This window comes from Mauremys mutica, chromosome 1 (assembly GCF_020497125.1).
Source record: "Mauremys mutica isolate MM-2020 ecotype Southern chromosome 1, ASM2049712v1, whole genome shotgun sequence".
In the NCBI taxonomy this organism is placed as follows: Eukaryota; Metazoa; Chordata; order Testudines; family Geoemydidae; genus Mauremys; species Mauremys mutica.
In genome coordinates, this window is record NC_059072.1 from 361070073 (window position 1) to 361212399 (window position 142327).

At 46.4% G+C, this 142327-nt stretch overlaps 13 protein-coding genes across 14 annotated transcripts; 4 read left to right on the plus strand and 9 right to left on the minus strand.

Annotated features, from left to right (window-relative positions):
* The first annotated feature begins 5233 nt into the window (after positions 1 to 5233).
* On the plus strand, positions 5234 to 6169 carry LOC123366187 (olfactory receptor 51G2-like). The gene has a single exon (XM_045009799.1). The coding sequence runs from the start codon at positions 5234 to 5236 to the stop codon at positions 6167 to 6169; it is 936 nt and encodes a 311-aa protein (XP_044865734.1).
* A 7318-nt stretch (positions 6170 to 13487) lies between these two features.
* LOC123374397 (olfactory receptor 51G2-like) lies at positions 13488 to 23320 on the plus strand. 2 transcript variants are annotated; one of them, XM_045024325.1, is made up of 3 exons: positions 13488 to 13538; positions 17605 to 17773; positions 22346 to 23320. In XM_045024325.1, the coding sequence occupies exon 3, from the start codon at positions 22385 to 22387 to the stop codon at positions 23318 to 23320; it is 936 nt and encodes a 311-aa protein (XP_044880260.1). In that variant the 5' UTR covers positions 13488 to 13538; positions 17605 to 17773; positions 22346 to 22384. The 2 variants fall into 2 exon arrangements, with proteins under 2 accessions (XP_044880260.1, XP_044880270.1); XM_045024335.1 differs by lacking the exons at positions 13488 to 13538; positions 17605 to 17773 and adding an exon at positions 17928 to 18020.
* Positions 23321 to 28828: 5508 nt separating this feature from the next.
* On the minus strand, positions 28829 to 63522 carry LOC123362156 (olfactory receptor 51G2-like). The gene is made up of 2 exons (XM_045002508.1): positions 63465 to 63522; positions 28829 to 29816 (listed from the first exon to the last, which is right to left on the minus strand). Exon 2 carries the CDS (start codon positions 29783 to 29785, stop codon positions 28829 to 28831), a length of 957 nt encoding a protein of 318 aa, XP_044858443.1. The 5' UTR covers positions 29786 to 29816; positions 63465 to 63522.
* On the minus strand, positions 48388 to 49371 carry LOC123362165 (olfactory receptor 51G2-like). The gene has a single exon (XM_045002518.1). The coding sequence runs from the start codon at positions 49369 to 49371 to the stop codon at positions 48388 to 48390; it is 984 nt and encodes a 327-aa protein (XP_044858453.1).
* LOC123374388 (putative olfactory receptor 52P1) lies at positions 61220 to 62158 on the minus strand. Its single transcript, XM_045024315.1, has one exon. It carries the CDS (start codon positions 62156 to 62158, stop codon positions 61220 to 61222), a length of 939 nt encoding a protein of 312 aa, XP_044880250.1.
* A 7733-nt stretch (positions 63523 to 71255) lies between the features above and the next one.
* Positions 71256 to 72194, minus strand: LOC123375672 (putative olfactory receptor 52P1). Its single transcript, XM_045026793.1, has one exon. The coding sequence runs from the start codon at positions 72192 to 72194 to the stop codon at positions 71256 to 71258; it is 939 nt and encodes a 312-aa protein (XP_044882728.1).
* Positions 72195 to 84365: 12171 nt separating this feature from the next.
* LOC123374694 (putative olfactory receptor 52P1) lies at positions 84366 to 85304 on the minus strand. The gene has a single exon (XM_045024897.1). It carries the CDS (start codon positions 85302 to 85304, stop codon positions 84366 to 84368), a length of 939 nt encoding a protein of 312 aa, XP_044880832.1.
* Positions 85305 to 93511: 8207 nt separating this feature from the next.
* LOC123363458 (putative olfactory receptor 52P1) lies at positions 93512 to 94468 on the minus strand. The gene has a single exon (XM_045004428.1). It carries the CDS (start codon positions 94466 to 94468, stop codon positions 93512 to 93514), a length of 957 nt encoding a protein of 318 aa, XP_044860363.1.
* Positions 94469 to 101783: 7315 nt separating this feature from the next.
* Positions 101784 to 102722, minus strand: LOC123362289 (putative olfactory receptor 52P1). Its single transcript, XM_045002722.1, has one exon. The coding sequence runs from the start codon at positions 102720 to 102722 to the stop codon at positions 101784 to 101786; it is 939 nt and encodes a 312-aa protein (XP_044858657.1).
* Positions 102723 to 111714: 8992 nt separating this feature from the next.
* LOC123373665 (olfactory receptor 52E2-like) lies at positions 111715 to 112653 on the minus strand. Its single transcript, XM_045022706.1, has one exon. It carries the CDS (start codon positions 112651 to 112653, stop codon positions 111715 to 111717), a length of 939 nt encoding a protein of 312 aa, XP_044878641.1.
* A 6235-nt stretch (positions 112654 to 118888) lies between these two features.
* On the minus strand, positions 118889 to 119860 carry LOC123362170 (olfactory receptor 52E4-like). The gene has a single exon (XM_045002532.1). It carries the CDS (start codon positions 119858 to 119860, stop codon positions 118889 to 118891), a length of 972 nt encoding a protein of 323 aa, XP_044858467.1.
* An 11759-nt stretch (positions 119861 to 131619) lies between these two features.
* LOC123367950 (olfactory receptor 52N4-like) lies at positions 131620 to 132576 on the plus strand. The gene has a single exon (XM_045012338.1). It carries the CDS (start codon positions 131620 to 131622, stop codon positions 132574 to 132576), a length of 957 nt encoding a protein of 318 aa, XP_044868273.1.
* Positions 132577 to 141147: 8571 nt separating this feature from the next.
* On the plus strand, positions 141148 to 142086 carry LOC123375378 (putative olfactory receptor 52P1). The gene has a single exon (XM_045026204.1). It carries the CDS (start codon positions 141148 to 141150, stop codon positions 142084 to 142086), a length of 939 nt encoding a protein of 312 aa, XP_044882139.1.
* Positions 142087 to 142327: the final 241 nt, after the last annotated feature.

Below are 142327 nucleotides of genomic sequence, written 5' to 3' on the forward strand. Positions count from 1 at the left end.
GTTTAAATTATCAGTTTGTTCTAAAACTTTTTTGATGGCTTGTCACCCCTGGAGAGCAGGCTGGGATCCCATGGAACTGCAGAGACCCCTAACCATTCAGCTGGGCTGGCCTCTCTCACACTGATCTGCTGCTGACACAGCCAGCCTCTCCAGGCCCTGTTATCACCCAGCACGACAGCAGGTGGCACCACACACCCAACTGAGCTACCTGAGTGCTTTACCGAAGCCACTCAAGAACAAACAGGAGACAACAGCCAGTTTCCCAGGTAGGCAGCCTTGGACTCTTGCAGGAGTATAAATCCAGAATTATCCCATCTTGCACTGCACAGGGATCTGTACAATGCAAACTCGTTAATATAGGTCACTTTCCCCTCGATGTGGGGTAGATACGCAACAGCCTTTGTTTACAGAGCTGACATTTTGGATCCCCAAAAGAAATGGGAGGCTTTTCATCTACCTCTCCCTCATAACAGAAACAATGTTTGTAGTGACTGAGTCTACGGCTGCACTTCGGGAATGGAAAGGTTGAAACCTCCCAACCAGTCTATGGCTGGGCCAATGTCTCCATCAGCTACGCTAATCAGCCTTCCCATATCTGTGTGGCCTCCTCTGTTCAGGGAGATTTTGGCAAACCAGTAAAGTGCCTAAACCACTATTGCTTGTTGCTAATAGTAGCCAAGTGAGCAGGCCGTTCTGAACCACTAGGTGTTTCTAACAGCGGTCGAGTTAGCAGGTCATACTGAGCCATTCTTGCTTATTGCTAAAAGTAGCCAAGTCAGCAGGTCATAAATTGGTCATGCAGTGGCCTCAGTGTAACCAGGGCAAGAGGGGAAGGGATTTGGGGTGCCACAGACAGGGCAGCTTGACCCCACGTCCTTCCTGCTAGGAATGTTGAAATTGCTGACCGATGTATTTTAGAAAAAAACCAGGAAGTTTGTCTATATGTGGGTCCAGGAATGTTTGTCAGGGACTCAAGGCATGGACATCCTGGAAAACAACAACAACAACAAAAAACATATCTGGTAAATTGATGAACATAAGAAAATCTCTTGCTTGATCTTTAAAAACTGCTTGCTTAGCAACTTCTCTTTAAGGGATATGGCATTGTATTACTAATGTATAAATAAGGGGGGCAAGTTTGAGGTAATTGGACTTCTCAGAAGGGGCTCTTCAGGGACGCTCCCTCTGGACTCATCTTGGTCCCCATCCGCAGACGGAAGCCTGGCCAGCAGAAGCCTGTTATGGTGCCACTCGAAAGCCACTCTCTGCTTCAGTAATTATTGAGGATTGGGGCTGTTTTACTAACCTGTTGCAGACGTGTGTAAGTGCTTGAGACTAGTAAAGTGTAGCTTTCAGTGAAAGCATTCTTGTGTTGTCCTGTTTGTGCCAGCCATCTATCGGTCGGACGGCCGTGTCTCCCCTTATTTCCTGACACCACCTTGCACAGAGTAAACGTTACCAAGAGCTTTGGGTTAAAAGAACCACGGGTAACATCCTCCACCCTGTACAATGCCCCCTTCAGCAGATCCTGCAGGCAGTGGCTACTGTGACAGGCCCAGGTAGAACATTTCTGATAAACCTGTGCTAGCAAGGACCTAGAACAGTTGTGGAGGCACAGAGATTGTGGGTGAGATGAGCTACAAGTGGATCATTGAGATCTGTGCCTAACTTTGGGGATCCTGGGTCTCCTTTTCATTCCTCTGGGAGAAGGGAAGGAATCTCTGCTACTGGAATGATCCGAGGCAAATTTCCCTGTATGGAGCCTTGTGAAATCTCCCTTCCCTGGCTTGCACCCTCGGTTTACAATGCAGGGAAAGGGGCTCCAGGGGAGAAATCTGGTCCTATTTTATTTTATTTTATTTCAGCAAGATCACAGCTGTGACAGCATGATCGTTACCACTCAGCCACCCCTGAGGTAGCCATGTGACTAATCGGAATCATATGAACAGTGATGACAAGGCCAGATTCCAGGAATAGAGCCTGCAGCAGGATTGGCACTGCAGTAAGGTTGGCTGGCATCACCATGCATCCCCTGTGATTTGGCCTCCTGCAGTTTGCCATTGGCCATGATGGGAGTTAAAGCTGGTGCACAGTAAGTCAAGCAGTTGCGGTTCCCTGATGGCCAAGTGGCCCCCAAGGGAATGTGCAGACATGCTTCATAAAGGCAGCTGCCTCCCTATCTGAACAGACACTGCCTGCTGCCTGTGCAACCTCTCCGATGACTCCTTGTCCTTTAGGGTGAAAACCTCTGGTGTCAGCGGCTCCTCTTCTAGCAGGAATTGGGTACGTTGGAAGGTTTCAGTATCTTTAAAATGTGCAGTGAAGGGGAAAGGCTGCAAGCTGTTTCCATTTGCAGAGGTTCTGTGCAGTGGCAGAGGACTCAGCTGGGTTGTCGGGGTGACTCAGTGATGGGGCTGGAGGGCAGACAGCAACAGGTAGCTCGGGAACCCCTCCCCTACATCTGCCCATGCTCCACAGTGGGTAATTCAAGCTACACAAAAAACTCACATTGAAAGCAACTTCATACAGTTAAAACTCTGATGCCTCAAGTCAGGATTTCTCAAGGGGTCCCATTTCTAGAGGTTCCGTGTGCTCTGGGCCCGATCCTTTCAGGGGCTGAGCAAGGGGAGACCCCACAGAATCTCCGGGACTAGTTCCCAATTGCCTCAGATTTATTTGCTCCTGGAAATGTAATCAGCAAATGTATTTTCAGTGATTTTTATTCTCCAGCTTAATTGTGGACGCAGGAATTCAGAGCTGTGTTACTCTGTGGTAAAAGGTCCAAAGAGGCATATTTCTGTTTCCTGACTGGCTGAGAGCTCCAGCACTTCTAGCTTGTAGATACTCCTCGCAGTTATGGGGCTACTGGCATCTCTGCCCCCTCTCTGGTCTCTGAGTGCCATGTCAGGCCTCGTGGCCTCTCCTTCTCATGGGATGGAATCCTGTGATGCTCCCACCCTCAGACTAGGCCCCGGACTACAGCACACTGCAGGCCGATTCTGCTTTCCCAGTAGGTCCGAGTGGGTTCGGCACCTGTGGTTCTTCCCTCTGGGTGCCTGTGAATAGAGGTGAGACGAGTGACCAGCCAGCCTGCTTGAACCAAAACACTTTTAATCTGAACAGCAGGAATAAAGTGTAACATGGGAAAATTAAAGGGTTTTCAAACAGGAGTCTTTACAGATCTCTGACGCAAACCCTCCCACTCTGAAGGGGACCCTGGCAGGCCGAGGGCCTTCAGACATCCCCAGAGTGTCTGTGCCTGTCCGTCTGATGCGATTCTTAGCAACAGCTGCCCCACCTCCGCACAGACTCCCAGCGCTGGCAAAACAAGCTGTGTAACATGGCTGGAGCCCAGGAATAGGCTCTTCCCAGTTTGTAGCTCCGGTGTTGTTTCTCAACCTCCCTGAAGTGTTTACTGAGTGGTGGCTTTTCTTGAGCTATTGTTTCCCTTCCTGCTTGTTTTCCAGCAGCCTGCTATTAAACTAAGATAAGCCGTGCAGGTTTCACCCAGTACAGCCATAACATAAACATCCCACTAGTTATGCCAATGTAGCTCTACAGCAAACATCCCAAGAACTGGGTTTAACAGACACATTCATTGTGTTGTTCCCAGATGCTTCATGCATTTGAATTTGAAATCCACTTCCTGCAAACCCTCATCCTGCCTGAATAGCAGCTGCTGGGGTTACTATGTACTAGAAAGTGAGAGCTCAGGGAACGAATATTTTTTATACTGACCCCAAAGCCTGTTACCACTCCGGATACAGGCTACAGACTGACAGAACAGAACCTGAGGAGAACCAGTCAGCTATTAACCCAGGGACAGAGGAGCTATTAGACTTTTGTTTGCTGTCAAGCAACTGAATGAGGGCTGAGACAGATATAAAAATATTACAAAGCAAAAACTTTCATGAGGTATATCAAAAGCCAGCAGCAGAGTTGCTGGATTCTCTGCAGGGAAGAGCAGTGGTAGTTTAGAAAGTGTGTCAAAAGTAATCCACATGCTGTTTGCAATGGGTTTCTGCTATTAACTCTTTGTACAGTGAACAGTTGTATGATACTGTCTCCTGATAACTGACCAGAAACTGTTTCTAACACTTATATTCAGGGTCATGAACACAAGCCCTCGGCAATACATTATAAGTCTTTCCAAAAAGTAACGAGAGACCAGAACCGCTGGTCTGTGTTTCAGCAAAGAGTAGAGCTGAGGTGCAGGAAATGGGAGTGCAATAGTGGTTTATGTAATTTAAGCCAATCACCTCTTATATGAGCATGGCTGAAGTAACTTGCGCGCACACACCTGGACATTAGTGCAACACCAGTGTTAGCAGTATTCACCCATTTGTGATGAAAACACCTCCTCCACCCAGCTGAAGTAACTGCCTGTGTTAGCTTGTAACTTGCCTGATATCTACAGACTCTTGCATGGGAAAAAGATGCAGGTCCTGGGAGAATGAAGCGAAGCCAGTAGGATGATCGATCTCTCTGGATTCCATCAACACTGTCCAGTTAAAGCACTTCAGCTTCTCTTGGAGGAATTCTTGAGGGTCAGCGTGTATCACTGGGGGCATTTGGTAAGGGAAAGTTAATTATGCCTTTTTTTTCTGATTGAATTTATACACGTAAATCTGGAGTATAAAGAAGCAATGAAACACATTTATAAGTAGCTTGAATGCAGGACACACAAATACCATGCACTTGCCATGCATTTACCCACGTCATGATACAAAGGGCCACACTCGGAAAGTGGAACGCCAGAAAATGAGTCTGTGAAGGTCACAATTGTAAAATTACATAGTGCTCAAATAAGCTGTGGAACTCACGGTCAAATCTAATTACAGCAGTGAGTATTTTTTTAAAAATAAGTCTTGGAAGGGCTCTAAACCTTCCTGACTTACACCACAAATAATGTCTAAATATTGGGTCTCGGGGGGGAAACTTTCCGTAAGAGCAGGTTATCTCATAGCTCCCAACTGCAGGGCTTCTTCCACCTTCATCTGAAGCATCTGGAACTAGTCAATGGATACTGGGCTAGATGAACTACAAGTCTGATCCCCTCTAGCAATGCCTATTTTCCTATCGATGCTGTTCTTGCTGATATTACTTGAGCTCCTGCAAGTCTCTAGACCTGCACAGAGAGCAGAAAGATGTCTCATTAAACATCATCTAGTCTCCTTTCCTTTTTCTTTTCAGGAAGGAAACTTGAAAACTCCTCAGACCTGCCCAGTATATTATGTCAGCTGTCAATTACACCAAATTCAACTCTGCAGTGTTCCTTCTCACTGGGATACCTGGGCAGGAAGACGTCCATCTCTGGGTCTCTGTCCCCTTTTGCTTCATGTATGTTATTTCGATAGTAGGAAATTCGGTCATTCTGTTCATTGTAAAAACAGATTCAAGCCTCCATGAGCCCATGTACATTTTCCTTTCCATGTTGGCTGTCACAGACCTTGGTGTATTGATAGCCACCATGCCGACGATACTGGGCATATTCTTGTTTAACTTTAGGGAAATCAGCCTCGATGTCTGTTTAGCCCAGCTGTTCTTCATCCCCTTGCTTCAATGCACTAAATCCTGCATACTCTTATTGATGGCCTTTGACCGCTTCATTGCGATCTGTAACCCACTGAGATATGCCTCCATCTTAACCCTGCCAAGAATACCCAAGATAGGACTAGTGGCTGTGCTTAGATCGGTGGTCATAATATTCCCACTTCCCTTTCTCCTGAAACGGTTCCGATACTGTCGAGCCAATGTCCTCTCCCATTCCTACTGCCTGCACCAGGAGGTCATGAAGATGGCTTGTTCAGACATCACAGTCAACAATATCTATGGCTTGTTTGCTCAACTCTTAACGATGGGGTTGGACTCGCTGCTCATCTTTCTCTCTTATGTGATGATCCTCAAAACAGTGCTGAGCGTCGTGTCCCATGCAGAGTGCCTGAGGGCCCTGAACACCTGCGTCTCCCACCTCTGTGCTGTCCTGCTCTTTTACACACCAGACGTTGGCCTGGCTGTGATACACAGATTTGGGAATAGCTCTTCCCCCTTGCTTCGTATTATCCTGAGCTACATCTCCCTGCTTTTCCCACACCTGGTGAACCCAATCGTATACAGCGTGAAAAGCAAACACCTTCGTGTGAGGATAATCAGGGTGTTCATCAAGTAAAAGTTCAATTCATCACCCAGCTCCAGCGCTGGTGACATGGGAGATGAAAAATATGGGCTTCCTATTCCATCCTGCACCCTTACATCTGAGACAACATGAGCTACTGATCCCCTCACTGTAGAGAGAGGTTTTCACATGGTCCAAGGCCTGGAGCAATGGGAGAGGGAATGGTGAGGGAGGACAGTGAACTGGGGGAAAGAGATCAAGGCAAGCAGCAGCATTTAAAAGGTGACTATCTTCATGGAGAGCCAGGGGACCAGTAGGATGTTGGCCCACAAAGAGCCATATTGGTGTATGCTCTGACCTCAGAATTGCTGTCGATACTGACAATAAAGAGAAGGGATGTGAATGTTGTTTCCCGTTACACCTGGCCTGTCCCTGTCCCATCTCTGGCTAAACATCGCCAGGCCATAAAAAAAGCTGCTGAGCTGTTCTGCTGTCCAGGCCCTTCCTGAGTGCTCTGGGTGCTGCTTGATCTGTGGGGGCTGCATCAGCTGTGGACAGGGGCGATTCAAGGGGCATGGACACCCACCCTTCCCCTACGCCCTCCAGGTAATTTTGCCTGTGTCATGTCAGAAACATGATTAATGCCAGAGCCCCAGGAGAAGCCATTTAGGCAGCCCCCTCCCCTGCACACAGCACACCTGCTCAACCCTCTCCCCAGCGAGGCAGGGCAGAGCTGCCTGTGTGAGTGAGAGTCTGACACAGCAGTCTGAGCAGACTCAGGCCCAGGTTCCCGCCCGGGCCCCTCCATCTGTGCTTCCTGAGCTGCTTGCAGAGGGGTGGAAACGATCCTCAGCTCCCCCACAGAGGCCCAGCTTCCTACTAGCCCAGCCCAGCCTGTTCAGTGTAGGGTCACCATCTTTTCAAAAGGCAAAAGAGGGACACAGGCAGGGGCCCCATCCCCTGCATGACCCCGTCCCGCCCGTCTTCTTCCTATTTGTTGCCCCACCCACTACTCCTCCTCTTCCCTCAAGGCTCCACCCCCCTTCTCCATGGTAAGAGCTGCCCAGGGAGCCAGAACCACCGTGAGGCGCCCCAGATTCTCCACCTAACCTGGCCAGGAACTGGGGTCCTAAGAGAAGCCCCCAACCTATCTCCTCGCCCCGCCCCCTGAATGCAGAACCCAAGAAATGTGGTGAGTCTGGGATTCCCACAGCAACCTCGGCTCCCAGGACAGCTCTTACTATGGCCTCGCTCAACGCTGCCTAGGGGATGGAGCCTCAGGAGAAGTGCAGGAGCAGGGGGCAGGACTCAGGGGAAGGGGAGGAGCAGGGGGCAGGACTCAGGGGAAGAGGAGGCGCAGGGGGCAGGGACTCAGGGGAATGGGAGGAGCAGGGGGCAGGACTCAGGGGAAGAGGAGGAGCAGGGGGCAGGACTCAGGGGAAGAGGAGGAGCAGGGCGCAGGGACTCAGGGGAAGGGGAGGAGCAGGGGGCAGGACTCAGGGGAACGGGAGGAGCAGGGGGCAGGACTCAGGGGAAGGGGAGGAGCAGGGGGCAGGGACTCAGGGGAAGGGGAGGAACAGGGGGCAGGGACTCAGGAGAAGGGGAGGTGCAGGGGCAGGACTCAGGGGAAGGGGAGGAGCAGGGGGCAGGACTCAGGGGAATGGGAGGAGCAGTGAGCAGGGACTCAGGGGAAGTGCAGGAGCAGGGGGCAGGACTCAGGGGAAGAGGAGGAGCAGGGGGCAGGGACTCAGGGGAAGGGGAGGAGTAGGGGGCAGGACTCAGGGGAAGGGGAGGAGCAGGGGGCAGGACTCAGGGGAAGGGGAGGGGCAGGGGGCAGGGACTCAGGGGAATGGGAGGAGTAGGGGGCAGGACTCAGGGGAAGGGGAGGAGCAGGGGGCAGGACGCAGGGGAGGAGCAGAGGGCAGGACACAGGGGAAGGGGAGAAGCAGGGGGCAGGACGCAGGGGAAGGGGAGGAGCAGGGGGCAGGACTCAGGGGAAGGGGAGGAGCAGGGGGCAGGACTCAGGGGAAGGGGAGGAGCAGGAGGCAGGGACTCAGGGGAAGGGGAGGAGCAGGGGGCAGGACTCAGGGGAAGAGGAGGAGCAGGGGGAAGGACTCAGGGGAAGTGCAGGAGCAGGGGGCAGGACTCAGGGGAAGGGGAGGAGCAGGGGCTGGACTCAGGGGAGGGGAGGAGCAGGGGGAAGGGACTCAGGGGAAGTGCAGGAGCAGGGGGCAGGACTCAGGGGAAGGGGAGGAGCAGGGAGCAGGACTCAGGGGATGGGGAGGAGCAGGGGGCAGGACTCAGGGGAAGGGGAGGAGCAGGGGGCAGGACTCAGGGGACGGGGAGGAGCAGGGGGCAGGGACTCAGGTGAAGGGGAGGAGCAGGGGGCAGGACTCAGCAGAAGGGGAGGAGCAGGGGGCAGGACTCAGGGGAAGGGGAGGAGCAGGGGGCAGGGACTCAGGGGAAGGGGAGGAGCAGGGGGCAGGACTCAGGGGAAGGGGAGGAGCAGGGGGCAGGACTCAGGGGAAGGGGAGGAGCAGGGAGCAGGGACTCAGGGGAAGGGGAGGGGCAGGGGGCAGGACTCAGGGGAAGGGGAGGAGCAGGGGGCAGGACTCAGGGGAAGGGGAGGAGCAGGGAGCAGGACTCAGGGGAAGGGGAGGTGCAGGGGGCAGGACTCAGGGGAAGGGGAGGAGCAGGGGGCAGGACTCAGGGGAAGGGGAGGTGCAGGGGGCAGGACTCAGGGGAAGGGGAGGAGCAGGGGGCAGGACTCAGGGGAAGGGGAGGTGCAGGGGGCAGGACTCAGGGGAAGGGGAGGAGCAGGGGGCAGGACTCAGGGGAAGGGGAGGAGCAGGGGGACCGGACACTGGGGACGGGGAGGAGCAGGGGGCAGGACGCAGGGGAAGGGGAGGAACAGGGGGCAGGACGCAGGGGAAGGGGAGGAGCAGGGGGAAGGGACTCTGGGGAAGGGGAGGAGCAGGGAGCAGGGACTCAGGGGAAGGGGAGGAGCAGGGGGCAGGACTCAGGGGAATGGGAGGAGTAGGGGGCACGACACAGGGGAAGGGGCGGGGCAGGGGGCAGGACTCAGGGGAAGGGGAGGAGCAGGGGGCAGGACTCAGGGGAAGGGGAGGGGCAGGGGGCAGCACTCAGGGGAAGGGGAGGAGCAGGGGGCAGGACTCAGGGGAAGGGGAGGAGTAGGGGGCAGGACTCAGGGGAAGGGGAGGAGCAGGGGGCAGGACTCAGGGGAAGGGGAGGTGCAGTGGGCAGGGACTCAGGAGTAGGGGAGGAGCAGGGGGCAGGACTCAGGGGAAGGGGAGGTGCAGGGGGCAGGACTCAGGGGAAGGGGAGGAGCAGGGGGCAGGACTCAGGGGAAGGGGAGGAGCAGGGGGAAGGGACTCTGGGGAAGGGGAGGAGCAGGGGGCAGGACTCAGGGGAAGGGGAGGAGCAGGGGACAAGACTCAGGGGAAGGGGAGGTGCAGGGGGCAGGACTCAGGGAAAGGGGAGGAGCAGGGGGCAGGGACTCAGGGGAAGGGGAGGAGCAGGGGGCAGGACTCAGGGGAAGGGGAGGTGCAGGGGGCAGGACTCAGGGGAAGGGGAGGAGCAGGGGGCAGGACGCAGGGGAAGGGGAGGAGCAGGGGGCAGGGACTCAGGGGAAGGGGAGGAGCAGGGGCCAGGACTAAGGGGAAGGGGAGGAGCAGGGGGCAGGGACTCAGGGGAAGGGGAAGAGCAGGGGGCAGGGACACAGGGGAAGGGGAGGTGCAGGGGGTAGGACTCAGGGGAAGTGGAGGAGCAGGGGGCAGGGACGCCGGGGAAGGGGAGGAGCAGGGGCAGGGACTCAGGAGAAGGGGAGGAGAAGGGGGCAGGACTCAGGGGAAGGGGAGGAGAAGGGGCCAGGACTAAGGGGAAGGGGAGGAGGAGGGGGCAGGGACTCAGGGGAAGGGGAGGAGCAGGGGCAGGGACTCAGGAGTAGGGGAGGAGCAGGGGGCAGGACTCAGGGGAAGGGGAGGTGCAGGGGGTAGGACTCAGGGGAAGGGGAGGTGCAGGGGGCAGAGACTCAGGGGAAGGGGAGGAGCAGGGGCAGGGACTCAGGAGTAGGGGAGGTGCAGGGGGCAGGACTCAGGGGAAGGGGAGGAGCAGGGGCAGGGACTCAGGAGGAGGGGAGGTGCAGGGGGCAGGACTCAGCGGAAGGGGAGGAGCAGGGGGCAGGGACTCAGGGGAAGGGGAGGAGCAGGGGGCAGGGACTCTGGGGAAGGGGAGGAACAGGGGGCAGGACGCAGGGGAAGGGGAGGAGCAGGGGGCAGGACGCAGGGGAAGGGGAGGAGCAGGGGGCAGGGACTCAGGGGAAGAGGAGGAGCAGGGGGCAGGACGCAGGGGAAGGGGAGGAGCAGGGGGCAGGACTCAGGGGAAGAGGAGGCGCAGGGGGCAGGGACTCAGGGGAATGGGAGGAGCAGTGAGCAGGGACTCAGGGGAAGGGGAGGAGCAGGGTGCAGGACACAGGGGAAGAGGAGGAGCAGGGGGTAGGACTCAGGGGAACGGGAGGAGCAGGGGGCAGGACGCAGGGGAAGGGGAGGTGCAGGGGGTAGGACTCAGGGGAAGGGGAGGAACAGGGGGCAGGACGCAGGGGAAGGGGAGGCGCAGGGGGCAGGGACTCAGGGGAAGGGGAGGAGCAGGGGGCAGGACGCAGGGGAAGTGGCGGTGCAGGGGGAAGGACTCAGGGGAAGAGGAGGAGCAGGGGGAAGGGACTCAGGAGAAGTGCAGGAGCAGGGGGCAGGACGCAGGGGAAGGGGAGGAGCAGGGGGCAGGACTCAGGGGAAGGGGAGGAGCAGGGGGCAGGGACTCAGGGGAAGGGGAGGAGCAGGGGGCAGGGACTCAGGGGAAGGGGAGGAGCAGGGGGCAGGGACTCAGGGGAGGGGAGGAGCAGGGGGCAGGACTCAGGGGAAGGGGAGGAGCAGGGGGCAGGACTCAGGGGAAGGGGAGGGGCAGGGGGCAGGGACTCAGGGGCGGGGAGGAGCAGGGGGCAGGACTCTGGGGAAGGGGAGGAGCAGGGGGCAGGACTCAGGGGAAGGGGAGGAGCAGGGGGCAGGTACTCAGGGGAAGGGGAGGAGCAGGGGGCAGGACGCAGGGGAAGGGGAGGAGCAGGGGACAGGACGCAGGGGAAGGGGAGGTGCAGGGGGCAGGACTCAGGGGAAGAGGAGGAGCAGGGGGCAGGACTCAGGGGAAGAGGAGGAGCAGGGGGCAGGACTCAGGGGAAGGGGAGGAGCAGGGGGCAGGACTCAGGGGAAGGGGAGGAGCAGGGGGCAGGACTCGGGGGACGGGGAGGTGCAGGGGGCAGTGACACCGGGGAAGGGGAGGAGCAGGGACTCAGGGGAAGGGGAGGAGCAGGGGGCAGGACTCAGGGGAAGGGGAGGAGCAGGGGGCAGGACTCAGGGGAAGGGGAGGAGCAGGGGGCAGGACTCAGGGGAAGGGGAGGAGAAGGGGGCAGGACTCAGGAGAAGGGGAGGAGAAGGGGGCAGGACTCAGGAGAAGGGGAGGAGCAGGGGGCAGGACTCAGGGGAAAGGGGGGAGCAGGGGGCAGGGACACAGGGGACGGGGGGGAGCCGGGTGCAGGTCTCAGGGGAAATGGGAGGAACAGGGGGCAGGGACTCAGGTGAAGGGGAGGAGCAGGGGGCAGGACTCAGGGGAAGGGGAGGAGCAGGGGGCAGGACTCAGGGGAAGGGGAGGAGCAGGGGGCAGGACTCAGGGGAAGGGGAGGAGCAGGGGGCAGGACTCAGGGGAAGGGGAGGAGCAGGGGGCAGGACTCAGGGGAAGGGGAGGTGCAGGGGGCAGGGACTCAGGGGAAGGGGAGGTGCAGGGGGCAGGGACTCAGGGGAAGGGGAGGTGCAGGGGGCAGGACTCAGGGGAAGGGGAGGTGCAGGGGGCAGGGACTCAGGAGAAGGGGAGTCGCAGGGGGCAGCACTCAGGGGAAGGGGAGGAGCAGGGGGCAGGACTCAGGGGAAGGGGAGGTGCAGTGGGCAGGGACTCAGGAGTAGGGGAGGAGCAGGGGGCAGGACTCAGGGGAAGGGGAGGAGCAGGGGGCAGGACTCAGGGGAAGGGGAGGAGCAGGGGGCAGGACTCAGGGGAAGGGGAGGAGCAGGGGGCAGGACGCAGGGGAAGGGAAGGAGCAGGGGGCAGGACTCAGGGGAAGGGGAGGAGCAGGGGGCAGGGACTCAGGGGAAGGGGAGGTGCAGGGGGGAGGACTCAGGGGAAGTGGAGGAGCAGGGGGCAGGGACGCCGGGGAAGGGGAGGAGCAGGGGGCAGGGACTCAGGGGAAGGGGAAGAGCAGGGGGCAGGGACTCAGGAGAAGGGGAGGAGAAGGGGGCAGGACTCAGGGGAAGGGGAGGAGAAGGGGCCAGGACTAAGGGGAAGGGGAGGAACAGGGGGCAGGACTCAGGGGAAGGGGAGGAGCAGGGGGCAGGACTCAGGGGAAGGGGAGGTGCAGGGGGCAGGACTCAGGGGAAGGGGAGGTGCAGGGGGCAGGACTCAGGGGAAGGGGAGGTGCAGGGGGCAGGGACTCAGGGGAAGGGGAGGTGATGGGGGCAGGAATCAGGGGAAGAGGAGGAGCAGGGGGCAGGACTCAGGGGAAGGGGAGGAGCAGGGGGCAGGACGCAGGGGAAGGGGAGGTGCAGGGGGCAGGGACTCAGGGGAAGGGGAGGAGCAGGGGGCAGGACGCAGGGGAAGGGGAGGTGCAGGGGGCAGGGACTCAGGGGAAGGGGAGGAGCAGGGGGCAGGACGCAGGGGAAGGGGAGGAGCAGGGGGCAGGACTCAGGAGAAGGGGAGGAGCAGCGGGCAGGACTCAGGGGAAGGGGAGGAGCAGGGGGCAGGACTCAGGAGAAGGGGAGGAGCAGGGGGCAGGACGCAGGGGAAGGGGAGGTGCAGGGGGCAGGGACTCAGGGGAAGAGGAGGAGCAGGCGGCAGGACTCAGGGGAAGGGGAGGAGCAGGGGGCAGGACGCAGGGGAAGGGGAGGAGCAGGGGGCAGGACGCAGGGGAAGGGGAGGAGCAGGGGGCAGGACTCAGCGGAAGGGGAGGAGCAGGGGGCAGGGACTCAGGGTAAGGGGAGGAGCAGGGGGCAGGACTCAGGGGAAGGGGAGGTGCAGGGGGCAGGGACTCAGGGGAAGGGGAGGGGCAGGGGGCAGCACTCAGGGGAAGGGGAGGAGCAGGGGGCAGGGACTCAGGGGAAGGGGAGGAGCAGGGGGCAGGACGCAGGGGAAGGGGAGGAGCAGGGGGCAGGGACTCAGGGGAAGGGGAGGCGCAGGGGGCAGGACGCAGGAGAAGTGGAGGAGCAGGGGGCAGTGACTCCGGGGAAGGGGAGGAACAGGGGTTGCATCAAGCCTGAACCATTGCTGATCCCAGCAAGCATGGCGATGGGGGGGTTCCTGAGTAAAGGAGGTGGGTAGGAGAGACTTTGTTTTGGAGAAGACTGGATTAATGAGACACCACAAAAGGGGCACTTGTTTTAACTATTCCTGGCTGAGCGTAAATCATTGTAAGGTTCCTAGAGGGCAGGGCATGGTACCTGCATGGATGCCTCGGGTCACAAGGGGGCACTCTGGGGTGGCACCCATGTGCAGGGATTTGGCCAGAGTGGGCTGTGCTCTTGAAAGCTTTTACCTCCCAGGCAGAGTGCAGGTCAGCCCCCAGGCTTCTCTAAACTCTGCTGCAGCAGGGAGCGAACAGGCCAGCAAATCAAACCGCTGTAACTGGGTCCTTGCCATCCCCATGCTCCACAGCAAAGGGCTGGCTTAGCAGAGAACCCAGCTGGACCTGTCACCGCCCAGATGGCTGGAAGGCTGGTCCTGTGGTCTGGGCATGGGTCTATGACTTTAGAAAGCTGGGTTTGATTCCCTGCCATGTGTGACCATGGGGAAGTCATTGGCTGTCTCTGAGCCTCTTCACAAGTCTATAATAGGCGTCGGGAAGATAAATTCATTCTAGATGCTCAGATAAGAACGGCCATACTGGGTCAGACCAAAGGTCCATCTAGCCCAGTATCCTGTCTACCAACAGTGGCCAATGCCAGGTGCCCCAGAGGGAGTGAACCTAACAGGCAATGATCAAGTGATCTCTCTCCTGCCATCCATCTCCATCCTCTGATGAACAGAGGCTAGGGACACCATTCTTACCCATCCTAGCTAATAGCCGTTTATGGACTTAGCCACCATGAATTTATCCAGTCCCCTTTTAAACAGTGTTATAGTCCTAGCCTTCACAACCTCCTCAGGTAAGGAGTTCCACAAGTTGACTGTGTGCTGCATGAAGAAGAACTTCCTTTTATTTGTTTTAAACCTGCTGCCTATTCATTTCATTTGGTGACCCCTAGTTTTTGTATTATGGGAATAAGTAAATAACTTCTCCTTATCCACTTTCTCAACATCACTCATGATTTTATATACCTCTATCATATCTCCCCTTAGTCTCCTCTTTTCCCAGATGAAGAGTCCTAGCCTCTTTAATCTTTCCTCATATGGGACCCTCTCCAAACCCCTAATCATTTTAGTTGCCCTTTTCTGAACCTTTTCTAGTGCTAGAATATCTTTTTTGAGGTGAGGAGACCACATCTGTACACAGTATTCGAGATGTGGGCGTACCATGGATTTATATAAGGGCAATAATATATTCTCAGTCTTATTCTCTATCCCCTTTTTAATGATTCCTAACATCCTGTTTGCTTTTTTGACCGCCTCTGCACACTGCACGGACATCTTCAGAGAACTATACACAATGACTCCAAGATCTTTTTCCTGTTTCATTGTAGCTAAATTAGCCCCCATCATGTTGTATGTATAGTTGGGGTTATTTTTTCCAATGTGCATTACTTTACATTTCATTTGCCATTTTGTTGCCCAATCACTTAGTTTTGTGAGATCTTTTTGAAGTTCTTCACAGTCTGCTTTGGTCTTAACTATCTTGAGCAATTTAGAATCATCTGCAAACTTTGCCACCTCACTCTTTACCCCTTTCTCCAGATCATTTATGAATAAATGGAATAGGATTGGTCCTAGTACTGACCCTTGGGGAACACCACTAGTTACCCCTCTCCATTCTGAGAATTTACCATTTATTCCTACCCCTTGTTCCCTGTCTTTTAACCAGTTCTCAATCCATGAAAGGACCTGCCCTTTTATCCCATGACAGCTTAATTTACGTAAGAGCCTTTGGTGAGGGACCTTGTCAAAGACTTTCTGGAAATCTAAGTACACTATATCCACCGGATCCCCCTTGTCCACATGTTTGTTGACCCATTCAATGAACTCTAATAGATTAGTTAAGACATGATTTCCCTTTACAGAAACCATGTTGACTATTGCTCAACAGTTTTTGTTTTTCTATGTGTCTGACAATTTTATTCTTAACTATTGTTTTGACTAATTTGCCTGGTACCAATGTTAGACTTACCGGTCTGTAATTGCTGGGATTACCTCTAGAGCCCTTTTTATATATTGGTGTTACATTAGCTAACTTCCAGTCATTGGTTACCGAAGCCCATTTAAAGGACAGGTTACAAACCTTAGTTAATAGTTTTGCAACTTCACATTTGAGTTCTTTCAGAACTCTTGGGTGAATGCCATCGGGTCCTGGTGACTTGTTAATGTTGAGTTTATCAATTTATTCCAAAACCTCCTCTAGTGACACTTTAATCTGTGACAGTTCCTCAGATTTGTCACCTACAAAGGCCACCTCAGGTTTGGGAATCTCCCTAACATCCTCAGCCGTGAAGACTGAAGCAAAGAATCCATTTAGTTTCTCCGCAATGACTCTATCGTTTTTAAGCACTACTTTTGTATCTCGATCGTCAAGGGGCCCCACTGGTTGTTTAGCAGGCTTCCTGCTTCTGATGTACTTCAAAAACATTTTGTTATTACTTTTGGAGTTTTTGGCTAGCCGTTCTTCAAACTCCTCTTTGGCTTTTCTTATTACACTCTTGCACTTAAGTTGGCAGTGTTTATGCTCCTTTCTATTTGCCTCACTAGGATTTGATGTCAGAAATTTGCCAAGGGAGGTTGTGAAGGCCAAAAGTCTAACTGGATCCAAAAAGGAATCAGATAGGTGCATGGAGGCTAGGTCCATAAATAGCTATTAGCTGGGATGTTCAGGGACGCAGCCCCATGCTCTGGGTGTCTCTAAACCTTTGACTGTCAGAAGCTGGGTGCAGATGACAGGGGAAGGATCACTCAATGTATGCCCTGTTTTCTTCTTTTCCTCTGAAGCATCTGTACTGTCCACTGTCAAAAGACCAGAAACTGGGCTAAATGGACCATTAGTCTGAAACAATATGGCCATTCTTATGTTCTTAAACTGTTCCACTGATGGAGGGGTTGCTGCAGACTGGCCTTCTCCAGGGGATCTCTCTGTTATAGAGCTGGCATAGACACCACGGCAGACGTCCAAGGCCTGCTGAGTGTGGGAGGCTGATGTGGGTGAGTGCTGCCCCCTAGGAGTGAGGTCCTGTAGCAGGAGTCACAGAGGTTCATGGTTTCAGCTAAAGACGGGCTGAAAAACAGAATTCCCCCAACAATTTTTTTGACCCAAACAAAATGTTTCCTTTTCACTCATACTGCTGCCCAGCTGCAGCTGCTTGGATCCCCAAGAGAAATTGGAGTCTATGGCTGCCTTCTGGAAACGCAAATGTCTAAACCTCCCAACCAGTCTGTGACTAGGGTATTGTGCCCATCTGATACTCTAACCAGCCTTCCCATCTCTGTGCAGCCCCCTCCACCCTGTACAAGTCCCCTTCAGCAGGTCCTGCGGGCAGTAGCTAGTGTGACAGGCCCTGGTAGCACATCTCTGATGAACCTGTGCTAGCAGGGAGCTGGAGAATGTCCTAGAGCAGTTATGGAGACAAAGAGACTGTGGGTGGGTGGTTCTAGCTACCAGTGGATCTCTGAGATCTGTGCCTATCTTGGGGGATCCCGGGGTCCTGGGTTCCCCTTTTCATTCCTCAGGGAGAATTGTAGGACTGGAAGGGACTGCAAGAGGTTGTCTAGTCCAGACCTCTGAGCTCGTGGCATAACTAAGTACTAGCTAGACCATTCCTGACAGGTGTTTGTCTAACATGCTCTTAAAAATCTCCAATCATAGAGATTCCACTACCTCCCTGGGCCATAAAGATCCAAGGGAAATCTCCATGTAGGGAGTCTTGTGGAATCTCCCTTTCCTGGCCTGCACCCTGGGTTCGTAATGCAGGAAAAGGGGCTGCCGGGGAGAAAGCTGGTCCTGTATTCTTAGTTATTTATTATTACACCCCGACCTTGATATAACGCTGTCCTTGGGAGCCAAAAAATCATACCGTGTTATAGGTGAAACCGCATTATATCAAACTTGCTTTGATCTGCTGGAGTGCACAGCCCCGCCCCCCTGGAGCGCTGCTTTACCGCGTTTTATCCAAATTCATGTTATATCGGGTTGCGTTATATCAGGGTAGAGATGTAATTATTATTATTATATTTTATTTCAGCCAGATCACAGCTCTGAGAGCATCATCGTTACCACTCAGCCACCCCCGAGGTAGCCATGTGACTAATCAGAACCAAACAAACAGTGATGACAAGTCTGGATTCCAGGAATAGAGCCTGCGGCAAATTTTGTGCTGCAATCCAGTTGGGCAGCATCACCACACATCCCCTGTGAGTTGGCCTCCTGCAGTTTGCCATTGGCCATGACAGGGTTAAAGCTGGTGCACACTAAGAGAAGCAGCTGAGGTTCCCTGATCGCCAAATGGCCCCAAGGGAATGTGCAGACATACTTCATAAAGGCAGTTTCCTCCCTAGCTGAACAGATACTGCCTGCTGCCTGTGCAACCTCTCCAATAACTCCTTGTCCTTTATGGTGAAGATCTCTGGTGTCAGCTGCTCCATGGCTAGCAGGAATTAGGTACGTTGGCAGGTTTCACGATCTTTAAAATGCAAAGTGAAGGGGAAAGGCTGCGAGCTGTTTCCATTTGCAGAAGGTTCTGTGCAGTGATAGAAAACTCAGCTGGGCTGTTGGGGTGACTCAGTGATGAGGCTGGAGAGCAGGCAGTACTAAGTAGCTAGGTAGCTCCCCTGCATCTGCCCATGCTCCACTATGGGTCATTCAAGCTACACAGAAACCTGATATTCAAAGCGAGCTCAGAGTGTTAAAACCCTGATGCCCCGAGTCAGGATTTCTCAAGGGGGCCCATTTCTAGAGGTGCCGTGTGCTCTGGGCCCGATCCTGCCAAGGGCTGAGTGAGAGAAGACCCCACGGAATATCAGTGAGTAGTTCCCAAATCGCCTCAGGTTTATTTGCTTCTGGAAATTTAATCAGCAAATGCATTTTCAAAGGTCTTGTTCTCTGGCTCGATTATGAAGGCAGGAATTCAGAGCTGCGTTGCTCTGTGGCAACAGGTCCTGTAGGGCACATTTCTGGTTCCTGACTGTCTGCCCTCAGACTGGGCCCTGAGTTACCACATACTGCAGGTCACCTGTGCTTGCTGAGCTTGTCCAAGTGGATCCAGCACTTGTGTTTCTTCCCTCTGGGAGTCTGTGACTAGTGGTGAGACGAGTGACCAGCCAGCCTTCTTGAACCAGAACATTGTTTAATCTGAACAGCAGGAATAAAGTATAACATGGGAGAATAAGAGGGTTTTCAAACAACAATCTGTACATGTCTCTGTTCCGAAGCCTTCCCGCTCTGACGGGGACCCAGGCAGGCCGAAGGCCTTATGACTTCCCCAGCGGTGTCTGTGCCTGTCAGTCTGAAGAGATTCTCACAACAGCTGCCCCAACTCTGGACAGACTCCCAGTGCTGGCAAAACAAGCTGTGTGATGTGGCTAGAGGCCAGAAATAGGCTCTTCCCAGCTTGTAGCTCTGGTGTTGTCTCTCAATCTCCCTGGGGTGGTTACTGAGCGATGGCTTTTCTTGAGCTGTTGTTTCCCTTCCTGCTTGTTTTCCAGCAGGCTGCTGTTAAACTAAGAAGAGCCAAACTGGTTTCACTCACTACAGCCATAACATGAACATTCTAATAGTTAACCCAATAGAGCTTTACAGGAAGCATTCCAAGAACTGAGTTTAACACACACATTTATTATGGCAGCTCAGCTCCATGTCTGTCCCAATATCATTCCCGTTTGCTATGGATTTTATGAATACAGGTCATAGGCAGTCAGAGAGCAATAGACTACTTTCGTATGGGAAATGATGTTCCACTTGCATTTGACTTTTAAATGCACTTCATGAAAATCTGCATCATGCCTGAAAAAACAGGTACTGGGGTTACTCTGTACTAGAGAGTGAGATCTCAGGGAATGGATATTTTCTGTACTGACCCCGATGCCTGTTACCACTCCGGATTCAGGCTGCAGACTGACAGAATAGAACCTGAGGATAATCAGTTAGTTATTAACCCAGGGACAGAGGAGCTACTAGACTTTTGTTGCTGACAAGCGACTGAATGAGGGCTGAGACGCTGGGATCTTGTCAGTTTCGGGAGAAATCCAGATGACATACATGTAACCCTTCCGCCCGATGTAGCCGGCAGCAACCAGAGCCAGTTTCAATATCTAGGGGTTCCTTTTCATAATACAACAAAGAAGAGGACCAAGCCCTCACCCAATAACCAGGGAAAGTTACACACCACTCCTGGGCACCTCTGAGAGGCAATACTTCCCTCTCGCAAGCACAGAGTCCAAGTGTAGAAAAGAAACTTGTAATAAGAGGAGAGAAGTCTCCCAACATTAATTAGGGAAAATGCCACAAACAGGATTCACAATCCTAAAATTGTGAGCCGGACACGTCTTCTGTCTCATGCTCTTGAGTTCTACAACCCAAAGTTCCTTTACTGTGCCCACATCCCACTCACAGTCCTTGGTCAGTGAGGCCCTGGAGTTCAGAGGTGCATGTGTGTGAATTCACTTCCCACCTGCCATCTGATCACTTGCTGTGGTTGGCCACCCCCGCCAGCCATGAGTCCTCTCTGCTGACTGCCCCACTAGTCACTTGTTCCAGTCTGGTCGATTGTCTGTCAGTTACATTCTGCTGCCACCTGCCCTGTGACCGAAAACTCTTCATGACTGTCAGCTTGTAGAAGGCTGGGCAGAAATGCTTTTCCACCACCAGTGATTTCAGCTCTCAGTTAAGCACTTACAGTAAAAAAAGGCTCCCAATCGAGCTCTATCTTTGAATGGTGGGGAGGAACAGATTAAACCATACCCGGGACCCTGAAAGAGAGCCCACATCTCCTGCCTGGGATACCTGTCCCCTCCCCTCTTACCTTCACAGGGCTCCGGCTTTTGAGCCCCTGGCTTAACAAGATACTTTCAGCTGAAGGTAACCACCTCTTTTCAGACTGGTTGAGCACACTTTTGCTCCCCTTTATTCATACAATAAAGACAAAAACATTAATAACAGTATTTCACTATCCCCGCATTCACTACAAAGGGATTTGTACACCCGCCAAAGTTGAACACTTTGAGGAACACCTCTTTATCTACTGATATCTAGGGAGTGTAGGTGTGTTCATGTAAATACAGTTTGCTCCTCAAGTCTCTCCCCCTTCCAGGTAGCTGTCAGAGGAGAGTTCATTCAGACCCTGTTTACATATGCTACTTTTTAAGTCCCATCTGAGAAATCTTCTCTGAAAGAAGATTTCTTAGGCCAAAACTTTTCATTGTAATACAAATATTACAAACCAAACTTTCATGAGATGCCTGTATATTGAAAGTCAGCAGCAGAGTTATTTGAATCTCTACAGGAAGGAGCAGTGGTAACTTTACTACTTAATGGCTTATGCTTTAGAAAGTATATCAGAAGTACTCCACAAACTGTTTGTTATGGGTTTGTGCTATTAACTCTTTCTTCTGTGAACAGCTGTATAATACTATCCCCAGAAGCTGTTTCTAACACTTACATTTAGAGTCATGAACACAATCCCACTGCAATACCTGTGCAAGACTATCCAAAAAGTCATGAGAGACCAGAACCGCTGGTCTGTGTCTCAGCCCCAAATAGAACTGAGGTGCAGGAAAGTGTAATATTGGTTGTATGTAATTTACTCTCATCATCTCTTACACAAGAATGGCTGAAGTAACTTGCACATTCAGCTGGATATGAGTGCAAATCTAGCATTTACACTATTCACTCATTTGTGATACCAACCCCTCCCCTACCCAGCTGAAGTAACTGTCTGTGTTAGAGTGTAACTTGCCAGATATCTGCAGACCATTGCATGGAGAGAGGATTTAGGTCCTGTGAGGATGAAAAGAAGCCCATGGATTATAAAACTCTCTGGATTCATTCAAAGCTGGGCAGGCAAAACACTTCAGTTTCTCTTGAAGGGATTCTTGGGGGTCAGAGTGTATCACCTGGGGCATGTGGTAAAGGAAAGTTAACAGAGCCTTGTTCTGATTGAATGTACACATGTAAATCTAAAGTGATGCTGTTGAAGTCACTGTTATTGAATTAAGCACTCGGCCCTAATAATTTATCCCCAAAAAACTGCAAAGGGGCAGTGGCATCATTTAAACTCTCAGGAGAGGAGAAAATTATGTGTGTGTGTGTGTGTGCACATGCGCGCATGTGTGTGTGTAATGAGGCAATGAAACACATTTATAAATAGCTTGAATGTAGGACACATAAATACCATTTTCACCATGCACTTGCCATGCATTTACCCACATGCCATGATACAAAGGGCCAGACTCAGAAGTGGAGGGCCAGAAAGGGTGTGTGTATGAGGGTCACAATTCTAAAATCACACAGTGCTCAAATAGGCAGTGGAACTCACAGTCAAAAGATATCACAGGGGCCAAAAGCTTAGCAGAATTGAAAGAGTGACGGGCTCTTTGTATGGGTAACCAGAAATTCCAGTTACAGTAGTGAGACTTTTAAAAAAAAAAGTCTTGTAAGGGCTCTAAACCTTACTGATTTACGTCACAAAATATGTCTACTAGTGGGTGCCAGTGAAAAATTTTCCTTGGGAGCAGTTTATCTCAGAGCTGCCTATTGCAGGGTTTCTTCCACCTTCCACTGAAACATCTGGAGCTGGCCACTGGATGCTGGACTAGGTGCACTGCAGGTCTGATCCAAACTGGCCATGCCTATCTCCCTGTTGTTGCTGCAAATCCAAGACTATGTATTTGCTGATATTCCTTGAACTCCTAGGAGTCTCTAGATTTCCACTGAGAGCGGAAAAATGTCTTGTTAAATATCAACTAGTCTCCTGTTCTTTTTCTTTTTAGGAAGGAAAGTAAAAACTCCTGGGACCTGCCCAGTACATCATGTCAGCTGTCAATGACACCATATTGAACTCTGCAGTGTTCCTTCTCACCGGGGTACCTGGGCAGGAAGACGTCCATCTCTGGATCTCTGTCCCCTTCTGCTTAGTGTATGTTATTTCAATAGTAGGAAATTCAGTCATTCTGTTCATTATAAAAACAGATCCAAGCCTCCATGAGCCCATGTACATTTTCCTTTCCATGTTGGCCATCACAGACCTTGGCATGTCAATAACCACCATGCCGACGATACTGGGCATATACTTGTTTAACTCTAGGGAGATCAGCCTTGATGCCTGTTTTGCCCAGCTGTTCTTCATCCACTCACTGTCATTCATTGAATCCTCCATTCTCTTGTTGATGGCCTTTGACCGCTTCGTCGCAATCTCTAACCCACTGAGATATGCCTCCATCCTAACTCTTCCGAGAATAGCCAAGATGGGACTGGTGTTTGTGTTAAGAGGGTTTGTCCTAACGTTCCCACTCCCCTTTCTCTTGAAGCGGTTCCAATACTGTCACGCCAATGTCCTCTCCCACTCTTACTGCCTGCACCAGGAGGTCATGAAGCTGGCTTGCTCAGATATCACAGTCAACAGCATCTATGGTTTGTTTATTACACTCTTAATGGTGGGGTTGGATTCGCTGCTCATCTTCCTCTCTTATGTGATGATTCTCAAAACAGTGCTGAATGTTGCATCCCCCACGGAGTGCCTGAGGGCCCTGAACACCTGCGTCTCCCACCTCTGTGCTGTTGTCCTCTTTTACACACCAGAGATTGGCTTGTCTGTGTTACACAGATTCGGGAAGGGCTCTCCTCCATTGCTTCAGATTCTCCTGGGCTATGTCTACCTGCTGGTCCCGCCTCTGATGAATCCAATTGTGTACAGCGTGAAAAGCAAACACCTTCGTGTGAGGATAATCAGGGTGTTTGTCAAGTGATGGGTCAGTTCATTACCCGGGTCCAGCGCTGGTTACATGGCAGATGAAAACCAGGGGACACCTATTCCATCCTGGACCCTTACATCCGAGACGACATAAGCTATTGATCTCCACTTTGGAGACAGAGGTTCAGGCAGGACCTAAGGCCTGGAAAAATGGGATAGGGGCCTCTCCTGCTTCCTGGTGAGGGAGGACAGTGCATTTGGGGAAGGTGACCAGCATTTACAAAATTACTATGCTCCTGGAGAGACTGGGGGAATGGTGAGGTGTTGGCTCATAAAGAGCTGTATCGGCAGTTGGAGCAGTCTTGATACAGTCAATTAGGAGACGGGATGTGGATGTTGTATTGCATTATAACTGGCCCATCCCTCGCCCGTCTCTGGTTAAACATGCAGGGGCCATGAAAAAAGCGGCAATGCTGTTGTGCTGTCACAGTCCTTCCCCTTCCTGAGCGCTCTGGGTGCTGCGTGATCCATGGGTGTTGAACCAACTCTGGCCAGGGGCTATTCAAGGGGCACAGACACCCACCCTTCGCCTATCCCTTTAGCCAAGTTCTAATGACCGAATCATTTAAGAGACCTGATTAACACCAGTACCTCAGGAGAAGCCATTCACACAGCCCCGAGAGCAGCCCCCAGCCTGTGACTGCCCCCCAGGGTGCATCCCTTTAGGGAAGTTGTAGAATGTGAGACTCCCCACAGAGGCCTGGGCTCCCAGGGCAGCTCTTACCACAGCCCAGGTCTGGCCTGGCCGGGGGCAGAACCTCAGGGGTAGTGGAGGAGCAGGGGGAAGGGCCTAGTAGGAAGTGATGGGGACAGGGGTCAGGGTGTCAGGGGAAGAGATGGGGCAGTGGGTGCGGCAAGCCTGAGCCAATGCTGACCCCAGCCAGCAGGGTGGTGGATGGCTCTTGAGTAAAGGAGGAGGGTGGGGCTAGGGGTTAGGAGACCTTGTGTTTGGGAGAAGACTGAATTAATGTGACCCCTTCAAAGGGGGGTCTTGTTTTAAGTATCCCAGGCTGAGAGTCAGTTATTGCAAGGATCTTAGAGAGAAGCACAGGGCACCTGCAGGGCTACCTCAGATCACAAAGAGTCACTCTGGGGTGGCCCCTTTGTGCATGGACTTGGCCAGAGTGTGCCGCGCTCTTGGAAGCCGTTACCACTGGGTGAAATTCCACCCAACCCCCAGGCTGCTCTAAACTCTGCTGAAACAAGGGGAGAACAGGCCAGTGAATCAACCCTCTGTAACTGGCTCCTTGACATCCCCGCTCGCTGAGTCCAGCCGGGCCCGTCACCGCTCACATGGCTGGAATGCTGCCTGTGGTCTGTGCATTGCTCTGTGACTCAACAGAGCTGGGTTTGACGCCTTTCCCCTGTGTGGCCATGCGCCATTGGCTGTCTCTGAGCCTCTGCACAGGCAGGGAATAACCTTGCCCTGTCTCACAGCAGTGATGGGAAGATATATACATTCAATGTGCTCAGATTCTCTCACTAGGGAGCCACATGGGACTCTAAGATCAGGGTGTGACTACTTCCCATATGCTTAATAGAAATATTGTTATAAGATGATTATAGCATATCTAGGATTATTTTATGCAAGATGAATCATGTAAGGTGCCATTGGAAAGATACTGACTATGATTATCCTATTTGTATGCACGTACCATTTCTGTCTCTGAAGTTAGGAATATTGACTAGGTAACAATTACAACTGTGTTTATGCCTGGAGAACACCCACCAGGTATTATGCAATCAGCCTGGATGGGCCATTAGGGACAGGGGCGGCTACAGACCCCAGCACGCCAAGCGCGTGCTTGGGGCAGCATGCCGCAGGGGGCGCTCTGCAGGTCTCCGGGAGGGCGGCAGGCAGCTCCGGTGGCCCTCCCGCATGTGTCCCTGCGGAGGGTCCGCTGGTCCCGCGCGGCTTCGGTGGAGCCGTGGGACCAGCGGACCCTCCGCAGGCACGCCTGCAGGAGGTCCACCGGAGCTGCGGGACCGGCGACCGGCAGAGCACCTCCCGTGGCGTGCCGCCCTGCTTGGGAGAACAATAGGAGTTTGTTATCAGAGGGGTAAGACCAAGGTTTGCCTGCTCGCATGTATTCCAGTCCAGTTAAAAGACTGAGCAGTAGCTTTGTTCTAGTCAAGTTACCTTCCTAGCTTTCAGATAGCATCATTTTTTCACTATTTCTCACCATATTTGAAAAGCGGTTAAAAGCAAGAAACATCACCTATCACTGTGCTTTTATCCGAACAGGCTTAAACTAAAACATTCTCAACCTTGACCTGATTACTCAGTCCAGCGATGAGAGTGATTAACTAACTGTACATTTATAAATGGCTAGCATAATATCTAATACTTAAGGTAACATGACAAAGTGGGTATTCACCCACGAAAGCTCATGCTCCAATATGTCTGTTAGTCTATAAAGTGCCATAGGACTCTGTCGCTTTTTAATAGGAGTTTGAACATGCGAATCTCCCATCTTCCTGAGAAGCTTCCTGGGATGCTGTTTTGACACTGCAGCTTCATGTGATCATATCACGTGGTATTGGACCCCATCTTGGCCTGCTAATATTTTTCCAAAAATAGGGGGTGGGGCTCAACTTGGGAAACAAAGCATTCTTGCCCTGTGTAAATCCTATTTAAGGCATAGAATTGAGTTAATCAGGGTCGGTTCTTCACAGAATCCCCGCCCATGATGACTGCTGAGAACACCTAAGACTGATCTGGGGAAGAAAGAACTGGACCCAGGCTAGAAGGGAATATCTGGAGTTCTGCGCTGCAAACAAGAGCAGTTTATCTTCAAGAAACTCTGCAACCTGCTTAAAACAACATTTAGGGATAGAAATTATTACTTGTAGCCAGTTTCTTTAGTGTATTAAGCTTGGTTTGGGTGTTCGTTTTGTTTGCTCAGTAATCCGATTTGATCTGTTTGCTGTCACTTATAATCACCGAAATCTATCTTTTTGTAGTTAACAAACTCATTTTTGTTTATTCTAAAACCCAGTTTGTGGAATTCATAATGGACCAGGGGAGCTGTGCGTATATTCCTCCACATTCAGGGAGGGAGTGCTGGACAGCTCTCTGTGCAGTGCAGGACAATACAATTTTGGGTTTACACTCCTGATGGGGTGTGTATTTCAGCGCCAGGCAATTCCTGAGCTGAGTCTTCCCGTGCAGAGCTGATTTCAGTGTCTGTGGCTTTCTGCAGCTGGATGTGTCCCTACGCATGTGTGTGTGTGTGCTGGAGGAGGCTTGGGGGCCTGGCTCAGCTGGACAGTGTAAGAGAGCCCAGGCTGGTGGAACAGGTGGGCTCAGTGATACCCCAGTACATCAGGTGGCACCCCAGAGGAGGGAGAGGCCTATCACACAGGGCTGTGTCAGGGTTCCAAAGAGCAACACCTCTGATATTTGTCTATAAGAGGCTTCTTACCTGTAACACGGACACAGCTGAGCACAATGGTGCCTGGGCCCAGGCTCACACAGGTTTCAGCACAGGCTGCTTCCACAAGAAAGGGGCAAAAAATGGGAAGATGCTCTCAGAGACACAGGGAAACTGGGCTGGGGCCCAAGAGCTCCTTGGCTTCCCCAAAGAACGTAAGATGGGGCAGTTCTGTTCCTGTATCTCCAGAGCAAAGCCTGTCTAACTCAGCTTGCAGTGATACGCGAGATGGATGAATGTAGATGTGTGACAGCTGCTTGTTATTTTAAAACTATTGTATGTAATGCTTTGTGCTGTTTACTAATAAACCTATTTGTTTTAAGGAAGCTGATAGCTCTGGTCACAAGCACATAAAGGGAAGCGACTGAGATGTCCCATCAGACCTGCTTGGTGATAAGCATTAGCATAGAGGGGGTGTTGTTCCCAGCTCCAAGAGTGGGACAATTGTGAGATTTCCCCCCAAGACAAGATAGGACCTGGTTTAGAAGATAAAGAAACCATATATCCCAGTGTCAAGGCTGATTCCCCACCCTGGCACTCTGAGTGCAGAAGTAGGGGCCCACAAGGATTTTAAAAAATGAATACAGATCCCCCTGGGCTTGGTTAGTAGTGCTGCCACCACCCAAGTGCAGAACCCCTTGGAGAGCCCAGGAAGGCACATTTGGGAATTCCTTCCTGTAAGGCACCCTCAAGCCCTTTCACCCCTCCTCTGGGGAAGAGCTGAGAAAAGGGAAAAGAAAAAAAATCAGCTCTTGCTACCAGCTAACTGAAAAACAGGTGCACAGACCTCTTAAAATACAGAAATCCTGACAGAAATCCTTCCTCTTCCCAGTCACAGGACAGTAGCAGAAAATTATGACGTGGAATTTAAAGAGATAAGAACTCTTCTACATGTTGTGCTGTCATATGTAAAAACATCCCATCCTTTTGTGGCATCCTCCTAAACTATAGCAGCAGGTGGTTGGGATTTCCATGGGGTAATTTTGCCTAGTTGAAAAGAAATAATAAAAGATCAAGCTCACTCGACTGTTCTGGGTTCAGGTCAGAATTTATTATTATTTTTCAGTCTTTGCCAGCGTACCCGGGATGTGAAGGACACAAAGCAGGACATGCTGCGCTTACAGGCTAAAATAGGCCTTTGGAGGTATCTGGTGCATTTGGCCGCACTGAAGCCGCGCCCCAGCTGTATGGGCCTGGAGTGGGATGGGACACAGCAGTTGCTATACAGGGATCACTCACTGAGTGCTTAATAATAATACCTAGCACTTGTCATCAGCACATCTCAAAGTGCTTTAAAAGGCAGTCAGTGTCAGCACCTCCATTTTACATATGGGGAAACTGAGGCACAGGGTGATGAAGCTATTTGGCCAAGGTCACCCAACATACCTAGGGGCAGAGCCAGGATTAGAACCCAAGTCTTACCCAATGCTCTATCTGCTAGGTCACACTGCCTCTCTACATACAGGCACCTCTGGGTGGGATGCCTGTAGCAGCTGTTTAACCACTCTTAGAAAATCTGCATGTGATTTTGAGGCAGGAAGTGAAGCAACTGTCAGGCCAGCATAGAATCACAGAATATCAGGGTTAGAAGGGACCTCAGGAGGTCATCTAGTCTAACCCTCTATTCAAAGCAGGACTAATCCCCAGACAGGACTAATCCCCAGTTCCCTAAATGGCCCCCTCAAGGATTGAACTCACAGCCCTGGGTTTAGCAGGCTAAGGCTCAAACCACTGAGCTATCCCTCTCCCACCATAGCAAGTATCTCAGGAATAACTTTACTGAAGTCAGGGTAGTTGGATGCCGTGAGGACCATAGCAGCTGTTCTCTCCCTAGGGCTACCAGTAGCCATTCAGCGGCTAACCTCTGGGAAATCCTTACATTGTTTTCCCCATTTGCCTTTGATGGAGAATCCCACCGGAAGATGGGACTGATTCTGCCACAGCCTCGCACCTCATGACGCCTTATAAACCTGTGAAAAGTGGGTGAAAATGCTACCAGATCCAAAGGGATGCATTTTACACAGGTGTGAATGATGGCATGGGTGCAGGGCCAGTGTGAACAAGCCCCCTCAGTCTTTATTTGGGATCCTCTTCCTCTGGAACCTCTGGACTATCCTCCTGCGGATCTGCTTGGTCTTCACGCTGTACACGATGGGGTTCATCACGGGTGGGACCAGCACATAGACATCAGCCATGAGGACGGGGACGAGGGGAGAGGCACTTTCCTTGAAACGGTGGATCATGGAGATGCCAATCATGGGGATGTAGAAGATCAGGACGGCACAGATGTGGGAGACGCAGGTGTTCAGAGCCTTGAGGCGCTCCTCCTTGGATGCAATGCTCAACACAGTCGTAACGATCATGCCATAGGATAGGACAATGAGCAACGCATCTAAGCCCATCGTGGTGATGACCACAAACAAGCCATAGATGCTGTTGATCGTCCTGTTGGAGCAGGCCAGCTTCATGACATCCTGGTGCAGGCAGAAGGAGTGGGAGAGGACATTGGGAAAACAATACCGCAGCCGCCGGAGGAGAACAGGGGTTGGCATTACCATGACCACGCTCCTCGCCATGAGAGCCAGCCCTATCCTGGCAACAGTGGCGTTGGTTAAGATTGAGGCGTACCTCAGGGGCTTGTGAATGGCCACAAAGCGGTCAAAGGCCATGGCCAGCAACACGGCTGACTCCATGACAGAGAAGGTGTGGATGAAGTACAGCTGGGCGAAGCAAGCATCGGCATTAACCTTCCTGGAATTAAGCAGGAAGATGCTCAGCATTGTGGGCAGCGTGGAAGCTGACAGGCCCAGGTCGCTAAGCGCCAGCATGCTCAGGAAATAATACATGGGCTGGTGGAGGCTCAGGTCCCCCCATATAATGAACAGGATGGTGCAGTTCCCTAGGACTGCCACAACATACAAGGAGCACAAAGGGATGGCGAGCCAGCCGTGTGCTTGCTCCAGCCCTGGGATGCCCACCAGGAGGAATACGGCAGGGCTGGCTGAGGTGTGATTGAAAGCTGCCATGCTGCCGCGCCCGGGTCACCCACACCGTTCCCTAGAACGAGAAGCAATTTTGTTATTAAAGCCATGATTGGGTGCCACAGAATCTATTCACAACATAGTACAAGTCCTTGAGCCAAACTCTTCCCAGGTGTACCTCCACTGATTCCCAAGCAGCTGCTGCAGCAGTGAATTTGGGATTTGCTGTTACTGGAGAGAGAGAGAAAAAACCACACCTGTTCCCTCTTAGAAAGGCATCTTGTTTAGCTTTGACTAGCTGCAAGGACCTTGCAATCTCTCTTTGTTGTATGAAGTTGTGCATTCTGTGCATCACTTATGATTTCTCCTGAGGCAGCAAAACTCCACCCTGTCATTGGCTAACTGACTCCATCACTGCTTCTTGGGAACAAGAGATCAGAGCTGCGTACTTCTAACATACCGCAGCTTCAAGCAGGTTAATACATCTCTATCGTCTCATTCCAGAGCTCACGTACCTTTCACCGGGGGCCGACTCCTGAGGCCCCTGCTCAGGAGAAACTTCCACTGCAATACATGGGAGTAAGGACTCAGTGACCACCGAGAGAGGGTTTTGGAGCTGGCCCAGTGACACAGATGAGCCTCATCCTTACCCCTGAAAGACTGTTCAGCATTGGTGGATGGGTGCTGAGAGCGTACCGAGCATACACTGTGGGTTCAAAGGTAGGTGCCAGAAGCTAGGCACCCAAATCTGCATTTAGACACCCAGTTCAATCAGCCCTATGGCCAGAAGTGCGGCACACTCATAGCTCCCAGTGGCCTCCTGGAGTGGACCTGGGGGTGTTCTTTGTACTGTTGCCCTGTGGGGAGCCGTTGCTTTCTTCCCTCCTTGCCTCACTACCTCCAGCACACACATATCCACCCCCTCCCCCTCACTCTTTCACAGTCCGCGCACACAACTGACTCTTTTCAAAGGAAACCAATTTGCACGGAGAACCTGAAACAGCAAGTTCGGCCTTTATTGCAAACTCTTGGTTTCAGTGAGCGCTGCAGATGGGGTCATCCTGGGTGGGCCCAGTTCTCCTCTCACGTGCGCCGAGCGATCCCACTGAAGTCAAAGTAGCTGCACCAATGGACAGGACCCGCATCAGTGTTCCAAGAGCCTCCTGGGGATTTTTGGGGACTACCCTCCCAGCAGTAGCAGCTTACACCTTTTTTCACACACTGTAAAATCCTGGTTGGCACCAACGTAAGGGAATGGAGTGTCAGAGCCTCTGGACTCAAACTGACAGCCCCCTGTAGCCCAGTGAGCCAGCTTACCTCTGTTACATTCGCTTTGCATTATACAGCACAAGCTTTGTTAGCCTGCACTTTAATATCCAGAAAACTCAGTTAACCGGCATCTGGGGCTGGAGCACTTGCAGGGTCCCAGCACTCAGTAACTCCTCCCCCGCCCTCCTACAGCTTCTGGAGCACCGGAAATAAGCTCAGGAGGGAGGGGGAGGAGCTGGGGCAGGGGTGTTCGGGGGAAGAGGCAGGGCGGCTGCAGAGTACCACGACTGGGGGCCGGGAGCACAGCACTGCAGCTGGCAGCAGGACCAGGTGTGCAGCTCCGTGGCTGTAGGGGGGTTTTATCCAGAGCGATATCAGCCAACCAGAGAACATGAACTGACACCAGGTTTCGGTCAGAGCATCTGACCGCAAGGGTGCCATGATAACGGCTTGATGTATATGATAATGGGGTGAAATCATAAATACACTAACCTATGGAAGAAGGACATCTTAACATTACAAAACCTAATTTTACCATACTAATTCCCCGCTTCTGTTACTCACACCTTCTTGTCAACTGTTTGAAATGGGCCACCCACATTACCACTACAAAAGTCATTTTTCCTCCCTTGGTATTCTATTGTTAATTGAATTGTCTCATTAGACTGACTCCTCTCCGACCTGCTACTGTATTTTCACTCCATGCATCTGATGAAGTGGGTTCTAGTCCACAAAAGCTTATGCCCAAATAAATGTTTTAGTCTCTAAAGTGCCACAAGGACTCCTCGTTGCATCCCAGGGCAGCAGGGGAGAGAGATGTAGACCTTGGTAGGGGCCAGAGTGATGGCCACTGGTGAAGATGAGAATGGTGACAGTGATGAGGAAGATAATGGTTAACGTTTCAGGTTGTTCTGCAAGGGATGGTGTCGGTCTGGATATTCGGATGTACTGTCTGTATTATCTCTATCTACTTTACTGTGCGTGTGTCTTTGCTCAATGTATTTGTAAATATAAAAGAGTTGCTCTAGTGTAAGTGATGCACCTGTGCACATCGGGGTGCCCAGCCATATAAGAACTTTAATAAAAATCTGACTGAGCCTGATCTTGGGACAAGAACCTGTCAACCCTCAAAGTGATAAGTTGGAATTTAATTCATAATCTTTAGACCAGGTTACACCCCAAAATAATACATCCAGGGTCCCACTTCACTGTGACCCATGGTGAATATAAGACGATGCACTGGCTTTTTGTGCTCTTTTCCTCTCCCTTTCACTGGCTACGACGCCAAGAATCTTCACTTCCCCTCTCCTTAGATTTACTCCTGCACAGCCTTCAGCTTCATCTTCCTAACTGGAGTTTCTCCTTCCAACTGTATTGTCTGAATTCACTGCTGGAGGCAGAGCGAGCAGCACAGTCTGCTGAATGGTTTTCTGTGTCCTTAGTGTACGTGACTGGCAGGTGTATCAACACTCTTCAATTATGTGCACAAATCTGGAGCCAAGCCAGTTTGCAAATCTGTGTCAAACCAGGAAAGACAATGGCGCTGTTCCAGATTTACACCAGTGTAGGTGATATCCAGGGGTGGCTCCAGGCCCCAGCATGCCAAGCATGTGCTTGGGGCAGCACGCCACGGGGGGCGCTCTGCCGGTCGCCAGGAGGGCGGCAGGCGGCTCCAGTGGATCTCCCGCAGGCATGCCTGCGGAGGGTCCGCTGGTCCCGCAGCTCCGGTGGAGCATTTGCAGACACGCCTGCGGGAGGTCCACCAGAGCCGCGGGACCAGCGGACCCTCCGCAAGCACGTCTGCGGGAGGTCCACTGGAGCCGTGGGACCGGCGACCGGCAGAGCGCCCCCCGTGGCGTGCCGCCGTGCTTGGGGCAGCAAAATAGCTAGAGCCGCCCCTGGTGATATCAGACTCTGACCTCTATTTTTATATCAGTGTAAAATCATGGCTGGTAACATCTGAGGGTGACACAAAGATTGGTGGGGCAGTTAATAACGAAGTGAGGGTACCACCCCCCAGAGCCATCCGGGCAAGCTGGGCCCATTCGAACAACATGCATCTGAATACGGCCAAAAGCAAAGAGAGACATCTCGGACCAAGGCACGCAGGCAGACCTACCGAACGGGGGACTATATCCTGGCAGGCAGTGACTCTGAAAGGGATTATGGGGTCATAGTGGACAAGCGACTGAGTATGAGCTCCGGGGTGATGCTAGGGATGATGTGATCATTAGATATATGAACGGGATAGTGACCAGGGTGCAGGAAGGGGATTTTACCTCTACTGGGCATTGGTGAGACCAACACTGGGATGTTGCATCCAGCTCTGGTGCCGTCATTTTAAAAAGGATGTTGACAAATTACAGAGGGTGCTGAAAAGAGCCACATAAATGATTTGAGGGACACAGAAAATGCCTCACGTGAGAGACTTAAAGAACTCAGTCTGTTCATCTTATTGTAAAGGATAGCTGTGTAAGGACCTTCCTGGGGAGAACATGAAGGGTACTAATGGGATCTTTAATCTAGCGGAGAAACACAGAACAAGAACCCCTGGCTGGAAGCTGAATTCAGACACGCTGAAATTATATAAACAGGGATAGAGATGAACCACTGGAACAAACTCACAAAGGAAGTGATGAATTTTTCATCTCTCAGTGTCTTCAGACCAAGACCGGACACCTTTCTAGAAGGTGTTTTAGCCAAGCAAATGTTTTGGTTTAGTCAAATGCAAGTTATTGGACTCAATAAAAGGGTAACTGGATGAACTGGAATGGCTTGTGCTAGACAGAAGGACAGAAGGGATGACCTAAAGGCCTTAACACTATGAATCAAGTAATAATCTGCGGGATATTAGATCCTGTGTGTTCCCATCCATAGCTGTAAACTATCCTAGCCAGACATTATAAGTCTGATGCAGGAATTACTGTGTGAAATTGTACAGCTTGGGGTAGGCAGGAGGTAAAACCAGATTATTCAGAGGGGTGGCCGTGTTAGTCTGGATCTGTAAAAGCAGCAAAGAGTCTTGTGGCACCGACGAAGTGGGTATTCACCCATGAAAGCTCATGCTCCAAAACGTATGTTAGTCTATAAGATGCCACAGGACTCTTTGCTGCCTTGACCAGATTATTGTTTATAATAAATTTTGATCTCACTTTGTTCAATATTAGACCAGATATTAGACCAGACTAGATTCGAATGATCACAACCTTATTTCATTTGCTATGTGAACACAGAATTTACTCCTGACCAGTGAGATGTGTATACTTGGTATCTTGTGGACACAGTGCTCTTCTGCAGTGGGATCATGAGACGCATGTGGGGGAATCCTGATTTCAGACATTCAGGGTGAAACCCTAAATAGCAGGCTTGAGAATTGACACTGCATAAAGAATTTTCTCGCAGTCCTTTTCAAGCTTTCCAAGTGCTTGACCTTCCCTTAAGCATCTTAATCCATTAATGAACATAAGAACAGCCGTACTGGGTCAGACCAAAGGTCCATCTAGCCCAGTATCTGTCTACCGACAGTAGCCAATGCCAGGTGCCCCAGAGGAAGTGAACCTAACAGGCAATGATCAAGTGATCTCTCTCCTGCCATCCATCTCCACCCTCTGACAAACAGAGGCTAGGGACACCATTCTTTACCCATCCTGGCTAATAGCCATTAATAGACATAACCTCCATGAATGTATCCAGTTCTCTTTTAAACGCTGTTATAGTCCTAGCCTTCACAACCTCCTCAGGTAAGGAGTTCCACAAGTTGACTGTGCACTGCGTGAAGAACTTCCTTTTATTTGTTTTAAAGCTGCTGCCTATTCATTTCATTTGGTGACCCCTAGTTCTTGTATTATGGGAATAAGTAAATAATTTTTCCTCATCCACTTTCTCAACATCACTCATGATTTTATATACCTCTATCATATCTCTCGTTAGTCTCCTCTTTTCCAAGATGAAGAGACCTAGCCTCTTTAATCTTTCCTCATATGCGACCCTCTCCAAATCCATCATCATTTTAGTTGCCCTTTTCTGAACCTTTTCTAGTGCTAGAATATCTTTTTTGAGGTGAGGAGACCACATCTGTACACAGTATTCGAGATGTGGGCGTACCATGGATTTATATAAGGGCAATAATATATTCTCAGTCTTATTCTCTATCCCCTTTTTAATGATTCCTAACATCCTGTTTGCTTTTTTGACCTCCTCTGCACACTGAGTGGACATCTTCAGAGAACTATCCACGATGACTCCAAGATCTTTTTCCTGACTCGTTGTAGCTAAATTAGCCCCCATCATATTGTATGTATAGTTGGGGTTATTTTTTACAGTGTGCATTACTTTACATTTGTCCACATTAAATTTCATTTTCCATTTTGTTGCCCAATCACTTAGTTTTGTGAGATCTTTTTGAAGTTCTTCACAATCTGCTTTGGTCTTAACTATCTTGAGTAGTTTAGTATCATCTGCAAACTTTGTCACCTCACTGTTTACCCCTTTCTCCAGATCATTTATGAATAAATTGAATAGGATTGGTCCTAGGACTGACCCTTGGGGAACACCACTAGTGACCCCTCTCCATTCTGAGAATTTACCATGAATTCCTACCCTTTGTTCCATGTCTTTTAACCAGTTCTCAATCCATGAAAGGACCTTCTTTTTAATCCCATGACAGCTTAATTTATGTAAGAGCCTTTGGTGAGGGACCTTGTCAAAGGCTTTCTGGAAATCTAAGTACACTATGTCCACCGGATCCCCCTTGTCCACATGTTTGTTGACCTCTTCAAAAAACTCTAATAGATTAGTAAGACACGATTTCCCTTTACAGAAACCATGTTGACTATTGCTCAACAGTTTATGTTTTTCTATGTGTCTGACAATTTTATTCTTAACTATTGTTTCGACTAATTTGCCCGGTACCAACTCTTGGGTGAATGCCATGGGGTCCCGGTGACTTGTTAATGTTGAGTTTATCAATTAATTCCAAAACCTCCTCTAGTGACACTTCAATCTGTGACAGTTCCTCAGATTTGTCACCTACAAAAGTCAGCTCAGGTTTGGGAATCTCCCTAACGTCCTCATCCATGAAGACTGAAGCAAAGAATCCATTTAGTTTCTCTGCAATGACTTCATCGTCTTTAAGCACTCCTTTTGTATTTCAATCATCAAGAGGCCCCACTGGTTGTTTAGCAGGCTTCCTGCTTCTGATGTACTTAAATAACATTTTGTTATTACCTTTGGAGTTTTTGGCTAGCCGTTCTTCAAACTCCTCTTTGGCTTTTCTTATTATAGTCTTGCACTTAATTTGGCAGTGTTTATGCTCCTTTCTATTTGCCTCGCTAGGATTTGACTTCCACTTTTTAAAGGAAGTCTTTTTATCTCTCACTGCTTCTTTTACATGGTTGTTAAGCCACAGTGGCTCTTTTTTAGTTCTTTCACTGTGTTTCTTAATTTGGGGTATCCATTGAAGTTGGGCCTCTATTATGGTGTCTTTAAAAAGTGCCCATGCAGCTTGCAGGGATTTCACTTTAGTCACTGTACCTTTTTACTTTTGTTTAACTAACCCCCTCATTTTTGTGTAGGTCCCCCTTTTGAAATTAAATGCCACAGTGTTGGTATGTTGAGATGTTCTTCTCACCACAGGGATGTTAAATGTTATTATATTATGGTCACTATTTGCAAGTGATCCTGCTATAGTTACCTCTTGGACCAGCTCCTGCGCTCCACTCAGGATTACATCTAGAGTTACCTCTCTCCTTGTGGGTTCACATACCAGCTGCTCCATGAAGCAGTCATTTAAAGTATTGAGAAATTTTATCTCTGCATTTCGTCCTGAAGTGAAATGTTCCCAGTCAATATGGGGATAATTGAAATCCCCCACTATTATTGGGTTCTTAATTTTGATAGCCTCTCTAATTTCCCTTAGCGTTTCATCATCACTATCACTATCCTGGTCAGGTGGTCGATAATAGATCCCTAATGTTATATTTTTATTAGAGCATGAAATTTCTATCCATAGAGATTCGATGGAATGTGGATTTTCTTTAAGATTTTTAATTCATTTGAATCTACATTTTCTTTCACATATAGTGCCACTCCTCCCCCTGCATGACCTGTTCTGTCCTTCCAATATATTTTGTACCCCGGAATGATTGTGTCCCATTGATTGGTCTCAGTCCACCAGGTTTCTGTGATGCCTATTATATCAATAGCCTCCTTTATCACAAGGGACTCTAGTTCACCCATCTTATTATTTAGACTTCTGGCATTTGTGTACAAGCACTTTACAAACATGTCCCTGTTTATTTATCTGCCCTTTTCTGATGTGCCAGATTCTTTTTTATGTGACTGTTTATCATCTGATCTGGCCCTTACATTATCCTCTTCTGTCCTCTGCTCCTGATTATGACCTAGTGATTCTCTATCATCAGACTCTCCCCTAAGAGACGTCTGTGTCCGATCCACATGCTCCTCTGCTGCAGTTGGCTTTCCCCCATTTCCTAGTTTAAAAACTGCTCTACAACCTTTTTAATGTTTAGTGCCAGCAGTCTGGTTCCACTTTGGTTTAGGTGGAGCCCATCTCTCCTGTATAGGCTCCCCCCATCCCAAAAGTTTCCCCAGTTCCTAATGAACGTGAACCCCTCCTCTCTACACCATCGTCTCATCCACGCATTGAGACTCTGAAACTCTGCCTGCCTACCTGGCCCTGCGCATGGAAATGAAGCCTCTCAATACACCTGTGAGATTGGTGAGTCAGTAGCATTAGTCCTGCTTTTAGAACTATACAAGATTCAGTGTATTCAGAGGCAGCTTCTCCCTTCCATCACACTAGTATAAATCTGGAGTCAAACCAGGAAAGACAATGCCAGATGTACCCCAGTGTAACTGAGCTAAGAATCCAACCCCTCTATTGCACAGACCCATGCATTGCACCGGAGGAACCAACCTACTCACCAAATTCAGGCATGAACAGAGAGCAGGAAATGGGGAGGATCTTCACCAGACAGGGATGAGATGCACTGTAGGTTTTCATGCAGAGCATGCAGTGCCTGTGCAGCTTCTCCCTTTGGCACTGTTATGTGGGTTCCCTCAGAAACTCCCCAGGGGTTGCTGATCATCTGGGAACAAAACATTTCTGTGTGTTCTTTAACCCTATAAGTGCTGCACACCAATCATCAGATTCTTAGCTAGTGTTAATCAGCGTAGCTCCATTGACCTCCATGGAGCTGCACTGAATTATATGAGTTCAGGATCTGGCCCATTGACGTGAGTGGTGCTACACTTGTTTACACCAGCTAAGAATCTGGTCCTTGGAGCTCAACAAAACTACATCAGTTTACACCAGCTGATGATCTGATCCATTGATATCACTGGAGCTAGGCCAATTTACGCAGTTGAGTATCTGGCCCATTGACATAAGAACATAAGAACGGCCGTACCGGGTCAGACCAAAGGTCCATCTAGCCCAGTATCTGTCTACCGACAGTGGCCAATGCCAGGTGCCCCTGAGGGAGTGAACCTAACAGGCAATGATCAAGTGATCTCTCTCCTGCCATCCATCTCCATCCTCTGATGAACAGAGGCTAGGGACACCATTCTTACCCATCCTATCTAATAAACATTAATGGACTTAGCCACCATGAATTTATCCAGTCCCCTTTTAAACATTGTTATAGTCCTAGCCTTCACAACCTCCTCAGGCAAGGAGTTCCACAAGTTGACTGTGCGCTGCGTGAAGAAGAACTTCCTTTTATTTGTTTTGAACCTGCTGCCTATTAATTTCATTTGGTGACCCCTAGTTCTTGTATTATGGGAATAAGTAAATCACTTTTCCTTATCCACTTTCTCAACATCACTCATGATTTTATAGACCTCTATCATATCCCCCCTTAGCCTCCTCTTTTCCAAGATGAAGAGTCCTAGCCTCTTTAATCTTTCCTCATATGGGACCCTCTCTAACCCCCTAATCATTTTAGTTGCCCTTTTCTGAACCTTTTCTAGTGCTAGAATATCTTTTTTGAGGTGAGGAGACCACATCTGTACACAGTATTCGAGATGTGGGCGTACCATGGATTTATATAAGGGCAATAATATATTCTCAGTCTTATTCTCTATCCCCTTTTTAATGATTCCTAACATCCTGTTTGCTTTTTGACCGCCTCTGCACACTGCGTGGACATCTTCAGAGAACTATCCACGATGACTCCAAGATTTTTTACCTGACTCGTTGTAGCTAAATTAGCCCCCATCATGTTGTATGTATAGTTGGGGTTATTTTTTCCAATGTGCATTACTTTATGTTTATCCACATTAAATTTCATTTGCCATTTTGTTGCCCAATGACTTAGTTTTGTGAGATCTTTTTGAAGTTCTTCACAATCTGCTTTGGTCTTAACTATCTTGAGCAGTTTAGTATCATCTGCAAACTTTGCCACCTCACTGTTTACCCCTTTCTCCAGATCATTTATGAATAAATTGAATAGGATTGATCCTAGGACTGACCCTTGGGGAACACCACTAGTTACCCCTCTCCATTCTGAGACATCAGTGGTGCTACACCCGGTTACACCAGCTGAGGATCTGGACCCAAACTATTAAAGCATAATAAGGGCATCTATGTCCTTTAATGTGCTATGTTCTTAGTTTCCAATTCTCAGTGTTCTCCTCCAATCGCCACTCCTGCAACCTCCTCTATTTGACAAACTGGTTTTCAAAAAAATTAAGCTCCCACATAAACATCTGTCCACTTCTAAAGCCAACATGGAACTGTCTGGAGAGCTCTGACCTGTGCAGTTAGCTCCCCCATCTCCGTGTTTCTTTTCTATTTCATTTAAAATTATTCACCTGCCTCCTCACGTCCCATGGGTCAGCGAGGATTGGGACTGAAAGAGCAGAGACTCTGGCTTGGGGACATCCACAGTTAAAAGCCAGACCCAGTGAGCTTGAGCTAAAAGACCAGAGGCTTTAGCTGAGATCTGTAACAGACCTATATCGTCAGGATCAGGCACAGAGGGAAATGTCACACACACTGTCCCATGTGTTATACAAGCTCTCCCCTTTTTTGGGGCTTAGTTTTCTTAATGCAGAAATTAGCAATAATCAAATAGGAAGTTCAGCTCAAACCTCCTCTATTGGTTGGTATGTTCATATGGATCCTTCCTTCTGGCTGCTCAGCCCACACCCTAGATCCTCTCTTCCCACACAACCCCTCCCTGCTCTGAAACAAAGGAAAACATTTGCTCCTGGTTCAAATGTAGTCCCAAATTTCTAGTCCAAGCAATTACCTTTCAACAGCACTGGTACATTCATAGATTTTAATACCAGAAGTGGCCAGAGGGACAGGGGAGGAGGGAGCAGAGAGCCACAACGTGAGTGGAAAGGGAGGAGAAATACTGGGGAGAGTGAAGGAGCAGGGAGACAGAATGCAGGAGGGGCAGGCGATTGAGTGGGGGCAGTAAGGGTGATAAGGAAGTAAGGGAGGGACAGAACAGCAGGAGAGATTCACTGGAGCTCCTGCCAAGCAGACACAGGAAGACCTGACATGCTCACATATGAATTGGGGATGGCAACTGCCCTCTAAATGTTCAAAAAACAGAATATTACCTTGTCTCTCTAATATCCTATAGTCAATATGGCTACAAGGACACTGCACACACAAAACAGAAGGCAGTTGAAAAGTCCCGCAATACTACTACTAATAAATTAATAATTACTGCTAGAATCACAATGTTTTTCTGTCAATCTCATGATCTTTGTGTGTGTGTGTGTCGGAGGGGAATCTGTCCCACGGATTTTGAATGCTTTGGGTTGACAATAATGAGAGACAACTTTGCTGCTGAACTCCAATCCATGGCTGTTCCTACACACGGGGGCTGTGCGCAGGTGAGGCATGGGTGGGCTGCGGGAAGGGTTAGGCCAAGGGATCAAAGGCTATAAATCATCCCATCCTGCCCCAGAAGGAGGCTGCACCACCTGGCCCAGCCCTGGGGTTGCAGCAGTCTCTGAGAAACAAATGAGAGCTTCCTCCAGGGCCTGTCCTCTGCTCACCTGCCCAGGATCCAGATCAGGTATAAAGTCTGTGATGTGCTTGAAAACTGTGTTGGAATTGTGGACTGTCACTTTAATTTCCAAGGGGTTTACTGGTCCTGCTTGTCGGAAATGAGCTCTGTAGGGAAGTGAGAGATCTGAGTGACTAGTGTAAGGTGAGGTAAGTTGGACGTGTCTGCCTAAGGGAGCAGCCTGTTTTGTCTCTCTTTGCTTTGGGGTTCTTCTGTGTGAGGACTCTGAATTCTAAGAAACAAAGCAGGGATACACTACTATCTTCCAGTAAGAGGATTTTTTGCTGTCAGACAAAAACAATGTTTATAGTCCATTAAGGTTGCAGCAGAACTCACCCCCTCCACCCTTGTACAAACAGAAAGAAAAAGTTCCAGGGTGTGTTGGTCAATTACAGGATGACTATGAGCGGTCAACATGATGCAGCTCTGAAAAAGGCTATTGCAATCCCGGGATGCATCAGGCGAGGTATTTCCAATAGAGACAGGGCAGTGTTATTGCCATTGTACAAGGCATTGGTGAGACCTCAGCTGGAATACTGTGTGCAGTTCAGATACATCATGTATAAGAAAGATTAATTCAAACTGGAATAGGTGCAGAGAAGGGCTATGAGAATGATCAGAGGAATGGAAAACCTACCTATACTCCGATTTGTATAGCATTGAATTTCTATCCATACAGATTCTATGGTACAGTTTAGATTTTTACTTTATTTGATTCTACACATTCCTTCACATATAGTACCACTTCTACGGCAGCACAATCTATTCTGTCATTCCTATATATCTAGTACCCTAGTATTACTGTGTCCCATTGATTATTATTGTTCTGCTGAGTTTTTGTGATGCCTATTATATCAATATCCTCATTTAATACTCTAGTTCACCCATGCCTATCTTATATTTTAATGGGACTCATCTATGTTTGACTGTTGCTTGCTAACTCCTATTTATAGAATCATCGAAGTGTGGGACTGGAAGGGATCTCAGCAGGTCATCTAGTCCAGCCTCCTGCACTCAAGGCAGGACTAAGCAATAAATAGACCATTCCTGGCAGGTGATTCATACTATCCCTGATCTAATCTGTTCTTAAAAATCTCCAGTAATAGAGATTTCAGCACTTCCCTATTTGTTCCAGTGTTTAACTACCTTGACAGTTAGGAAGTTTTTCCTAATGTCCAACCTAAACCTCCCTTGCTGCAATTTAAGCTCATTGCTTATTGTCCTATTCTCAGAGGTTAAAGAGAGAGAAAAAATCACCCTCCTTCTTGTAACAGCTGTTTATGTACTTGAACAACATTAACAAGTCACCGGGACCCGATGGCATTCACTCAAGAGTTCTGAAAGAACTCAAATGTGAAGTTGCGGAACTATTAACTAAGGTTTGTAACCTGTCCTTTAATTCGGCTTCGGTACCCAATGACTGGAAGTTAGATAATGTAACACCAATATTTAAAAAGGGCTCTAGGGGTGATCCCGGCAATTACAGACCGGTAAGTCTAACGTCGGTACTAGGCAAATTAGTCGAAACAATAGTTAAGAATAAAATTGCCAGACACATAGAAAAACATAAACAGTTGAGCAACAGTCAACATGGTTTCTGTAAAGGGAAATCGTGTCTTAACTAATCTATTAGAGTTCTTTGAATGGGTCAACAAACATGTGGCCAAGGGGGATCTGGTGGACATAGTGTACTTAGATTTCCAGAAAGCCTTTGACAAGGTCCCTCAACAAAAGCTCTTACGTAAATTAAGCTGTCATGGGATAAAAGGGAAGGTCCTTTCATGGATTGAGAACTGGTTAAAAGACAGGGAACAAAGGGTAGGAATTCATGGTAAATTCTCAGAATGGAGAGGGGTAACTGGTGGTGTTCCCCAAGGGTCAGTCCTAGGACCAATCCTATTCCATGTATTCATAAATTATCTGGAGAAAGGGGTAAACAGTGAGGTGGCAAAGTTTGCAGATGATACTAAACTACTCAAGATAGTTAAGACCAAAGCAGATTGTGAAGAACTTCAAAAAGATCTCACAAAACTAAGTGATTGGGCAACAAAATGGAAAATGAAATTTAATGTGGATAAATGTAAAGTAATGCACATTGGAAAAAATAACCCCAACTATACATACAATATGATGGGGGCTAATTTAGCTACAACGAGTCAGGAAAAAAATCTTGGAGTCATCGTGGATAGTTCTCTGAAGATGTCCACGCAGTGTGCAGAGGCGGTCAAAAAAGCAAACAGGATGTTAGGAATCATTAAAAAGGGGATAGAGAATAAGACTGAGAATATATTATTGCCCTTATATAAATCCATGGTACGCCCACATCTTGAATACTGTGTACAGATGTGGTCTCCTCACCTCAAAAAAGATATTCTAGCACTAGAAAAGGTTCAGAAAAGGGCAACTAAAATGATGATGGGTTTGGAGAGGGTCTCATATGAGGAAAGATTAAAGAGGCTAGGTCTCTTCATCTTGGAAAAGAGGAGACTAACGAGAGATATGATAGAGGTCTATAAAATCATGAGTGATGTTGAGAAAGTGGATAAGGAAAAGTTATTTACTTATTCCCATAATACAAGAACTAGGGGTCACCAAATGAAATTAATAGGCAGAAGGTTTAAAACAAATAAAAGGAAGTTCTTCTTCACGCAGCGCACAGTCAACTTGTGGAACTCCTTACCTGAGGAGGTTGTGAAGGCTAGGACTATAACAATGTTTAAAAGGGAACTGGATAAATTAATGGTGGCTAAGTCCATTAATGGCTATTAGCCAGGATGGGTAAGAATGGTGTCCCTAGCCTCTGTTCGTCAGAGGATGGAGATGGATGGCAGGAGAGAGATCACTTGATCATTGCCTGTTAGGTTCACTCCCTCTGGGGCACCTGGCATTGGCCACTGTCGGTAGACAGATACTGGGCTAGATGGACCTTTGGTCTGACCTGGTACAGCCGCTCTTATGTTCTTATGTTCTTAAAACTGTTACCACATCTGGGACTTTTCAGCTTGCTAAAGATATAGCTAAGGGGGGATATATAGAGGTCTATAAAATCATGACTAGTGTGGAGAAAGTAAATAAGGAAGTGTTATTTACTCCTTCTTGTAACACTTGAACTAGGGCTAACCAACTGAAACTAATAGGCAGCAGGTTTAAAACAAATAAAAGGAAGTATTTTTACACACAGCACACAATCAACCTGTGGAACTCCTTGCCAGAGGATATTGTGAAGGACAAAACTGTAACAGGGTTCAAAAAAAGAACTAGATAAATTCAGAGAGGATAGGTCCATCAATGTGGATAGTGAAATCATCCCTTGGCCCTCACTCCCCTCACAATTCAACACCTGGAAACGTGTCCCAAGAAAAAAGACTGAATTGAGGAGTTGGTCCCAGCCTGATCGTGGAAGATCCGTGATCTGCTTGTATTATTTATCAGGGTTAGACACTGCTTGATTCAAATCTTGTCTAGTTTATAGAACTCAGATTATGTTTTTACTTGTATTTCTTACGTAATCCACTTTGATCTGTCTGTACAGTTACTACTTATAATCACTTAAAATCTATCTTTTTGTAGTTAATATATCTGTTTTATATTTTATCTAAGCCAGTGTATTTTGCATGAAAAGCTTGGGGAAATCAGCTCAGGAACAAGAGCTGGTGCATGTCCTCTCCATATTGAGAGATAGGCAGAGTAAATAATAAATTTAAAATGGTCAGGCTTCTGACCACAGCAAGATGTACATCTCTGAGGTCCTAGGCTGGGGAACTGGGGGAATTGGCTGGAGTCTCTCTAATTTTGGCTCATAAGTAGCTGACGAAAGCATTCATGTAACTCAGCTGGGTGTGTCCCTGCTTGTGGGTGGCTGTGTAAGTGCAGCACCTGAAGAGGTTTAAGGGCTCAGTGGTACCCCAGTCTGAGTTTGCACCCCAGGGAACCCATCACAACAATGCAGTGACCTGTTTGCTAAGCAGCATATATGGTATTGAGCAACTAATATCAGTGATTGAGATCTGCTCTAGCTGCCCATCATCTTTTGGGTGGAATGTAAGTTATTGGTATTGACCTACATAGGACCTGGTATCTGCGAGATCATCTCTCTTTCTCTTTCTCCCCAGGCGATAATCTCCTTGTGACAGGCAGAAGCACTTCAGCTGGAGCCCCCTCTGTTTAAAAGTTGGAAGATTTCGAATTCAGCCTTAGAACTCAAATGCCCCCTCTGCTGCAAAGGATCTGGAACAAGGCTGGGTACCTGGCCCACGGCCTCCAGACCTGGGAGATAGGTCTCGTTCCTAGACAGGCACCCAAACTGCAAAATACATGGGCCTAATCTGCACGTTCAGGAGAGAGCGAGGGGCATTATTGGTCATTTTGATAGTTAACCAATCAATGATTAGAAGCTATGCCATGTGGGCTTATATGACCAATCGTTCACCAAATCCTTTTGGCTAACAAATGCACGTGTAGATTGGTTTCCAAACAAACAAAAGGGTTCACTCTGCCTGAGAAGTGTTTGGAACTAGGTACTCACTTCGCCTGGCAGGAATGGGCTGTCAATGGAGACAAAATACAGATCTGAGATTCTCTGGGTGACCGGGAAAGGCTAGAAAAAAACACTGCAATGGACATATACAACAGTGGTGACCTGAGTGGGTCTTTCCAACAAATCTTATATTTCAACGACACGTTATTGGGCTTGAGGCAGGAATTGCTAGGTGTAATTCAATGATCTATTATACACGAAGTTAGATTAGATCATTATGTCCCTTCTAGCTTTATAATTTATAAAGATGCATATGGCAGATGTTGGGGAACAGTTTAACAGAAGGCTTCATGGTATGCAAATTTTATTAAAGAATGGCATATTAAGGAAGGATTTCAAGAAATAAGTAAATATTAATAACAATTATTTACAATAAAGAGCAAGGTAACAATGCCGAAAAATTACATTTTATTATGGAGGCATCAGTAGCAAAGCCATAGTTAAAGATTAGTCAAGTTTTGCCCTTAGAACAGGGATACAACTTCTGTATGTATGAAAAACACAGTGTAATCTCAGCCAACACTTATTCTCTGAGTGCAGAATGAGTTTCTAGAGAATTTACAAGTCAACCTCCTGTTAGTTTAGGAATGAATGCATGTAATCTTTCTCCCTTAAAACTCTGTCTTCCTTATATGCATTCCCCAAGTTCCTGTACGAAACAAGATATCTTATTCATGAAAGAGAAGCTCTAAGGGCATAAGTTTTGCTGACTGGAATTTTGTGGGGTGAACACTACAATCTTTCCTTTTGGGAGTGTCATAAACAAAGAGCTAAGGGTAGCATAAAATCCTTTCTGAGCAGCTGTACTGAATCCTTACCTGTAAGGGGTTAAGAAGCTCAAATAACCTGGTTGGCACCTGACCAAAAGGACCAGTAAAGAAATAAGATACTTTCAAATCTTGGCGGGGAGGTTTTGTTTGTGCTCTCTTTGTTGTTCCCTCTCTGGGTGGAGAGAGAGACCGGGCAGTAAAAACATATCCTGAAAACATATCTGAAATGAGCATCTAAGATTACAAAAATTGTAAGTAAGGGCAAGGAAATGTGTTAGATTATCTTTTGTTTTAGCTTGTGAATTTTCCTTATGCTAAGAGGGAGTTTTATTACTTTTTTTTGTAACTTTAAAGCTGAGCTTTACCCTGTAAAGTTACCTTCCATCCTGATTTTTGCAGGTGTGATTCTTTTTTCTTTAAGTAAAGTTCTTCTTTTAAGAACCCGATTGATTTTCAGTGTCCTAGAGACAAAGGTCTGGTCGGTACTCACATTATTCTCAGGCCTCTCCAGGAAAGGGGGTGAAGGGGCTTGAGGGAATATTTTTGGGGAACAGGGACTCCAAGTGACCCTTTTCCTGAAATTTTGTCTAAATCACTTGGTGGTGGCAGCAATACCGTCCAAGGACAAGGAAAATAATTGTACCTTGGGGAAGATTTAACCTAAACTAGTGGAATACAAACTTAGGGGGGCTTTCATGCGGGTCGCCACATCTATACCCCACAGTTCAGAGTGGGGAGGGAACCCAGACAGGGACTCTGTAACCAGAGTTGCTGGAGGGGCTATACTGAGAATACTCAATCAGAGAAAACTGTAAGGAATAGGGTAGACAATCTCCAAAACTGGTGGCTTATTCTTATACTTAGATTCACTGAACCAGTAAAAAAAACAGCATCTATAATACTTTACTGATTACCAAGAAGCCAAAATACAGTTCCCTTTAAGCAATCCAGACTTTGGCTCCCACCCAGACAACCAAGTCTATATATTGAGGGTTATTTAAAATCTTATCCACCATCTATAAAGTTCTACCGTTCCCAAGAGAAGTTCTACTGCTATCAAGAAATTGGACACATTACACACCAGGTAAATGAATATTTCAGATCTTACCCAAATACACACTTACAGCCAATTCTTATTAACTAATGTATTTATTTAAAAGGAAACGAAAGAGAGTTATTGTGGTATAAAATCATTATACATACAGATATGAATCAAGTTCTTAGGTCAGTTTCATAGCAGACATGATGGGGCAGCTGATTTGTAGAAATCCTTCTGGAATTCATGGAAAAAGTCATAGTCCAGTAGGCAGTCCATGTGCAGCATTAGTTCAAGTTCTTCCATAAGAATTTCAGGGCTAATCCAGAATTCCTCAGTCGTGTGACTTGAACTTCCCCTGACAAAGTTTAAGCAGATCTGAGATAGTAAGGATGAGGCCCCCAAATCCCTTTATAACTGAAGTTCAGCTGATTAGCCTCTTGTCTGTAAATAATCACTACAGGCATTCCTTGGATGAAGAACAGGTAACGTCCTTGGTTGCTTTGAAGTAAATCTCTATTTCCTAGGCATACACCAATAACTAGTTGCATTGATTAGCATAAGGCAATTAACCATTCAAACGTTTCTGAGGTAGTTTACTACAAACTTCAAAAAGAAATAAAGACAATGATATTACTACACTACAAGTTTCATTTAAATGTTAATGTCCCCTTTTCATCTGTGAATCAATAGGGTATAGTAATGTAACATTAAAGACAGGAACTGAAATTTAGCATCTGCAAGCTAATTAATTCACATCGCTGAACTTCTAATAAGATATAGTTAACCAAGATGAATAAGATTAGTATCTACTTCTGATTCTCTAACAATACAGGACTACATTTCAAGAATTCTAGTCTACTTACCATGGCTTTGCTAAATATCTACAAGGAATATCCCTGTTTACCATTTCAATACTTTTCTAATATGTCCTTAAAGGTTGCTTTTAGTTCAATCAGCCTGCTGGTTGCTTAACCGTCACTGGCTCAGCGTGACAGAACCAACTCAGTGCCCCACTGGAGCCTGTTAGTGGAATAGTTTTGAAAGATCTTCATGATCCGTTTACGAAGCTCCTTGGTTTTTATGCTGTATACAATGGGATTGATCACCGGGGGGAGGAGGAGGTGGAGATAAGACAGAAGAATTTGACTCTGAGGAAGAGCCTTTGTCTTGAACCTGTGAATCATAGACAAACTGATCAGCGGGGTGTAGAAAAGCAGGGTGGCACAGATGTGGGAGACACAGGTGTTCAAAGCCTTGAGACGCTCTTGCCAGGATGTGATACTCTGCACAGTCTTAAAGATCATGATGTAAGACAAAATTATGAGCACTGAGTCTAATCCAAGAGAAGAAAGGACAATAAACAAACCATAGAAGCTGCTGGGCGTAGTATCTGCACAGGTTATCTTCATAACATCTGGATGCAAACAATATGAATAAGAGAGAGGTTGGATCTTGCTGTAGGGCAACCTCTTGAGAAGAATGACAGCTGGGATATGCAGACCACTACCCCTGATTATTATTGCCAGCCCTATGTTTCTTATCCTAGCACTGGTTAAAGTCGAAGCGTATTTCAGCGGGTGGCGTATTGCAACAAAGCGGTCAAATGCCATGGCTAATAGTACAGAGGATTCCATGACGGAAAAAGTGTGAATAAAGAAAACCTGGGTCAGGCAGACATCAATGCCAATTTCTCTGGTGTTAAACATGAAGACGCTGAGCATTGTTGGCAAGGTGGAAACAGATAAACCAAGGTCGGTGGCAGACAACATAGAAAGGAACAAGTACATGGGCTGATGGAGATTCTGCTGTGTCTTGATCACAAACAGAATCAGACTATTTCCTAAAATTGCAATGAGGTACAGGGAAGAGAAAGGGATGGAGATCCAGGGGCCATCAGCTTCCAGCCCTGGAATTCCTGCCAGGAGGAACATTGCAGGACTGATGTCGGTTTTGTTGCAGGTTGGCATGATGTATAGGGGTGAGGGGGCAGTTCTGGTTAGTTTAAAATACCACATTACCTACAATTAAAAACAACATTTTAAAAAATATGTGAGACCATGACAGAAAATCTGGCTCTTCCTGCCACTGCTCTACAGAGAGGTTGGAGTCAGTACCTTGATTAAAAACCCTCGTGGTACTCACCGATCTCCAGATCAGTTATAAAACTCCATTACTAATAATATCCCGTGCTTACATAGAGCTTTGCATTCATAAATCTCAAAGTGATTTACAAAAGAGCACAAGTGTCCATGGGTCTGATTCAAAGCCCATTGACTCACATGGGAAGGAGGATGTAGATCCTCATTTAACTGAGGGAGAAACTAAAGCACAGAACAGGTAAGGAACTTGTGCAAGGCCACGCAGGAGATCAGTGACAGAACTCAGGTCTCCTGGCTCTCAGCTGAGTGCCCCTTCACTAGACTGGAAGAGTTGAAGAATATGAAGAGTTGTATGAACTCAAATTGTTAAATGGAACATAAGAAAAGCAGAGTTGACCAGAACCAAAACAATGGATCAGAACACCCCTGCACTCTGGAACAAGATTGTAGTCTGGATCCATATCTCAACTCTTTAGCTTGGATCCATCTTAAAAAAGTAAATGGTTTAGCTATTTTAAAATCTTCTGAGAGGAAAACAATTATGCGCATTGTGAAAGGTGCATGGGCTGAGAAGCATTTGTACAAACTACTCAGTTATGACTGAGAGTGACCCAAGGGAGGCTGTGGCAGAACAGGGAACAAAACCCAGCTCTGCTGTGTTTTAGCTATAAACACCAGCCTGTGTACACGATGTTATTGTTGGAGGGGAAGGGAGCCACTGAAAACTGTGAATGTCGCCCATGTGCTGTCTTCATTCAAGATGCCCCCTTTGCTCACGTTGGGTGAAATCCACCCCTGTGCAGAGAGCCAACACATGACCTATGCACCACTTACATTCCTCAACCTGGAATTTTGCCATGTGCACCTGTTTACTCTGAAAAAACCCTATCCTCAGGTGTGTGCATACTCCTAGGGTCATCAACTGGCCAAACTATCCCTTACCCAGGCAAAACCCGCATTGAGATTAAGTTCTGATGGAACAAAGATAAAGAGCTTGATTATCCCACTTAGGATATCCCAGCAGATACTCTGGGAGGTATTATATGCCAAGCAAGTGCCATGCCTCTGGAAGCTGTAGGAAGCAAAGGGAGTGTATGTCTCTCTTTCAGAGGTCACAGCACAGTCTCCCATAGGCTAGAAACTATAGTCAGATTATTCAGTATTTGCCAATCCGGGGTTACTTGCATGTCTTCCTGTTAAGTGTCTGGTGCTAGTCACTGTCAGTCAGGTTATGGGTATAGATAGACCACTGTTTGGACGTGGTATGGCCATTCCTACGTTCCTTGTCACCATACACAGCTGCAGGAAAGCCAATGGCACTCATGGAAAAGTGCCACAGAGTGTTAAAAACATAAGCTCACTTTCACTGGGGTTTGGGTTCCTCACTCATGACAATTCCAGCCTACAAAGGTAATGTTTGCACCACTGTTTGCGCCTTAGATTGCAGGTGCCAGAAGGCAGGGGTCTATCTTCCTAGGGGGGTTGGGTCCTGAATAAAATAACAAATAATGATGCTGATCATTAAAATGTGCAGCTCTCATTGGTTAAAGATTAAACGTTTCAAGCAGTTGAGACCATTTGAGACTGCTATTAATATAACTGAAATCGATGCAATATGAACAGCGCACTTACCAAGCCACTAAAATAGAAGCTGGAGAGGGTTCATCGTCTACTCCTGAGGAAGCAGAGCTTGAACGCTCTGTGCAGAAACATTCCCTCGTTCTGTCAGGCACGCAGTGTGGAGACATTTATAGTGCACCTGGTAAAAGCTCTTGAGGATGAGTTAATCAACTGGGAATCACTGTGGATCTCACTGTTACATGTTTTAGCTCGACCAGCACAAATGGAAAATACTTAAAAGATAAATGATTTGAAGTATTTCTGCACCGACTCAGTTTTTCACTGGTGCAGCTTCCAGGAAGAAGGGGTAACCCAATTCACAAAATATTTTGGAATATTTAGCAATCATCCATCTCAGAGCTGGTTTAAATGGTGTAACTATGTGAGTGAGAGGAGAGACCAATCACTCGGTCAGGATTTGAGTGGGCATTTTTTTTTCTCAAAGAGAAGTTAGTTCTTGTGAAAGGTGCCAGACTGACAGACCTGGAGATGTCTGTGCTTTATTGAGCCCAAATATCATGCATACTATTATGGAATCATAAAACTAGAAGGGACCTTGAGAAGTCATCTAACACAGTTCCCTGCACTCATGGCAGAACTACATATTATCTAGACCATCTCTGACAGGTATTTGTCTAACCTGCTCTGAAAAATCTCCAATGATGGAGAATCTACAACCTCCCTAGGAAATTTATTCCAGTGCTTAACTACCCTGACAGTTAGGTGATTTTCCTAATGTCCAACCTAAACCTCCCTTGCTGCAATTGAAGCCCATTACTTCTTGTCCTGTCCTAAGAGGTTAAAGAGAATAATTTTTCTCCCTTCTCCTTGTAACAAGCTTTTATGTACTTGAAAACAGTTATTATGTCCTCTCTCAGTATTAAGAACATAAAAATGGCCATACTAGGTCAGACCAAAGGTCCATCTAGCCCAGTATCCTGTTTTCTGACAGTGGCCAATGCCAGGTGCCCCAGAGGAAATGAACAAGTGATCCATCCTCTGTCACCTATTCCCAGATTCTAGTAATATGCCAATCTCCTAGAACTGGAAGGGACCTTGAAAGGTCATTGAGTCCAGCCCCCTGCCTACACTAGCAGGACCAATTTTTTTTTTGCCCCAGATCCCTAAGTGGCCCCCTCAAGGATTGAACTCACAACCTTGGGTTTAGCAGGCCAATGCTCAAACCACTGAGCTATCCCTCTCCCCTGTTCTGGCAAACAGAGTCTAGAAACAACATACCTGCCCATCCTGGCTAATAGCCATTGATGGACCTGTCCTCCATGAATTTATCTAGTTCTTTTTAAACCCTGTTATAGTCTTGGCCTTCACAACATCCTCTGGCAAGGAATTCCACAGGCTGACAGTGTGTTGTGTGAAAAAAATACTTACTTTTATTTGTTTTTAACCTACTGCCTATTAATTTCATTTGTTGGCCTCTAGTTCTTGTGTTATGACAAGGAATAAATAACACTTTACTTTCTCCCCACCAATCATGGTTTTATAGACCTCTATTATATCCCCCCTAAGTCATCTCTTTTTCAAGCTGAAAAGTCCCAGTCTTATTAATGTTTCCTCATACATTCCTCATGTTGCATGCCCCTAATATTTTTCTTGCCCTTTTCTGAACCTTTTCGAATTCCAATATATATATATTTTTGGAGATGGAGCAACCACATCTGCACGCAGTATACAAGATGTGGGAGTACCAGAGATTTAGACAGAGATAATATGATATTTTCTGTCTTATTATCTGTCCCTTTCTTAATGATTCCCAACATTCTGTTCACTTCTTTGACAGCCGCTGCACATTGAGTGGATGTTTTTCAGATAACTATCCACAATGACTCCAAGATCTCTTTCTTGAGTAGTATCAGAGGGGTAGCCGTGTTAGTCTGGTTCTGTAGAAGCAGCAAAGAATCCTGTGGCACCTTATAGACTAACAGACGTTTTGCAGCATGAGCTTTCGTGGGTGTCTTGCATCTGAAGAAGTGGGTATTCACCCACGAAAGCTCATGCTGCAAAACGTCTGTTAGTCTATAAGGTGCCACAGGATTCTTTGCTGCTTCTTGAGTAGCAACAGCTAATTTAGATCCCATCATTTTATAAGTATAATTCGAATTATATTTTCCAATGTACATTACTTTGCATTTATCAACATTGAATTTCATCTGCCATTTTGCTGCCTAGTCATCCAGTTTTAAGAGATCCTTTTGTAGCTGTTTGCAGGCTGCCTTGGGGCTTACCTACCTTGAATAGTTTTGTGTCTTCTGCAAATTTTGCCACCTCACTGTTTACTCCTTTTTCCAGATAATTTATGAATATGTTAAATAGAACTGGGCCCAGTAAAGACGCCTGGTGGACACCACAATTTACCTCTTTCCATTCTGAAAACTAACCATTTATTCCAACCCTTTGTTTCCTACCTTTAAACCAGTTACCAATCCATGAGAGAACCTTCCCTCTTATCCCTTTGCTTAAGAGCCTTTGGTGAGGGACCTTGTCAAAGGCTTTCTGAAAATCTAAGTATGCAAAATCATCTGGATTCCCCTTGTCCACATGCTTGTTGACCCCATCAAATAATTCTAGTAGATTGGTGAGGCGTGATTTCCCTTTATAAAAACCATGTTGACTCTTCCCCAACAAATTATGTTCATCTATGTGTCTGAAATTTTTTTCTTTACTTCAGTTTCAACAAGTTTGCCCATGACTGAAGTCAAGCTTACTGGACTGTAATTGCTGGGATCACCTCTGGAGCCCATTTTAAAAATTGATGTGACCTGAGCTATCCTCCAGTCATTTGGTACAGAAGCTGATTTAAATGATAGGTTATAGATGGCAGTTAGTAGTCCTGAAATTTCACAGTCCTGAAGGATTCCTTAGAATCATAGGACTAGAAGTGACCTTGAGAGGCCATCAAGTCCAGTCTCTTGCACTCATGGCAGGACCAGCACTATCTAGAACAGTGGTTCTCAAATTAGGGCTGCCACTTGTTCAGGTAAAGCCCCTGGTGGGCCTGGCCGGTTTGTTTACCTGCCCCATCCGGAGGTTTGGCCAATCGCCGCTCCCACTGGACTCCCAAGTTTTTCCTAATGTCTAACCTAAACCTCCTTTGCTGCAATTTAAGCCCATTGCTTCTTGTCCTATCATCAGAGGGTAAGGAGAATAATTTTTCTCCTTCCTCCTTGTAACAACCTTTGAGGTACATAAAAACTGTTATCATGTCCCCTCTCAGTCTTCTCTTTTCCAGACTGCACAAACCCAGTTCTTTCAATCTTCCCTCATAGGTCATGTTTTCTAGACCTTTGTCCACATCTTTCCTGAAATGTGGCAGCCACAACTGAGCACAGTAATCTGGTTGAGGTCTAATCAACATGGAGTAGAGTGGAAGAATTACTTCTCATGTCTTGCTTACAACACTCTTGCTAATGCATCCCAGAAGGATGTTCCCTTGTTTTTGGCAGCAGTGTTACATTGTTGACTCATATTTAGCTTGTCCCACAGATCCCTTTCTGCAGTACTCCTTCCTAGACAGTCATTTTCCATTTTGTATGTGTGCAACTGATTGTTCCTTCCTAAATGGAGTACTTTGCATTTGTCCTTATCGAATTTCATCCTATTTATTTCAGATGATTTCTCCAGGTTGTCCAGATTATTTTGAATTTTAATCCTATCCTGCAAAGCATTTGCAACCCCTCACAGGTTGGTATTGTCCACAAATTTCAAAAGTGTACTCTCTGTGCCAGTCGTCCCCAACCTTTTTCATCTGGCGGGCGCTAGACGACAAGCCACGGAGGACCGTGGCGGCGGATGAGCATCCACCGAAATTCCACCGATAATCGGCAACATCAATAGGCGTTGCCGCTTGTTGTGGAAAATTCACCACACAGTTGATTTTAGATCAGACAGCCTGAGGCACCTTTATTTTTCATACAAGCATATATGCAGGGAGAAACAGCATGTACCCATACAAGGGTTAGCTGCCCCTCCCAATTACAAATTTCATCAAGCTTATAAAGGCTAAAACCACAAAATATCACTCAATATATTTTGCCTTATTTGGAATTAACGTGTGCAAAACAAGCAAGCTATCCTAATATTTTCCATATTAGGTTTTTCCTGCTTTGGCAGTTACGTTGGTGGTCTGCCTGTTTTAAGACCCCTCCTTTGCAGTTGCATTGGATAAGGCTCTTGTCGCATTCTGACTGAGCTGGCACATATGGGCCCTCTTTGTTCCTTCCCTCAGTTCCCCTTTCTCTGGTCTCCCCCCCCCCCGGTGCCCCTTGTACAGATAAACAAGTTTTGCAGAAGTTCCAACCTTTGCTCTTACATAGCAATTGTTCTAGCTACAGGCCTTGGGCCTGCGAGGCAAGGTGGGGGTTAAGGTACGCTCAAAATTCTGAGCCTATAAGCGGGGTGGGGGGATATTTTCCATATCACACTGAAATGCTGCCAACAAGCAGTGTCATCACCGATATGCCACTGAAAATTGACGGCATTTTGTTGGTGATGTCTCTGGATGACACAGCTTGTTGGCAGCATTTCAGCGGATGTTCGTCCACCGGCAAGTACTCGGGCACACTTAGATGCCCCGGCGGGCGCCATGGCGCCCACGGGCACCGCGTTGGGGAACCCTGCTCTATGCCATTATCTAAATCACTGATGAAGATATTGAACAGAACTGGACCCAGAAGTGATCCCTGTAGGACCCTTCCAGCATCACTGTGAACCATTGATAACTACTCTCTGGAAACTGCTTTCCAACAGTTGTGCAACCACCTTATAGTAGCGCCATCTAGGTTTTATTTCCCTAATTTGTTTACGAGAAGGTCATGCGAGACAGTGTCAAAAGCTTTACTTAAGTTAAGATATACCACATCTACCACTTCCCCCCATTCACAAGGCTTGTTCACCTGTCAAAGGAAGCTATTGACATTGATTTGATTTGACATGGTTTGTTCTTGACAAATCCATGCTATTACTTATCGCCTTATTATCTTTCAGATGTTTGCAAATGGATTCCTTAATTATTTGCTTCATTATCTTTCAGGGTACAGAAATTAAGCTGACTGGTCTGTAATTCCCCGAGTTGCCCTTATTTCCCTTTTTATATTTATATTTGCCTCTTTCCAGTCTTCCTGAATCTCTCCTGTCTTCCATGACTTTTCAAAGATAATTGCTAATGTCCAGATATCTCCTCAATCAGTTGCTTAAATATTCTAGGATGTGTTTTATTAGGCCATGGTGACTTGAAGACAACTAATTTGTCTAAGTAATTTTAAATTTGTTCTTTCCCTATTTTAGCCTCTGATCCTACATCATTTTCCACTGGAATTCACTATGTTAGACATCCAATCACCACCACCATTCTTGGTGAAAACCAAAACAAGTCAGTAAGCATCTCTGCAATGTCCACATTTTCTGTTATTGATTTCCCTCCTCGTTGAGTAACGGGTCTACCATGTCCTTGGTCTTCCTCTTGCTTCTAATATATTTGTAGAATGGCTTCTTGTTACCCTTTATGTCTCTAGCTTGTTTGATCTCATTTTGTGCCCTGGCTTTTCTAATTTTGTTCCTATATATTTGTGTTATTTGTTTATATTCGTCCTTTGTAATTTGACCTAGTTTCCACTTTTTGTAGGACTTTTCTTTTTTTTATGTTTAGATCATTGAAGATCTTCAGAATGGTCTCTTGCCATACTACCTATTTCTTTCCCATGCAGTGGGATAGTTTGCTCTTGTGCCCATGGTAATGTCTCTGGAAAACTGCCAACTGTCTTCAGTTGTTTTTCCCCTTAGCCTTGCTTCCCATGGGATCTTGCCTACCAACTCCCAGAATTTGCTGAAGTCTACCTTCTTGAAATCCATTGTCTTTATTTTGCTGTTCTTCCTCCTACCATTCCTTAGAGTCATGAACTTTACCATTTCATGATCATTTTCACCCAAGCTTCCTTACACTTTCAAATTCTCAACTAGTTCCTCCCTATTTTTCAAAATCAAATTTAAAATAGTCTCTCCCCTGGAAGCTTTCTCCACCTTCTGGATTAAAAAAAAATGTCTCCATGTCCACTTGCTTTCCCCAAATTCTGACCCTTCTATCAGGTCTCCATGTTTTTTACTTACCTGTGGGCATTAGTCACTTCCCAAAGTTATACATTTCAACTTTTATCATTTATATGAAGAGTTCACAAGTTACACATCTTTTCACCAGTGACTAATATCCTTAGGCATGGGAAGTAGGAGTGTGGGGGATACTGCAGCATCCCCAGGTTTTGCACCTGGTGTTCCCGTGCCCAGGGCTGGCCCCAGGTCCCCGCTGGCTCTGCCAGTGCCAGTCCAGCTGATGGACCCAGCAGGTTCTGCTGCTCCCAGTGTCCCACCACTCCCACAGGGTCTTCTGAGCCCCAGAGGCCCACCACCCCTGGGTCCTGCCACCTGCTGAACCTGTGGGCTCTGCTGCCCAGGGTTTCACCAGGGCTCGGGTCTTCACAGCTGCCCCGAGCTCTGGCTGCAGCCTGGAGCAATGATGGGCACTGCGTGGACATGGGTAATGGGGGATGCAGCTCATCACCCCCTGTGATGGGTTGGATCACAGAAAACCCCTTGGGACTGCCACCTGATATGCTGAGACTACCCCGAGCCTGTTTCCCCTGGCAGCTTGGGACTTCAGTGACCTCCCTGGTTTGAGGCAGACACACTAGTCTGCTGCTAACTCAGATCCAAGTCTGAACCACATCCCCCAACAGCTGCAGACTTAACTGAAAACATCTTAAGAAGTGTTCCTGTCTCTAACACTCAGATGCCCAGCTCCCAATGGGGTCCAAACCCCAAATAAATCCGTTTTACCCTGTATAAAGCTTGTACAAGATAAACTCATAAATTGTTCACCCTCTATAACACTGATAGAGAGATAGGCACAGCTGTTTGCCCCTCCCCCCCAGGTATTAATACATATTCTGGATTAATTAATAAGTAAAAAGTGATTTTATTAAATACAACAAGGGGAATTGGCTAGTGAAAGGGTCTGAGTCCCTACTCCCACTCCCTATACCCAGAAGCTTACCTCATCTCAAGGATTCCCCTTCCACTTTCCTGTGTCGAAATGGAGACACAGCTGAGGATTCCTGGCAGGCTGAAGACCCAGTCTCATCATAGTCACTTAGGATAAGGGCTAGGGTGTCCCCACCCCGGGGCACTCTCTTCACACTGGACGCTTCCCTGACCCACTGATCACTACACTAAATTCAATCCAAATATAAATTATTAAACAGCAATTGTAAAAAAAATGAGAAATGTTCAAGGAAACATGGAACCACACTCCATGAGCATGGGAAACCCCACAAACAGCTGTCTCTGGGATGTGAAAAATGTTTCCAGTTTGTTCCTCACACCTCCCAGGCCTCTTGCCCAGGTGCTGGCTATGCTGTGGTGATACGGTGGGTCCGACACTTGCTCTGGCAATGGCCACACACTCTCGGGCTGCAGGTGGCAGAACCCTTCTCCCTAACATCTGTCCTTCCATCAGATTCACATCCTCCCTTCTGAATCCACCCTTTGAGGCCCGCTTGTCTGGTGACTTCTCCTTGTGCTGGGCCCTCTGCCCAAGGCCCCTCCTTGCTCTCCCCAGCTGTTTATTCTTCTCGGCTGCCGTGTTACTTGTGGCAAGGCCGGCGTCCACTATCCTGGCTCTGGCCTCACTGCTCTCCCCTGTAGCTCAGCTCTGGCTCCCCATAGGCGCAGCTGGTCTTTGCCAACCCAGCTCCCAGCTCTGGTCTGCTCCAGCTGCAGCTCCCCAGCTCTGCCTCAATGCTGCTCTGCCTCCAGCCCAGCCCTGGATCGTCTGGCTCAGTGCCGCTTCTCTGGCATCAGCCCAGTTCTGCCTTCTGGGCTGCTTCCCGGGCCCCTCTGGTTCTGGGGTTGCCAGATTTCTACTGCAATAATAGACCAAAGTGACTTAAAAACTAACCTAAAAGTAACCCCAAGTATTTCTTGAAACGAAGGAGGTTTCTTTAATTAACACATTAGCCTATAGATCAAGAAAGAAATGGAAGATTTCATTAGATACTTTGTACGGATAAGATTTAAAAAAAAAAAATCTACAATCACCAGCAGGAGTTGGTCCACATTAACCACAAAGCTGTGAGATGACAGTGAAATTCAAAATCAAAACCTCAATACTGGTACTTGTATCCTGAATGAGGGTTGGTAGCTAGTAGAAAATGTCCATATTTTGAGTTGAATTTGTTTGTTACTGTTAGTCTCTAAAAGGTAACATTTCATCCTCGCTGTCTTTGTTGGGAGTAGAATACTACTTCTGCTGGTCCTACAGATCAGCAGTGACCAGTGCAATAATTCCTTTCGTTGGTGCACTTTTGTTTTTAACAAGTTGATTTGAGAAAACAATCATTCAACTGCAGTGCTGCTAAAAGGTAGCGAGAGTAATGAAAGAGCAAACAAGTCAAGATTCAGAGTAGCAGCCGTGTTAGTCTGTATCCGCAAAAAAAACAGGAGTACTTGTGGCACCTTAAAGACTAACAAATTTATTGTAGCATGAGCTTTCGTGAGCTAAAGCTCACTTCTTCAGATGCGGATACAGACTAACACGGCTGCTACTCTGAATCCTGTCATTATGCAAGGCACTGCATTTAGCCGTATGGAGTGGAAATCCATCAACTTGCATCTGAAGAAGTGAGCTTTAGCTCACGAAAGCTCATGCTACAATAAATTTGTTAGTCAAACAAGTCAAGTTCACTAAAGTCTTTGTCCTCAGCAGAATCCGTGTGTTCGAGAACTTCAACCCCAAACTGCTCAACCTGGTTTTCCTGAACATAAGGCCAGTGAATCAGAGGCAAACAGGAGTACTTGTGGCACCTTAAAGACTAACAAATTTATTGTAGCATGAGCTTTCGTGAGCTAAAGCTCACTTCTTCAGATGCGGATACAGACTAACACGGCTGCTACTCTGAATCCTGTCATTATGCAAGGCACTGCATTTAGCCGTATGGAGTGGAAATCCATCAACTTGCATCTGAAGAAGTGAGCTTTAGCTCACGAAAGCTCATGCTACAATAAATTTGTTAGTCAAACAAGTCAAGTTCACTAAAGTCTTTGTCCTCAGCAGAATCCGTGTGTTCGAGAACTTCAACCCCAAACTGTTCAACCTGGTTTTCCTGAACATAAGGCCAATGAATCAAACGCAAAAATCTACTGCTGCTGCTTCAACTGTCCAAAGTCTCCACAAACCAGTGGCAAAAATGAGATATCAGACAATCTAAGTCATGCCAAGCTGAGCGCAGTAGAAGGATGTAGTACTGCAAGCAATTCAATCACCTCGACATTTGGTGGCAATCTGTTTCATCTGTTTCAAAAACTCCAACATGAAATCTCGACACCTTTTTTGACATCTTCGACAATGTGAACAGTTAGTGTCTGTTTTGAAAGCTCCAGCTGGAAAGCAACTATGCAATCTGGTGAGTAATTTGACTCAACAGTTGTGGTCATACTTTAATACAGCAGTCGCGGTCTCAAAAATACATAGTTTCACAACTCACCAACAAGAATGTTCTCAATTTCCTGTATTATCACTTTCCAACTAAAACATTTAGTTTATCCTCCAGGCTTCCTGAATTACTGGACATAGCAAAATCAGATACATTTTACTCCTGGATCACTGCACATATGAAAAAAAAAAGTTCAGCATTGTAGTTTTTCTCCTTGACTTTGGCTTTCTGAAAGCAGAGCTTTAGTTTCTCAAACTGATCAAGAACCCTATTCACAAAGGACTAATACAAAGCCCCTTGCTTCAAAAAGCTGCAGAATCTTCTGGTAGTCTGGAATTCATGGAAAGGCCAAGTGACAAGGTGTGTGCGGATGGGGGAGGCTGAAAGAGGTCAGGTTATGATCAGAGAGAGGGAACTCAGCTATGGAGAGAGCAGTGCTTGGTGATGGGATGATAAGACATTTGGTGTGAGGAAGTTCTGAGACTGTGAATTTGTACAACGTTGCGCTCAGCCAAACTTGGACAGAGTACTCTTGATTAATGAGGAAATATCCTTTCCTCTCCTTGTTACAGAGGATTAAAGTCAGTGGCCCCAAGAGATCACCTTCTGCAGGTGTATTTGACCACTTTGTCACGAAGCTCTTTGATTTTGACCCCATAAATAATTGGGTTGAGTATGGGGGGGAGGAGGAAGAAGAGGTTGGCCAAGATAATGTGAACATGGAGACTGACATGCTGACCAAACCGGTGTGTCAGAGCAGAGAAAAAGAAGAGAGTAAAAGATGTCAGCATCACACAGAAGTGGGCTGTGCAGGTGTTCAGGGCTTTCTCATAGGCTTTCTTGGAGGAGATTCTGAGGATGGCTCTGATGATCAGACTGTAGGACAGGACAACCAGTGTCAGATCTAACCCAGTGACTACAAATGCCACCACCAAGCCGTACGTCCTGTTGACAGTGGTGTCCCCACATGACATCTTCACCACAGCTATATGCTCACAGTACGTGTGGGGGATAATGTGGTTGGCACAAAATGGCTGCCTACTCAGAAGCAGAGGCAGGGGCAGCATGAGGAGAACAGCTCTTATCAAACCCACAAGCCCTAGCTTTGCTATTCGTGCATTGGTGAGGACGGTGGCGTATCTCAGAGGGTTACATATGGCAACATAGCGATCAAAGGCCATTGCCATGAGGACGGCTGACTGCATAACGGAAAACATGTGAATGAAGAACATCTGGGTGAAGCAGCCACCCACAGTAATGCCTTTCAAATTGAACCAAAATATACATAGTGCCATCGGCATGATGGAGGTAGACGAGCCAATGTCTGTGAGTGCCAGCATGCAGAGCAGCAGGTACATCGGCTTGTGCAGGGTCTGCTCTTTCCCTACAACAAACAGAACCATGAAATTTACCAACAGGCCGATTATGTACAGCATAGAGAATGGGATGGAAATCCAAATGTGAGCAGTTTCTAGGTCAGGGATGCCAATTAGGATGAATGTTGACGGGTCAGAGTGAGTGAGATTGAAAACTGCCATGAGGTGGTTAACATGTTGATCAGGCTCAGAAATGCTCAAGGTGCCTGTGAAGGGAGAGAAGCACAGCAAGGGGGGTTACACACTTTATAGCAAATAGTATGGTAAATATTTTGTAGCTATTAACAATTTAGAAAGAGCTTGAGCAGTGATGTGGCAACATTTGCAGATGGCATCAAATTATTTAAGTGATAATCAAGTCCAGAGAAGTTCTCAGAGGGAGCTAGCCAAGCCAGGTGAAGACAGAGAAAACACATGCTTGATCTACTCTCTAACACAAGACCAAGAGGACGTTCAATAAAACTGAAATATGGCAAATTCAAAGCAGATAAAAAAAGAATGCTTTCTTCTCTTGATGCCTAATTAAACTGCGGAAGTCATTGCCACAAATGGTAGCTGATTTAGCCATGAGCTAAACAAGAATCAAAAAGAGTTTGGACATTTTCATGGATCATAAGACTATCCAGTTACAATAGTTACAGCTAAATAAATATTTTGGAAAGTCTATATGCCCACATGTTTCAGGGCACAAGCCAATCTCTAGCTGACAGGCATTAGGGTGACACTCTCATGATGGTCAGGTCACTCCCCTGAATCAACCCACTGCTGGATTTCTTACATCTTGTATTGAAGCACCTGGGGCTGTCACTATTGGAGAGAGGACTCTGGACCATATATCTGATCCACGATACAGTTCCTATGTTGTAAAGAAGCCAAGTTTCCCTAATGGAAAAGACATTCTCATGCAGATCTATGACTTTGTACTCAAGAGAATGTGCACGGGGAGCAGAAATGTTGTGGTATTTTGGGCTACAGGACGGCACCCCAGTTACTTCCCTTGTTTCTTTTGGTGAGACACTTTCTTGCGGGCACCCAGCATTGTCTGAAACATAAGTGACACATGCTATCTGACAGGTGTAAGGAGAGATGTGTCAGAAGCACACATGCTAACCCATCTCTTGACTGAATATTGATGAAGTTTAAAGATGACACGAAAACTGGGGGATCGTAAATAATGAAGAGAACAGGTCACTGATTCAGAGCAATCTGGATTGATTGGCAAACTGGGTCGAAGCAACTAACGTGTTCTAATATAGCCATTTAAATATCTACATCTGGAAACAAAAAATGTAGGCAATGCTCAGACGATGCAGTGGGGGGATATCGAGGGAAGCACACTGACTGTGAACTAGATTTGGGGGCATGAAGGAGTAATTAGCTAAACATGAGCTCCCAGTGTGACCTTGTGGCCAAGAGCCTGCGATGATAACCAGGGAAATCTGAAGGAGACATAGAGATGTTATTTTACCTGTATATTTGGCACTGGTGTGACTGCTGCTGGAATCCTGTGTCCAGTTCTGGTGTCCATGATTAAAGATGGATGTTGATACACTGAAGAGGGTTCAGAGAAGTATCACAAGAGTTAGTAAAAGATTAGAGAACCTGACGTATACTGACAGACTCAAAGATCTCAATCTGTGTAGTTTAGCAAAGATGTTTAAGGGGTCACTTGATAACAGTCTGTAAGTACCTACACAAGGAACCAATATTTAATAATTGGCTTTTCAGGCTAGCATACAAAGGTATAACAGGATCCAATGACTAGAAATTGAAGTTATAGAAATACTGTCTGGAAATAAGGCATACATTTTGTAATGGTAAGAATAATTAAGCATTGGAATAATTTACCAATCATCTTGGCAGATTCTTCATCCTTGAGAATTTTTAAACCAAGGTTGGATGTTTCTCTGAAAGATCTGGTCCAGGAATTATTTTGGGAATATTCTGAGGCCTGTGTTATACAAGCCTGTGTTATACAGACTAGGAGATGATCACTATGATTCTGTCTTGCCTTGGAATGTACTGGTCCAGTCCAGAGTCAGAGGGAGGCATTTTCCCTGCAAGCTCGTGCCTGAGCTTACTGAAGGTATTTTTTCAATTCACGATGGTGTTGAATTTAGACATATGTGGAGAAATTCTCATTTGACTGTGACACCTTGGAAATGTTACACTAGGCGTGTATTTCACAACTCTGATGGGTCCCTTCAGGCACCGCATGGATGAACATTTTAGGTGGAAAAAAAATGACTTTACCCATAAAATCTCTGTACCGGGGAATGAATGGTCAACCCTCGTCATTGACTAACAAAGCTGTCTATCTAATGGTCCCAGAGCATCCTGGGTTTAATATCCATGTCCCAGTGGCCCACTGTTTCAGTCATGTCCCAGAGTTCCCCACTCTCATTATGTAGTGTGCATACTTCTCAGATTACGAGTTGTTTCTGTATAGCAGTCATTGAAGCATCACAGAGTGTGTATGGGTGTAGCAAGAGAAGCCACACAGGTGCCTGCTTGGAAATTTGCCACTCCTGTGTGAAATTTCTCACAATTGAGACACAGTCGAGGACCCCAGAGCTGGACCATCCTGCCATGGTTCAAACTCGGACCAGTATGAATTAGTTACCCTCTTCGTCCCTCCCTGAAGATGGGGAGGACAATGCACACTTGCAGTAAGCAAGCTGAGATTGTCTCTCCCTCCACCCCCTGACACTTCACTTCAAGGCTTACTGGGTTTAGGTTAAAACATAAAAACTAATTTATTAACTACACCAAATAGATTTAAAGTGATTATAAGGGATAGCAACCAGATCAAAGCAGATGAACTAGCAAATAAACAAAAACACAAACTAAGCGTAGTACACTAATTCGATTGACTATGATTTAGCAGTTTCTCACCCTGATTGATGATACAAGCAGTGTGGAAGAATCTTAAGGCACAAGCTGCATTTGCTTTACAGCTTGGGTTTCTCAGGTTTCCATACAGAGGCTAGAAATACTTTTAGTCTGTGTCCAGCACTTCTTCCAGTTCACTCTTTTTTCCTCAGTTGTTCCCAGGAGTCCTCTTCCGTGGGGAGTGAAGAACCGCTGTTTTCCCTTATGGCTCACTGCCCTGATTAGGCCCTCCCCAAACAGCTTTCTAGGCCAAAAGTGGAACCCCCACAGACCCCAAGATCATATTATACTATCACTAGGAAGAATATGGGGTGCAGGGTCACACAAAGATCAGTGGTTCTTTCCACTGGCGAAATGCCTGAAGTTACATAACAACAGTCGGACTGAAACCTGGGTAAAGGTTGTGACACCCACGCTGCAGTTCTGTGGCTTGCCAGGGCAGGTCCCCACCCTGCACAACTTCCATCCCTGCCACACAGCGATACCCCTCACTCAGGTGCCAGACCCCACAGCGACAGCTCACAGAAATACCTCCTCAGATGAGGTTAAACTCAGTGTCTGCCTGCACCGGGGAAAAGGGGAGATCGGCCTGAACTGCCTTTCTGGGGGTGAAGGGAACCTTAGCAGCAGCTCAGGCTGTGCATTAGGCATTAGGCAGGACCATATTTCGCACTGTTTCAGCTCTGAACCACTGTGATCTGGATACAACATTCCCCCTCCTCCCCACCCCAACATACATACACTGTGTGTTCCTGGACCTCCCCCGCTCAGATTTCCAACCCCAAGTGGTTTTCTCTATGCCAGAAACATGCTTTAATTTTTACTGCCTTTTAGTGCTTCTCAATCACTACAGAACCTGAGATACCGGGGGACAGAAAGAGCAGACTTCCCTCCCTCCTAGAAAAAATCATTATCCTAAGAGTTCTGAATAACTAAGCCTGTGAGTTGAAGATTTCACCAACTCTCCTGGCAGTTCATTCTGGTTCAAACAAGATCACCCGTCCTTACAGGTCACAGGACAACTCCACTTGAAGACACTGGAGGCTCATGGCCAGTGTAAATCAGGCTATTTATTTCAGTCCCTACATGTGGATTTAGGATGAACTCCAGGCTGATTTCCGAACCTTGCCATTGATCTCAAGGGGACCAGATTCACCCAACGTTTTTAACTTTCAGCTACAAGCTGCAAAAATCACAGGTTCGGGTCCTGCTACAGAGAACGCGTTTCTGTTAGGGTGCTGAAAGAGTCTGAAGTAAACCCACAGTTTATTTGGTGTTCCGATTGTATGAAAGACGGGGATTCCAAAACATGTGGGCCCTGATTTTGCTCTCAAGGAGGCCAGTTTCGATCTGGAGTGACCCAGTGAAGGCAGAATGTGTGAGTAGAATCTGGCCAGAGTGTGACTCATTCTTATTGTGAACCCTCTGGTAACACTGATACACACTGAAAAGGTTTTGGATGCACTTCCTAATAGGACAGTGAAGTCACTGAATTGGAAAAATTGAGAGACCCAGAGGAAAAACCACACCGCCCCAAAAAGGAAGCTATTGAGACAGATGGAAGGACACAGTAAGAGACAAGAGACTGATCTTAAAAACAAATATTTGGCTAAACTATTTCCAGTACATTTGTAGTTTCAGTTTTACCAGGAAATCCCTTTGTATTTCTGACAATACTAAACAGTTCAAGTCGCCGTGCTGCGGAATTTCTCCCCAGATGGTGCTTGAATTTTACCCTGGAATCCCTCCTGAGCCCTTGCCACTAACTACAGTGCACAAACAGGCAACTCACCAAAATCCTGCTCAGCAGAGAGAATAAATCTCCTCACGGCAACAGGAAGGCAGAGCCCTAAGAGTCAAGGTATGAATCTCACATGTCTGACACTCAGCACGCTGGGCAGTGACCTTTATGAATCCCCTGTACAGTCCCTGCAAACTCTCAGATTGGCCAGGACTCCCAGACAACTCCCTTGGCTCTGTGAGCAGTGGGATGAGCAGAAAATAAACCCTGGAGAACTCCAGCTTGAGAGTCTCCCTCGGGAGTGAAGAAATTATTTGCTGATACCAGAGGCTCCAGATTGTCAGCGCGAACTGAGTCTTGCACCCTGTTGTTCAGCCTAGTAATGTCTTTTCTTTTCTGTGTGTAAAGTGCTGCCAGCTGCTCTATGTGTGGGGATACTGGCACAAGATACGGGACCAAAACCGTTTTCAATTGCTCGTAGCAGTGTACCGCTGCATCCTGCAAAGTCAAAGCCTCTGCAAAGTCAATGACACTCTGTGACGGCCAAATTAAATGACCATTAATTTATGTAAGCTCTGGAAAAGGTTTTCTTCTCCCAGGTTTCTGGCATCAAAAATATTTGCCAGTATCCCTTTGTGAGGTCGAAAATGGCTATATATCTGGAAGAACAAAATGTTCTAAAATTCCATCTCCTCTCGGCATCAGGTAATCCTCACATTTCAATATTGTGTTGATCTTTCAGAAACTGATGCAGAAAAGAGGTTGTGCTACCCAGTGTGAGAACTAGTACCATGAGACTTCTCCACTCACTGTGGTGTTTTACGTTGTTATGCCCTGCTGTTGTGAGAACACAGAGGTGAATGAATCAAACTGCTACATCTGGATCTTTTGGACTGGATACAGTCCATTCCCCATGTTTGTGTCACAGGAACCTGGAGGCCTCATTTTGGATCCTGAAGGTATGAGTGTGATGGGTTATCAGCCCTGGGGTTGAGTCTGGGAGCCGTGGAAACTGCTGCCACCCTCTAACCACCCAGCTGGGCTGCCCCTTTTCCATACTGCTTTGCTAGTGATTTAGCCTCTCCAGGCCATGTTATCACCCAACACGACAGCAGATATAGTAATAATTAGAGCTACACCTGTCTCACAGAGCTGGAAGGCACCCTGAAAGGTCATGGAGTCCATGCCCCTTGCCTTCAATGCAGGACCAAATACTGATTTTGCACCAAATCCCTAGGGGGGCCCTCTCAAGGATTAAACTCACAACATTAGGGGTAGTAGGCTAATGCTAAATCCACTGAGCTATCACTCCACAAACTCAAGCTAAGGTATATGAAGGTCTGCTTAAACCGCCAAATTTCAAACAGTAGACACTGGGTGTTAGAGGGTTTCCCTTTCACCGTCTCCCTTTCTCTGAGTGAATCTACCAAGATAAACACAAATCACTGTGACTGCGGGTGTGTGCGGCTGTAATAATCAAATGTGTGGCATTTGATGGACTGTTGTGCATGTGCGCAGCTTAAAGGAAACATTGACCCCATGCTGCTGGCCATGGTCTCAATTAGCAGCCCTGGGTGATATGGTTTGTGCCAGTGTGTTTGATTGCGAAACGCTGCATGTGGATTGCTCTCTGATACAAATCCCTGAAGTCTTCAAATGTACTTGCTGTGAAGACTGTTACTAGCAACATTTCCAGGCCTTGTCACACTTCAGTCTGCTCTGGCCTCCCATCTTTGGGGGCTTTTTGTATGAAGATGGGCAGTGTCAATATAGAAACCTCTGCATCCAAAAACTTCTCGTGAGGGGATCGTCTGGGCAATTTCAAATCCCAGAGGTGGGTAGAGCCGTCTGGGTGCTAACTGCCCAGGGCTGGGAATCTACTGCATGGGACAAAAGAGAGCCAAAGAGGACTGGGCTTGTGTTTGAAAGGTTTAAGCTCGGGAGCAGGATGGGGACACTCCAGGATCATGCTGGCTGCACCAGCCATCTATCGGTCGGACGGCTGTGTCTCCCCTGATTTATTTCCTAACACCACCTCACACAGAGTAAAAGTTGTCAAGAGCTTTGGATTGAAAGAACCCGGGTAACACCATAGTCGCAGGGAAACTGCTTGCGGAGTGTTGTCCTCCTGGATGGATTGATGGCTGTTTTGGCCAGTGCCAGGATCAGTCTGATGAGGACTTGTGACTTAGTGGTGTTACCCTGATGGTAAGGGGGAGGGGGTTCAGCATCGAGGGACTTTGGTTAAGAGACTAGGAGACCCTCTCCATAGAACACGTCATTTACTGAGTGATACGGAAGCATATAGACACAATAGTAAAAACATGCTCTGTATGATTCATCGTCATGCCAGCTCTGTTCTTGCTAGCGGGGGCCCTCCAGATCACAAGGCTGGGGGTCCCTTGCTTGCTGTCATTCAGTGTCTGAATAACAAAACAACTCCCCCTTCTGTCCTCCCCTCTGTGCTCTGAGGCAAACAACCCCCTGGGTATTTACAAACTTCAAAAGAAAGTCATCTCTAAGCAAACTGTTCTCATTTTCCCACCAATAAAAAATGGCGGCTACCTACTAATCGTAACCATTGTCTATGAACTCTGTGCACGGCAGGGCTGCACTGTCTCACTAGCTATGATCTCTGCCCATGGTCCAAGGGCACAGTTACCTTACTCTACAATGGGGCCACGGATGTGGGAGAAGGGCAAGCACTGTTGAACTCTCCAGTCCTGGTACCCATTGTCCAGCCATCTATTTTGGAATTGTAGGACGACTTTACTTATACAACAACGATTTACCTGCAACTCAGCCTAACAAGGGCCTGGGATTGCAGTTAATTTTTTCATGCAGCTGAAAGTCTGGGCCAAAAAAAATCTAATCTCTATGTCAGCCCAACCTAGTGGAGAACACGGAGAAGCAGAGAACCAGCTGATCCTTCTGTGCACAGTGACTCCCAACCCAGCAACCACCTCAAGTACAAAACCCTGAATGCTTTAATAACGTGTGTGTGGGTCGGACCTACCTCAGTCATTGCTTTCCCAGAGCAGTCAGCATGACCCATCAAATCCCTGTCACCTGGATGGAGGGCTGGCACATAGACTGTGCCATGGGTGATATACCACCATGTCACAGATGTGTGGTGTTCACACGAGCTATCCGTGTGTTAACCCCACCATGGTCTATGATGGCCACCATTGCTTGGACTCAGCAGTGGGATTCCAAGTGCCCTGAGTCGAGCTCACACTGGAGACTGAAGCAAATGGGGTGCTGAGGTGATTTCTCTTGGGACACGGGGTGACCAAGAAATCCTGCCATGGGATTCTGACCCTCAGGGCACTATGGGACTGAATACGATGTAAAAGGGGTGGTGTCTGGGACCAAGGGAGGTGAGGGGTGTGAAGACCAGGACCATGTGTGGCCATGGGGATGGCATCTCACCAAAATGGTCCCCATCATGGTGGGGCTGCATTCCCACCACAGCCAGGGGGCCTGCTCGACTGAGGTGACCACTGTGGTGGGGGGAACTTGTGGTGGGGAATTGGCTTATATCAGTATTCTGGGCCATTGGAAACAGCTCACCCCAGCTCCTCTACAGACATGGTAAGCCATGACTCAGGCTGCCCGTATCTGCTTGATTTAAGGCAGCTGTGTAGCCATAGACCAAGGCCAGAGACCAAGGTTTGCAGCAGGTGCTGGTGCTCAAACACACAGCCAAATGATATACACTTGAGCTCTTGCCATCTCTGTTCTTGTTGAATATTTGGCTTCTTCAAATGTATAGCGGAGCAATATGCAGCAAGTGTGCTCCCCAAAGTCACACATTTCAGCTTTTATCATTTAAATGAAGATGTCACAAGTTACACATCTTGTTACACGTCACTAAAATCCAAACCAGCAGTTTGTCCCAGTTCCCTAATGTAAGTTAAGAACTATTGTGGGGAACTTTCCTGGCTTCTGCATTACCCCAGGGGAATTGGCTAGAGAAACGGTCTAGGTCCCCACTCCCACTTCCTTTACCCAGAGACCTACCTCACCTCAAGAACTCCCCTTCCTCACTCCTGTGTGGAAATGGTGACATCGCTGGGCCCAGGATTCCTGGCAGGCTGAAGACCCATTCTCACCATAGTCACTTAGGACAGGGACTAGAGTGACCATAGTCACTTAGAACAGGGACTAGAGTGATGCTTCCCTGACCCACTGATCACTACACTAAGTTCAACCCATATATAATTTATTAAATAGTCATTTTAAAAAATGAAAAACTGAGAAATGTTCAAGGAACCAAGGAACCTCGCTCTGTGGGCATGGGAAACACCACAAACAGCTGTTTCTGGGATGTAAGAAACGTTTCCAGTTTGTTCTTTACACAACCCAGGTCTCCTGCAAAGGCCCTGGCTCTAAGCTGTGATGATTCTTTTCCAGAAACAAAAACCATAGAATGACAGTATTAAATATAACACAAAAGAAGCTGAAAGACCATGTAGTTTAAAAACAATAATGACATTATTAAGTTATTTATTTCTAATGGCATTCGATGATAGAAGCCAAGGTCCATATTTTGAATTTAATTAGGTTGTTTCTGTTAGTCTCTAAAAGGCAACATTTCATACTCGCTGTCTTTGTCCCACGTGATCACCTGCTCCAGATGTATTTGACCACTTTGTCACGAAGCTCTTTGGTTTTGACCCCATAAATTATGGGGTTGATCACGGGGGGGATGAGGAAGAAGAAGTTTGCCAAGATGATGTGAACATGGGGAGTGATGCGCTGACCGAACCGGTGTGTCAGAATGGAGAAAAAGAAGAGAGTAAAAGACGTCATCATCACACAGATGTGGGCTGTGCAGGTGTTCAGGGCTTTCTCATAGGCTTTCTTGGAGGAAATTCTGAGGACAGCCCTGATAATCAGACTGTAGGACAGGGCAACCAGTGTCAGATCTAACCCAATGACTACAAATGCCATCACCAAGCCGTACGTCCTGTTGACAGTGGTGTCCCCACACGACATCTTCGCCACAGCCATGTGTTCGCAGTAAGTGTGGGGGATAATGCGGTTGGCACAGAATGGCTGCCTGCTCAGAAGCAGGGGTAGAGGCAGCATGAGGAGAACAGCTCTTATCAAACCCACAAGCCCTAGCTTGGCTATTCGTACATTGGTGAGGATGGTGGTGTATCTCAGAGGGTTACATATGGCAACATAGCGATCAAAGGCCATTGTCACTAGCACGGCTGACTCCATAATAGAAATCGCATGAAGGAAGAACATCTGGGTGAGGCAGCCACTCACAGTAATGTCCTTCAAATTGAACCAAAATATACACAGTGCCTTTGGCATGACAGAGGTAGATGTGCCGATGTCTGTGAGCGCCAGCATGCAGATCAGCAGGTACATTGGCTTGTGCAGGGTTTGATATTTGCCTACAACAAACAGAAGCATGAAATTTCCAAACAGGCCGACAACGTAGAATATAGAGAAAAGGATGGAAATCCAGCCATGGGCACCTTCTAGACCAGGGATGCCCAATAGGATAAATGGTGAAAGGTCAGAGGTGGTGAGGTTGAAAGCTGCCATGAGGTGGTCAATGGTCAGTCGGGCTCAGAAATGCTCAGGGTGCCTGTGAAGGGAGAAAAGCACAGGTAAGGGGTTACATAGTTTATAACAAATATTTGATAGTTATTAACAATCTAGAACGGGAGGTGACCCGTGAGGTGGCAATATTTGCAGATGGCACCAAATTATTTAGGTCATAGTCAAGTCCAGAGAAGTCCTCAGCGGGAGCTAACCAAGACATGTGAATAACACATGACCTTCAATGTCAAGAACTGCAACATTTATGCCCATTGGAGGGTATGGCTGGAACTCCTCAAACACCTAACAAGGTTGTAAGTTAACTATATGAGCTTAGGACAGGGACCTGGGTGTCATGCTGCACAGCCCTATAAAACCCTGCTTACAGAGCAAGCAGGGACAGAAACTAAGCAAAACATTGGAATCCAGGAGGACTGAGATGGGTAATCATACAGAAAATACAATGCCATGAGATCAGTCAGACAATATATCACCATCCTCTGATCTCCTCTGTGTAGTCCTGGGCACCCTTCTCACACAGGATATTGGAGAACTAGAGGGGTTCAGGGAAAGGGAATGAGAAAGATCAAGGGGAGAGGTTGAACAGACTGGGATTGTTGCCTTACAAAGGAGATGAATATGAGGAGATATGAGAAAAGTCTGTAAAATACTGACTGGAAGGAGAGAGGGAGAACACATGCTCAATCTACTCTCTAAGACAAGATCAAGAGGACATTCAATTACACTGAAACATGGCAAATTCAAAACAAATATAAAAAGAATGTCATATTCACTTGATGCCTAATTAAACTGAGGAACTTGTTGCCACAAAAGGAAGTTGAGGCCAGGTGCTAAGCAAGAACCAGGAAGGCTTTGGACATATACATGGACAGTGACACTATCCAGTTACTATAGTTACAGCTAAATGAACATTTTGGAAAGCCTATAAGGCCACATGTTTCAGGACACAAGCCAATCTGTAGCTGTTAGGCATTCAGGTGACACCTTCCTGATAGTCAGGTCATTCCTCGGCAGGTTTCTTGCACCTTGTACTGCAGCACTTGTGGCTCTCACTGTCAGGGAGAGGACACTGGACTAAATGGACCACGATGCAGTTCCTCTACTGGAATGGAGCCAAGTTTCTCTCAGGGAAAAAGACATTCTCACGCTGGTCTACAACTTTGTACTCAAGAGAATGGGTATGGAGGGCCCAAGTGTTATGGTAGTTTGGGCTACAGGCCTGCACCTGAGCTACTTCACTTGTTTCTTTTAGTGAGACACTTTCTTGTAGGCACCCAGCTTTGCCTGAGGCAAAAGTTACAGGTGGTAACTGACAAGCCGAGTAACTTAGTTCTTAGAACAGAATAAACCCTCCCTTCATAGCCCACCGGATATCTGTAAGCACTCATCCTTACCCCCCGCCATCCCACCTCCTTCCCCCACAAGGTAGTCATAGACGTTTGATGCAATTAGGATGTACCTCTTGTTCTTATTTTTATCTTTGTTCAGGGTTCTCTCTTCACTTGTAACAATGTCTGTCTCTGATGTCCAAATAAATGCAATTGAACGGATAAGAGAATGTATATAACTGGCCACTATAGCACCATATCTTTGAAGCTGCTTGTCAGTCTTCCCGGTACCGTAAATGGACCCCCTTCAGTGTTGTCTGTGATTGCCTGATTCTTGGGGGAAAGAGTCTTTTTTGCCTAGCAGGCCAAAAGAGCCTGAGATGATAACCCGGAAAATCTGAAGGAGAGGTAGAGATGTTATTTTACCTGTATATTTGGCACTAGTGCAACTGCTGCTGGAATCCCCTGTCCAGTTCTGGTGCCCATGGTTAAAGATGGGTGTTGATACACTGAAGAGGGTTCAGAGAAGCATCAGAAGAATTAGTAAAAGATTAGAAAACCTTCCTAATAGTGATAGACTCAAAGATCTCAATCTGTGTAGTTTAACAAAGACGGTTAAGGGGTGACTTGATAACAATTTGTAAGTACCTACACGGGGAACCGATATTTAATAATAGGCTCTTCAGCCTAGTGTTATATCCTTGGGGCAGCCGGTGTAGGAAGCAATCACTTGAGGCCAGAGAGCAGACAGCTAACCAAAACCTCCATTTTATTTACAGACACAGAGAGCTCACTCAGCCGGTTGAAACCGGCTGAGCTATCCCTTAATAGTCTAACTCAGTTGCCATAGTAACAAAACCCATGACAACCAAATACACAACACCTAGCATAAAGAGGTATAACAGGAGCCAATGGCTGGAAGTTGAAGTTATAGAAATTCTGTCTGGAAATAAGTTTGAGATTCCAGTAACTCTCCTGTCAGTTCATTTTGATTCAAACAAGCTTATCCATTCTTAGGGGCCAGAGGATGACGCCAGTTGAAGTCACTGTAGGCTGACTGGTGTAAATAGGGCTATTTATTTAAGTCCCTACATGTGGATTTAGGGTGAACTCCTGGCTATTTTCAATGCTTTGCCACTGATCTCAATGTGACGAGTTTCACCCTGAGTTTTTAACTTTTGGCTACAAGCTGCAAAAATCAAGGGTTTGGATCGTGCTACAGTGAACCCGCTTCTGTGAGGGTGCTGAAAGTGTATGGAGGGAACCCGTTGGCTCTCAGGGAGGCCAGTTTCATTCTGGAGTGACCCACTGTAGGCAGAATGTGAGAGCAGAATCTGGCCAGTGTGTGACCCATTCTTGTTTTGAACCCTCTGGTAACACAGATACCCACTGCAAAGGCTTTGGCTGCACTTTCTAATAGGGCAGTGAAGTTGCTGAATTGGAAAAATTGAGTGAACCAGAGGAAAAACCACACAGCTCCCAAAAGGAAGCTATTGAGACAGATAGAGGGACACAGTAAGAGACAAGGAACCAATCTTAAAAACAACTCACCAAAATCCTGCTTAGCAGAGAGAAAAAAATCTTCTTTCGGCGACAGGAAGGCAGAGCCCTGAGAATCAGCATAGGAATCTCATGTGTCTGACACTCGCCACGCTGGGCAGCGATTTTTATGATTCCCCTGTACAGTCCCTGCAGACTCTCAGATTGGCCGGGACTCCCAGATAATTCCCTCGGCTGCAGCCCTGGGCTGAGCAGAAAATAAACCCTGGAGAACAAGAGCTTGAGAGCCTCCCCGGGGAGAGAAGAACAATTTGCTGATACCAGGGGCTCAGAATTCTCAGGGTAAACTGTCTTGCAGTCTGTTGTTCAGCCTAGCAATTGATGAAGTGTTTCTTTTCCCCCTTGTATAATGTACAGCCTTCTATGTTTGGGAATGCTGCCATAGCTGCATACTGCCCAGGCAGTTTTAATGTACAGTGCATTAACCTCTACAAAGTCAGTGCCACTCTGTGAAGGCCAAAGGAAGTGATCCTTAATTTATTCAAGCCGTAGGGTATGGAAAAGGCTTTCTTCTCTCAGTATTCTGGTATCAAAGGTATTTGTCAGTATCCTTTTGTGCGGTCAAATGTGGATATTAATCTGGAAGCTCAAATTTTTCTAATATTTCATCTCCTCTCAGCATCGGGTAATCATCAAATTTCAATATTGTGTTGATATTTCAGAAATCAATGTAGAAAAGGAGTCAGAATTAATACAATGGGACTTCTCCACTCACTGTGGTGTTTTACGTTGTTATGCCCTGCTGGGGTGAGAACACAGGGGTAAAGGAATCAAACAACTGCTACATCTGGATGTTTTGTACTGGATACAGTCCCTGCCACATGCTTGCATTACACGTGCCTGGGGGCTTAATTTTGGATCCTGAAGGTATGAATGTGATGGGTTATCGGCCCCGCGGGTGAGTCTGGGAGCCATGGAAACTGCTGTGACCCTCTAACCACCCAGCTGGGCTGGCCCTTTTCCACACTGATTTGCTGGTGTTTCAGCCTCTCCAGGCCCTGTTATCACCCAACACAACAGCAGATGGTGCCACGCACCCAAATTGAGGTATCCGAGGTCTTACTTAATTCACCAAATTTCAAACAGCTGCCACTGGGTGTTACAGGGTTTTCCTTTCACCCTTTCCCTTTCTCTGAGTGAATCTACCAAGATAAACACCAGTTGACATTGCTGAGGATTGGCGTGGCTGTAATAATCAAGTGTGTGGCACTCGATGGACTGTTGTGCATGTGCGCAGCTTAAAGGGAACATTGCCCTCATCCTGGTGGCCATGGTCTCGTTTAGCAGCCCTTGGTGATATGGTTTCTGCTAGTGTGTTTTATTGTGGAACTCTTGTTAGGATATGAATATTCAGGCCAGTCTGCAAAGGCCTATACTTTAAGAATTTAGGTGTATTCTTATCACTTAGCTAGTTATAGAGGTATAAAATACAGAATCAAAATCACTGTCTGCCGGTGTAAGGGCCTTTTCTCACTGTAACAGTGTAAGGCCCTGTTCTTAGGCTAAGTAAGGCCTTTGGCTAAGCAGCAGATGCAGCCATAAGCTGGGCAGTGAACAGTCACATCCTCACATCCCAGACCAGTCACATTGAAATCAGGCAATCTGGGGTTGTTAGGAAGGCGATCCGATCTATCGCCTCCAGAGAAAGGGAAGAGCCTAAAAGTTTTAAAGAAAACTTAGTTTGAGATCATCCTGTCTGGCAAAAACTCACTTATCAAACACTCATTTCTGTGTTGTTCTATCACTGTAGTCTTCACTTCCCTATTGTTTGTATGTGTAATCTCTGTCTGGTTCTGTGATTGTTTCTGTCTGCTGCATAATTAATTTCATTGCATGTAAACCAATTAAGGTGGTGGGATATAATTGGTTAGATAATCATGTTACAGTATGTCAGGACTGGTTAGTTAAATATCAGTAAAATGATTGGTTGAGGTCTAGCTAAGCAGAGCTCAAGTTTTACTATATAGTCTGCAGTCAATCAGGAAGTAAGGGGGGAATGGGAACAGGGACTGGGGGAATTGGAATCATGTTTCGCTGTGGGGGGAATGGGAACAGGGACACAGGCAAGGCTCTGTGGTGTCAGAGCTGGGAAGGGGACACTGAGGAAGGAAACTGGAATCAGGCTTGCTGGAAGGTCACCCCAATAAACATCACATCATTTGCACCTTCGGACTTTGGGTATTGTTGCTCTCTGTTCATGTGAGAAAGACCAGAGAAGTAAGCGGGTGAAAGAATAAGCCCCCTAACAACACTGTGGGTGGATTGCTTTCTCAGAAACATATCCCTGAACTCTTTAAATGTACCTGCTGTGAAGACTGTTACTAGCAACATTTCCAGGCCTTGTCACATGTCAGTCTGCTTTGGCCTCCCATCTTTGGGGCTTTTTGTATCCAGTTGGGCTGTCTCAATATGGAAACCTCTGCATCCAAAAACTTCTCATGAGGGGATCGTCTGGGCAATTCAAATCCCAGAGGTGGGTAGAGCCGTCTGGGTGCTAACTGCCCAGGGCTGGGAATCTACTGTTTGGGACAAAAGAGGTACAAAGAGGAATGGGCTTGTGTTTGAAAAGTTTAAGCTCAGGAGCAGGATGGGGACACTCCTGGATCATGCCTGCTGCACCAAAAAAGGAGTCCAAGGAGTCAGTGAGTCTGCCCAGAGGAACGCTGCCCAGGTGTGTAAGACGGCTAAGGAACGAAAACAGACCCCCTATTGTATGGGGAGATTTTGGCCAACCAGTAAACTGCCATAAACCACTATTGCTTATTGCTAAAAGCAGCCAAGTCAGCAGGCCATTAAATTAGCCATGCACAGACGTAGCTTAACCAAGGCAGAAGGGGAGGGGGTTTTGGGTGCCACAGAAAGGGCATGTATACATGTATACAAACTGCTTGAAAAGTTTGAATTAGTTGGACCCTTCAGAATTGTTTCTTCAGGAACTCATAATCTGGACGCATCTTGGGGTCCCCACCGGTAGACGGAAGTTTGGCCAATGGAAGCCTGTCGCTATGCTACTCTAGAGCCACACTCAGTTTCGGTAATTTTCAAGAGTTGGGGGTGTTTTACTAACTTGTTGTGGATGTGTGTAAGTGCTTGAGACTAAGTAAAGTTTAGCTATAAGTGAAAGCACTCTTGTGTTTCCCTGTTTGTGCCAGCCATCTATCACGGACAGCCGTGTCTCCCCTAATTTATTTCCTGACACCTCCTCGCACAGAGTAAAAGTTACCAAGAGCTTTGGGTTGAAAGAACCCCGGGTAACACCATGGTCACAGGGAAACTCCTTGCAGAGTGTTGTCTTCCCGGATGGATTTATGGCTGTTTTGGCCAGTGCCAGGAGCAGTCTGATGAAGTCTTGGGACTCAGTGGTGTTACCTTGCTGGTAAGGGTGGGGTTCAGCACTGAGGGGCTTTGGTTAAGACACTAGGAGACCCTCTCCATAGAACACGTCATTTACTGAGTGATACAGAAGCATATAGACACAATAGTAAAAACAATGCTCTGTATGATTCATCGTCATGCCAGCTCTGTTCTTGCTAGCGGGGGCCCTCCAGATCACAAGGCTGGGGGTCCCTTGCTTGCTGTCATTCCGTGTATGAATAACAAAACAACTCCCCCCTCTGTCCTACCCTCTATGCTCTGAGGCAAACAAGTCAGACTTGCATCTGAAGAAGTGGGTATTCACCCACGAAAGCTCATGCTGCAAAACGTCTGTTAGTCTATAAGGTGCCACAGGATTCTTTGCTGCTTCTACAGAACCAGACTAACACGGCTACCCCTCTGATACTTAACCCCTGTGTATATACAAACTTCAGAATAAACCCGTCTCTAGGCAAACTTTTCTCATTTTCCCACCAATAAGCAATGGCAGCCACCTACTAATTGTAACCATTTTCTATGAACTCTGTGCACAGCAGGGCTGCACTGTATCGCTAGCTATGATCTCTGCTCATGGTCCAAGGGCACAACCTTACTGTACAATGGGACCACAGATGTCGGAGAAGCACTGTTGTGTTCTCCAGTCCTGGTACCCATTGTCCAGAAGGTCTCAGACTGACACCAGCTATGACCGACCTCTGGTGAGGGGCCCTCTGCCAGCAGGGTGGGGAGGTGGGGGTGGGGCAGTAAGCTGGCTATCAAATCTGGATATAAATTTGTAGTCGTTGCTACCTACTGAAGCTATATGAAAGAAGAAGATCAAACTCCATGTGGGATAGAGTCTAGTGATGTTTGCGTGTCCCTTTTGAGCATTTGGGATTTTGCCCTTCCTACATAGAAATGGTTATTGAGAGACTTCTGACAGAGACAAATGGGTGGGGGTGACTGTGGGCTGAGCTCCTCTTGGTAGCGTTCCTATTTTGGAATTGTAGGACAACTTTACTTATATGACAATGATTTACCTGCGACTCAGCCTAAAAAGGGCCCAATATTGCCATGATTTTTTTTTCATTCTGTCCCAGGAGATCAAAGTCTGGGGGGAAAAAATCTAAATAGAGGTAAAAAGAAAGGAGCATAAACACTGCCAAATTAAATGAAAAATGTAATAAGAAAAGCCAAAGAGGCGTTTGAAGAACGGCTAGCCAAAAACTCCAAAGGTAATGACAAAATATTTTTTAAGTACATCAGAAGCAGGAAAGCTGCTAAACAACCAGTGGGGCCCCTCGACAGTCAAGATACAAAAGGAGCACTTAAAGATGATAAAGTCATTGCGGAGAAACTAAATGAATTCTTTGCTTCAGTCTTCACGGCTGAGGATTTTAGAGAGATTCCTAAACCTGAGCCGGGCTTTTGTAGGTGACAAATCTGAGGAACTGTCACAAATTGAAGTGTCACTAGAGCGGGTTTTGGAATTAATTGCTAAACTTAACAGTAACAAGTCACCGGGACCAGATGGCATTCATCCAAGAGTTCTAAAAGAACTCAAATGTGAAATTGCGGAACTACTAACTATGGTCTGTAACCTGTCCTTTAAATCGGCTTCGGTACCCAATGACTGTAAGATAGCTAATGTAATGCCAATATTTTAAAAGTACATGGGCAATTATAGACCCCGGCAATTATAGACCAGTGCAGGGCAAGTGATGGGAGGGAATATAATGAAGCTTATTTCAAACTGGGCTTTAGATGGAGAGGGTCCAGCGATAAACTGAAGATTCATTGTGTTGTATCTAGCAATGTACTGGTAAACGAAAGTACACAGCCCTGCAAGCCAAAACAAGACATCCTACCATAGTAGATAAACCTGGAGAGGTTTTTTTCAGAGGAAGCTAAGTAGTGGGTGCTCACCTATGCTCCCAGGGGATAACAATCTACATGTTCCTGGATAATTGTATCCTCAGCGTCCACTCCTTCAATATGCCCTGCTGGGTTACGCTGATAGACGTGCTCACGGAACTGGTTCTGCAGACCAACATCCAAAAATGAACCGCTGTACAGAGTTTAACGTTCATAGGGGCTGACTGTCAGACTACACTCTCATATTCTTCACAGAGATATTGTTATGATATATGATTATGGCATAACTGTTGCATTTTAGACAAGATAGGTCATGTGATGTATCATTAGAAAGGTTATGATTCAGTAAATATGATTATCCTATTTGTATGAATGTATCGTTTCTATCTCTGAAGTTAGAGACATTGTGTGTGTAAATGTTACAAATGTATTTACACCTTGAGAACGCCCACTAGACAGAATGCAATCAGGCTAGAGAGCTGTTTAGGGAGGGCTATTAAGGGGAACAATAGGTCTTAGAAAATGCTAATCTCCCACTGAGGAGCCTTCCTGGAAAGCCTTCCTGAGGATGCTGAGAACTGCCTCTGAGTCATGGCTGTGGTAACTCAGGGCAGGAATAACTGCGCCCGTTTCCTTCAACTGCTCAAGGGAACTCACAAGAGAGTCTTAGCAGACAACACATTATGTATGTATTGCATAATTCAACAGGAAAGAGCCAGGTCACCCTCCCTCTGCACAGAAGCACCAAAATTATTAATTTGGGACATTTCTCACAACATCACACTATCGATGGGGCACAAAACCTGATAGGAGACAGGCTCAATCGCAAGTTCCCACAGCTCCAGAACTCGCTGCTTTTGTTACTGAATGGGAGCTGTTTCTCCTACATCATCCAACAATGAATGACATCAGACCCACGCGGATAGCAGCTGGCTTGGGAAAGCGTGTGTCAGAGCAATGTCAGTCGCAGCTACCCCGGACCCAGTTTGGGTGGTTTCTGATCACAGCCTGGTGTGATCTGCACTCTGTCAAGCCAGACCTGACATTTAAGGGAGGTGAAGGAACGGACAGCCCAGGGCTCTGGTGCCAGCCATATCCTAGTAGCAGTCTGCAGAGACTAGGCCAAGCTCTCTGCTCAGAAATTGGGAAAGCAGCTGGGCAGGGACCCAGTCTGTGCAAGCAGAACAGACCTTGGGGAGAGGTTGATCTATGAAGGGAATTCAGGGGAAGTGCTGCATAGAAAGAGTGCCAGAGAAATAGAGATGGCAATAATAATAATAACCACAGGAGATATACCTATCTCCTAGAACTGGAAGGGACCTTGAAAAGTCATCAAGTCCAGCCCCCTGCCTTCACTAGCAGGACCAAGTACTGATTTTGCCCCAGCTCCCTAAGTGGTCCTTTTAAGGATTGAACTCATAATGCTGGGTTTAATAGGCCAATGCTCAAATCACTGAGCTGTCACTCCCAGGAGCTGGGGTGGAAGCATCTAAGGGTAGACAGCCCAACTGTGCATCATCCGACGGGGGAGATCTGTGGTAGAGGGATGGGTCCTGGCTGTGCTGCCACTGTGGCAGGTGGGAAAGGACTATATGGATGTCAGGAGGGCTGAAAGCCCCACAGCCCAGGGAGGTGGAGCAGCTACAGCAAGTGTCAGCCATGACACGGACTATCCAGAGCAGCATCCCAGCTAGGATGAGAAGAAAAGGCCCAGGGGTGGTGATGACCAATGACATCCCATCTCCTCCGCATCCAGCACCCACATCGATGTGGCCATGGCCTGACACTACGCGGCCCCTGGGACTGGAGTCTGCTGAATCATCTGGCCTCAGTGGCTGGGTCACATCCAGCCCTGGGCAGCAGCCCCTGCATTATGACCACATGCGCTTCCTACTCAGGAATTGGGGATGTGCCACTGAGAAGACACAAGAGATCTTATTGGATCATCAAAGGCCCAGCTAACTCCTGCACTTGGCAATGACCCAGGGCAGGTCAGTTCTGAGGGGACACCTTCCTCACCTCAGTGACACTGAGAAACTCCCTGGTTGGCTACCTAGACAACCCCTCAGGACACCCTGCTGCATTCCCTGACCCAGAGCCGTCTCTCACCTCCATCTGGTGCCTCATGGATCTGTGGTACACTGATTGGCTGTGTGTTTGAGCATCAGCACCTGCTTCAAACCTTGGTCTCTGGCCTTGGTCTATGGCTACGCGGCTGCCTTAACTCAAGCAGATACGGGCAGCCTAAGTCAGGGCTTAGCATGTCTGTAGAGGAGCTGGAGTGGAGTGGAGATTTCTACTGCACTATTAGCCCAAAGTGATTAAAAACGAAACTAGAAGTAGCTCAATCTATTTCTTGAAACAAAGGGTTGGGTTTTTTTAATTAACACATTAGCCTATAATCAAGAAAGAAATTGAAGATTTGATTAGATCTCTAGAATATATTTGATTTAAAAAAAAAAAGAAGCTACTAGCTCCTGCAGGAGTTGGCGCATATTAGCAACAAAACTGTGAGATGACAATCAAATTCAAAATCAAAAGCCCAGTACTGGCACTTGTATCCCAACTGAGGTTTGGTTGGTGCTTCAAACAAAAAGCAGAGAATGACAGTATTAAATATATCCCAAAAGGAGCCGCAAACATGTGTAGTCTAAAAACAACAATGACATTATTATGTTCTTTATTTTTAATGGCATTCAATGACGGAAGTCAAGGTCCATATTTTGAGTTGAATTAGTTTGTTAATGCTAGTTTATAAAAGGCAACATTTCATCCTCACTGTCTTTGTTGGGAGAAGAATGCTTCTGCTGCTGCTCATATATATCAGCAATGACCAGAACAATCATTCCTTTGATTAGCACAAATTCTTCACAACAGATTTTCGTCATTGCATATATACCTTAATAAAAATATTTTCTAAAAGTTCCTCTAGTATCTTGTTGCCCAGTTTTGTTTTTATCTGAAAAAGATAATCATTAAACTGAAGCATTGCAACAGTAATGAAACAGCAAACAAGGCAAGTTCACTAAAGTCTTTGTCCTCAGCCGAATCCGTGTGCTCGAGAACTTCAACCCCAAACTGCTCAACTTGGTTTTCCTGAGCATGAGGCCAGTGAACCATAGGCAAAACTCTCCATTGTTGCTCCAGCTGTCCAAGGTCTCCACTAACCAATGGCAAAAATGAGATATCAGCCAAACTAAGTCATCCCAAGCTGAGCGCAGTAAAAGGACTTAGTACTGCAAGCGATTCAATCACCTCGACATTTGGTGGCAATCTCTGTTTCATCTGTTGCAATAACACCAATATGAAATTTCGCCATCTACTTTTGACATCTTTGACAATGTGAACGGTTAGTGTCGGTTTTGAAAGTTCTAGCTGAAAAGCAACTGTGCAAAGTGGTCAGTAATTTGACTCAACAGTGATTGTCATAGTCCTATTCTCAAAAATACATAGTTTCAGAACTCTCACCAAGAAGCTCTAAAGAATGTTCTCAATTCCTGCAGCAGCTTTCCTGTATTATCACTTTCCAACTGAAACATTTGGTTTATTCTCCACATTTCCTGAATTACTGGACATAGCAAAATCAGGTAATTTTTTCTCCCTGGATCACTGCACATATGAAAAAGAAGTTCAGCATTGTAGTATCTTTCTTTGTCTTTGGCTATCTGAAAGCATAGCTTTAGTTTGTAAAACTGACCAAGAACCCTGTTCACGCAAAGCCACCTTGCTTCAGAAAGCTGCATTATCTTCTGGTAGTCTGGAAGTCATGGAAAGGCTGAGTGACAGGGTGTGTGGAGTTGGGGACTGATGGGTGATGATTAAAGAGATCAGTTGATGGTTAGAGAAAGGGAACTATGCAACAGAAAGAGCAGTGCTTGGTAATGTAGTGATAAGACATTATGTGTGAAGAACTTTTCAGACTGTGAACTTGTACAATGTTGAGTTCAGCCAAACTGGGACAGAGTACCCTTGATTAATGATGAGATATCCTTTCCTCCGCTTGTCACAGAGGATTAACGTCAGTGGTCCCAGGTGATCACCTTCTGCAGATGTATTTGATCACTTTGTCATGAAGCTCTTTGGTTTTGACCCCATAAATGATTGGGTTGAGCATGGGGGGGATGAGGAAGAAGAGGTTGGCCAAGATAATGTGAACGTGGGGAGTGATATGCTGACCATACCGGTGTGTCAGAGTGGAGAAAAAGAAGAGAGTAAAAGATGTCATCATCACACAGATGTGGGCTGTGCAAGTGTTGAGAGCTTTCAGGTAGGCTTTTTTGGAGGAGATTTTGAGGACAGCCCTGATGATCAGACCATAGGACAGGGCAACCAGTGTCAGATCTGACCCAATTACTAGAAATGCCATCACTAAGCTGTATGTCCTGTTGACAGTGGTGTCCCCACATGACATCTTTGCCACAGCGATGTGCTCGCAGTATGTGTGGGTGATAATGTGGTTGGCACAGAATGGCTGCCTGTTCAGAAGCAGGGGCAGGGGCAGAATGAAGAAAACAGCTCTTAGCAAACCCACAAGTCCTAGCTTTGCTATTCGTGCATTGGTGAGGATGGTGGCATATCTCAGAGGGCTGCATATGGCAACATAGCGATCGAAGGCCATTGTCACGAGGACAGCTGACTGCATAATAGAAACTGCATGAAGGAAGAACATCTGGGTGAGGCAGCCAGCCACAGTAATGCCTTTCAAATTGAACCAAAATATAAACAGTGCCTTCGGCACAACGGAGGTAGAGGTGCCAATGTCTGTGAGAGCCAGCATGCAGAGCAACAGGTACATCGGCTTGTGCAGGGTCTCCTCTTTGCCTACAACAAACAAGAGCATGAAATTTCCAAAGAGGCCAATAATGTAGAACATAGAGAAAGGGACGGAAATCCAGAGATGGGCCGCTTCCAGGCCGGGGATGCCCATTAGGATAAATGGTGAAGGGTCAGATGGGGTGAGGTTGAAAACTGCCATGAGATGGTCAATGCATCGATCGGGCTCAGAAATGCTCAGGGTGCCTATGAAGGGAGAAAAGCACAGGTAGGGGGTTACATACTTTATAACAAATATTTGATCATTATTAACAATCTACAATGGAGGGTGTGACCAGTGAGGTGGCAACATTTGCAGATGGCACCATAGTCATAGTCAAGTCCTGAGAAGTACTCAGAGTCCTCACCCAGCCATGTGAATGACACATGACCTTCAGTGTCAACAACTGCAAGATGTATGATCATTGGAGGAAAAAGCTTAAACTCCTCAAACACCTAACAATGTTATAATGTAACTATATGAGCTCAAGACATGGACTTGGGTGTCAGGGTGCACAGACCTATGAAACCCTGCTCACATGGTAAAGAGGGACAGAAACTAAGCAAAATGTTGAAATCCAGGAGGAGTGGGATGAGAAATCATACAGAAAATGCAATGTCATGAGATCAGTCTAACAATGTTTCACCCTTGTCTGTGCAGTACTGGGCAACCTTCTCACACAGGATGTTGCAGAACTAGAGGGGTTCAGGGAAGTGCAATTAAAATGATCAATGAGAGAGGTTAGAATCATAGGGTTGGAAGGGACCTCAGGAGGTCATCTAGTCCAACCCCCTGCACAAAGCAGGACCCATCCCCAGATTTTTACCTCAGTTCCCCCAAATGGCCCCCTCAAGAATTGAACTTACAATGCTGGTTTTAGCACACCAACGCTCAAATCACTGAGCTATCCCTCCCCACCCAAGCTTGAAGGGACTGGGATTGACACCTTACAAAGGACATAGATATGAGGGGATATGAAAAAAGTCTGTAAAGTACTGACTGGTAGAGAGTAGACTGAGACTGTGTTCTCCCTCTTTCATAACACAAGATCAAGAGGGCATTCAATTACACCGAAACATGGCAAATTCAAAACAGATAAAAAAGAATGCTATATTCACTTGATGCCTAATTAAACTGAGGAACTTGTTGCCATAAAAGGAAGTTGAGGTCAGGTGCTAAGCAAGAATCAGGAAGGGTTTGGACATATACATGGATAGTGTCACTATCCAGTTACAATAGTTACAGCTAAATGAATATTTTGGAAAGCCGATACGGCCACGTGTTTCAGGACACAAGCCAATCTGTAACTGTTAGGAATTCGGGTGACACTCTGATGATAGTCAGGTCATCCTCCTGCATCAACCCATTTCTGGGTTTCTTATACTTTGTACTGCAGCACCAGTGGCTCTCACGGTCAGAGAAAGGACACTGGACTAAATGGGCTAAAGGTCTGATAAACAATGCAGTTCCTATATTAGAAAGGAGCCAAGTTTCCCTCATGGAAAAATACATTCTCATGCTGGCATATGACTTTGTACTCAAGCGAATGGTCACTAGGGGCACAAGTGTTGTGGTATTTCGGGCTACAGGCTAGCACCTCTATCACTTCCCTTGTTTCTTTTAGTGAGACATTTTCTTGCAGGCACCCAGCTTTGTCTGAGGCATAAGTTACCGGTGTTAACTGACAAGTGTAAGCAGAGACATGGGTGAGCAGTTCACCTGCCAACCCTTCTCATGCCTGAATATCAAAGAAGTTTGCAGATCATGCAACATTTGGGGGGTGGTAAATAATGAAGAGGACAATTCACTGATTCAGAGCAATCTGGACTGATTGGAAAGCTTGCTCGAAGCAACCAACATGTGTCATAATATGGCCATGTAAATATCTGCATCTAGGAACAAAGAATGTGGGTAATGCTCACACAGTAGGGGGATATCATGGGAAGTACAATGACCCTGAACTAGATTTGGGGGCATGAAGGGGTAATTGGCTAAACAGGAACTCCCAGTGTGACCATGTGGCCAAAAGAGCCTGAGATGATTACCGGGGAAATCTCAAGGAGAGGTAGAGAAGTTATTTTACCTGTATATTTGGCACTGGTGCAACTGCTGCTGGAATCTTCTGTCCAGTTCTGGTGTCCATGATTAAAGATGGATGTTGATACACTGACGAAAGTTAAGAGAAGAAACACAATAATTAGTAAAAGAGCAGAAAACCTGCCATCTAGTGGTAGACTCAAAGATCTCAATCAGTGTAGTTTAACAAAGATGGTTAGGGGGAGACTTGATAACAGTTTGTAAGTACCTGCACAGGGAACCAATATTTATAAATAGGCTTTTCAGGCTAGCATACAGAGGTGTAAGAGAAGCCAATGGCTAGAAGTTGAAGTGATAGAAATTCTGTCTGGAAATAAGTTTGAGATTCCAGTAACTCTCCTGTCAGTTCATTTTGATTCAAATGAGCTCACCCATCCTTAGAGGCCACAGAATGACTCCTGTTGAAGTCATGGTACGCTCATAGATGGTGTAAATCAGGCCATTAATTTAAGTCCCTATATGTGGATTTAGGGTGAGAGCCTGGCTGTTTTCAGAGCTTTGCCATTGATCTCAATGGGATGAGATTCACCCTTAGATTTTTACTTTTGGCTACAAGCTGCAAAAATCACGGGTTTGGGTCATGCTACAGTGAGCCCGCTTCTGTAAGGGTGCTGAAAGTGTATGAAGGAAACCCCCCGTTAATATGGTGTTCTGAGACCACGCATGAAAGATGGGGATTCCAAAACACATGGGCCCTGATTTGGCTCTCAGAAAGGCCAGCGTCAGTCTGGAGTGACCCAGTGAAGGTAGAATGTGTGGCCCATTTTTGTTGTGAACCCTCTGGTAACACAGATACATACTGCAGAGGCTTTGGCTGAGCTTCCTAATAAGGCAGTGAAGTCACTGAATTGGAAGAATTGAGTGAACCAGAGGAAAAACCACACTGCCCAAAAAAGGAAACTATTGAGACAGACAGAAGGACACAGTAAGAGACAAGGAACTAATCTTAAAAACAAACATTTGTCTAAACAATCTCCAGTGTATATTTACCTTTAATTTTACCAGGTAAATCCCTTGGTGTTTCTAACAATACTAAACAAACAGTTCAAGTCACTGTGCTGGTGAATTCCTGCCCAGATGGTTCTTGACTTGTACCCTGGGACCCTTCCTGAGCCCTCAGCACTAACTTTAGTGCAGGAACAGGCAACTCACCAAAATCCTGCTCAGCAGAGAGAAGAAATCTCTTTATGGCGACAGGAAGGTGGAGCCCTAAAAATCAAGGTATGACTCTCACATGTCTGACACTTGCCACGCTGGGCAGCGATTTTTATGATTGCCCTGTATAGTCCCTGCAGACTCTCAGATTGGCCAAGACTCCCGGACAATTCCCTTGGCTCCGTGAACAACAGGAGGAGCAGAAAATAGACCCTGGAGAACTTCAGCCTGAGCCTCCCCTGGGAGTGAAGAAACTATTTTTTGATACCAGGGGCTCAGAATTGTCAGGGTAAACTGTCTTGCGGACTGTTGTTTAGCCTAGCAATTGATGATGAGATTTTTTTTCTGTGTATAATGTACAGCCCTCTGCACTATCTGTGGGGTAATCCTTGTACTTTTGCGTTTTTCCTCAATAAGCCATTAACATTGTTTGGCCTTTTTACTGTTATACCCGAAAGTATAACAGTGTTATACTTGTGGGTGTTTTCAACCTCAGGACATATTTCAGCAACATAAACATAGACAAATTTCATAACTTCACATATGACAATAGCACAAATAATCCAAGGTGATATTACTGTGTAGCAGATCAAGACTTTTAGAATGACACCTCAGAAGACATACTTTAAACAAAACATACTAATTATATGACAGTGGTGAATATTGAGGTGTCAGGGTGTAACAGGTGGTCCTCCCTGGTTCACTTTCTACCACCTCCCTGCACTTGTCCCAAGATCTCCATCCAGAGTTAGGCAGGATGAATGGTGTCTGCTCACCCAAAGCACTTTCTGGTGGCTGGATGTAGCAAGGTCTTTCTTCTCAGGCAGCAACTGCCTCCTCTTGCAGGGCCAGCTCAGTCCAAGGGCTCTCCCCTGCTGGGATAGTCCAAACAGCAAATAAAGGGGATCAATCAAGCCTAGCATTCATATGAGAGATGAATGCTTCCCTCTCAACTTGTCCCTACAGCAGATCTTCCCTTCCCATGATATTCTATGATTCTATGATTCCCCGAGGGAGGGACCATTGGGCAGTTATAGAAGATTAGGAATGGAAGAGACCTCAGGAGGTCATCTTGTCCAACCTCCTGTTCAAAGCAAGTCTAACCCCAACAAAATCATCCCAGCCAGGGCTTAGTCAAGCCGGGCCCTAAAAATCTCTAAGGAAGGAAATTCCACCACCTCCCTAGATAACCCGTTCCAGTGCTTCACCACCCTCCTAGTGAAATAGTTGTTCAGGGGGTGTCATAAACAGATAGTTAAGGGTTAATGTCTCTTTTACCTGTAAAGGGTTAAGAAGCTCAGGTCACCTGGCTGACACCTGACCAGAGGACCAATAAGGGGACAAGATACTTTCAAATCTTGGTGGAGGGAAGTCTTTTGTTTGTGCTCTTTGTTTGGGGGTTGTTCGCTCTTGGGACTAAGAGGGACCAGACATCAATCCAGGCTCTCCAAATCTTTCTGAATCAGTTTCTCATGTTTCAAACTTGTAAGTAACAGCCAGGCAAGGCGTGTTAGTCTTATTTTTATTTTCTCAACTTGTAAATGTTCCTTTTTGCTGAGAGGATTTTACCTCTGATTGCTGTAACTTTGAACCTAAGGCTAGAGGGGGTTCCTCTGGGCTATATGAATCTGATTACCCTGTAAAGTATTTTCCATCCTGATTTTACAGAGATAATTTTTACCTTTCTTTCTTTAATTAAAAGCTTTCTTTTTAAAAACCTGATTGATTTTTTCCTTGTGTTAAGATCCAAGGGGATTGGATCTGGACTCACCAGGAATTGGTGGGGGAAGGGAGGGGGGATGGTTAAATTCTCCTTGTGTTAAGATCCAAGGGGTTGGATTGGTGTTCACCAGGAACTTGGTGAAAAAGCCTCTCAAGGCTGCCCAGGGAGTGGAAGGTTTTGGGGGGACAGAAAGTGATCCAGACACTGAAATTTCTGGCTGGTGGCAGTGTTACCAGATCTAAGCTAGTAATTAAGCTTAGAAGTGTTCATGCAGATCCCCACATCTGTACCCTAAAGTTCAGACTGGGGGAGGAATCTTGACAGGGGGCTCAGCTCAACTCCCCTGGAACTGCTAGTAGCAGGTCTGCTCTCTTCCCTGGTCTGCCATAAAAGGAGCTGTCCCTTTTTCCTGATAATTTATTTGCTGAATCTTTGACTTCTTTAACCTCATTTTCAAACGTAGTTACAAGTTCAATGACTTTTGGAAGTAATGCTGCTGCATTGCACATGTCTGTGTCTTTGGATTGTAGCAGATTTGGAACAGCATTTACTGTTTCCAGAATATTTCTTTGATGCACAATGAGAAAAACAGAACTAACATTTCTCATTAATTTCTTTAGTATTGAAGGCGCTTAAACTTCATCAGCCCTTTTACTCAGGAGAATTATTTCTGTGGGTGCCTTCATTATGTCTAAATATTGAATCTGAGAGGAGTGATTCATACTGGTTGTTGATCAATTGTGTCGTCAATTTCTTCACCAAGCTTTGATTTGTTATGAAATATGTTCAAGAGGCCAAATAAACAATGTCAGGTTTACTGCTCTAACCCCATAATAAAATAGTACAGGAAAAAACTTTAACCCAATACCAGTCTCTGGGAAGCCGTCTTGTGCAGTGATGTTACATTCACCTTACTCAGAAAGTGCACACCCCAAAGTTACACATTTCAGATTTTTTTTCATTTATATGATATTTCACAAGTCACTACAATCCAGCCCAAAATCCAGTTTATCCCCATTCCCTACTGTATGCAGGGCAATGGTCCTGCTGTTGTGGCTTCTGCAGCACCCAAGAGAATTGGCTAGTGAAAGGGTTTGAGTCCCCACTTCCACTCCCTTTACCCAGAGGCCTGCCTGACCTCAAGGACTCCCCTTCCACTCTGCTGTGTGGCAGAGTCCTCGTAATGGCGAGTGGTCACTTAGGACAGGTGCTAGGGTGGCCCCACTCCAGAGTACCCTCTTCACACCAAATGCTTCTGTGGCCCACTGATCATTACATTAAGTTCAAACCAAATATAATTTACTAAATGGTAATTGTTAAAAAAAAATGAAAACATGAGAAATGTTCAAGAAACAAAGAACCTCACTCTGTGGGCATGGGGACCACCACAAACAGCCGTCTCTGGGATGTAAGAAATATTCCCAGTTTGTCCCTCATGTCCCATGCCTCCAACTCAGGCCGTGGCTGCTCTGCCTGATACCACAAGTAAGACACCTGTTCTGGTGCTGGTCACACTCCCTCCAGCTCCAGGTTGCAGTAGTCTTCTCCCCAGTATCTGTCCTTGCATCAGGTATACAAACACCCTTCTGCCTACTGGGCTGCTTCTCTTCTCCTTCTGTTTCTGGCTGCTGCTGCTCTGCCTCCAGCTCAGCTCGGAAAATTGCCAGATTTCTACTGCACTATTAGCCCAAATTTAAAAACTAACCCAAAAGTAACTCAATCTATTTCTTGAAGCAAATGGTTTTGTTTTTTTGTGTTTAATCAACACGTTGGCCTATACATCAAGAAATGGAAGATTTCATTAGATATCTAGTACAGATTTGATTTTATTTTTTTTTAAAAGCTACAAGCCCCAGCAGGAGTTGGTGCACATTAGTAACAAAGCTAGGAGATGATAATCAAATTCAAAATCCAAATCCCAGTATTGGTACTTGTATCCCAATTGAGGATTGGCAGGTGTTTAAAAAAAAACAACAACACAGAACTGCAGTATTAAAAATAACCCAAAAGAAGACCAAAACATATGTAGTGTAAAATCAACAATCACATTATAATATTTTTTTTTCTAATGGCATTCACTGATGGTAGTCAATGCCCATATTTTGAGTTGAATTAGTTTCTTGCTGTTAATTTCTAAAAGGCAACATTTCATCCTCGCTATCTTCATTGGGAGTAGAAGGCTCTTCCTGCTGCTGATATATCAGCAGTGATCACTGCAATCATTTCTTTCTTTGGTGCAAACTGTTCACAACAGATTTTGGGTCATAATAAGAATGTTTTCTAAAAGTTCCTCTTGCGTCTTCTTGCACAATTTTGTTTTTATCAAGTTCATCTGAGAAAATCATTCAACTGCAGCATTGCTAAAAGGTAGCAACAGTAATGAAAGAGCAAACAAGCCAAGTTCACTAAAGATTTTGTTCTCAACAGAATCCATGTGTTCAAGAACTTCAAACTGCTCAACTTGGTTTTCGTGAGCATGAGGCCAGTAAACCATAGGCAAACCTCTCCATTGCTGCTCCAACTGTCCAAAGTCTCCACAAACCAATGGCAAAAATGAGATATCAGCCAATCTAGGTCATGCCAAACTGAGCACAGTAGAAGGACTTAATACTGCAAACGGTCCAATCACCTCGACATTTGGTGGCAATCCATGTTTCATCTGTTTCAAAAACTCCATTATAAAATCTGGACACCTATTTTCACATCTTCGACAATGTGAACTGTTAGGGTCTGTTTTGAGAGTTCCAACTGGAAAGCGACTCAATGGTTTTGGTTGTAATTTAATATAGCAGTCCCGTTCTCAAAAGTACATGGTTTCACAACCCTCACCAATAAGGTCTAGAAGAATGTCCTTAATTCCTGCAGCAGATTTCCTGTATTATCATTTTCCAACCATAACATTTGGTTTATCCTCCAAGCTTCCTGAATTACTGAACCTAGCAAAATCAGGTAAATTTTACTCACCGGATCACTGCACCTGTGAAAAAGAAGTTCAGCATTGTTGTTTCTTTCTTTGTCTTTGGCTATGTAAAAGCGCAGCTTTAGTTTGTCAAACTGATCAAGAACTCTGTTCACACAGGGATTAATACAAAGCTATCTTGTGCCAGAAAGCTGCAGTATCTTTTGCTAGTCTGGAAGTCATGGAAAGGACAATTAACAGGTTGTGTGGGGATTGGGGGCTGATGGGTGATGCTGAAAGAGGTCAGGTGATGGGCAGAGAGAGGGAACTCAGCTATGAAGAGAACAGAGCTTGGTGATGAAGTGATAAGATATTAGGTGTGAGGAATTTCTCAGACTGTGAACTTCCAAAATGCTGAGTTCAGCCAAACTAGGAGAGAGCACCCATGATTAACAAGGACATATCTTTTCCCCCTCTAGTCAGGAAGGTTTAAAGTCAGTGGCCCCCGAGAAAGCACATTCTGGAAGTGCATTTGACCACTTTCTCACAAAGTTCTTTGTTTTTGACCCCGTAAATGATAGGGTTCAGCATGTTGGGGAGGAGGAAATAGAGGTTGGCCAAGATAATATGAATGTGGGGAGCGATGCCCTGACCAAACCTATGTGTCAGAGTGGAATAGAAGAAGGGAGGATAAGACATCAGCATTACACAGATGTGGGCTGTGCAGGTGTTGAGGGCTTTCTCATGGGATTTCTTGGAGGAGATTCTGAGGATGGCCCTGAGGATCAGACCATAGGACAGGGCAATGAGCATCAAGTCTAACCCTAAAACTACAAATGCTATCACCAAGCCATACATCCTGTTGACTGAGACGTCCCCACATGACATCTTCACCACAGCCATGTGCTCACAATACGTATGGGGGATAATGCGGTTGGCACAGAATGGCTGCCTGCTCAGGAGCAGGGGCAGGGGCAGAATAAAGAGAACAGCTCTTATCAAACCCACGAGCCCGAGCTTAGCTATTCGTGTGTTGGTGAGGATGGTGGTGTATCTCAGAGGGTTACATATGGCAACATAGCGATCAAAGGCCATTGTCACGAGGACGGCTGACTGCATAATAGAAACTGCATGAAGGAAGAACATCTGGGTGAGGCAGCCACCCACAGTAATGCCTTTCAAACTGAACCAAAATATACACAGTGCCTTCGGCACGACAGAGGTAGATGTGGCAATGTCTGTGAGCGCCAGCATGCAGAGTAGCAGGTACATCGGCTTGTGCAGGGTCTGCTCTTTGCTTACAACAAACAGAAGCATGAAATTTCCCAACAGGCCAATTGCAAAGAACATAGAGAAAGGGATGGAAATCCAGATGTGGGCAGCTTCTAGCCCAGGAATGCCATTTAGGATGAATGTTGAAGGGTCAGAGGGGGTGAGGTTGAAATCTGCCATGAGGTGGTCGATGAGTTGATCAGGGTCAGAAATTATCAAAGTTCCTGTGAAGAGAGAGAAGCACAGCAAGGGGGTTACATGCTTTATAACAATTATAACAAATAGTTATATTTGATAAGAATCAGGGGGTAGCCATGTTAGTCTGTATCCACAAAAACAACAAGGAGTCTGGTGGCACCTTAAAGACTAACAGATATATTTGGGCATAAGCTTTCATGAGTAAAAAACCCCACTTTTTCAGATGCGTGGAGTGAAAGTTACAGATGCAGGCACATGAAGAGAAGGGAGTTACCTCACAAGTGGAGAACCGGTATTGATGGGGCCAATTCAATCAGGGTGGATGTAGTTCACTCCCAGTAATTGATGAGGAGGTGTCAATTCCAGGAGAGGAAAAGCTGTTTCTGTAACGAGCCAGCCCACTCCCAGTCCCTTATCAAGCTCGAATTAATGGTGTTAAATTTGCAAATGAATTTTAGTTCTGCACTTTCTCTTTGAAGTCTGTTTCTGAAGTTTTTTTGTTCAAGTATGGCTACTTTTATATCTGTTATAGAATGTCCAGGTTGTGACACCCTGGGTGCAGTTCTGTGGCTTGCCAGAGCAGGTCCCCACAACGTCCATCCCTGCCACTCAGAGATATCCCTGTCTGGCAACAGCTCACAGATATTTCTGTGAGCTGTTGCCAGACCCCACAGCAACAGTTTACAGAAATATCTCCTCAGATGAGGTTAAACTCAGTGTCTGCCTGCACTGGGGAAAAGGGGGAGATCAGCCTGAACTGCCTTTCCGGGGGTGAAGGGAACCCAGCAGCAGCTCAGCCTGTGCAGGGAAGGAGAGAGGGACAGACCCAGTGGGAGGGACAGAGGACGTGGAGACAAAAGGAGCCAGCGTGAGTAACTCTTCCTCAAAATGACACAAAGTTTTAACGTATTGCAGCCCCTTAGAAACCCAGACCCCTCTTCTTGAGGCTGCTTTTCCGTGTTGGCAATTGCTGACATTGCCATGAAGGAAACTCCGCTTTATGTGGCATTCTGAGACCAGGCATGAAAGATGAGGATTCCAAAACACATGGGCCCTATTTGGCTCTCAGAGAGGCCAGCATCAATCTGGAGTCACCCAGTGATGGTCGAATGAGAGAGCAGAATCTGGCCAGTGTGTGAACCCTTTGTTGTGAACCCTTTGTTGTGAACCCTTTGGTAACACAGATACGCACTGCAGAGGCTTTGGCTGCACTTCCTAGTAGGTCAGTGAAGTTGCTGAATTGGAGAAAATGAACGAACCAGAGAAAAATCACACGGCCCAAAAAAGGAAACTACTGAGACAGATAGAGGGACACAGTAAGAGACAATGGATGTTCTTAAAAACAAATATTTGTCTAAACTATTCCCATTATATTGGTAGTTTCAATGTTATCAGGTAAATCCTTTGATGTTTCTAACAGTACTAAACAGTTCACATCACCGTGCTGGTGAATTCCTGCCCAGATGGTTCTCGACTTGAACCCTGGAACCCTTCCTGAGCCCTCAGTACTAACATTAGTGCAGAAACAGGCAACTCACCGTAATCCTGCTCAGCAGAGGGAAGAAATCTATTTGACGTGCTGGGCAGCGATCTTTATGATTCCCCTGTACATTCCCTGCAGACTCTCAGGTTGGGCAGGACTCCTGGAAAACTCCCTTGGCTCTGTGAGCTGTGGGATGAGCAGTAAATAGACCTTGGAGAACTTCAGCCTGAGAGCCTCCCTCGGGAGTGAAGAAATGAGTTGCTGATACCAGGGACTCACATTGTCAGGGCAAACTGAGACTTGCACACTGTTCTTCAACCTAGCAATTGACAATGGTTTTTTTTCCCAGTGTTTAATGCACTGCCATCTGCACTGTATGTGGCTATACTGCCACAAGATACCGAACCAAAAACCATTTTCAACTGATCGGCACGGTGTACTGCTGCATACTGCCCATGCAGTTGTAATATACGGTGCATTAGCCTCTGCAAAGTCAATGCCACTCTGTGAAGGGCAAATTAAGTGATGCTTAATTAATGTGAGCCGTAGGGTGTGGAAAAGGCTTTCTTCTCCCAGGATCCTGGCATCAAAGGGATTTGCCAATATCCCTTTGTAAGGTTTCAAATGGTTATATATCTGGAGGCTCAAACTGTTCTGATATTTCATCTCCTCTCTGCATCAGGTAATCCTCAAATTTCAATACTGTGTCGATCTTTCAGAAATTGATGCAGAAAAGTGGTTGTGCTATCCTGTGTCAGAATTAGTGCAATGGGACTTCTCCACTCACTGTGGTGTATTACGTTGTTATGCCCTGCTTGGGGGAGAACACAGTGGTAAAGGAATCAAACAACTGCTATATCTGGATTGTGATCAGGTTATTTCTTTATTTTGAGTTTGTTGGATTCTCTGTGCTGAGCACATGTAACTTCCCCCTTGTACAGTAAATTTACAAGCTGAATCCCAAGGAAGCAACTCTCTGTGCTTTAAAACTTTTTTTGTAATTGTGCTATAACACCTAGCAACCAAGCAAATCACTCTTTTAAGAACATGATCTGATCCCTGTGTCCTAGAAGGTGGAAGTTCTGTGTGCATGTGTCTAAGACTGCTCAGCCAAATGACTGAGAGGAAATAAAATTCCACATTTCTCAGTTGGTATCAACAGAACTTTTTTTTTCAAGATCTCTCCAGAGATGGGAAGGTTAAAAGAGCTTGAGGGCACCTCACAGGAAGGAATTCCCAAATGTGACTTCCTGGGTTCTCAAGGAGGTTTTTGCTTTTTGAGTGGTGGCAGCAATAACAGTCCAAGGCCAGGGAATCTGTAACTTTGGGGAGATTTAATGCAAGTCATAGGTGGCAAGTACTTTTAAGGTCTTTTGCGGGCCCCCACCTTCTGCACTCAAAGTGTCCAAGTGAGAAAACAGCCTTGACAGGGACAAAACGGGTAAACAGAAATGAGCATGTGTGTGAAAGGTTTAAGCTTGGGAGCAGAATGGGGACTGTCAGGGTTCCTTTCCTTGTCCTTGGACGGTATTGCTGCCACCACCAAGTGATTTACACAAAAATTGAGGAAAAGGGTCACTTGGAGACCCTAGTTCCACAAAATATTCCCCCAGGCCCCTTCACCCCCTTTCCTGAGGAGGCTTGAGAATAATGTGAGTACCGACCAGACCCTTTGTCTGTAGGACACTGAAAATCATTCAGGTTTTTAAAGAAAAAGAAAAAGAATCACACCTGCAAAATCAGGATGGAAGGTAATTTTACAGGGTAATAAAAAGATTTTAAACACAGAGGATTCCCCTATTGGCTCAGCTTCAAAGTTACAAAAAAACAGGAATAAAATTTCCTCTTGGCATAGGGAAAAATTACAAGCTAAAACAAAAGATAATCTAACACATTTTCTTGCCCTTACTTACAATATTTGAAAGCTTAGATGCTCATTTTAGGTATGTTTTCAGGAGACGTTTTTTCCTGCCTGGTTCCCTCTCCATCCAGAGAGGGAACAACAAAGAGAGCACACACACACACACACACACACACACACACACACACACACACCGAGATTTAAAAATATCTTCTTTCCTTGTTGGTCCTTTTGGTCAGGTGCCAACCAGGTTATTTGAGCTTCTTAACCTCGTATAGGTAAGGATTCAGTACAGTTGCTCAGGAGGGATTTTATGCTACCCTTAGCTGTATATTTATGACAGGGACACTGCTGTATCGATCTGTCTGTACTAAAAAAGGTGTTCAAGGAGTCAGTGAGACTGTCCAGAGGAACACTGCCCAGGTGTGTAAGATAGCTAAGGAACAGAAATAGACCCCCCCTATTGTTGCAGGGAAACTTCTTATGGAATGTCATCCTCCCGGGTCAATTAATGGCTGTTTTGGCCAGTGCCAGGGAGAGTCTGATGAGGGCTTGTGACTTCATGGTGTTACCCTGCTGGTAAGGGTGGGGTTCTGCACCGAGGGGCTTTGATTTAGAGACTAGGAGACCCTATCCAGAAAACACACGCCATTTACTGAGTGATACTTAAGCATACATACACAATAGTAAAAATGTGCTCTGTATGGTTTACCGAAATCGTAGGTCTTTTCTTGAGATCCAGCCGCACGCCCCTCAGTGACACAATCAGACAAAACACAGCTCACCTAGGTCCCTTCACCTCCAAATGCAGGACCCACAGTTACTTCTCACACTCCCCTGGGACTCTTCTATGTGGCTTCTCTGATGTCTAGACCAGAGGCAACATGGCGGGTGGGAGGGCGGACTCCTGCCAACTCGCCATTTTGTATAGAACGTCTGGCACTGGTCTGAAGTCATGGAGGTCTTAAAGAAAATGAAGTTTCTAGCCCTCATGGCTGTGGAGGAAGCTTCAAAATGTGACCACAGAGCACTCTCAAAGCTTAAAAAGCAGATGGCGAATAAAAAGATCACCAAATCTATTATTTTTACATAATCTCATGAATTCTGGTGAGCCTGATTCCTGATTTTTGAATTTCTGGGGTTGGCAATACCATGAAAGTAATGTGAAAGTGTCAGTTTCACTTCTGGTTAAAGTCAGTTTCTAGTTTATTAGTTGTAGTGGGGTAACAGTATAAATTCATGGGGCCTTGCCCTAGTAGGATGTTTCCAAAAGTTAGATGATCTACTCCAAGCTTGGTGAACAGCAAAAAAAGTGCTAGAAAGCAACCTAGATTTTTCTACAATTGTTTCAATTGTTGTATTAAAGAGTTAGTAATAAAGTTGGAAGATACATTAAAATGGGATCAGAGGGATAGTCGTGTTAGTCTGGATCTGTAAAAGCAGCAAAGAGTCCTGTGGCACCTTATAGACTAACAGATGTATTGGAGCAGGAGCTTTTGTGGGTGAATACCCACTTCATCAGATGACACCATCAGCTCAGGATTAAACAAAGACTGTGAATGGCTGGCCAACTACAAAAGCAGTTTCTCCTCCCTTGGTTTTCACACCTCAGCTGCTAGAAGAGGGCCTTATCCTCCCTGATTGAACTAACCTCGTTATCTCTAGCCTGCTTCTTGCTTGCATATATATACCTGCCCCTGGAAATTTCCACTACATGCATCCGACGAAGTGGGTATTCACCCACGAAAGCTCATGCTCCAGTATGTCTGTTAGTCTATAAGGTGCCACAGGACTTTTTGCTGCTATTAAAATAGGAATATACAATAAAGTTTGAATATACATTAAAATAGGGAGTTTGTCTGGGTATCCACCTAAGGAGTTCCTCACTGAGGTGGAGAAGGTGTCCCCTCCGAAACTGACCTGCCCTGGGTCATTGCCCAGCGCACGGGTTAGGCAGGCCTTTGATGATTCATTAGGATCTCTTGTGTCTCCTCAATGGGATCACACTATTTCACAGTCCCTGAGTAGGGCATGCATGTGGCCATCACAATGAGGCTGCTGCCCAGGGCTGGATGTGACTCAGCTACTGAGGCCAGCTGGCTCAGCAGACACCTAGTCCCAGGGGGCCATGTGGTATCTGGCCATGGCCACATTGATGTGGGTGCCTGATGCAGAGGGGATGGGATGCCATTGACCACCACCAACCCTGACTTTCCACCCCATTCTGGCTGGGTGCTGATGTGATGGAGGGTGGGTAACAAAGCTTTTTTTTTAACAGCACATTGGTGTATACATTGACTAGCAAATGAAAATTTTCTTTAGATACCTAGTACAAATTAGATATTTATTATTGAAAAAAAAAAGCTACATGACATAACAAGAGTTTGTCCACCTTAGGAACAAAGCTATGAGATGAAAATCAAATTTAATCCCCCCTACTGGTATTTGTAGCCTGATTGAGGAATGGTAAATGTTTCAAACAGAAACACAGCGTGATGGTGATAAAATAACCCAAAAGGAAACCAAAATGTATTTAGAACAAAAACAATAATAACATTAATATGGTAGTTATTTCTAATGGCATTCAAATGGTAGTCAATCTCCATATGTTGTGTGGAATTAGTATGTTACTGTTAGTCTCAAAAATGCAACATTTCATCCTCGCTGTCTTCGTTGGAAATAGAATGCTTCTGGTGCTGGTCCTACATCAGCAGAGACCAGTGCAATTGTTTCTTTTGTTGGTGCAAACTGTTCACAAGAGAACTTGTCTCGTTGCATATACGCCCAAACATGAAGAATGTTTTCTAAAAGTTCCTCTTGCATCTTATTGTGCAGTTTTGTTTTTATTAAGTTCATCTAAGAAACAGTCTTTGAACTGCAGTGTTGCAAAAAGGTAGGGACAGCAACGAAAGAGCGAACAAGCCAAGTTCAATAAAGTCTTTGTCCCCAGCGGCATCCATGTGTCTGACAACTTTAACCCAAAACTGCTCAACTTGGTTGTCCTGAGTATGAGGTAGGTGAACCATAGGCAAAACTCTCTACTGCTACTCCAATTGTCCAAGGTGTTCACAATCCAATGGCAAATATGAGATATTAACCAATGTAGCACGTGCCGGGCTGTGTGCAGCAGAAGGACTTAGTGCTGGAAGTGATTCAATCATCTGGATGTTTGGTGATAATCTCTGTTTCACCTGTTTCACAAACTTCAACATGAAATTTTGACACCTACTCTTGATATCTTCAACAATGGGAATGGTTAGGGTGTGTTTTGAAAGGTCCAGCTGAAAGAAAGTCTAAAATTGGCCTTGCAAAGTGGTAAGTAACGTGAAACAAAGTTGATATCATAGTTTAACACATCAGTCTGGTTCTCAAAAACACACAGTTTCACATCTCTAACCAACAACCTCTAGCCTCAATTCCTGCAGCAACTTTACTATCTTTGCACTTTCCAACTGAAACATTTGGTTTATTCTCCAGGATTACAGAAGAATGAAAAGTAGAAAAATCAGGTAAATTTTGTTCACTGGATCGCTGCTCAGCACTGTAGTTTCTTTCTTTGTCTTTAACTATGTAAAAGTGTAGCTTCAGTTTGTCAAACTGATTAAGAACCCTGTTCACACAGGAACTAATGGAAACCCATCTTCTGTCAGAAAAGTGCAGTATCTTCTGGTGGTCTGGTAGTCACAGAAAGGCCGAGTGACAGGGTGTATGGGATTTAGGGGTGATGGGTGACACTGAAAGAGATCAGGTGATGGTCAGAGAGAGGGAACTCGGCATCAAAGAGAGCAGTGCTTCATGATGGAGTGATAAGATGATAGGTGTGAGAAGCTTTTCAAAATCTGAACGTCCACAATGCTGAGCTCAGTGAAAGTGGGACAGAGCACTCTTGATTACTGAGGAGATTTTCTTTCCCCCTCTTTTCACATAGCCTTAAAGTCAGTGGTCCTTGACTATCACCTTCTGCAGGTGTATTTGCCCACTTTATCACGAAGCTCTTTGGTTTTGACTCCATAAATGATAGGGTTGAGCATGGGAGGGACAAGGAGATAGAAGTTAGCAAAGGTGACATGCACATGGGGAGCAATTCCCTGACCAAATCTCTGTGTAAGATAGGTGAAGAGGCAGGCAGTATAAGACATCAGCATCACACAGATGTGGGATGTGCAGGTGTTGAGGGCTTTCTGGTGGGCTTGCTTGGAGGAGATTCTGAGGACGGCCCTGATGATCAGACTGTAGGACAGGGCAATGAGTGTCAGGTCAATCCCAATGACCACAAATGCTACCACCAAGCCGTACATCCTGTTGACTGTGAAGTCGCCACACGACATCTTTGCCACAGCCATGTGCTCGCAATATGTGTGAGGGATAATGCGGTTGGCACAGAATGGCAGCCTGCTCACGAGTAGGGGCATTGGCAGAATAAAGAAAACAGCTCGTGTCAAACCCACAAGCCCTAGCTTAGCAATTCGTACATTGGTGAGAATTGTGGCATATCTCAGAGGGTTACATATGGCAATGTAGCGATCGAAGGCCATTGTCACGAGGACGGCTGACTGCATAACAGAAACTGCGTGAATAAAGAACATCTGGGTGAGGCAGCCACCCATGGTAATGCCTTTGAAATTGAACCATAATATACACAGTGCCTTTGGCATGACGGAGGTAGACATGCCGATGTCTGTGAGCGCCAGCATGCAGAGCAGCAGGTACATCGGCTTGTGCAGGGTCTGCTCTTTGCCTACAACAAACAGAAGCATGAAATTTCCAAACAAGCTGATAATGTAGAACATAGAGAAAGGGAGGGAAATCCAGAGATGGGCCGCTTCCAGGCCTGGGATGCCCATTAGGATAAATGGTGAAGGGTCAAAGGTGGTGAGGTTGAAAGCTGCCATGAGGTAGTTGATGCTTCGATCGGGCTCAGAAATGTTCAAGGTGCCTGTGAAGGGAGAGAAGCAAAGCAAGAGAGTTTACACAGATTATAAGAAATAGCAATTTTATAGCTACTGACAATCTAGAAAGGGGGATGAGCAGTGAGGTAGGAACATTTACAGAAGGCACCAGATTATTTAGGTCATACTCAAGTACAGAGAAGCCCTCAGAAGGAGCTAACCAAGCCAGGTGAATGGGTGGCACGATGGTATATAAACTTGGATATTAATAACTGGAGTGAATTGGAGGGGAAAATGTGTATTCCTCAAACATCTTATGAGGTTCTAATTTAACTATATGAATTCAGTACGGGGATCTGGGCATCAGTATACACAGCTTTGGGAAGTCCTACATACAGTGCAAACACCGAGGACACAAAGAAAATATTGGGATCCAGGAGGAGTAGGATGAGGAATCATACAGAAAATACAATGCCAAGAGATCAGTCAGTCAATGATCTGGACTCTGGACTCTTCTGGACTCCTCTGGGCAGTACTGGGCACCCTTCTCACACAGGGTACTGCAGAGCGAGACGGGCTCACAGAAGGGCAACGAGAATGATCAATTGCCTGGGGAAACTCTCATATAGAGAGAAATTGATGAGACTGGGATTGTTACTTTACTAAGGAGATGAATAAGAGGGGACATGAGAAAATTTTATAAATTACTGACTGATAGAGAGGTTTCAGAGGGATGACTGGTAAAGCATAGATCGAGAATGTGTTCTGCCTGTCCGATAACACAAGATCAAGAGAGCATTCAATTAAACTGAAAGGTGGCAAATTCAAAACAGATAAAAAAAGAATTCTTTCCTCACTTGATGCCTAATTAAACTGCGGAACTCAGTGCCACATAAGGTAGCTGAGACCATGAGCTAAGCAAGAATCAGGAAATGTTTGTATATTTATATGGATAGTGAGACTAACTAGTTACCATAGTTACAGCTAAATAAATATTTTGGAAAGCCCATAGGACAGTATTTCCCAAACTTGGGATCGCCGCTTGTGTAGGGAAAGCCCCTGGCGGGCCAGGCCGGTTTGTTTACCTGCCACGTCGGCGGGTCTGGCCGATCACGGCTCCCAGTGGCCGCAGTTCCCTGCTCCAGGCCAATGGGCACTGCTGGAAGCGGCGTGGGCCGAGGGTTGTACTGGCTGCTGCTTCCTGCAGCTCCCATTGGCCTGGAGCAGCGAACTGCAGCCAGTGGGAGCCGCGATCGGCCAGATCTGTGCATGGGGCAGTTAAACAAACCGGCCCGGCCCACCAGGGGCTTTCCCTACAAAGGGGTGTCCCAGGTTTGGGAAACACTGCCATACGCCAATGTGTTTGAGAGCACAAGCCAGTCTCCAGCTGTTAGACATTATGGGGATACTCTCATTATGGTCAGCTCATCCCCTCATCTACCCACTGCTGGGTTTCTTACACCGTTTTTGCAGCACCGGGAGCTGTCACTGTCAGAGAGAGGACACTGAACGAGACGGACCATAGGTCTGATCCACGATGCAATTCCTATGTTGGAAAGGAGCCAAATTTCCCTCATGGAAACAGACATTATCCTGCTGTGCAATGACTATGTGCTCATCAGAAGTGACATGAAGAGCACAAGGGTTTTGCTATTTAAGGTTACAGGCCTGCACCTCTGTTACTTCCTCTTTTTCTTTTGATGAGACACTTTCTTGAAGGCATCCAGCTTTGCCTGAGAGATAACAATGCTGGTCTCAATCATGGGAAGCGCAATGACTCTGAACAAGATTTGGAGGTGTGAAGCGATAATTAGCTAACCAATGAGACTCTCACTTTTACCATTTGGCCAATATAGCTTATGCAATACTGGGATGATAACTGGGGGAATCTCAAGAAGAAGCAGAGAGATTATTTTACCTTTGTATTTGGTGTTAGTGAGCCTGCTACTGGAATCCTGTATACTCAAGAAGGGTGGAGAGACGAGCCACCAGAATAAGTAAAGAATTAAAACCTGTCTTATAGTATTAAGGGGAGACTTGGTCACAGTCTTTAAGTACCTCCATGGGGAACAAATATTTAATGTGAGCTCTTCAGTCTAGCAAAGGAAGGTCTAACACAATCCAATGGCTGGAAGTTGAAGTTAGACACATTCTGACTGGAAATAAGGGAACACTTATCAAATGCTGAGAGTAATTAACCAATGGAATAATTTTTAAACCAAGATTGGATGTCTCTCTCCAACAATGGGTCTCAGCATTTCCAGACTACTGGATCCCTTTCAGGAATCTGATTTGTTTTGCACACCCCAAGTTTCACCTCACTTAAAAACTACTCGCTTACAAAATCAGACATAAAAATACTCAAGTGACACAGCATGGTATTACTGAAAAATTGCTGACTTTCTAATTTTTATCATGTACTTTTAAAGTAAATAAATTGGAATACAAATATTTTACTTACATTTCGGTGTATAGTATATAAAGCAGTATAAACAAGTCTGTAGGAAATTTTTATTTGTACTGACTTTGCTACTACTTTTCATTCAGCCTGTTGTCTAGTTCAAACACAAATTATTTCCAGGCAGGCCCCTGGCCTGTGCTATGCGGGAGGTCAGACTACCTGATCACAATGGTATTGGTGTTGGAATCTACAAACATGTCCTCAGGAGGTAGCTGGTGGCATTTTGCCTGCATGCTCAAGCCTGAGCTTACTGAAGTCTTTTTTTCTATTCATGACCATGGTAAATTTTACCCTATGTGGAGAAATTCTCAGGTGATTGAGGCGCCTTGGAAACAGGACACTAGGTGTGTATTGCACAAGGCTTAGGGATCCCATGACACACTGCATGGATGAATATTTTAGGTAAGAAAAAGTATAATCTGAGCCCATAAAATCTCTGTACTGAGGAATGAATGTACAAGCATCACCGTGAACAGCTAACAGAGCTGGCTTAGAAATGGTCCCAGAGCATCCTGGATTTAGCATCTAGGTCCCAGTGGCCCATTGTTTCAGGCATCTGCCAGTGGCTCCTGCACATGGCAGCTGTATTTATCTGGGCCCTCACATGTCCCAGAGTTTCCATCTCTCATGATATAATGTGAAAACTTCTCGGCTTGCGAGTTGTTCCTGTGCAGCAGTCCCTCAAGCTTCATGCCACGTCTATGAGTGCAACACAGGTGCCCTGGTATTTGCCACTCGTTTGTGAGCATCTCACTGGTGAGACACAGTCACTGATTACCCCCCAGCCAAGGGAGCAGGTGCGATGGGAGGCTGTGGTGGGCATAAAGCAGCTCGGAGGTTGTGGGAGCCAGGGATGACGGGGAGCATGAAGCAGACATCAGCGCCCAGCGTGCTGTTGGAATCAGGGCACCCTGGGATTGGGAAGGAGAGTATGGACAGGGGGTCAGAGTATAATGGGAGATTGAACCATCTGAGAAGCAAAGATCAATGGTTCTTTTCACTGGTGAGATGCCTGAAGTTACGTAACAACAACAACAATTGGAAACAAAACTGCGTAAAGGTTGTGACACCCAGGCTGCAGCTCTGTGGCTTGTGAGGGAAGAGAGACCCTGAGACCCACCCACACACATTCAAGGCCAGGAAAGGTCCCAGTGCTGGCCTTGGACCAACAATCACAAAGGAAAATTCAGTTTGAACAGCGCTGGCTGCCTGACCATGTAAATGTCGCTCCCCACCCCCACAACGCCCAGCGTTTGCTCACCTCTCCGTGTACTCCCTGCTCCCAGGCCGCACGTGAACCAGTGCCTTGCACATACACTCCCCATCCCCACCCGAAGCAGTACTGTCCCCCTGGCCATGTAACCCCTGCCTGCCCCACAGCCCACCCCACTCCCACAACCCCCAGCGTTTGCTCACCCGTACATGAACACCCTCTGCCTACCCCACAACCCAATTACTTCACGCCTGTCTGAGTACAGCCTGCTCCCATCCCCCGTTTGCTTGCCTATCTGTGTACAGCCCCTGCCTGCCCCACAACCCCCAGCGCTCCCCACCTGCCCTTGTACACCCCCTGCCTGTCCCACAACACTGAACGTTCCCTGCCTCTCCATTTATATCCCCCATCCTCACAACTCACACTACTGCCACACAGTGATACCACTCACCCAGGACAGAAACCAGGCGCCAGACTCCACAGCGCCAGCTCACAGAAATACGTCATCAGGCTGGGTTAAACTCACCGTCTGCCTGCACGGGCCAGAGGGGGAGATCTGTCTGAACTGCCTCTCCAGGGGTGAAGGGAACCCCAACAGCAGGGGCCCAGCCTGTGCAGGGAAGGAGAGAGGGACAGACCCTGCGGGAGGGAGAGAGGACATGGAGACTAAAAAGAACCAGCACGTATAACTCTTCCTCAAAAGACCTAAAGCTTTATTGTATTGCAGCCTGTTAGAAACCCAGAGACCCCTTCCTGAGGCTGCTTTTCCATCTTGGCAATTGCTGACATTACCAGGAGGCTGTAGAGGGGGTGCTCACAGCAGGAGGATGGATGGTGGGATGGTGTCAGAGACAATCTGCTACAGTGTGGTCCACATTCCATTATTGTCTGAGACACCCCTCTGCCCCAGGAGGCCTCAATACACCTTGCTGGTCTGTGCATTAGGCAGGATGTCGGTTCCCTATTTTGACTGTTTTCAGGACCCCACGCCACTGTGATCTAGATACAGCACATCCCCCACACATCCTCCCCACCGCCACCACACACTGTGCGTTCTGGGGCCTCCGCCTGGTTTCCTTAAGCCAGAAACTTGCTTTTATTTTCATGATTCTCATCCTATTCAGAACCGAAGATGCTGGGGCACAGAAAGAGAAGACCCCTCTCCCTACACACAAAATCGTTATCCTGATTGTTCTGAACCTGTAAGTCTGTGAGTGTGAGATTTCAGCGAGACTCTTGTCAGTTGTTATTTTGGGTCCAAATGAACTCACCCATCCTTAAAGGCCACAGGAGGACTCCAGTTGAAATCACTGGCGACTTGTGGCCGGAATAAATCAGGCCATTTATTTAGGTCCCTACATGTGGATTTAGAGTGGCTGTGTTGGGAGAGTGCCATAGATCTCAGTGGGTCCTGCTACAGAGGCATTATTTTGTTGTGCTCAGAAAGAGTCCCAAGGAAACTCCCAGTTTATGTGGCGTTCTGGGACCAAGCATGAAAGATGTGGGGATTCCAAACACATGGGCTTTGAATTTGCTCTCAGGGAGGCCAGTTTCATTCTGGAGTGACCCACTATAGGCAGAATGTGAGAACAGAATCTGGCCAGTGTGTGATCCATTTTTGTTGTGAACCCTCTGGTAACAGACATCTGCTGCAGAGGTTCTGGCTTCACTTCTCCAGAGGCCAGTGAAGTTGATGAATTGGAAAACATGAGCAAACCAGAGGAAAAACCACACACACACACACCAAAAAGAGAGAAAAATAATAAAAGCTACGGAGACAGCTAGAACGGCACAGTAAAAGACAAGGAACTGATTATAAAAATAAATATTTGTCTAAACTATGTCCAATACATTTGTAGTTCCAATTTTACCAAGTGAATCCCTTGGTGTTTCTGACAATACTTAAACAGTTCAAGTTACCGTGCTGCTGAATTCCTGCCCAGATTGTTCTTGAGATGAACCCTGGAACCTTTCCCTGAGCCCTCAGCACTCACTTTAATGCAGAAACAGACAACTCACCAAAATCCTGCTTAGCAGAGAGAAGTAATCTCCTTACAGCAACAGGAAGGAAGAGCCTTAAGAATGAAGGTATGAATCTCACATGTCTGACGCTCGCCATGCTGGGCAGTGATTTTTATGTTTCCCCTGTACAGTCCCTGCAGACTCTCTGATTGGCCAGGACTCCCAGACAATTCCCTCGGCTCCGTGAGCAGTAGGATGAGCAGAAAATAGACCCTGGAGAACTTCAGCTTGAGAGCCTCCCCTGGGAGTAAAGAAATGATTTGCCAACATCAGGGGCTCAAGATTGTCAGGGCAAACTGAGTCTTACAGTCTGTTGTCCAGCCTAGCAATTGACAACGTTGTTTTTTTTTCCCCCCTGTGTGTAATGTACAGCCATCTGCACTGTGTGTGGGAATGCTGCCACAAGATATGGTACCAAAAGCATTTTCAATTGATCGTAGAAGCATACAGCTGCATACTGCTCATGCAATTGTAATATACAGTGCATTATCCGCTGAAAAGTCAGCGCCACTCTGTGATGGCAAAATGAAGCGATCTTTAATAGATGCTAGTTGTAGTACATGGAAAAGGCTCTCTTCTCCAAGGATTCTGGTATCAAAGCTATTTGACAATATCTGTTTGTGAGGTCTAAAGTGGATGTATATCTGGAAGATCAAACTCTTCTAATATTTCATCTCCTCTCTGCATTGGGTAATCATCAAATTTCAATATTCTGTTGATCTTTCAGAAATCGATGCAGAAACGGGGTTATGCTATCCTGTGTGAGAACTAGTACAATGGGCCTTCTCCACTCACTGTGGTGTTTTACCATGCTGAGGTGGGAACATGGATAAAGGAATCAACCAATTGCTATATATTGATCTTTTGTTCTGGATACAGTTTACTGAGTGATACTGTAGCATACATACACAATAGTAAAAACGTGCTCTGTGTGGGTTACCGTAATCCTAACTCTGTTCTTGCTACCAGGGCTTTCCAGATCACAATGCTGGGGGTCCCTTGTTTGCTGTCCTTCAGTGTCTGAGGAACAAACCAACTCCCCTCTGTCCTGCCCTCTATGCTCCGAGGCAAACAGCCTCCTGCTCATGTACAAACTTCAAAATAAACCCATCTCTAGACAAACTTTTCCCATTTTCCCACCAACAAACAATGGTAACCACCAACTAATCATAGCCATTGTCTATGAACTCTGTGCACGGCAGGGCTGCACTGTCTCACTAGCTATGATCTTTGCCCATGGTACAGCAGCAGAGTTATCTTACCCTACAATGGGGTCACAGCTGTAGGAGAAGTACTGTTGTGCTCCCAGTCCTGGTACTCATTGTCCAAAAGGTCTCAGACTGACACCAGCTAGGATCGACAGCCCTGAGATCTGTTCTAGAGAGGGGGGATTAACCCCATTCACTTCACGCACCAGGACTGAGAGACCCAGATGTCCCAGCCACATGGCCTTCAGTGACACTATCAGAACAAATGCAGCTCACCTAGGTCCGTTCACCACCAAGTGCAGGACTCACAGTTACTTCTCACACTCCCCTGGGACACTCCCATGTGGATTCTCTGATGTCTAGACCAAGGGCACCATTGCATTGATAGCCCAATATCACTTAAAAAATAACCTGATAATAGCCCAATCCACTTCTTTCAACAAAGGGTTTTTTTTTATTAACACATTGCTGTATACAGCAAGTAACAAGTGAAAATTTTCATTAGATACCTGATACAAATTAGATATTTATTTTAAAAGCTACAAGGCACAACAAGAGTTTGTCCACTTTAGGAGCAAAGCTATGAGATGAAAATCAAATTCAATCCTTCCTACTGGTATTTGTAGCCTGATTGAGGAATGATAAATGTTTCAAACAGAAACACAGAGTGACGGTGATAAAATAACCCAAAAGGAAACCAAAATGTATGTAGAACAAAAACAATAGCAAAATTAATAAGGTATTTATTTCTAATGGCATTTAATAACGGTAGTCAACCTCCATATGTTGTGTTGAATTAGTATGTTACTGTTAGTCTCTGAAATGCAACATTTCATCCTCACTGTCTTTGACAGAAGTAGAATGCTTCTGGTGCTGGTCATACATCGGCAGAGACCAGTGCAATCATTTCTTTTGTTGGTGCAAACTGTTCACAAGAGAATTTGTGTCATTGCATATATGCCCTAACATGAAGAATGTTTTCTAAAAGTTCCTCTTGCATTTTATTGTGTACTTTTGTTTTTATTAAGTTCATCTGAGAAACAGTATTTCAATGGCAGTGTTGCTAAAAGGTAGGGACAGCAACGAAAGAGCGAACAAGCCAAGTTCACTAAGCCTTTGTCCCCAGCGGCATCCATGTGTTTGACAACTTCAACCCAAAACTGCTCAGCTTGGTTGTCCTGAGTATGAGGACAGTGAACCATAGGCAAAACTCTCCACTGCTACTCCAATTGTCCAAGGTGTTCACAAACCAATGTCAAAAATTAGGAATTAGCCAATCTAGGTCATGGAGGGCTGAGTGCAGTAGAAATACTTAGTACTTCAAGTGATTCAGTCACCTGAATGTTTGTTGATAATCCCTGTTCCACAAACTCTGACATGAAATTTCGACACCTACTCCTGATGTCTTTTACAATGGGAACGGTTAGTGTGTGTTTTGAAAGGTCCAGCAAAAAGCAACTCTGAAATCGACTGTGCAAAGTGGTAAGTAATGTGACTCCAAGGTGATATCATAGCTTAAAACATCAATCCGGTTCTCAAAAATACATGGTTTCACAACTCTCAGCAACAAGCTCTCGCCAGAATTCCTGCAGCAACGTTTATATATTCACACATTCCAACTGAAACATTTGGTTTCTTCTCCAGGATTACAGAAGAATTGAAAGTAGAAAAATCGGGTAAATTTTGTTCACGGAATTGCTGTTCAGCACTGTAGTTTCTTACTTTGTCTTTGGCTATGGAAAAGTGTAGCTTCAGTTTGTTGAACTGATTAAGAACCCTGTTCACACAGGAACTAAGGGAAACCCACCTTCCATCAGAAAAGTTCAGTATCTTCTGGTGGTCTGGTTGTAACAGAAAGGCCGAGTGACAGGGTGTGTGGGGTTGGGAGCTGATGGATGACACTGAAAGAGGTCAGGTGATGGTCAGAGAGTGGGAACTTGGTGATGCAGTGATAAGATGTTAGGTGTGAGGTGCTTCTCAGACTCTGAACTTCCACAATGCTGAGCTCAGCCAAACTGGGACAGAGCACCCTTGATTAATGAGGAGATATCCTTTCCCCCTCTTGTTGCACAGTTTTAAAGTCAGTGGCAATCACCTTCTGCGGGTGTATTTGCTCACTTTGTCACGAAGCTCTTTGGATTTCACACCATAAATGATAGGGTTGAGCATGGGGGGGACAAGGAGATAGAAGTTAGCAAAGGTGACATGTACATGGGAAGCAATTCCTTGACCAAACCTCTGTGTCAGGTAGGAGACGAGGGAGGGAGTATAAGACATCAGCATCACACAGATGTGAGATGTGCAGGTGTTGAGGGTTTTCAGGTGGGCTTTCTTGGAGGAGATTCTGAGGACAGCCCTGATGATCAGACCATAGGACAGGGCAATGAGTGTCAGGTCTGACCCATTGACTACAATTGCTATCACCAAGCCGTACGTCCTGCTGACTGTGATGTCCCCACAGGACATCTTTGCCACAGCCATGTGCTCGCAGTACGTATGGGGGATAATGCGGTTGGCACAGAATGGCTGCCTGCTGAGGAGCAGGGGCATGGGCAGAATGAAGAGAACAGCTCTTGTCAAACCCAGGAGCCCGAGCTTAGTTATTCGTGCATTAGTGAGGATTGTGCCATATCTCAGAGAGTTACATATGGCAACATAACGATCAAAGGCCATTGTCACGAGGACAGCTGACTGCATAACAGAAACTGTGTGAATGAAGAACATCTGGGTGAGGCAGCCACCCACAGTAATGCCTTTCAAATTGAACCAAAATATACACAGTGCCTTCGGCACGACGGAGGTAGACATGCCGAAATCTGTGAGCGCCAGCATGCAGAGCAGCAGGTACATCGGCTTGTGCAGGGTCTGCTCTTTGCCTATAACAAACAGAAGCATGAAATTTCCGAACAGGCCGATAATGTAGACTGCAGAGAAAGGGATGGAAATCCAGATGTGGGCAGCTTCCAGGCCTGGGATGCCCATTAGGATAAAGGGTGAAGGTTCAGAGGGAGTGAGGTTGAAAGCTGCCATGAGGTAGTTGATGCTTCGATCGTGCTCAGAAATGTTCAAGGTGCCTGTGAAGGAAGAGAAACACAGCGGGGGTGTGTGTGTTACACAGTTTATAAAAATTAACACGGTAAATATGATATAGGCATTAACAATGTAGAAAGGAGTGTATGCAGTGATGTGGGAACCTTTACAGATGGCAGCAGATTATTTCAGTCATACTCGTGTTGAGAGACATCCTCAGAAGGCACTAACCAAGCCAGGTGAATGGGCGGCATGATGTCAGATAAACTTGGATGTCAATATCTGCAACGTGTATGCCACTGGAGGGAAAAAATTGAACTCCTCAAACATCTTACAAGGTTCTAATTTGACTATATGAATTTAGTACAGGAACCTGGGCGTCATTGGGAAGCACCACTCACAGTGCAAGCAGAGCAGAAACTAAGTATAGCATTGGGATCGAGGAGGAGTTGGCTGAGGAATCATACAGAAAATACAATGTCATGAGAGCAGCCAGTCGATGTTTCACTCTCCTTTGACTTCCTCTGTGCAGTATGGGGCACCCTTCTCACACAGGATATCGCAGAGCTGCCAGAGCGCCTTGTGCTTCACTGTGGTTCCCAGTGTCCCATTGTTTCAGGCATCTGCCAGTGGCTCCTGCACATGGCAGCTATATTTATCTAGGCCCCCACATGTCCCAAAGTTTCCATCTCTCCTTATAAAATGGGCAAACTTCTTCGCTTGCGAGTTGTTCCTGTGTAGCAGCCCCCGCAGCTTCGTGCCGTGTCTATGGGTGAAACAAGAAAAGCACCACAGCTGCCCTGGTATTTGCCACTCACATGTGAGCATTATTTTGTTGTGTTCGGAATGTGTCTGAAGGAAACTCCCAGTTTATGTGGCGTTCTGGGACCAGGCATGAAAGAGGGGGATTCTGGCCAGTGTGTGACCCATTCTTGTGGGGAACCCTCTGCTAACAGATATCTGCTGCAGAGGTTCTGGCTTCACTTCTTCAGAGACCAGTGAATTTGCTGAATTGGAAAACTTGAGCAAATCGGAGGAAAAACCACACAGCCCCCAAAAAGGAAGCTACTAAGACAGATAGAAGGACAGAGTAAAAGACAAGACACGGATCTTAAAAACAAATATTTGTCTAAACTATTTCCAATACACTTGTAGTTACAATTTTACCAAGTGATTCCCTTTGTGTTTCTGATAATACTAAACAGTTTACGTTTCTGTGCTGCTGAATTCCTGCCCAGATGATTCTTGAGTTGAACCCTGGAACCCTTCCTTGAGCCCTCAGCACTAATTGTAATGCAGAAATGGGTAACTCACCGGAATCCCACTCAGCAGAGGGAAGAAATATCCTTACTTTGACAGGAAGATTGAGCCCTTGGAATCAGTGTATGAATCTCACGTCTGACACTCAGCGTGCTGGACAGCAGCCTTTATGATTCCCCTGTACAGTCCCTGCAGACTCTCTGGTTGGCCAGGACTCCCAGATAATTCCTTTGGCTCTGTGAGCAGCAGGAAGAGCAGAAAATAGACCCTGGAGAACCTTGGCTTGAGAGCCTCCCCTGGGACCGAAGAAAATATTCACCAATAACAGGGGCTCAGATTGTCAGGGCAAAGTGAGTTTTGCAGGCTGTTCAATCTTGCAATTGACAATAGGTTTCTTTTTTGTGCGTACTGTATTGCCATCTGCACTATGTGTGGGAATGCTGCCATTTTCAATTGATCGTAGCAGCGTACTGCTGCATATCACCCATGGCGTTGTAATATCCAGTCCATTAGGCTCTGAAAAGTCACTGCAACAATGTGGAGGAAAAATTACGTGATCCTGAATTGATACAAGCTGTAGGGGGTGGAAAAGGGTTTTTTCTCCCAGGATTCTGATATCAAAGCTATTTGCCAGTATCCCTTTGTGAGGTCTAAAGTGAGTATTCATCCGGGAGTTCAAACTATTCTAATATTTCAGCTACTCTCTGAATCGGGTTATCATCAAATGTCAATACAGTGTTGATCTTTCAAAAGTCGATGCAGAAACAGGTTGTGTTGTTCTGCGTCAGAACTAGTACCGTGGGATTTCTCCACTCACTCTGATTCCTTCACCTATGAGAGAACAGCTTTGGAGTTTCCCTAATCTGTTGTCCTGGGACCATTTCAGTGTGGTGGTATTTTAGGTAGCTGTGCCCTGCTGGGGTGAGAACACGGTGGTAAAGGAATCAATCAACAGCTACATCTGGATCTTTTCTTCAGGCAACAGTCCCTCTCCCATGCTTGTGTGATGAGTGCCTATTGCCCTAATTTGGGCTCTGCAGGGTATGAGTGTGATGGGTTTCACCTGCGGGGTGCAGTCTGGGAGCCGTGGGAACTGCTGGGCCTCTCTCACCACCCAGCTGGGCTGCCCCTTGTTCACCCTGCTTTGCTGGTGATTCAGCCTCTCCAGGTCCTGTTATCACCCAACACAACAGCAGATGGCACCACACACTGTCTCTTTAAGATCACCAGTCTCTTCAAGATCTTAAGCTTAGTACGCATTTGTCATGGGTTGGACCCGCTGGGATGTCACCGGGTGTGCTGAGATATCACTGAGTCAGCCTATTGTGCCAGCCTGGTCTTGCTGGACCAGACTCACTAGCCACACAGGCAAGGCCCCGCCCAGCCGCACAGAGAGACAGAGATCCGCTCTGAGAAGGCTCAGCTTATGGTCCTTGCTATAGCACCCAGCTGTCCACCTCCCTTGGGATACACACCCAAAATAATATGAAATTCGCCTCTTCCCTTGATATGGAGGAGGGTATTCACAACTTCTCACCCCACAGTTAGAAGTCACATAAACTGGGTTATATTATATACCAGAAATAAGTTTATTAACAATAACAGTTGTATTTTAAATAAACAAAGCAGGCAAGCTAAGCTCAATATACTTAAGAAACAGGTTACAAAATGTAAATTCTCCCCCTAAATGTTATTTTAGGGAGATTGCAAAGTTTTGGTGGTTCAGAGTTCCAGTTATATTCATTTTCAGACTGGACCCCTTGCCTTCCCCTCAGGTGGCTCATCCAGTCTTTCTTCTTGGGCAAACAGCCATAGAGGGGAGGAGTCAGGGCTTCCTCCCCACCCGTACATTTACAAAGGTGGGAATCCTTTGTCTCCCAGGGAGGTGGTAGAATCTCCATCCTTAAAAGTTTTTAATGGCCCGGCATTGACTCTGCTGTGCGGGGATCAAACAGCAGGATGTTTGAGCTGCCAAGAAGGCCACCTCCTTCCCAAAAGTTCTGCCCTCTCAGGAGTCTGTTTCCAGGCATACTGGCTCTGTAAAGACTAGGGACTGGAGTCCTGAAGGGAACGTCTCACAACAAGGTCCTATGCACAGTGGGCTGAAGTGAAGAGTTAAGTCTATCTTGATTGTAGCAGAGAAACCAGTCACTTTTTGAGCCTCTCACAGAGCGGGGAGGGGAGAACTTGCACTGCATGTAAGATTGCTCAGAGCTCCAGTATGAAACTGGAGAAAAGACCGTTGAGAGTTTTTGGCTTAAGTTTAGAAGCAAGAGTAACCAGAGTGATGTCTTGCTGGGCGTCTGCTATAGATCACCAGACCAGGAGGATGAGGTAGATGAGGCTTTCTTCAGATAACTAACAGAAGTTTCCAGATCACAGACCCTGGTTCTCATGAGAGGCTTCAATCACCCTGACATCTGCTGGAAGAGCAATACAGCAATGCACAGGCAATCTAGGACGTTTTTGGAGAGCCTTTTGGACAATTTCCTGGTGCAAGTGCTGGAGGAACCAACTAAGTGTCTTGCTCCTCTTGACATGCTGCTCACAAACAGGGAGACCATCTACCCCTACTGTCCCCTCCATGTTCCTGTGCCTAACCTTCCTTTTCCCCTCAGTATCCCTCATAGGCCAAGTTGAAAACCAGATCCGGGTTGGAGGGCCTGAGCCTCTGGGGGTGGGGATGGCAGCCAAGAGCAGCCTCCAACCCATGTCCCTGCCCCCCGGAAAGCCCCGTTCAGAGCTGATGGAGGGTCTCCGGTTCTCCACAGATGCCCGCATGGCTCTTACACTGACCCATCTCTGGCTTCTGGCCTGGTCTGGATGCAGGACCTCAGTGACTGAAGAGCTGCAGCTGGGCCATGGTAAGAGCCGCCAGGGGTTGGCAGCTTTGGGGAGCTGCAGACCCTCCATCTGCCCCAGGCAGGGAGGTGGCGGGGCAGGGACATTGACATGGGGCTTCTCTTCTTCCCCCCTTCCCCACAGATTCCCAGGGTTATGGGCTGCTTTTACCTGGCCTGGGCTCCAGCTTCTGGCCTGGCTGGAGGCGTAACCTCAGAGTGAAGAGGAAGGGCAGGGGTTCAGACCTGTGACTAAAGCAGATTGACCAATCCCGTCCACTCTCAAAAGTGGGAGGGTCATGGTCCCTTCTCCACACCTCCCTGTCCCACCATCTGGAGCTCCGGCAAAAGTCTCCAGCCTGTGCGGCGATGACACCGCAGATAAGATACCTGCTCTGGCAGTGGTACACGCCCTCAGGCTCTAGGTAGCAGGACCCTTCTCCCCAGCATCTGCCCTCCCATCAAATTCATGTTCCCGCTTCTGAGTCCAGCCTTCAAAGCCTTCCTGCAGAGCATCATCTCCCTCTGATGGGGCCTCTGCATGTGGCCTCCTCACCTTGCTCTTCCCAGATGCTCTTTCTTCTCGGCTGCCGTGTTACTTGTGCCATGGCTGGCATCCACTGTCCTGGCTCTGGCCCCACAACTCCCTGCTCTAGTTTTGCTCTGGCTCCCATGCTGACCCAACTCCTGGCTCTTGTCTGCTACCACTCCCCACCTCTGCCTTCTTCCTCAGTGCTGCTGCTCTGCCTCGGGTCCAGCTGTGCCTTCTGGGTTTTTTTTTCTGGACTCTCTGGTCTCGGGTTACCAGATTTCTCCTGCATTCATAGCCCAATATCACTTAAAAACTAACCTGATAATAGCCCAATTCACTTCTTTCAACAAAGGGTTTGGTTTTTTTATTAATACAGGGTTGTATACATCAAGTAACAAATGAAAACTTTCATTAGATTCCTAGTACAGAATTGATATTTATTTAAAAAAAACAAACCTACAAGGTACAGCAGGAGTTTGTGCACGCTAGCCACAACGCTATGAGATGATAATCAAAGTCAAAAGCCCCCTACTGGTACTTGTATCCCAGTTGAGGACTGATAAATGTTTCAAACATTACATTAGCCCAAAAGGAGACCACAATGTATGTAATACAAAAACAACAATGAAAAGATTATGGTATTTATTTCTAACAGCATTCAGTGTGCGTAGTCAATGTCCATAGTTTGTCTTGAAAAGAAATGATGGCTCTGCGTTTGCCTGGCGTCATATTCAGGACAACCAGGTTGAGCAGTTTTAGGTTGAAGTTGTCAAACACATGGACGCCACTGGGGACAAAGACTTCATTGAACTTGGCTTGTTCACTCTTTCATTGCTGTCCCTACCTTTTAGTAACGCTGCAGTTGAAAGACTGTTTTCTCAGATGAACTTGACAAATACATGTGTTTGACAACTTCAACCCCAAACTGCTCAACTTGGTTGTCCTGAGTATGATGCCAGTGAATCGTAGGCAAAACTCTCCACTGCTGCTCCAAATACCCAAGGTGTTCACAAACCATAGCAAAAATGAGATATTAGCCATTCTAGCTTATGCAGGGCTGAGTGCAGTAGAAGGACTTAGGACTGCAAGCAATTCAGTCACCTAGATGTTTGGTAATAATCCCTGTTTCACCTTTTTCACAAACTCCAACATGAAATTTTGACACCTACTCTTCATGTCTTTGAAAATGGGAACGGCTAGTGTGTATTTTGAAAGGTCCAGCTGAAAGTGAATCAAAAATTGGCTGCACAAAGTGGTAAGTAATGTGACTCAAAAACAATATCAAGTTTAACAATCAGTCCAGTTCAAAAACACAGTTTCAGACCTCTCACCAACAAGTTCTCGAAGAATGTTCTCAATTCCCACACTAAATTTTGCTCACTGGATCACTTTCTGTATGATTAAAAAATTCAGCATTGTAGCTTCTTTCTTTGTCTTTGGCTTTCTAACAGTCCGGTTCATCAGTGTAGCTTCTGTTTGTCAAACTGATCAAGAACTCTGTTCAGAGAGGGACTAACGCAAACTCACCCTACATCAATGTTGAGCTCAGCCAAACATGGACAGAGCACCCTTGATTAATGAGGAGATCTCCTTCCCCCTCTTGTCAAACAACTTTAACGTCAGTGGCCCCCGGCAATAAACTTCTGCAGATGTATTTGCCCAATTTGTCACGAAGCTCTTTGGTTTTGGCCCCATAAATGATAGGGTTGAGCATGGGGGGGACAAGGAGATAGAAGGTAGCGAAGGTGACATGTACATGGGAAGCAATTCCCTGACCAAACCTCTGTGTCAGGTAGGAGAAGAGACAGGGAATATAAGACATCAGCATCACACAGATGTGGGCTGTGCAGGTGTTGAGGGCTTTCTGGTGGGCTTTCTTGGAGGAGATTCTGAGGATGGCCCTGATGATCAGACTATAGGACAGGGCAATGAGCATCAGGTCTAACCAGATGACTACAAGCGCTATCACCAAGCCATATGTCCTGTTGACTGTGATGTCCCCACACAACATCTTTGCCACAGCCATGTGCTCGCAGTACATGTGGGGTATAATGCGGTTGGCACAGAAGGGCAGCCTGCTGAGGAGCAGAGGAAGGGGCAGAATGAAAAGAACAGCTCTTGTCAAACCCACAAGCCCGAGCTTAGCTATTCGTGCATTGGTGAGGATGGTGGCGTATCTCAGAGGGTTACATATGGCAACATAGCGATCGAAGGCCATTGTAACAAAAATGGCTGACTGCATTACAGTTAGCATGTGAAGGAAGAACATCTGGATGAAGCAGCCATCCACAGTAATGCCTTTCAAATTAAACCAAAATATACACAGTGCCTTTGGAATGACAGAGGTAGACATGCCGATATCTGTGAGTGCTAGCATGCAGAGCAGCAAGTACATCGGCTTGTGCAGGGTCTGCTCTTTGCCTACAACAAACAGAAGCATGAAATTTCCAAACAGGCTGATAATGTAGAACATAGAGAAAGGGATGGAAATCCAGATGTGAGCAGCTTCCAGGCCAGGGATGCCCATTAGGATAAATGGTGAAGGATCAGAGCGGGTGAGGTTGAAAGCTGCCATGAGGTGATTGAAGCTTTGATCGGGCTCAGAAATACTCAAGGTGCCTCCTGAAGGGAGAGAAGCAGAGTGAGGGGGGAGTTACATACATGATAACAAATAGTATGGCAAATATTTTATAGTTAATAATCTAGAACGGGGGTGAGCAGTGAGGTGGGGACATTTGCAGATGCCACCATATTATTTAGTTCTTATTCAAGTAAAGAGAAGTCCTCAGAGGGAGGTATCTAAGCCAGATGAATGGGTGGTGTGATGGCAGATGAACTTCAATGTAAATATCTGCAGCATGTATGCTTTTTAGAGGGAAAAGCTTGAGGTCCTCGAATATTTTTCAAGATTCTAATTTAATTGTATAAATTCAGTGCAAGACATGGTACACAGCTTTGTGAAACCGTACTCAAAACTAAGAAAAACATTGGGTCCAAGGGGAGTGTGATGGGGAATCATACAGAAAATACGCCAGGAGATCAGTCAGTTTATGTTTCACCCTCCTCTAGACTCCTCTGGGTGGTACGGTGCACCCTTCTCGCACAGGATATTGCAGAGCTGGAGGGATTCAGGGAAGGGAAATGAGGATGATCAAGGAGAGAGGTTGAAAAGACTAGGATTGTTACCTTACAAAGAAGATCTATTAGAGGGATATGAGAAAAGTCTATAAATTACTGACTGGTAGAGAGTTTTCAGGGGGATGACTGGTAGAGAGGAAATAAAGAATGTGTTCTCCCTGACTGACAACACAAGGCTATCCATTTACAATCCTTTCAGCTAAATAAATATTTTGGAAAGCCTATATGCCAATGTATTTCAGGGAACCAGCCAGTCTCTAACTGTCAGGCATTAGAATGACACCCGCGGGATGGTTAAGGCATCCCCCCATGAACCTACTGCTGGGTTTCTTATGCCTCCTACTGCAGCACCTGGGGCTGTCATTCTCAGACAGAGGACACTGGACTAGATTGGCCATAGGTCTGAACCACAATGCAGTTCATATGTTGGAAAGGAGCCAATTTTCCCAATGAACACAGAAATTATCCTGCTGGGCTACGACTTTGTACTCAAGAGAGTGGATATGAAGAGCACAGAGGTCTTTGTATTTAGGGCTACAGGCCAGCACCTCTGTTACTTCCCCTTTTTCTTTTGGTGTGACACATTTTTACAGGCACCCAGCTTTGTCCGAGAGATGATGCTGGTCTCTTTTGTGGAATCGAAATGACTCTGAACAAGATTTGGGAGAACGAAGGGATAATTAGCTAAACATGAGACTCCCAGTATTATCATGTGGCCAAAATAGCTAATGCGATCCGGGGATGATAACTGGGGGAATCTCAAGTAGGAATAGAGATGTTCTTTTACCTCTGTATTTGGCGTTAGTGCATCTGCTGCTGACATCCTGTATCCATTCTTGGAATCTACAATTCAAGAAGAAGGGTTGAGAGACGAGCCACCAGAATAAGTGAAGAATTAAAACCTGCCTTATAGTGTTAATAGGAGACTTGGTCACAGTCTCTAAATACCTACATGGGGAACAAATATTTAATGTGAGCTCTTCAGTCTAGCAGAGAAAGTTCTCACACAATGCAATGGCTGGAAGTTGGACACATTCTGACTGGAAATGAGGAATACATTTTTCAAATGCTGATAGTAATTAAGCATGGGAAGAATTTTTAAACCAAGATTATATATATATATATATTATACAATGCACCAATTTCTCTGCTTGTGAGTTGTTCCCGTGTAGCAGTCCCCGAAGCCTCAGGCAGTGTTTGAGATTCTCACTGGTGAGACAAAGTCATTGATTACTCTCCAGGTAAGGGGCAGGTGTGATGGGAGGTACCTCACCCCCTGCAGAGGAAGAGCTGTGTGGGGTGGCTTGGAGAGTGTGGGAGCCAGGAATGACGGGGGAGCATGAAGCAGACACTAATGTCCAGAGTACTGTTGGAATCAGGGCACCCTGGGATGGGGAAGGAGAGTAGGGACAGGGGGATCAGAGTATAATGGGAGATTGAACCATCAGAGAAGCAAAGATCAATGGTTCTTTTCACTGGTGAAATGCCTGAAGTTATGTAACAACATCAATTGGAAACAAAACAGAGTAAAGATTGTGACGCCCTAGCTGTAGCTCTGTGGCTTGCAAGGGAAGAGAGACCCTGATACCCACCAACATGCATTCAAGGCCAGGAAAGGTCCCAGCACTGGCCTTGAACCAACAATCACAAAGGAAAATTCAATTTCAACAGCTCTGCCTGCCTTGCCATGTACATGCTGCTCCCTGCTCCCACAGCACCCCGCGTTTGATCGCCTGTTCATGTAGTCACTGCTCCCAGTCCCCACACGAACAAGTGCTGTCCACCTGTCCATATACCCCCTGCCTGCCCCCCAATCCCCAACGCTTCCCACCTGTCTGTATACCCCTCCGCCTGCCCCACAACCCCCAACGCCGTCTGCCTTTCCCCCATCCCCAGAACCCACACTACTGCCACACAGTGATACCCCTCACCCAGGACCAAAAGCAGGTGTCAGACCCCACAGTGACAGCTCACAGCATAATCTCCACAGACTAGGTTAAACTCAGAGTCTGTCTGTGCCAGGGAAGAGGGGGAGATCAGCAAAAATTCAGCCTGTGCAGTGAAGGAGAGAGGGACACACCCGGCGGGAAGGACAGAGGACGTGGAGACTAAAAGTAGCCAGTGTAAGTCACTCTTTCTCAAAATGACATGAAGCTTTAACATATTGCAGCCCACTAGAAACCCAGACACCCCTTCCGGAGGCTGCTTCTCCTTGTTGGCAATTGCTGACATTACCACGAGGCTGTAGAGGGGTTGCTCACAGGAGAAGGGATGGTCCGGATGGGGGAGGGTGTGAGAGACATTCTGCTACAGTATGGTAGAAATTACCTAACAGTCTAACACACTCATCCCATCCCAGGAGGCCTCAATGTGCCTCTTTGGTCTATACATAAGGCAGGATTTCCACATATGCATGCCAACACACTGTGCATTCTGGAACCTCCCTGGTGACATTTCCAACACCACCTGGTTATTTTTACTGCCTTTTGGTGATTCTCGTCCTTTCCAGAGATGCAGGGACACAGAGAGAACTGTCCCCTCAGAAAAAAACATATTATCATGATTGTTCTGAACCTATAAGCCTGTGAGTGTCAGATTTCAGCAACTCTCTTGTCAGTTCATCATTGGTCGAAATGAGCTCACCCGGCCTTAGAGGCCATGGGATGACTCCAGTTGAAGTCACTGGAGGCTCATGGCCAGTGTAAATCAGGACATTTATTTAAGTGCCTACAAGTGGATTTAGGGTGAACTCCTGGCCATGTTGAGAGTTTGCTGTTGATCTGAATAAGGATCAAGATTTCACCCTTAATGGTTATCTTTTGGCTACCAGCTGGGAAAATCATGAAAGATGGGGATTCCAAAACACATGGGCAACAATTTTGCTGTCAGGGAGGCCAGTGTCAATTTGGAGTGACCCACTGAAGGCAGAATGTGAGAATAGGATCTGGCCAGTGTGTGACTCATTCTTCTTGTGAACCCTCTGGTACCCAATGAGGAGGCTTTGGTTGAACTTTCTAAAAGGGCAGTGAAGTTCCTGAACTGGAAAACATGAGTGAACCAGAGGAAAAACGACACAGCCCATAAAAGGAAGCTACTGAGACAGATAGAAGGACACAGTAAGAGACAAGGAACTGATCTGAAAAACAAATATTTGTCTAAACTATCTCCAATACGTTTGTATTTCCCATTGTAAATCTCTTGAACTGTTTAGCTTTTTACTACTAAATACTAAACAGTTCAAGTCACCACTTTGGTGAATTCCTGCCTAGATGGTTCTTAACTTGAATCCTGGAACCCTTCCTGAGCCCTCGGCACTAACTTTAATGCAGAAACAGACACCTCACCATAATCCACTCAGCAGAGAGAAGAAATCTTCTTACTATGGCAGGAATGCAGAGCCCTGAGAATCAGTGTATGAATCACACTCAGTGTGCTGGACAGGAACCTTTATGATTCCCCTGTACAGTCCCTGTGAACAATCTGGTTGGCAGGACTCCCAGACAATTCCCTCGGCTCCATGAGCAGTGGGAAGGGCAGAAAATAGACCCTGAAGAACTACAGCTTGAGAGTCTCCCGCGGGACAGAAGAAAATATTCACCAATAACAGGAGCTCAGATTGTCAGGGCAAACTGAGTCTTGCAGACTGTTCAACCTAGCAATTGACAATAGGTTTCTTTTTTGTGTGTAGTGTACTGCCATCTGCGCTATGTGTGGGAATGCTGCCACCATACATGGGACCAAAAACCATTTTCAATTGATCATAGCAGCATACTACTGCATACTGCCCAGGCAGTTGTAATATACAGTGCATTAGCCTCTGTAAAGTCAGTGCCACTCTGTGAAGGCCCAGTGAAGTGGTCCTTAATTGATGCAAACCGAAGGGTGTGGAAAAGGCTTTCTTATCCCAGGATTCTGATATCAAAGCTATTTGGCAGTATCCCTTTGTGAGGTCTAAAGTGACTATACATCCGGGAGTTCAAACTATTCTAATATTCCAGCTACTCTATGAATCGGGTTATCATCAAATGTCAATACAGTGTTGAATTCCAAAAGTCGATGCAGAAACAGGTTGTGTTGTTCTGCGTCAGAACTAGTACCGTAGGATTTCTCCACTCACTCTGATTCCTTCACCAGACCCAGGGCCAAAATGACCTGCAGTTCATCTCAAATGGTATCTCACATTTTATGAATGAACAGCTTTGGAGTTTCCCTAATCTGTTGCCCTGGGACCATTTCAGTGTGGTGGTGTTTTAGGTAGATGTGCCCTGCTGGGATGAGAACATGGTGGTAAAGGAATCAATCAACTGCTACATCTGGATCTTTTCTTTAGGCTACAGTCCCTCCCCCATGCTTGTGTGATGAGTGCCTGTTGCCCTAATTTGGGCTCTGGAGGGTATGAGTGTGATGGGTTTCACCTGCTTTGCTGGTGATTCAGCCTCTCCACGCCCTGTTATCACCCAACACAACAGCAGAGGGCACCACACACTGTCTCTTAAGATCACCAGTCTCTTCAAGATCTTAAGCTTAGTACGCATTTGTCATGGGTTGGACCCGCTGGGATGTCACCGGGTGTGCTGAGATACCACTGAGTCAGCCTATTGTGCCAGCCTGGTCTTGCTGGACCAGACTCACTAGCCACACAGGCAAGGCCCCGCCCAGCCGCACAGAGAGACAGAGATCCGCTCTGAGAAGGCTCAGCTTATGGTCCTTGCTATAGCACCCAGCTGTCCACCTCCCTTGGGATACACACCCAAAATAATATGAAATTCGCCTCTTCCCTTGATATGGAGGAGGGTATTCACAACTTCTCACCCCACAGTTAGAAATCACATAAACTGGTTTATATTATAAACCAGAAATAAGTTTATTAACTATAACAGTTGTATTTTAAGTAAACAAAGCAGGCAAGCTAAGCTCAATATACTTAAGAAACAGGTTACAAAATGTAAATTCTCCCCCTAAATGTTCTTCTAGGGAGATTGCAAAGTTTTGGTGGTTCAGAGTTCCAGTTATATTCCTTTTCAGACTGGTCCCCTTGCCTTCCCCTCAGGTGGCTCATGCAGTCTTTCTTCTTGGGCAAACAGCCATAGAGGGGAGGAGTCAGGGCTTCCTCCCCACCAGTAAATTTACAAAGGTGGGAATCCTTTGTCTCCCAGGGAGGTGGTAGAATCTCCATCCTTAAAGGTTTTTAAGGTCCGGCATTGACTCTGCTGTGGGGGGATCAAACAGCAGGATGTTTGAGCTGCCAAGAAGGCCACCTCCTTCCCAAAAGTTCTGCCCCCTCAGGAGTCTGTTTCCAGGCATACTGGCTCTGTACAGACTAGGGACTGGAGTCCTGAAGGGAACGTCTCACAACAAGGTCCTATGCACAGTGGGCTGAAGTGAAGAGTTAAGTCTATCTTGATTGTAGCAGAGAAACCAGTCACTTTTTGAGCCTCTCACAGAGCGGGGAGGGGAGAACTTGCACTGCATGTAAGATTGCTCAGAGCTCCAGCATGAAACTGGTGAAAAGACCGCTGAGAGTTTTTGGCTTAAGTTTAGAGGCAAGAGTAACCAGAGTGATGTCTTGCTGGGCGTCTGCTATAGATCACCAGACCAGGAGGATGAGGTAGACGAGGCTTTCTTCAGACAACTAACAGAAGTCTCCAGATCACAGGCCCTGGTTCTCATGAGAGGCTTCAATCACCCTGACATCTGCTGGAAGAGCAATACAGCAATGCACAGGCAATCCAGGACATTTTTGGAGAGCCTTTTGGACAATTTCCTGGTGCGAGTGCTGGAGGAACCAACTAAGTGTCTTGCTCCTCTTGACATGCTGCTCACAAACAGGGAGACCATCTACCCCTACAGTCCCCTCCATGTTCCTGTGCCTAACCCTCCTTTTCCCCACCCAGTACCCTTCATCGGCCAAGTTGGAAACCAGATCCGGGTTGGAGGGCCTGATCCTCTCGGGGTGGGGATGGTGGCCAAGAGCAGCCTCCAACCCATGTCCCTGCCCCCCGGAAAGCCCCGTTCAGAGCTGATGGAGTGTCTCCGGTTCTCCACAGATGCCCGCATGGCTCTTACACTGACCCATCTCTGGCTTCCGGCCTGGTCTGGATGCAGGACCTCAGTGACTGAGTAGCTGCAGCTGGGCCATGGTAAGAGCCACCAGGGGTTGGCAGTTTTGGGGAGCCGCAGACCCTGCATCTGCCCTAGGCAGGGGGTGTGTGGGGGTAGGGACATTGGCATGGGGCTTCTCTTCTTCCCCCCTTCCCCACAGATTCCCAGGGTCATGGGCTGCTTTTACCTGGCCCGGGCTCCAGCTTCTGGCCTGGCTGGGGGCGTAACCTCAGAGTGAAGAGGAAGGGCAGGGGTTCAGACCTGTGACAAAAGCAGATTGACCAATCCCGTCCACTCTCAAAGGTGAGAGGGTCATGGTCCCTTCTCCACACCTCCCTGTCCCACCATCTGGAGCTCCAGCAACAGTCTCCAGCCTGTGCGGCGGTGACACCGCAGATAAGATGCCTGCTCTGGTAGTGGTACACGGCCTCAGGCTCTAGGTGGCAGGACCCTTCTCCCCAGCATCTGCCCTCCCATCAGATTCATGTCCCTGCTTCTGAGTCCAGCCTTCAAAGCCTTCCTGCAGAGCATCATCTCCCTCTGCTGGGGCCTCTGCATGTGGCCTCCTCACCTTGCTCTTCTGAGCTGCTCTTTGTTCTCGGCTGCCGTGTTACTTGTGCCATGGCTGGCATCCACTGTCCTGGCTCTGGCCCCACAACTTCCTGCTCTACTTTTGCTCTGGCTCCCATGCTGACCCAACTCCTGGCTCTTGTCTGCTACCACTCCCCACCTCTGCCTTCTTCCTCAGTGCTGCTGCTCTGCCTCCGGTCCAGCTGTGCCTTCTGGGTTATTTTTCTGGACCCTCAGGTCTGGAGTTGCCAGATTTCTCCTGCATTCATAGCCCAATATCACTTAAAAACTAAACTGATAAGAGCCCAATCCACTTCTTTCAACAAAGGGTTTGGGTTTTTTTATTAATACATCGGTGTATACATAAGTAACAAATGAAAACTTTCATTAGATTCCTAGTACAGATTTAATATATATTTAAAAAAAAACCTACAAGGCATAGCAGGAGTTTGTCCACACTAGCTACAACACTATGAGATGATAATCAAAGTAAAAAGCCCCTTACTGGTACTTGTATCCCGGTTGAGGACTGATAAATGTTTCAAACATTACATTAGCCCAAAAGGAGCCCACAATATATGTAGTACAAAAACAACAATAAAATGATTATGATATTTATTTCTAACAGCATTCAGTGTGCGTAGTCAATGTCCATAGTTTGTCTTGAAAAGAAATGATGGTTCTGTGTTTGCCTGGCCTCATATTCAGGACAATCAGGTTCAGCAGTTTTAGGTTGAAGTTGCCAAACACATGGATGCCACTGGGGACAAAGACTTTATTGAACTTGGCTTGTTCGCTCTTTCATTGCTGTCCCTTCCTTTTAGTAACACTGCAGTTGAAAAACTGTTTTCTCAGATGAACTTGACAAAAACATGTGTTTGAAACTTCAACCCCAAACTGCTCAACTTGGTTGTCCTGAGTATGAGGCCAGTGAATTGTAGGTAAAACTCTCCACTGCTGCTCCAAATACCCAAGGTGTTCACAAACCATAGCAAAAATGAGATATTAGCCATTCTAGCTTATGCAGGGCTGAGTGCAGTAGAAGGACTTAGGACTGCAAGCAATTCAGTCACCTAGATGTTTGGTGACAAGTATCAGAGGGGTAGCCGTGTTAGTCTGGTTCTGTAGAAGCAGCAAAGAATCCTGTGGCACCTTATAGACTAACAGACATTTTGCAGCATGAGCTTTCATGGGTGAATACCCACTTCTTCACTTGCATCCGAAGAAGTGGGTATTCACCCACGAAAGCTCATGCTGCAAAACGTCTGTTAGTCTATAAGGTGCCACAGGATTCTTTGCTGCTTCTAGATGTTTGGCGATAATCCCTGTTTCACCTTTTTCGCAAACTTCAACATGAAATTTTGACACCTACTCTTCATGTCTTCGAAAATGGGAACGGCTAGTGTGTATTTTGAGAGTAGTTATCAGTGGTTCACAGTCATGCTGGAAGGTCATAACGAGTGGGGTCCCACAGGGATCAGTTCTGGGTCTGGTTTTGTTCAATATCTTCATCAATGATTTAGATGATGAGCCTATAGAGTACACTTATAAAGTTTGCAAATGATACCACACTGGGAGGGGTTGCAAGAGCTTTGGAAGATAGGATTAAAATTCAAAATGATCTGGACAAACTGGAGAAATGGTCTGGAGTAAATAGGATGAACTTCAATAAGGACAAATGCAAAGTACCCCACTTAGGAAAGAACAATCCGTTGCACACATATAAAATGGGAAATGACTGCCTAGGAAGGAGCACAGCAGAAAGGGATCTGGGGGTCATAGTGGATCAACAGTGTAACGCTGTTGCAAAAAAAAACCCAATCATTCTGGGATCTATTAGTGGGAGTATTGGAAGCAAGACACAAGAAGTAATTCTTCTCCAGTACTCCGTGCTGATTAGGTCTCAGTCAGAGTATTGTGTCCAGTTCTGGGTGCTACAATTCAGGAAAAATGTGGACAAAAGGGAAAAAGTCCAGAGAAGAGCAACAAAAATGGTTAAAACTCTAGAAAACATGACCTATGAGATAAGATTGAAAAAATTGGGTATGTTTAGTCTGGAGAAGAGGAGACTGAGAGGGGACATGATAACAGTTTTCAAGTATATAAAATGTTACAAGGAGGAGGGAGAAAAATTGTTCTTCTTAACCTCTGAGGATAGGACAAGAAGCAATGGGCTTAAATTGCAGCAAGGGAGGTTTAGGCTGGACATTAGGAAAATCTTCCTAACTGTCAGAGTGGTTAGGCACTGGAATAAATTGCCTAGGGAGGTGGTGGAATCTCCATCATTGGGGATTTTTAAGAGCATGTCAGATAAACACCTGCCAGGGATGGTCTAGATAGATAATACTTAGTCTTGCCTTCAATGCAGGGGACTGGAGTAGACGACCTGTCAAGGTCCCTTCCAGTTCTATGATTCTATGCTCACTATAAGGCAGGTTTTCTAATCTTTTGCTAATTCTTGTGACTCTTCTCTGAACCCTCTTCAGTGTAAGCAGCAAAGAATCCTGTGGCACCTTATAGACTAACAGACGTTTTGCAGCATGAGCTTTCGTGGGTGAATACCCACTTCTTCAGATGCAAGTGTATCTCTTCAGTGTATCAACATTCACCTTTAATCATGGACACGAGAACTCGACAGAGGATTCCAGCAGCAGCCGCACCACTGCCAAATACAGAGGTAAAATAACTTCTATACCTCTCCTTGAGATTCCCCTGTTTATCATCCCAGGATCACATTGGCTCTTTTGGACACCTGGTCACACTGGAGCTCATGTTTAGATAATTATCCCTTCACACCCCCAAATTTGGTCACAGTCATTGTGCTTTCCACGATATTCCCCCATCAGGTAAGCATCACCTAAATTCTTTGTCCTTAGATGCAGATCTCTACATAGCTATGTTAGAACACATATTGTTTACTTCAACCCACTTTATTGACCAATCCAGATTGCTCTGAATCAGTGACCTGCCCTCTTCATTATTTACGATCTCCAAATTTTTGTGTTATCTGAAAACTTCATCAGTATTCAGGCATGAGAAGGGTTAGCAGCTGCGTTGCTGACACATGTCTCTGCTTACACTTGTCAGTTAACACCTGTAACTTATGTCTCAGACAAAGCTGGGTGCCTGCAAGAAAGTGTCTCACCAAAAGAAACAAGGGAAGTAACAGAGGTGCAGGCCTGTAGCCCTAAATACAAGACCCTTGTGCCATTTGTGCCCATTCTGTTAAGCATAAAGTCATAGCCCAGCATGATAATGTCTTTTTTCCTTGGCTAAAACCTGGCTCCTTTCGAATATAAGAATTGCATTGTGGATCAGACCTATGGTCCATCTAGTCCAGTGTCCTCTCTCTGATAGTAAAAGCCCCAGGTGCTGCAGAAAAAGGTGTAAGAAACCCAGCACTAGATGGATGCGGGGGATGAACTGACCATCAGGAGGTTGTCACCATAATGCCCAACAGCTAGACATTGGCTTGTGCCTTAAAACACGTAGGTGAAAAGGCATTCCAAAATATTTATTTAGCTTTAACTGTTGTAACTGGATAGTCTCACTCTCCATATAAATGTCCAAACACTTCCTGATTCTTACTTAACACATGGCCTCAGCTACCTCTTGTGGCAAGAAGTTCCTCAGTCTAATTAAGCATTAAGCGAAGAAAGCATTCTTTTGTTATCAGTTTTGAATTGCCATGTTTCAGTTTAATTGAATGTCCTCTTGATCTTGTTTTATGAGAAAGGGAGAATCATAGAATATGAGGGTTGGAAGGGACCTCATGAGGTCATCTAGTCCAACCCCCTGCTCAAAGCAGGACCAATCTTAAATTACACACATTCTCAATCTACTCGAGTCAGTATTTTATAGACTTTTCTCATGTCCCTTCTTATTCATCTCCTTTGTAAGGTGACAATCCCAGTCCTTTCAACCTCTCTCTGTTTGAAAGTTTCCCTGGACTCTTGATCATTCCCATTGCCTGAGCCCCTCTCATTCTGCTATATCCCATGTGAGAAGGGTGCCCAGTGCTACAGGGAGGAGTCCAGAAGGGGGTGCTACATATACCCCCCACCCCATTCCTTCTGGATCCCAATGTTTTGCTTATTTTCCATCAAAGCTTTCACTTTGAGCAAGGCTTCACAGAGCTATGTACAATGATGCACAGATCCATGTCCTAAGTTCATACAGTTAAATTAGAACATTGTTCGGTGTTAGACGAATTCAAGTTTTCCTCTTCAATGGGCATGCATGTTGCAGTTATTGGCATCCAAGTTCACCTGCCATCATGCCACCCATTCACCTGGCTTGGTTAGCTCCCTCTGAGGACTTCTCTAGATTGAGTATGACCTAAATAACGTGGTGCCATCTGTAAATGTTGCCACCTCACTTCTCACTCCCCTTGGTAGATTGTTAATAACAATAAAATATGTACAGTATTATTTATTATAAAGTGTGTAACCTCCCTCATTCTGCTTCTATCCATTCACAGGCACTTTGAGCGTTTATGAGTCTGATTGATGCATTAACCAAGTCATGGCAGTTTTCAACCTCACCCCCTCTGACCCTTCATCATTTATCCTAAAGGGCATTCCTGGCCTGGAAGCTGCCCACATCTGGATTTCAATCCCTTTCTCTACGTCCTACATTATCAGCCTGTTGGGAAATTTCATGGTTCTGTTTGTTGTAGGCAAAGAGCAGACCCTGCGCAAGCCGATGTACCTGCTGCTCTGCATGCTGGCACTCACAGACATCAGCACATCTACCTCTGTTGTGCTGAAGGCACTGTGTATATTTTGGTTCAAATTGGAAGTTATTAGTGTGGGTGGCTGCCTCACCCAGATGTTCTTCTTTCACACGGGCACTACGATGCACTCAGCCGTCCTCGTCACAATGGCCTTTGATCGCTATGTTGCCATATGTAACCCTCTGAGATACGCCACCATCCTCACCAATGCACGAATAGCTAAGCTAGGGCTCGTGGGTTTGATAAGAGCCGTTCTCTTTTCTCTGCCCCTGCCCCTGCTCCTCACCAGGCTGCCATTCTGTGCCAACCGCATTATCCCCCACACGTACTGCGACCACATGGCTGTGGCAAAGATGTCGTGTGGGGACATCACAGTCAACAGGATGTACGGCTTGGTGATACCATTTGTAGTCAACGGGTCAGACCTGACACTCATTGCCCTCTCCTATGGTCTGATCATCAGGGCTGTCCTCAGAATCTCATCCAAGAAAGCCCACCAGAAAGCTCTCAACACCTGCACCGCCCACATCTGTGTGATGCTGATTTCTTATCCCCCCTTCTTTTTCTCCACTGTGACACACCGGTTCAGTCAGGGCATTGCTCCCCACATTCACATCATCCTGGCGAACCTCTATTTCCTCCTCCCGACCATGCTCAACCCTATCATTTATGGGGCCAAAACCAAAGAGCTTCGTGAGAAAGTTGGCAAATACACTTACAGAATGTGGTCGCTTGGGGGCCACTGACTTTAAACCTGTGTGAAGAGACGGGGAAAGGATACTTCCTCATCAGTCAAGGGCGCTCTTTCCCTGTTTGTCTGTTTGTCATCATTGTGGAAGTTCATAGTCTGAGAAGCACCTCACACCTAACATCTTATCACTGCATCACCAAGCACTGCTCTCTCCATTGCTGCATCCCCTCTCTCTGACCATCACTTGATGTCTTTCAGCGTCACCCCTCCTCCACACACCCTATCACTTGGCCTTTCAGTGACTTCCAGACCACTAGACGATACTGCATCTTTCTGAAGCAAGGTGGCTTTCCATTAGATTCTATTTGAACAGACTTCTTAATCAGTTTGACAAACTTAAGCTCTGCTTTCTGATAGACAAAGACAAAGAAACCAACTATAATACTGAACTTCTTTATCATATATACAATGATTCAGTGAGCAAAATTTGCCTTATTTTCCTATGTCCAATTCTTCAGGAAGCCTGGAGGATAAACCAAATGTTTCCATTGGAAAGTTCTAATACAGGAAAGGTGCTGCAGGAACTGAGGACATTCTACTAGAGCTTATTGGTGAGAGTTGTGAAACTGTTTTTGAGAACTGCACTGTATTACTTTGGATTTCAGGGGTGTGTATCCCAGAATATGATCAAGCCAATTGCAACCATAAGATGTGCCCTCAGACACTATGAATTAATAAATAGAACTTTAGATACTTTAGGGTTAATTTTAAAGCAGGTTTTAGATGCAAAGTCAAAATCTAGCTGTCAGTTTCTGCTAATCAGAATGGGAGGAGTGGACATATGAGACAAATAAATAAGTGAGGAATGAAGTTTATTGAAAGTTAGGAAAAGTGATGATCGAATAGGGGTCACTATGTTTTGTAGAAGTTATAAAAAAATAGCTAATACAGTGTACTTTGGAGCAGTTCTCTGAAGCCATCTTGAAAGACCTTTCTCCTGACACCCTTTCTCCTCAGCTCATAAATTGTTCGCCCTCTATAGCACTGATAGAGAGATATGCACAGCTGTTTGCCCCCCCCCCCCCCGTTATTAATACCTACTCTGGGTTAATTAATAAGTAAAAAGTGATTTTATTAAATACAGAAAGTAGGATTTAAGTGGTTCCGAGTAATAACAGAAAGAACAAAGTGAATTACCAAACAAAATAAAATAAAACACACAAGTCTATGTCTAATCAAACTGAATGAAGATGAAACCTCACCAGTTCCAGTAAGCTTCCTTTTACAGACTAGTCTCCTTCTAGCCTGGGTCCAGCAAACATTCACATCCCCTGTAGTTACTGTCCTTTGTTCCAGATTCTTTCAGGTATCTTTGTGGTGGAGAGGCTATCTCTTTAGACAGATGAAGACAAAATGATGGGGTTTTGGAGTCACATGGGCAAGTCACATGTCCATGAATGACTCAGAATTTACAGGATAGCAGCCACGGTTCACATGCTTCCTTGAGCGTCCTCAGGTAGTCCTCTTATCTGGATTGGAGCATTCCAAGATCCATTGTTCCTTAAGTGCTTCTTCATTGGGCACTTAACTTAGCAAATTCCTTTCTAAAGAAGCTGACCAAATGCCTTACAAAGCTTAGAAATCAAGGAAGTATACAGGCATATTCATAACTTCAAGTACAAAAATGATACATGCGTACAAATAGGATAAATAGATTCAGTAGATCATAACCTTTACCAAGATATGTTACACAGCATATGTAACATACAACATATTCCAGGCATATGTAGCATAAAGCCTTGTGGGGGGCACCGTCACACCATCATTCTCTGTTTTTTTGTGTGAAACAGCTGCCAACCCTCAGTCGGGATACAAATACCAGTACTGCAGTTTTGATTTTTAATGTGATTGTCATCGCAAAGCTTTGTTGCTAATGTGGACCAACTCCTGCTGGGTCTTGTAGCTTTTAAAAAAAAATCAAATCCATACTAGAGATCTAATGAAATCTTCCATTTCTTCCTTGATGTATCGACCAATGTGTTAATTAAAAAAACAAAACAAAAACAACTCTGTTGTTTTAAGAAATAGATTGAGCTACTTTTGTGTTAGTTTTTAAGTGACTTTGGACTCCTAATTCAGTATAAATGTGGGAACCTTTCAAGCTGGACTGGAACCAGAGAAGCAGCTCCGAGCTAAAAGGCAGACCTGAGCCGGAGGCAGAGCAGCAGTGCTCAGGCAGAGCTGGGAAGCTGGTACAGACCAGAGCCGGGAGCTGGGTCGGCACAGACCAGCTGTGCCAACAGGTCCCAGCACTGAGCTACAGCGTGGAACTGTGGGGCCAGAGCCAGGATAGTGGATGCCAGCCATGCCACACGTAACACAGCAGCGGAGCACAATGAGCAGATGGGGAGAGCAAGGTGGGGCCATCTGCAAACAGCCCAGCACAGGGAGACATCACTAGAGAAGAGGGCCTTGAAGGCTGGACTCAGAAGGAGGGATGTGAATCTGCTGGGAGGACATATGCTGGGGAGAAAGGTCTGGTCACCTAGAGCCTGAGGGAATGAAACCACCACCAGACCAGGTTCCTTACCTGCAGTATCACCACGGAGCAGCCAGAGCCTGGGCAGGAGGCCGGGGACATGTGAGGAACAAATTGGGAAGATTTCTTACATCCCAGAGTCGGCTGTTTGTGGTGTTTCCCATGCCCACAGATCAGGGTTCCTTGTTTCCTGGAAGATTTCACATCTTTTCATTTTTTTTACAGCTGCTGTTTAATAAATTATATTTGGTTTGAACTTAATGTAGTGATCAGTGGGTTAGGGAAGTGTCCGGTGTGGTGTGAAGACAGTACCCTGGAGTGGGGACACCCTAGCCCCTGTCCTAAGTGACCATGATGAGACTGGGGATTCAGCTTCCCAGGAACCCTGGGCCCAGCTGTGTCACCATTACGCCGACTCTGCCACACAGCAGAATGGAAGGGGAGTCCTTGAGGTCAGACAGGCCTCTGGGTAAAGAGAGTGGGAGTGGGGATTCTGCTGTTGGGAGATAACAGGGCCTGGAGAGGCTGAATCACCAGCAAAGCAGTGTGAACAAGGGACAGCCCAGCTGGGTGGTTAGAGGGTGCAGCAGTTCCCACAGCTCCCAGAGTGAACCCCATGGGTGAAACCCATCACACTCATACCGTCCGGAGCCCAAATTAGGCCCCCAGGCACTCATCACACAAGCACGCAGGAGAGACTGTAGCCTGAAGAAAAGACCCAGATGTAGCAGTTGTTTGATTCCTTTACCACTGTGTTCTCACCCCAGCAGGACACAGCTACCTAAAATACCACAATAGTGAAATGGCCCCAGGGCAACAGATTAAGGAAACTCCATAGCTATTCACACATAAAATGTGGGATACCATGTGAGATGAACTCTAGGTGATTTTGGCCCTGGCTCTGGTGAAGGAATTATAGAGTGGGTGCAGAAACCCCATGGTACTAGTTTTGACACACGATAGCAGAATCCGTTTCTGCATTGATTTCTGAAAAATCAACACAGTATTGAAATGTGATGTTTACCCGATGCAGAGAGTAGCTGGCCTATTAGAACAGTTTGAGCTGCCAGATAAGTATCTACTTTAGACCTCACAAAGGGATATTGGCAAATACTTTTGATGCAAGAATCCTGGGAGAAGAATACATTGTCCATCCACTTCAGCTTGCATCAATTCAGGATCATGTGATTTTTTCCTCCACAGGATGGAAGTGACTTTTCAGAGGCAATGGATTGGCTACTACAATTGCATGAGTGCTATGCAGCAATATGCTGCTACGATCAATTGAAAATGGTTTTTGGTCCAGTATCTTGTGGCAGCATTCCCACGTGTAGTGCAGATGGCAGTACATTGAACACAGAAAAGAAAGCCATCGTCAGCTGCTAAGTTGAACAGTCTGCAATACTCAGTTTGCCCTGACAATCTGAGCTCTTGTTATTGGTAAATATTTTCTTCGGTCCCAGGGGAGACTTTGAAACTGAAGTTCTCCAGGGTCTATTTTCTGCTCTTCCCACTGCTGGGAAGAGGCAGCCAACTTGAGAGTCTGCAGGGACTGTACAGGGGAATCATAAAAATCACTGCCCAGCATGGCGAGTGTCAGACATGTGAGATCCATACGCTGATTCTCAGGGCTCTGCCTTCCCACCGCCATAAGGAGATTTCCTCTCTGAGCTGAGCGGGATTTCGGTGAGTTGCCCGTTTCTGCATTAAAGTTAGTGCTGAGGACTCAGGGAGGGTTCCAGGGTTCAAGTCAAGAACCATCTGGGCAGGAATTCAGGAACACGGTGACTTGAACTGTTTAGTGTTGTCAGAAACACCAAGGGATTTACCTGGTAAAATTGGAACTACAAAGGTATTGGAAATAGTTTAGACACATATTTGTTTTTAAGATCAGTTTCTTGTCTCTTACTGTGTCCTTCTGTCTGCCTCATTGGGTTCATTTTTGGGGGCGGTGTGGTTTTTCCTCTGGTTCGCTCAAGGTTTCCAAATTTCACTGCCTCGTTAAGAAGTGCAGCCAAAGCCTCTGCAGTGGGTATCTGTGTTACCACAGGGTTTACAACAAGAATGGGTCACACACTGGCCAGATTCCGCTCTCACATTCTGCCCACAGTGGGTCACTCCAGACTGTACTGGCTTCCCTGAGAGGAAAATCAGAGCCTCTGTGTTTTCAAATCCCCATCTTTCATGCCTGGTCTCAGAACGCCACATAAACTGAGGGTTTCCTTCAGACTCTTTCAGCAGCCTAACAAAATAGTGCTCTCTGCAGCAAGACTGGAAGCCATGATTTTCACAGCCGGTAGCCAAAAATTAAACACTAAGGGTGAAATCTTGGTCTTACTGAGATCAATGGCAAACTCCCAACATAGCCAGGATTTCACCCTAAATCTACATGTAGAGACTTAAATAAATGGCCTAATTTACACCGACCATGAGCCTCCAGTGACTTCAACTGGAGTCATCCTGTGGCCTCTAAGGCCGGGTGAGCTCGTTTGGACCAAAGAAGAACTGACAGGAGAGTTGCTGACATCTCACACTCACAGGCTTAGAGGTTCAGAACAATGAGGATAACAATTTTTTTTGTGTGGGGAGAGGGGTCTGCTCTCTCTGTGCCCCTACATCTCTGGGTCTGGAGAGGATGAGAAGCACCAAAAGGCAGTAAAAATAAAAGCATGTTTCTGGCTTAGAGGAAACCAGGTGGTGGTGTAAATTTCACCAGGGGAGGTCCCAGAAAGTACAGTGGGTGTGTGGAGGGGAGTTGTGTGGGGGCGGGGACATGCAGTTTCCAAATCACAGTGGCTCAGAGGCCTGAAACCAGTCAAAATAGGGAATGGACGTTCTGCCTAATGCATAGACCAAAAAGTCATAATGAGGCCTTCTGGGGCAGGGGTGTGTGTTAGACTGTAGTGGAATGTGGACCACACTGTAGCAGATTGTCTCTGACACCATCCCCCAACTGGAACATCCGTCCTCTCATGAGCAACCACACTACTCATGATGACGCCTTTTAGTTTCCTTCCCTGCACAGGCTGAGCTGCTGCTGGCCTTGCCTTCAAGCCTGAAGAGACAGTTCAGGCTGATCTCCCGCTTTTCCCGGGTGCAGGCAGACACTGAGTTTAACCTAGTCTGAGGATCTATTTCTATGAGCTGTTGCTGCGGGATCTGGCATCTGGTTCTAGTCCTGGGTGAGGGGGATCACTGTGTGGCAGTAGTGTGGGTTCTGGGGATGGGGGACATACACAGAAAGGAGCGAGAACATTAGGCATTGTGGGGCAGGCGGGGGTTAAATGGACAGGCAGACAGCAGTGGTGCATTGTGGGGGAGGAGAGTGGGGTATACACGGACGGGCGGACAGGCAAGCAAATGCTGGGTGTTGTGGGGGTGGGGAGCAGCATGTTCATGAAGAGGCTGGCAGCACTGTTGAAATTGAATTTTTCTTTGTGATTGTTAGTTCAAGGCCAGCGCTGGAACCTTTCCTGGCCTTGAATGCAAAATGCCTCCAGCTGATTCCTGGGGACATGTTCATAGATTCCAAAACCTGAAGGGACCATTGTGATCTTCCAGTCTGACCTGCATAGCACAGGCCAGAGAACTGCCCTGAATTAATTCACGTTTCAGTTAGAGCAGATCTTTTAGAGCAGTGGTTCTCAACAAGGGCACACGTATCCCTAGAGGTGCAGAGAGTCCTTCCAAGCAGTTGGTCAACTCCTCTAGATATTTGCCTAATTTTGCAACAGGCTACATGAAAAGCACTAGCGAAGTCAGTACTAACTAATATTTCATACAGACTTGGTTATACTGCTCTATAGGCTATACACTGAAATGTAAGTAAAACATTTTTAAAATTAATTTATTTACTTTATAATTACATGGTAAAAATTGGAAAGTAAGCAATTTTTCAGTAATAGCCTACAGTGTCACTTGGGTATTCTTATATCTGATTTTGTAAGCAAGTAGTTTTTAGGTGAGGTGAAACTTGGAGTATGCAAAACAAATCAGATTCCTGAAAGGGATACAGTAGTCTGGAAATGCTGAGACCCACTGTTGGAGAGAAACATCCAATCTTGGTTTTAAAATATTTCCCATGGTTAATTACTCTTACCATTTAAGTGTATGCCTTATTTCCAGTCAGAATGTGTCTAACTTCAACTTCCAGCCATTGGATTGTGTTAGACCTTCCTTTGCTAGACTGAAGAGCTCACATTAAATATTTGTTCCCCATCTAGGTACTTATAGTCTGTGAGCAAGTCTCCCCTTAACCTCTTTGTTAGGCTCAATAGACTGAGCTTTTTGAGTTGATCACTATAAGGCAGGTTTTTCTTAATTCTTTAATCATTCTTGTCGCTCATCTCCAAACCCTCCTTCTTGAATTGTGGACGCTGAGACTGGACACAGGATTCCAGCAGCAGGCACACCAGTGCCAAATACAAAGGTAAAATAATCACTCCGCTCCTACTTGAGATTCTCTTGTTTATCATCCCAGGATCTCATTAGCTATTTTGGTCACATAGTAACACTCAGAATGTCATGGTTAGCTAATTAGCCCTTCACACCACCACATCTTGTTCAGAGTCATTGTGCATCCCACGATACAGACCCCCATCGATATTTCTCAGACAAGGTTGGGTGCCTGCAAGAAAGTGTCTCACTAAAAGAACCAGTGGAATAATAGAGGTGCAGAGCAGTAGCCCTAAATACCAACCCCCTTGTGCCCTTCATGCCCATTATCTTGAGCACAGTCATAACCCAGCGTGATAATGCCTGTTTCCATGGGGGAAACTTGGCTCCTTTCCAACATAGGAAGTGCACTGTGGATCAGATCAATGGTCCATCTAATCCAGTGTCCTTTCTCTGACAGTGACACCCCAAGGGCTGTGGAGGAAGGTGTGAGAAATCCAGCTGTGGGTAGATGGGGGGATGACCTGACTATCATGAGGGTGTCACCCTAATGCCTGACAGCTAGAGATTGGCTTGTGCCCCGAAACACATGGGCGTATCGGCTTTCCGAAATATTTATTTAGCTGTAATTATTGTAACTGGATAATCTCACTATACATGTAAATGTCCAAACCCTTCCTGATCCTTGATTAGCTCATGGCCTCATCTATGTCTTGTGGCAATGAGTTCCTCAATCTAATTAGGCACTGAGTGAAGAAAGCATTCTTTTTTCATCGGTTTTGAATTTTCCACATTTCAGTTTAACTGAATGTCCTCTTGATTTTGTGTTATGAGACAGAGAGAACATATTCTTGATCTGCTCTCTACCAGTCAGTAATTTATAGACTTTTCTCATATCCCCTCTTATTCATCTCCTTTGTAAAGTAACAATCCCAATCTTTTCAACCTCTCTTCATATGAGAGTTTTCCTGGACCCTTAATCATTCTTGTTTCCCTTCTCTGAACACCTCTAGTTCTGCAATATCTTGTGTGAGAAGGGTGCCGAGTACTACAGAGAGAAGTCCAGAGGAGGGTGAAACATTGCCTGACTGATCTCATGACATTGTATGTTCTGTATGGTTTCCCATTCCACTCCTCATGGATCCAAATTTCTGTCCATGATTGCACTGTGAGTAGGAGCTCACAAAGCTGTGTTCCATGTCCTGTCCTGAATTCATTCAGTTCAATTAGAACCTCCTAAGGTGTTTACAAAGTTTTTCCATCCAATGGCATACATGTTGCAGTTATTGACATCCAGATTCATCTGTCATTAGCAGCATGAGCTTTCGTGGTGAATACCCACGGACTTGCATCCGAAGAAGTGGGTATTCACCCACGAAAGCTCATGCTGCAAAACGTCTGTTAGTCTATAAGGTGCCACAGGATTCTTTGCTGTCATTATGCTACCATTCACCTGGCTTAGTTAGCTCCCTCTGAAGACTTCTCTGGACTTGACTATCACCTAAATAATCTGGTGCCATCTGTAAATGTTGACACCTCATTGCTCACCCTCTCCTCCTTTTCTAAATTGGTAATAACTATAAAATATTTACCGTACTATTTGTTATAAAGTGTGTAACCTCCTCGCTGTGCTTCTCTCCCTTGACAGGCACCTTGAGCATTCCTGAGCCTGATTGACACATCGACCATCTCATGGCAGCTTTCAACCTCACCCCCTTTGACCCTTCAACATTCATCCTCATGGGCATCCCTGGATTGGAAGCTGCCCATGTCTGGATTTCCATCCCTTTCTCTATGTTCTACATTATTGGCCTGTTGGGAAATTTCATGGTTCTGTTTGTTGTAGGCAAAGAGCAGACCCTGCACAAGCCGATGTACCTGCTGCTCTGCATGCTGGCACTCACTGACATCAGCATGTCTACCTCTGTCATACCGAAGGCACTGTGTATATTTTGGTTCAATTTGAAAGGAATTACTGTGGGTGGCTGCTTCACCCAGATGTTCTTCCTTCATACGGTTATTGTAGTACAGTCAGCCGTCCTCGTGACAATGTCCTTCGATCGCTATGTTGCCATATGTAACCCTCTGAGATACGCTACCATCCTCACTAACACAAGAATAGCTAAGCTAGGGCTCTTGAGTTTGATAAGAGCTGTTCTCCTCATTCTGCCTATGCCCCTGCTCCTGAGTAGGCTTCCGTTCTGTGCCAACCACATTATCCCTCACATGTATTGTGAGCACATAGCTGTGGCAAAGATGTCATGTGGGGACACCACAGTCACAAGGATGTATGGCTTGGTGACAGCATTTGTTGTCATTGTCTTAGACCTGATGTTCATTGCCCTGTCCTATGGTCTGATCATCAGGGACCTCCTCAAAATTTCCTCCAAGGAAGTCCACCAGAAAGCCCTCAACACCTGCACATCTCACATCTGTGTGATGCTGATGTCTTATACTCCCTGCCTCTTCTCCTACCTGACTCAGAGGTTTGGGCAGGGCATCGCTCCCGACGTTCAGATCATCTTGGCCAGCCTCTACTTCCTTGTCCCCCCAATGCTCAACCCTATCATTTATGGGGTAAAAACCAAAGAGCTTTGTGACAAAGTGGGCAAATACACCTGCAGAAGGTGATTGTCCATGGGCCACTGACGTTAAACCCTGTGTGACAAGAGGGGGAAAGGACATCTCCTCATTAATCAAGAGTGCTCTGTCCTAGTTAGACTGAGCTCAGTATTTCGGACATTCACAGTCTGAGAAGTTCCTCATATCTAATGTCTTATCACATCATGACCAAGCACAGGTCTCTCAGTTGCTGAGTTCCCTCTCTCTGACCACCCCCTGACCTCTTTTAGTGTCACCCATCAAACCCCAA

Coding starts and splice junctions, on each gene's coding strand:
- LOC123366187 (XM_045009799.1), top strand. CDS start 5,234: ATGTCAGCTGTCAATTACACCAAATTCAACTCTGCAGTGTTCCTTCTC.
- LOC123374397 (XM_045024325.1), top strand. CDS start 22,385: ATGTCAGCTGTCAATGACACCATATTGAACTCTGCAGTGTTCCTTCTC.
- LOC123362156 (XM_045002508.1), bottom strand. CDS start 29,785: ATGGCAGCTTTCAATCACACCTCAGCCAGCCCTGCCGTATTCCTCCTG.
- LOC123362165 (XM_045002518.1), bottom strand. CDS start 49,371: ATGCCAACCTGCAACAAAACCGACATCAGTCCTGCAATGTTCCTCCTG.
- LOC123374388 (XM_045024315.1), bottom strand. CDS start 62,158: ATGGCAGTTTTCAATCTCACTCACTCTGACCCGTCAACATTCATCCTA.
- LOC123375672 (XM_045026793.1), bottom strand. CDS start 72,194: ATGGCAGCTTTCAACCTCACCACCTCTGACCTTTCACCATTTATCCTA.
- LOC123374694 (XM_045024897.1), bottom strand. CDS start 85,304: ATGGCAGTTTTCAACCTCACCCCATCTGACCCTTCACCATTTATCCTA.
- LOC123363458 (XM_045004428.1), bottom strand. CDS start 94,468: ATGGCAGATTTCAACCTCACCCCCTCTGACCCTTCAACATTCATCCTA.
- LOC123362289 (XM_045002722.1), bottom strand. CDS start 102,722: ATGGCAGCTTTCAACCTCACCACCTTTGACCCTTCACCATTTATCCTA.
- LOC123373665 (XM_045022706.1), bottom strand. CDS start 112,653: ATGGCAGCTTTCAACCTCACTCCCTCTGAACCTTCACCCTTTATCCTA.
- LOC123362170 (XM_045002532.1), bottom strand. CDS start 119,860: ATGGCAGCTTTCAACCTCACCCGCTCTGATCCTTCACCATTTATCCTA.
- LOC123367950 (XM_045012338.1), top strand. CDS start 131,620: ATGGCAGTTTTCAACCTCACCCCCTCTGACCCTTCATCATTTATCCTA.
- LOC123375378 (XM_045026204.1), top strand. CDS start 141,148: ATGGCAGCTTTCAACCTCACCCCCTTTGACCCTTCAACATTCATCCTC.